Raw genomic sequence first — 144179 nt, 5'->3', positions numbered from 1 at the left:
GATATCAAAGACCGTTTGGCTGTTTTGCAGGACTTAAATGAAACAAGGAGAAGTCAAAGCAACACATTACAGAAGCCAACGACCACTGAAGGGGAACCACCTATCTCAACAAGGCCTGCCTGGATTCCAAAGATTGGCAATCTAGTCAGAGAAAAGATCGATGATAAGAAGGAATTTGGGCCTTCTTACAGACAACCAGTACCTGTGCTAGCAATCCACGGATCAAGAACAGTGTTACTGCGCCCCTTGCTGGAAGAAAGGAGAACAGGTTCGAATCTATCGACCTGGTAAAACTGCATCATGTGGCCAATCATAAGTAGTAGACCCAGTGGACTCCAAAAATGTAGCAGACGTCCAAATCTTGCTACTATCCAAGAGGTTCAAACTGAGAGACTCATCACCTTTGAGTAATCAACAGTGCGAAAGGAAGGACTAAGCAATAAAGCAACCCCAAATAACAGTTCGTCAAGAAAAACTTGTATACAATGATATAGCATCTGACTAAAAGATCCGGTAGCTCCAGTGATTTCAAATAATCCTGATGCAATACCTACCATTGACGGAACTGCCATAATACCGAGGTCACTAACTTGGAGCCGACACCTCCACTGAGTCCTCCGGTATCCTGCATCTTGCTGCCATTGCCGCCAATCACGGGACTACAATTCCCAGCAGCACCTGCGGCATGTACGCCGCCAACATACCCAGCAAGCGCCAGGACGTGCTTGAAAGGCTCGCAGGGCTCCGGTGGAGCGGGAGCCCTGCCATAATACCGGGCTCACTAACTTGGAGCTGCCACCGCCACTGAGTCCTCCGGTATCCTGCATCTTGCTGCCATCGCCGCCAATCACGGGACTGCAATTCCCGGCAGCACCTGCAGCGCTTACACCACCAACGTATCCAGCAAGTGCAAGGAGGCGATTAAAAGGTTCGCAGGGTTCCCGCATCGCGGGACACGCGTGGGCAGCGCCGGGCGGAGCCCGGGCCAAGAGCGCCCCGTCCTTGCCCATCATCGCCCGGAAGAGGCTGGGCCATCCCTCTTGAGTGTTAATCAAGGTGCTCGCCGGACAAAGACCCAGGCAACTTACAAGATACTGTGTAAACTGCCCATAATCATAAAAAGTCAAGAGTGGCCTGGAGATTTGTGAGGTCATGGAATACCTGTGGCTCTGTGACATTTGACCACTTTAGAATTGCAATAGTACTGCAGCTCATAATACATAATAGTAGGACGTTATATATTTTTTGGGAGTGTATTGCACTTATACTTACAGTTGCTAAACTTTTGCATCTGGTATTTTACCCATTACCACATACCCTGTATTCATTTGTGCTGTTTGTAGGTACACTGGTTTAAGATCTAGGGCATAGGGCTGCAGAACGATTAGCACTCTCACCCTTGCCTGTACTTGCACATGCCCTTTGCCCCTGATTTCTATCTTAGGTGCAGACTCGATATAAGGCGTAGGCTTATGTGTATGGAAATGTGGGTAAAAGAAAGGCTGAATCCACTCACAAAACAGGTATGGGTGCCAGTGTGGGTGGGCAACAGACCATGAAAACCTATCTCACCAGTGCAATGGGTGAAATTGAGGAACAAATAAGCTCAGTGGAGGAAAGTATTACACAAGGCCGTTTGAGTACACTTGTAGTTAATTCTGTGACATCTAAAAATGAGGAGTCTAATCCTATAGTTCTTGTACATGGGTGTGTACAATCCGACTCAGATGATAAAGAGGTGTGTAACTTAGACCCTGATAATCAGCCACCCCTAAGCGTCAGAAAAACCCTGTAGAGAGTCCGGTGAGTAATAGTAACCCTCCAATTAGAAAGAAGAAGGTTATAGGTAGAGGGGTGAAAAAAATGGATGGTAAAGGGGTGGTAGGAATGGGAAAAAAATAAGTGATGACCCCCACAGGGGTCCAGAAAAATGAGCTCGCAAGACTAAGGAAAGAGATGGGCGAATTCCAAGATACTGTAATGAGTATTCTCGAGAAACTGTTAGCAAAAATGGAAAAAATTAAACGCAACTTGGGGGATAAGGAAACAGTCAAAACAAGTAGTGCTAGTGCTAAGCAGGCTGAGAATAGACCTAACGATACAGATAGGGTAGATAGTAGGGCGATACAAAGTAATTGTACTAAAGGCACTATAGAACTAACATCACTGCCTAATGATATAGGACGTAGTGTCGTCCATGAAGCTGCTGATAACAAACAAAAATCTACGAGCCGGGGGAACAACAAGGGGACTACTCAAAACAAAGAGGAGTTTAAATTAGGGTTACCTATTCCACGAATAAATGTTAAGTGTACGTATTTGGATCTGCCACCTGCTGCCTCCCCCTATGTAGTGGTAATTACTAACGTACCACAGGTATTGAATGAGGAAAATGAAAGCTGGCAATCTCTTCGTAACAAGACAATACATTGGGTGGGGGAGAAAACGGGTTTGACAGGAGCACTATTTGAACATTTTTAAATGGTCAGGCGGGTTGCCTGGGTGGGTACGGGCTACAAAGCTACAAGAGGTGATTGTATCTTACTGACGCTTAGCAATCCCAGGCTAATACATGCTATCCTTGATAGGGCTGGAACAAATTATATAGGAAACAACTAACCTAGTATCCTCCCCTTAGGCTTCTTTTACTGGGGCCAAAATCGTCGAGAACAAGGTACCTTGACGAGGGGGGGCATGTAATGTCAGGCAGAATTGGACTGTGGTACCATTGTCTAATCGGTTTGAATATTTGACAAATCTGGAAGACATTGACTGACTGAATAGGGATGTTAAGCTGAGGAAGGGATATGTTAATCAACAAGTGAAGGAATTTGGGCTTACCGATAAGCTCCTCTGTAAGACAAATCTAAATTCTACAGAAAGTCAGGAAATATGCTTAGAGTTTGTGGCAAAAGAAACTGAAGCTGAGGACTTACACACTGCAATCATGGGGAATATAACTCCCATGGGAGACGTTAGACATCCTACCCAGGAATGCTCAAAGTTGGGGATTATGTTCTGGAATATCGCAGGACTAACTAATACAATGGCAGATCAATACTGGCTACAGTTTATAGCAGAATATCCCATTGTATGTTTCCAGGAAACCTGGGCGGTCGATGAAGTTCATATGCATGGCTATCAGACCTTCCATACTCTGGCAGTTTTTAGTGAGCACGGACGTAATAAGGGCGGATTATGTACTTACATTTCAAATGTCCTGGGCCTACAAAAAATAAAATCAGAATGTAAAGCAGAACACTATCAGCTGATAGAACTTCACTTAAGTATGAGCAGCTGCTTGGTGCTGATTCATTTTTATAATAATATACCTCTGGATAAGATGCTGTGTGTTCTATCGAGACTACAACTGGAATTAAGTAAAAGGCAGGAAACGTTAAAAGGGGAAGTGTATTTCATCTGGGGTGGGGATTTTAATTGCACTTTATGCCAGTTTCGTCATAGTAACATCTGTGGCATGGGCGAAAAAACGGTCAATTAATACCACATTTTACGCATACACCATTAGGGGATAAATTTAATGAAATTATATTACAATTCGATTTAGGGTATTCTAATGATATATGTATACCTACGATGGAATTTGAGCGCACCTTTAATGGGAGAGACTGTAATTCAACTATTGATTTTATTTTAACGTCTAGAAGATTAGGTGGCAAGGTTTCTATGTTCAAGACACATAGCATACTATATAATGACGACTACCCTTTAAGCATTAATCTCAACTCAGGGCTTAGGTCAAGCAAGAAATGCAAACATGGAGAATAGTATAGTACTGATATAACACTTGCTAGTCTGAATGGCTATTCACAAAAATGGAGCAAGGTTGTACCCCAGCCTTTCCTGGCCCAACTTATTAAAGAACAGAAAGTGGATTTTAACACCTGCTTAGATCAGGATAGGGAGGGTGAAGATATTATAGAGGCTTTCTTGAACATATCATGTAAAATCAAGCAGATGTTATTTGTGGCCCTTAAACGAAAAGATCACATCAGGAAGGAAAACGTATGGTTTGACAAGGAATGCAGTAAAGCCCACAAAAATCTTAAGAGAGCTTTAAAAACTAAACCGAAAGTTATGGCAGATATTAAACAGGCTAGGCTTATGAATAAACAAGCCCAAAAGAAGAAAAGAATGGAATTAAGAACAGAAGCATGGCAGAATATGCGCGAGGCCTGTGAAAATAAAGACAATACCGGCTTCTGGAAGATAGTTAACACGTTTTTTTTGTCCACGAGAGACACTGATATTATTGATGTGGCAACTGGTGATGATAGGTGGGTACAGTATTTTAGTGGGGAAACGGCCTGAACAATGACTTTAAACAACGAGTGGCCTTAACAACGACTCATATACAACGACCTGGGACTGATCCACGACCTTCTTAACAACTACTTAATTAAACAACGAGTGGCCTTAACAACGACTCCAACCTTTAAACATGAAAAAATGTAATTTATTTAAAGTACACTTCAAACGTATACTAATTTTAATAAACATCTAATGATTGTCCGTTTTAATTTGGTGCACAGACAAAATATCGACTCCAAAATATCGAATGGACAAAATATCGAGTTGAAAATATCGAAAATAATAAAATATCGATAACAAAAATATCGTTGGTCAAAATATCGAATAAAATAATGATGAAAAAATATTGAGTACAAAAATATCGACTCAAAAAAATTGACAAGACAAAATATCTATAAATAGTCAAAGTAAAAAATTTCGATAATATGTAGAAAAAAGGTTAAAAAAAAAATTTATTAATAGTAATATAAATTGTAGTTAATGTTTAGGAGCGGGATGTTGGGTTAATAGGGGATAAGGGTGGGGAGTAATTTAATAATAATTAATTAATTAATATATATTTGTAAATATTTTTAATTAATAATTAATTGGTAATTAATTATTATTAATTAGTTAATTAATTAATATAATTTTGTACATATTTTTAATTAGTAATTAATTGGTAATTAAATAATATTAATTAGTGAATTACATTAATTAGAGTAATTTTTTATATATATATATTTAATTATTGTTAATTAATTAATTGGGAAAAAATAATATTAATTATTAAATTACATTAATTACAGCTAATGTGCTAATATATTTACTTTATTGGTATTGTTAATTAATAATTAATTGGTAATTAAATAATATTAATTAATTTTGGGTACAGGAGTATTTTTAGGGTTCAGGGTCAGTTTTCAGTTTTTGGGTAAAGGGGTATTTTTAGGGTTCAGGGTCAGTTTTCAGTTTTTGGGTAAAGGGGTATTTTTAGGGTTCAGGGTCAGTTTTCAGTTTTTGGGTAAAGGGGTATTTTTAGGGTTCAGGGTCAGTTTTCAGTTTTTGGGTAAAGGGGTATTTTTAGGGTTCAGGGTCAGTTTTCAGTTTTTGGGTAAAGGGGTATTTTTAGGGTTCAGGGTCAGTTTTCAGTTTTTGGGTAAAGGGGTATTTTTAGGGTTCAGGGTCAGTTTTGGGTTTTTGGGTAAAGGGGTATTCTTAGGGTTCAGGGCCAGTTTACAGTTTTTGGGTAAAGGGGTATTTTTTGGGTTCAGGGTCAGTTTTCCCTACTGTTTTATAGTATGTTACTATATATATATGTTTTAACAAATAAGATTGTAAAAAATTATTTTTATTATTTTCATTTATCATTTAATTATTATAAGTTAATTTAAGTATTTTTAAGTATATTTTAGTAATTAAATTTGAATATTAATTTAATTTAACACTGTTTTTAATAAAGTCAATATTTTTTACAACTATATTATTGTAAACGATATTTTGTACTCGATATTTCTGTACTTACCTGTTTGTAGATACAAACTCGATATTTTGACTGTCGATATTTTGTCCACGATATTTTTGCAAGTCGATATTTTGTCCCTCGATATTATTTCAGTGATCCTTTAATTTACCTGTATTTAATTGGCCATTAGATGGCACTCTAGGATTGTTTTCAGGCAGGACGACCCTGGCACGGATCACGAGGATCTGTTTTTCACTGTCTTAAAGCAGATGGAACCTCTGATTTGAGTTCACAGACCTGCACTGTGTGACATCTTGCTTTTCACCAGTGGTCTGTGGCACACCACAAGGCTCATCTGTTTCTCAGCACCAACTCCGCCCTGGGACACTATGACACGACTCGGACCCCTACAGAGAGCAGAACTCTTTTCTACTAACTAGGTAGACCCTCATTGCGTTTGGCCATAGCATGATGCCCAAGGGATTGTGAAACCATACACCATCCCATTAGGTTATCTTTGGGAAGCCTAAAAGACTGTTTTATCAGCATCCTTCTGCAATATTATTCGTCAGAAGTTGGGAATTTGTGACATCTATACATGGCATTTGTGGCCTAATGACATATAATATTTATGGTCCAAACACAACCAATTTAACCTTGGTTTCCGATGTTCAGGGGGACAACAAAATATTGCACCTATTCAGAACAGAAACAGAAATATACTTCTATCAGCAGCATCTTATAAAGTGACAACAGAAGCCTACGCTCCAATCTGGAAACGTGTAGCGATCCCTATGAGTGATCTGCAATAATATCCTAGGGGCGATTATACACACCCCCTGGTTTTGGCAGACAAAATTTAAGTCTTGATAAAGGTGATCGTAATAAGGAGTTATCACCGAAACGCGTCGACGCAATCAAAGTTGTATAATTCAAGTCTCCAACACCATAATAGATACGCTGAGGTGGTAGCGATACTACTCTGGTGCCAACAGAGTGGAGAAAGAATATACAAATCTGTATCCAACAAGTGTATGTTCTAACTGTTCTGTCTGCTTGTAATTGTGCAGGTCGCAATTATTTGTACTGTCTCAATTTTATCTTGTTTTAGTTAAGGGATTCAGTCTAGTTATCCCTGATGTTTGTATTGTTATTTTTTTAAATATATTCAAAATAAATGAATTTTTAACCTTTCCACATTTTTGTTGTATGTATTCGTTACGTCATAAGGTACATTATTTTATACCTGTATTTAGTTGTGCCTTAAGGGAACCCTTTCTCTTATCTACACTATGACTTGTGCACTAGACAGCCCATGGATTTTACGACTGCAATCTTTCAGACAGAACACCTGGAGAATTCTTCGGTGAATGTGAAGGGTGTGGCTCAGGAGATGGCTTTGCTTATGTCCAAGAGGCAACCTCTTTCTACTCAATCCACCATGAGCAGAGGACTTGTAGACCTTGGTTGTTGCAAGCATGTTTTAAACCATTGCTTTCGGCATATAAAATGTGTGAGCAAACTTTCTTCAACTAAGACGTAGCCCAGAAAGATGTTTGCAAGGAAAATTTCCTGAGTGCTGTCAAAAGCTGTGGATATTTTAATAAGAAACCCTTGCCTGTGTTAACATACATTTCTGTCAGGGAAAACAAGGAGTTAAGAGAAAAGTTAATCCAAAGAAATCATGCACCCTATCCAGTGTGTATAAGTGATTTATTTGGGGAATATGGATTACTACCATTACTATTACTACATTTATATGTAAATGGGATTTATTTCGTAGTTCAGTGAGTTGTGGTTCGAAACATACTGCTTGGCATTTGGTCATTCTTTAGCCTTCGTGGTTTAGGCACTCGTGATTCCAGAGGTAGTTGTTAAATCAGACAACCATTTTAGTGGCCTCTATAATGATAGTACAGGAGATGAAGATAAGGTAGATATGGAGGAATGAATGAATGAATGAATGAATGAATGAATTAATTCTTTTTATTGTTTGGTTACTCAAAACCATTACATTAAAACAAGATACAAGGTTACAAAATTACAAAAGTTAAAACCAAGGGAGTTTGTGCCGCCCAGGGGGCTGGGGTTGCGGTGAGTAAGGTTCATATTGAGGCATGGGTCTGCAAAGTCACTATGAGGGCAGGCCCTCCGGGGCCATCAGCAGGGATCGTGTCTGGTGAATGAACTTTCCGAAGGAGGCCATGTGCATTACCGTTGTCAAGGTATAAAGGTAGGTGGTCGCCTCCTTTGCGGTGCGGATTCCTGATTGTCTTAGAATTGGCCTGAGGTAGAGACTGCAGGCCATGCGCAGGGCCGGGCAGCAGAATAGTAGGTGGGACAGTGACTCACGTTTGTACCTGCAGAGCCTGCATTCCCGGACTCCTGAGCCGGCCGTGCCGAAGGCATATAGGCCTAGATGTAGGTAATTTTATTTTACCACTTCTTAAATACCGAATTTTACCGATTCGGTACTTAAGAAGTGGTAAAATAAGGGGGGGGGGGGATTGTAGGTATTACAGAATCGGTAAAAACCGAATCGTTAAGATTCGGTATTTACCGATTCTGTAAATACTGATTTCGGTAATGCCCATTGATTCCTATGGGCATTGAAGCCCATAGGAATCAAAGGGCATTACCGAATCGGCATTTACCGATTTGGTAAATACCGATTCCAGCAAGGGTGCAGGGGCAGTCACTTTGACACCCTCTAGCACCCCAAATACAGGCATGTGTGCCATGTGGCACACAGACATGCCCTAAGTGCATGTCTGTCTGTCACATGGCATAGGTGTGCATGCACACATGTGCATGCACACCTGGATTCGGTATTTTACCACCCAATTGGATTGGGTGGTAAAATACCGAATCTGAAAGGCCTGTGGCACTGTAAACTGTGCCACCTACATTTGTAATTACAGAATCGGTATATTTACCGATTCAGTAATTTTACCGAATCGGTAAATATACCGATTCTGTATTTTTCAGCCCCTTACATCTGAAAACCCTAATACCGGTCGGAAACGGCTGAAATCGGCCGTTTCCGACCGGTATTAGGGCTCCTACATCTGGCCCTACGTTCTTTAAGAGGCAGCGGATGTAGTCTATAGGCTAAGATCTTATTTATTTTAATTTGAAAGTTTTATATAGCGCGAACAAGATCTTTGCAGATATCAGAGCGCTTTACAAAGCAGGGATACAAACAAGAGAGTGATTAGCAGGCCATTAGGCATAGCTTAGTTGTAGGTAATAAGTGGGGTGGGGTAGGTACATGAGGGAGCACAGTAAAACAGGTACATCAATACTGATAATAGTACATATAAATGAGCGCATAGATACAAGTAATACAGAACGATGCAGAGTCTTTAAAAAATCCACAGTAATAGTTCAGGTATATTTAGCCATGAGGATAGCTTTGACTTCTTTCTTAAAAAGTGTAGTGGAGGAGATGAGCCTGGTTTCAGGAGGGAGTGAGTTCCAGATCCTGGGTGCCATTCCTGAGAAGGAGCGTTTATAAGTTTTCGCCTTCCGGAATCTTCGAGGTTTCAACAGAAGATTGTTTGCGCCTCTAGTGTTTCTAGTGCCGCCAGAAATTGTCAGCTTCTGGGTGAGGTATCCGGGTGAGCTCAGGTGTAAAGCCTTTTGGGTCATGCAGGCGATTTTCAGATGTATTCTGGCTTCAAAAGGCAGAAGCAAGATGGCTGCCGGAGCAGGAGCTTGCTAAGAGCTCCTAGTGCTTGGGATCCCACTTCTGGACTTATCCCTGTCAGCACACACCGCTCCGTGGAACCAAACTCATGAAAGTAACAGGATTGTAACCAGCATCTTTTTCATCCCTTCCTACCTTGCCCGGCGGATGGTTGGAACCTGCTAGCCACTCGTCCTAGTCCGGGTCGCCTGGAGACATCACCACCCTCGACGGACGATTGTTGACCATCGGTGCGGATGTCTCGAACCTACGGAGGGTCGGCGGACGATCTGAAGCTCACTCCCTCCCCCCCTGCACCGGACTGTGGATACCTGGAAGGGCTCCTGCTCCCGAAGCTGACACTAGCTGGCGAAGCTGGCGCCCTAGCCCCACCGGCTGCCTGACTCTGGACGATGCCATCACCTGCGTCCTGGCACCCTCGGCTGCCCGCCGCCAACCTCTAACCTCTCTCAGTGGCGGAATATCAGGGCCTGGATATCCGAAGGTGTTGAGAAGCGCCTGGGGTTCAGATTAAGAAATAAATACAGCAGCCACGGCGTGCGTACCACCGAACTTCGGAAAATTAAAAAATGGCTGCCGCAGTGGAACGCAAACCATCGGAGCTCGGAAACAACCTTTATTGACCCCGCCAGGAGTTCTTTCATCAAGTGTCTCTCGGCGCTGCAAACCCTGGCTGCTGCAGTGGAATGCAGACCATCGGAGCTCGGAAACAACCTTTACTGACCCCGCGAGGAGTTCTTTCATCATGTGTCTCTCGGCGCTGCAAACCCTGGCTGCCGCAATGGAACGCAAACCATCGGAGCTCGAAAACAACCTTTATTGACCCCGCGAGGAGTCCTTTCATCATGTGTCTCTCGGCGCTGCAAACCCTGGCTGCCGCAGTGGAACGCAAACCATCGGAGCTCGGAAACAACCTTTATTGACCCCGCGAGGAGTCCTTTCATCATGATACTCTCGGCGCTGCAAACCCTCTGCTGAAGGCGACTATTCGGCGCACTGATGTCTAGATTGCCATCCTGGTCTTCGCCTCGCAGCCCCCACTGCCCCCCAGCTACCTGCTGCTACACTGCTGAGTTTGGCATTCAGGGCTACCCCGGTATGCCCTGCACGCATGATCGGGCAACTACAGTGCAGCTCTGCTGGTGAAGCTACGGTGCAGCTCTGCTTCGAAGTGCCTGTACTGCGGCGGGGGGGTGCCCGCCTGCTGCTCAGACCTACAGCCTGCAAAACTCTGCTGTCAACATCAACGTACTTGCTGAGCAGAAATTACAAAAAGGTATTTACTTCACCCCACTCGCTTGTTCACATTTTTTAAAATACCTCCTTTGTTCAAAATGGCTGGGGTCATAAAACTGTAGCAATAAATCCCCTCCTGTACCTCCGACGCCCACGAGGCTCCTCAACGTAGCTCCTCCACACAAGACCACCAAAATACAGATAAGACTCCCTCCCAGCAAGCCAGGAACTGAGCTTGCTCAAATAGAAAATGAAACTGCCCTTCCTTGCTCTCAAAGCAACAACAACAAACAGAGGACTACTGTCTCTACCTCCCCTATTTGGCTGCCATTTTAGACTGGTCTCTCTCTTTGGCGGCCATCATGGACTAGTCATTTTTACTATCTGACCATACCCTAAGAACTGGCCTTTTTTAGACTAATCTCAACTACCGCACACTTTACATAGCTCTGTATTTACACCTTTCTTGAGATAGAGTGTCTGCCTTTTATTGCAGTATTATACTTCTACTTGTATTCTGTATATTTTCTGTAACCTGCACCCATTTCACTTTTTTACACTTGTGATAGAGTGTCTGCCTTTCATTGCAGTATTATACTTCTACTTGTATTTTGTATACTTTTTGTAACCTGCACCCATTTCACTTTTTTGCACCGATCGCTGCCTCGTATATCTCTGGCTGCTCACTAGTGTCACTTTTGACTCATTAACTAGTTGTTGGCATCTGTATTTTGTTCCAGTATATCATCAGTATGCTACTTCTACTTGTTTACTGTAAATTTGAGTAAGCTACACCCATTTCACTTTTTATTCCTGTAATACACCAATTGCTACCTCATATATTTTTGTAAATTTTTGTAAGCTGCAGCCATTGCACTTTTTATTACTGTAATGCACCGATTGCTACCTCATATATTCTGATTATTCACTAATGTCACTTTTGTCCCATGTAACTTATCGTTTGCATTTGTCTTTTGCTCTGGTATATCTCTACTGCTCACCCTCCCACACCTACCTATAACGCCATCCCAACATGGATCCCATCGGCAAGCACACAAATAAAATCAACTACCCACCCGCACTCACCAAAAAAGCCGCTAAACGCTTTAAACACAACTTCCTGAGGTCCCACCCGGAAACCCCCTTTGCCGACACCTACTTCTCACCGGTCAATGGATCCTTGAACACCGATATCATCTTCCACACCACACGCAGAGCTCAATGGAGAAAAGCGTTCCTCACCTTACTCACCGTCTCCACGACCAGGAAATCCGCTCATGGCCTAACGCTCTCCATCACACCTTCCCAAATCTTGCCAGGCAAAACCACCTTTACTATCTACAATAACGGGATTGTCCTAATTCAATCTACAGACAGGAACCTGGATCTACTCGACAACCTGTTCCCCACTTTCAAAGAGCACCTCTCCAATCCTCGGACCTCCACTCATATCACCTCCAGTACTATCACCCCTGACTTCACAGCCCCCACCCACAACCCTTCTAACGTAGTTCAGTACCAGAACAACACGCACCTCGCCTCCACCCCCAGCACCCTAGTCAATCACCAACCTACGGTAACCACCCCACACTCCTCAATCACAGACACAGATCTCTCCCCCTCATACACCAGCTGCCCCTCCTCCCCCCTACCAACCCGCAAACCTCCACTCATACCACTCCCATTCCTTTCACCCCTGACACCACAGCTCCCACCCATAACCCGTCTAACATAGTTCAGCACCTGAGCTACACGCACGACAAATCCCACCCTTTATCCCCCCATTCTCAGTCCCCACTTCCACCCTCTAACTAATCACGCAGAGCACACCACATCAATTAATCTAACTCCCCTTCCCCACAACAGGACCTTCTCCAATCCCACTCCCCCCCCACTCTCAGCCCCCACTACCTTACCTGCTCCCCCATCACCACTAACATACACTCAACCTCCACCCGGCTCTCTCCGCTTACCACCGCCCTCACCTACACCACCAACATCCCCCCTATCTCATCCACACCCATCCCTTTCAAACCCTCTCTCCTCCCTAACACCAACCCGCACACCAACGCCACAGAGCCCTGCACGAACACCAACCCACCCCTCCACCCACACACCAATTCCCAGGTCAGTCACTCACCCCTGATTTCCATCCCCAACACCAACACCTATCCCACGCTGGACAAGATTATGGCCACCCTCCTCCAGCTCAAAGAAGACATTCACACCATCAAAGAACTACTCTTCACACACCCCAGACACCCCTCACTCACCACCACCCACCCACCCGACATGTCCCCCACCCCCCCGGATGACTCCTCCACTCTACACCCCCCACACTGGACCGCGATCCCTGTCCACAATCGCAACAACCGCCCCCGTCGTCCATGCAACCCTCTGTCGGACCTAGACACACTCACCCTCCTCCGCTCCTACGACCCAGCTCCCCTAAAACACACAACCACCACACACCTCTCCATTCCCACGATATACTCAAATCCCCGTAGACCCCCCACACTAAACAACAGAATCTCCATCCCTAATAACCTTAGAAAAGTCCCCCTCTCTCTAGAACCCTCTACCTCCCTCGACACACCCCGTCTCAAATGCACTCTCCTCAACTGCAGATCGGCCTCTAGACACTCCTCCGCCATCGCTGATCTCATCTTAACAATGGACCTTGACCTAATCATCTTGACTGAAACCTGGCTAACCGAATCTTCTACACCTATAATGGACATTCTGGTTCCCCCAACTACCACATTGTTAGACTTGACAGATCTGGCAAAATTGGTGGTGGAATCGCATGCATATACAGGAACAACCTCTCTGTTCTGAAAGTCACCGCCCCCTCCCTACCCTCCCCAACTTCCTGTGAATACATCTGCCTCGATATTACCAGCGAGGGCAAACCGATATGCTCTCTTCTCGGCATCTACCACCCACCCAGGGACAACCTCACCTTCGCCCAACAAATCATGGATATGATCTCAACCAATTCCGGACGACAGCTCACCAAAATATACCTTGGTGACTTCAACCTCCACTGGAACGATCACAATGACGCGGTGGTAAATAGTCTTAAAAATTTCCTCAACGCCCTTGACCTTACCCAAATATGCAACAGCCTGACCAACGAGAAAGGCTCTATCCTCGACCTTATCATCTCCAAAGAGGACTCCATCGAACTCGAGTCTATCCAACACTGTGACTGGTCAGATCATCATATTATCACATTCTTCATCAATGAAATAGTCAAATTCAACCCGGTTCAATCCTCCAAGCCTAAAGTCTGGAAAAGAGATCTGAAAAAACTCAACCCAAACTCCTTACCCCCTAACAGCTGCAACCTCCTACTTCCTCCTACCGGCGCTACGGACATCCAATCCTTGACTGATCACTATCTCACCGCCATGACCGCAATAATTAATGAGGCTGCACCCATGCAGCTAAAAAGAGTCTCCGCTAAAATCTCCAATTCCTGGTACAACGGGAGTCTCAATGAGGACAGACGAGCCATGCGAATGGCAGAGCGCACCTGGAGATCAGCTCCCTCTGCACTGCACCTAAAAACCCTGAAGAAAAAGAGAAACGCCTACTTCAGGAAGATGAAACGCGCAAACTCAGACTTCTTCAGCCTCCAGCTCGACAAAGCCAAAAACCGTCCGAGAAAACTGTTTGAACTAATCAGAACACAATCCAAGGAACAACCCCAACCACTCAGCTCTATGGGCGAAGCACCTTCCTGTGAAGACTTCGCCGATTTCTTTATCAAAAAAACTGACAACATAAAGAGCGATCTCCTCATTGACGCAAACCTTTACTCCAAACCCCACTGCATAGCATTCACTGAACCAAAAAACAATGCTACATGGTCATCCTTTGGCACCTACTCGGAGGAAGAAATTGGCAAACTGCTCAGCACCCTGAAACCATCCAATCACCTCTCGGACCCCCTCCCTGCTAACGCTGTCAAAGACTTCACCCCTTTGCTCCTTCCACTCTGGACTAAAATTATCAACAGCTCACTTCAACAAGGATCCATCCCTGATTCCCTCAAAATTGGACAAGTCACACCTTTACTAAAGAAACCTACAGCCGACCCCTCTGACCTAAACAATTATCGTCCCATTACCAATATTCCCACTCTCGCCAAATTGTTGGAAAAATGCGCACAACTACAATTGACTAAACACATTGATCAGTTTGATCTCCTCAACCCTCATCAATCAGGCTTCCGAGCAGGACACAGTACAGAAACCTCTATGACTCACATAATTGACGACGCCCTTCAAATCCTAGATCAAAACGATACCTGCATTCGACACCGTTAAACATGAGAATTTACTCCAACTGTTAAACACAAGAATGGGCCTATCTGGGACTGTACTCAAGTGGTTCACTTCCTTTCTACACAACAGGTCGCAGAAATTCAAGAGAAACAACTTGATGTCCTCGCCAATACCTGTATCATTAGACGTCCCCCAAGGATCCTCCCTTTCCCCAACTTTGTTCAACCTAGTTATGGAACCTCTCACCACCTTGCTACAGGCATCCAATGTACACTTTCACATGTACGCCGATGACACCCAACTATATCTCAAAATACAATCCCCCAAAGACATTTTGCTCCTGAACTCAACGATCAGAAGCACCCAATCCTGGCTTGCCGATAATCATCTCAAACTCAATGCTCTGAAAACAGAGTTCCTTTTGATCTCACCTCCCGCGAAGATCTCTACCACTCAAATCTGGCTTAAGAACCTAACTGCACTCAATGTCCAACCCACCATCGTGGACTCAGCAAAATCTTTAGGCATAACACTCGACACCAATCTCAACATGCAGCAACATATCAGCAAGGCAACTAAGGGAGCGAACCACCAAATCAATACCCTGAGGAAACTTAAACCCTTCCTCCCAGCCAAAGACTTCCAAAATGCAGTACAAGCACTAGTCATCCCTCGAATAGAATACGGCAGCATCGCCCTCTGCGGCCTCCCCCTAACTACTACTGCACCCCTAAGAGCCTCTCTAAACGCTGCAGCGAGACTCATCACTGGGTCAAAAAAACACTTGCATATTTCCCCTGACTTGAAATCCCTGAACTGGCTGCCTTTTGAAGCCAGTTCAGGGATTTCACCATCTCAAGCAGGACGCGGCCCACGTCCTGCTTGAGATGGTGTTTGGGATTGTGCAGGATGTGTGGTAAGCACAAGGACTCGTGAAAGTCTTTTTTTGCCAGCGACTCCAGGTCCAGTTCACGTAACTTCGCACGCACTTGTTTTTTGATGGAGTGTTTGATGGCGGTATAGCTGACATATTTGGGATTCCAAGACTCGATGGCGAGATTGAGATGGTCCTTCGCCGCCTTGAGAGTGGCCGACCAGGGGTTCCCTGATTCTCTGAAGATATAATTCAGCGATGCCTTAAGTGTGTTCTCCTTGGCCGTCGTTGGCCGATATGGAGGAGGTGGAAGGTGAAGTAAGGGGAGAATTAATGGGTATGGTATATGAAGGGAGAACGTAAGATAAGGTTTTTCCCCTGGAAATCTCTCTGACCATTGGTGAAGTAACAAAAGCAATAGAAGACAGTGCGGCAGGCAAAGCGCCTGGCCCTGATGGCATAATTGTGGATATCTACAAGCATAACACTGAGTTGTGGGCCTCGCTTTTAACGAATGTTCTTATGAACTGTATGCAAAAGGGTTTATCTCTAATTGGACTGATTCAATAATCATACCGATTTTCAAAAAAGGTGACCGAAATGAACCGACATGTTATCGCCCCATTTCTCTGCTAGACTCCCTCCTGAAAGTGGTTGGGAGGGTACTCTTGAATAAGCTACAAAACTGGGCTGATGAAATGGGTGTGTTAACAAAGCTACAATATGGATTTCGAGCAGGCCTTGGGACAGTTGAAAAAGGACTGAACCTGAGTCTGATTATTGATAAGTACACAATGGTAAAGAATGGTAAGATATTTTTGACTTTTGTTGATCTTAACTCAGCATTCGACTGTGTAGTACATGAGAAACTGAGGGGCATTTTAATGGAAACTGGTGTTGATCCAAGCATATTGTTTCTAAAAGAGTTGTACAGGGATGCTGGTGCGAGAGTTAGGTATGGGAAACGGTGAGTGCTCTAAAAGATTTAAAATAAGTAAAGGCATGAGACAAGGGTGCAATCTCGCCCCATTTCTTTCCACCCTTTATATTAATAGCGTAGGTAAACATCTGGCAGAGCACCCAAATGATCATCCAGTAATTGATGGCTGTCCCATACCTATCCTATTATATGCGGATGACACAGTTTTAATGTCCAGGACGCAAAATAGCCTTCAAAGAACACTCACACAGTTTGTTGATTATATGCAGGATAGGGGTCTTAGGGTGAATATTAAAAAAACTTTTAGTATGACACGTGGGAAGGCGTCTTTCAAAAGAAAATGCAGGGTTTTTATTAATAAACAGAAAATAGAGTGTACTAATAGTTTTTCGTATCTGGGCATAGTTTTTGCTAGCACAGAAAAATGGACTGCAATACAGTATAGAAAGCAAATGATGCTGAGAGCAACTGGGGGGGTAACTAGCTTTGCTGGCAAACTGGTCAATAAGCCAATTCCGTAGCTGATATCTTTATATAAAGCTAAATATATTTTCACAGCAGTATATGGGGCTGGCATCTGGCGTGTAGCTAACGTTAAGAGCTTACAACAATGTGAGAATGCCTTTTTAAAATATTTATTGGCAGTACCTAATTCCACAGCTAACCACATTTGCCACCTTGAGTTGGGTTTGTCACACATAGAAGACATCATTAGGACTTATCCACTTTTATTGTGGCACAAGCTCTGGTGAGAGATGAGGCGTTTTTCAATCGTAGTGTTATTATGGACTGCATAAAAATGGACATGGCCGCGCGTATCCCATGGCTGAGCCATATTAGGGATGTGATTAGTGAGATTGGACACCCGGAATATTTTGAAGATCCCAAGAGTATGAACTCTATTACCAGGAAACAATTAAAAAAGGAATACATGACATACCTGGAAGTTAAAAAAAGGATCATAGAGAGAGGGAAACAATCTGTTATGGCAAACTACCTGATACAAATAGGCTCAGGAGTTCATACTTATTTATCCCAACTTCGGGGGAGTTATGAACGTATGCTGGTGACTCGGTTGCGCCTGGGCATAGTATTCAGACTAGTTACCTTCCCTGGGATTAATGACTGGTCGTGTGACCTAAAACCCTGCCTTTGTGATGATGTTTCAAAACAAACAACTATCCATGTCACCTTTGTTTGTAAATTTTATAATAATGTGAGGAAAAGATTTTTAATACCATTTTTAAACAAAAACAAAGGCTTGAGACAGTGTCAAAATGCCCTCATGATGCTACAATGCATGGACAGTGAAATATGTATTAGTGTGATGGTGTCTTACCTGAAAAATGTAATAAGATTTAGAAATTCAATGAAGGGAACTTACCTTCTGAATTAATTATGGCGATACACCAAAAATTGAGGCTGCTGCTTATATAACTGAGAGAGTATAAATTGTAGGACTCAACTTGTATAGGTCTAGTATAATTAATAATATTATAATATGAGTGGCTGTGATTTCACTGTAAATGTCTAATCATGTTTGTATTGTGCTTTTATGGATTTTTATCAGAACCTGAGTAGCTGCGATCTTACTGTAAATGTTTAATCATGTTTTTTTTTTTTTTAATTTTTGGAAAACCTTTATTTTCAAATCAGTGCACACAGCTATTTAGCCTAACTTCCCGGAGGCTAGGCAGCATATTATAGGTCAATCGGCTGGTGTACAATGAGCACATCACCAAATCGTACAGAGGTTTTTTAAAAACTTTTTTGAAAAATAACTAAGATAAAACCGAACGGCCCCATGTAGTCTCCTGAGGTTAAGGGCGGTGTTGCGGTGTGGAATAAAGCCCGACTGGTCCGGGTGAACCAAGTCGCTAATCACTCCAACCAAACGGTTGGCAAGCAGTTTAGCCAGAATCTTGGGTTCAGCATTCAACAGAGAGATGGGACGGTATGATCGACACAGGTCTCTGGGCTTCCCTTCCTTATGAATGACCACAATGGTGGCCAGTCTCTGGTCCAAGGGAAGCATGCCTCTCTCCCGCGCCTCCAGGAACATGTTCCGCAGGGGCGGGGAGATGGCATCAGGCTTAATCTTGTAAAGCTCCACTGGTAGTCCATTGGGGCCGGGCGCTTTGCCAGATCTCAGGGAACGTATTGCGAGGGCAATCTCATCGGCGGTAATATCCCTATCCATGTCATCCCGCTCCGCTTCCGACAGGCACTGGAGCTCCGCTTCTGCCAGGAGCTCCCCAGAGTCAGTCTCGGACATGTCGGAGACCGAGGCGTAAACGGTCTCGAAATAGTCTGCAAATGCCATGACTATGGCACTCGGGGCGGTGACTGTCACGCCGTCTTCCCCCAGCACCTCCGGGACCACACGGCTGGCTCTCTCTTTTTTATCCAGCCAAGCGATGAGTTTGCCCGCCTTGTCCCCGACATCATAGATCCTACCCTGTTGCCCTCTACCCGTGACCTTGGCAGCATCGGTAACAGTGGCTGAATACTTTGACTGTTTAAGTGAGAGAACATGGAGTAGGTCCGGTGTCGGGTCGACTTCCAATTGGGAGTCCAGATCTTCAATTTCAGATTCAATCCGCACCACATCCGCATCCCTGCGTCTCCGAACCTCAGCTATAAGGGAGAACGCCTCACCTGGAGTTCTGGACTTTTTGGTTCCGTCCAGAGGTGTCAGGGAACAACACCCGAAGACCCCGGAGTTCCACCTGTCTTGGTGCACAAATAAACAGAAACACGGGCTTCTCGATGGTGGCGTCAAAGACCAAAGGTTTATTACTGCAGGGACACAGAAGTCACAGAAACTACGCATGGGCAGTATCTAGGAGCCTGTTCGATTTGTACAAAGAGGGTTGCTCCTTATATACTGAAAATTGGGCTTCGGGCAAATTCTTCACATGTTAGTACATTCCCAAACCTTTGTGTCCTAAACAATAAATATTTGGCGTTGCACAGGAATCGTCGACAATATCTGATGACACAACATTAGGAATGAGAGGTTCCCACTTTTCCATCATAATCTCATGTCAACTTTTCATTCAGGACCCGGACCGCCTCATCGTAAATTTCGTTACCTCCCCCTAATAAAGGCCCAGAAGGAAAGGAGCAGAGCCAGGTGCAGAAGATAGAAAAGCAGGATAAGAGATGTTTGTGGGTTGTAAATGGGCAAGGCTACCAGCTTCGGCCGCCTAATCGTGATCAGGCCAACGGACACGAGAACCAGTTCAGCAGGGCTGGCCTCGGGCAGAGGAGGCAGCCTTTGTCGAGTCATGCAGCTACAGCGTGATCTGGTCTAAGGTGCACGTGTCACTAGAGAGGTGAATCTCCGGCTAAGGCTACGTGTCCTTAATTGAAATGAAGTGATCAGAGGTTATTGCGTATGTGAGGGCAAGAAACACAAAAAATGGCTGACATGATCTAAGATGGATGTCATGGGTAGATCAGAAATGTGTTGGTTACAGGAGTACTCTTGCTCGTAGCGTAGCGAAAACACCAGGATATGCTAAATGGATCATTTGCGGTTCGCTGATACCAATATTATGTATTTCCGACAATATTGAAAACACGGGTTCAAATCGTCACGGAACCTCAGACCCTCCTTTTGCCCTTACATAGGCAATTACTCAGTCTATGTCAGAGTCTAATTCTATGCTCATCAGGTCAGTGACATGTTGTTATATCATCATCCTTTCTCGTGCCTTTTCTCCAAACGCAGGTGGTTTTCTAAAACAGGTTGCAGCACAGAGACTACACAAAGCAGGACTACACTGGATAATCAGGCATCATGAGAATAGGAATACTAAGATGACACCAATGACCATCAGAACCTTCCATCCCCACGCTGAGATCAGAGTCCAAAACCACTCCATGAAGGACCAGTTTCCCTTGTCTACGTGTATAGAGTCGGAAATCTTGTGTAGCTTAGAGATCGCCTCATAGACTGTTGGAGCGTTATTGGGAATAAAGACACAGCAGCTCGATTGGATCATTCTGCATACCCCACCTCGATCTGCAAGTATTACGTCTAGAACCATACGGTTCTGCAACGTCATGAGTCTATCCGCCTGAAGCTCAGCTGTCAAATTGCTAAGGGCACCAGCAGTTTCGGTAATAGTAGATTCAACTACCCGTGTTAGCTGACGTATGTTTCTACTATTGGCCATAGGCCCCCAGAACGGAAGGAAACCTTTGAAGAAGTCTCCAGCTTCCTGACCAGCGGTATCTTCCTTGCTGAAGACACCTCTTGCTACTCTGGTCTTGTGGTAGTCAGATGATGCAGTGTATGTTGGAGGCAATAATCGAGCAATATAACATGATCCTGAAAAGTCGGCAGGCAACCATGTATACGCTCTGTCTCGACAGATGAAGTAAGTACCCCTAGCAGTAAGAAAAGCAGGGGAAGAGTTAGACGGAAACACGTAAGTCTCTACGCATTCACTCCTCCCTAGCTGAGCTCTCGGATTTCTCCCATTACCTTGCAAACAGACTTGACCTCGGTGAGGTACGACCCAGATTGGAGTTGAGCTTTTACGCTTGCTTTCTCCCAAACTAAGGCGATACTCTGAAGAATTCCAACTCAAATATACTCGTAATTCGTCTCTAGGGTAAGATGGAGTATTATTGACGTCCTTGATCATGTCAATAATTCCCTGGACTAAGGCTTTGTTGGCAGAGTTATATTTAGTGGAACGTGGTGGACGTGGAGGATAGGTTTCAAGGGCATAAGCAAAGATGGTTTGAAGGGCCTGAAATGATCCATTATAGCTAAAAGGCAAAACCAGATAGGGAATGCCTTTATCCATAGTGTGGGGTATCAAGCCACACACCCAGCAGTCTGTAGTGTTAACTACCAGTTGGTGTTGGTGCAAGAGCTGTACAAAAGTGTTATTGATGAATTCAGAGCGTCGAGCTTGCTCATGTTCAGGAAACGAGTGAAAAGAGTGTATGGAAGAAACAGTAGAAGTAGCAGGATCAAGGGGAGGTACTGTAGTTACTGGTACAAAAATCAAACCCATACCAAAGACGATTTCACCCACCAACGTTATCAAAACAATCAAAAATGTAATGGCACATTGTATCAAAAAGCATTTGCTGTGAAGAATTCTGTAAAGTCTGTTTCTGCGAACATAAATCACATTTTCTCGTTGCAGCGCAGGAAGCTCCATCTTCTACAATCCGCTCGCGACCACTGATGATGTGTACGTAGATGAAAATACCTCTATCAGCCCTGGGAGTTCCCAGAACCAACAGAAAGATCGACCTTGTGTCAGACCCCCGCAGATTCAACTAGGCACACAGCCACGACCCTACGGCTACCCAGACGGCAAGGCAATTTTAAAAACAATAAAACAATAGCAAACTTCCTGGCTGAAGGCAAAAGTTCAAAATTTCAAAATATCACAATAGGCAGTTTCCTGCTTTATTTGTCCATATTACGAGGTCGTAGGTTGTATCTTTGTTTTGCAGGAACTGTTTGATCGGCAAATAACGTATCACCAGTAGCTGTTGCAGTGTTCAGGTTCGCAGATGACAGAGTTTTTTCTGATGCAGAGGACAAATGTTCAGAGTTCAGAGGAGTCTTTTCAGGAGGAGAGTCAGAGTTCAGAGTGTCGGTAATCAATTCGGCATCGCTGAAAGGGATGAACTTTGGCGTTTGTTCAAATTCGGAGGCACCAATTCCCTTCTTCACCCAGTCGTCGTAAGGAAGTGGTAGAGGCACAGGTTTGACATGGGACGCATGTACCCAGTGCTTGCGACCAGCTACACGAACAGCGGTTCTTGTCGCAAGCAACACTTGGAAGGGGCCAACGAATCTTGGTTGAAGGTTCTTCGTCCTCGCGAAGTTTCTGACCACAACGTGGTCGCCGGGTTTCAGCTGATGCCCTGGACTCTCCGGAGGCTTTGGCAATGCATCGAAAACCTGTTGGTGAATAAGACTCAATTTAGCAGTCAAGTCGTGAAGGTAATCGATCAACATAGGATATTCTAGAGAACAAAACTCCTTTGGCCTAGGCACACCCCACACATTTGCCGGACGGCCAAAAACAATTTCGTAGGGACTAAGCCCTACTCTAGAATGTACAGTTGCTCTCGTTGATAACAAAGCCAAGGGTAGTGCGTCTGGCCAGGATAAACCCGTGGATGCCTGTATTTTAGCTAGTTTTAATTTGAGGGTGCCATTGTAACCCTCAACTAAACCAGCAGACTGGGGATGGTTTGCACTATGAAATTTCTGTTTAATGCCCAAACCGGCACACACACTCTGCATAACTTTCCCTATAAACTCACTTCCGTTATCTGACCATACAATCCGTGGCATTCCATACCTAGGGAAATATTCTTTGAGAAGAATTTTGGCAGTTGATAGGGCAGTATTGTCCTTTAGTGGATATGCTTCGATCCATCTAGAAAATGCACAGACTACCACCAGGACGTATTTTAAATTATTACAGCGATCCATGTGTATGAAATCTAGCTGAATCACTTCAAAGGGGCAAGAAGGAGGAGCGAAGTGACCAGCAGGAGTTGGGGTTCCCTTGCCAGGATTATGCATCAGGCATACCATACAATTTTTCACCACTCTCTCTGCACATTTACTGATCCCATCATTCTTCCAGACCGGAGCCAACATCTTACAGATTCCTTTAGAACTTATATGCGCTACTCCATGCGCCATTGTCACCACTGCAAGTACATACGCATCAGGCAACATCCAACGCTGTTGTTCTGACAAATCAATCCAACACCCACTCGAATCCAACTTGCCCGAACTTTCTTTCCATGCACGTTTTTCCTCCTCAGTTGCCTCTTTCTGAATCTCTTTCACACTTTCCACTGTATCCTCACACATTCCAGACTCGGAAATCCATCTTGCAGATGTAGCAACATACATTCTACTCATCATATCTCTAGCTGTTTGTTTAGCGGTCTCATCAGCAAAAGCATTCCCACGGCCAACATCATCCGTGATTGCTTTATGAGCACTGCACTTTACAATCGCAACTTCAGTCGGCAAGGTTAGAGATTCCAACAGGTCGTTAACTAGCTGACCATGTTGAATCTTAGTCCCATGGGATGTAATGAAACCTCTTTCTTTCCACAAACGGCCAAAACTATGGGCCACACCAAACGCGTACTGACTATCTGTAAACACATTCACTCTCTTTCCCTTAGCTAAAACACATGCTCTTGTTAGAGCTATCAATTCTGCAGCTTGGGCAGAATTCTGACTCACTCTTGCAGTCTCCACAATCGTTCTTAGAGTCGTTAACGCATAGGCAGCAGTCACATCACCATTCTCCAATTTAAAGCATAACCCATCAACATACAACGTGCCATCTGGATCTGACAACGGAGTGTCTTTTAAATCAATTCGTCCTTTTGTCTCTTCCTCGGTTCTAAAACAGCAATCATGGGGCTCGGAATCACTCGACTCTTGATTAGTCGGCAACAATGTTGCTGGATTCAATACATTGCATCTTTTAATCTGAATATGACTTGCTAGCAGTGTCAGCTCGTAGGCAGATAATCTCGCACTGGTAAGGTGTTGCGTCTTGGTTCGGTTCATGAGTGTATCCACTGCATGAGGAACCATGACCACTAGCATGTTGTTCATCACCAAACCAGCAGATTGTCGAATGGAAGCCGCAGCTGCCGCTGTAGCTCTCAAACAACTAGGTAACGCTCTGGCTACCGGATCTAATGTTGATGAAAAATACGCACAAGGGCGTTGTTTATCACCAAATTTCTGTGTCAGAACACTCAACGCGCAACCTTCTCTCTCGTGAACATAGAGCGTGAATGGCTTGCTGTAATCGGGTGTGCCCAATACAGGAGCTGAACACAATGCTTTTTGTAACTCAGAAAAACTCTCCTGACATTCATCAGACCATGGCACCGGACTCGGAACATTTTTCCCAGTCAAAGCTACCAACGGTTTTGCTAAAAGAGAAAAATTTGGGATCCACTGCCTACAGTAAGAGGTAATACCTAAAAAGGCACGTACTTCTCTCTGTGTACGAGGAACACTCATCTGCGTAATTGCTTTTATTCTCTCTGGGGTTAACTTCCTTCCCTCCTTTGACAAGAGATGACCTAGGTAGGTCACTTCTTGGCAGCAGTATTGCATTTTCGAAGGTGATACCTTATGATTCAAATTGGACAAATGATGCAATAACGAAATCGTAGCTGCTTTGCAAGTTTCCTTGTCATCGGCAGCCACTAGAAGATCGTCTACATACTGCACTAGAGCCGAACCTTGAGGAAGTACAAAAGAATCTAACTGACTTTTTAATGCCAGACTGTAAATGGATGGGCTCTCACAATAGCCTTGTGGAGCGCGTTTAAACCTGAAGCTTCGACCTCCTAGACAGAAGCCGAAAATATCTCTGCTTTCTTCGGCTATCGGAATGCTGAAAAAGGCATTTTTCAAGTCGATGACTGAAAACCATGTGGCTGTAGCAGGAATCAATGTTAACAAGGCAGTAATGTCTGGAACTACAGGAAACTGCGGGACCACAATCTTATTAACTTCTCTGAGGTCAATGACAAACCTATACACTGGAGGCTTTGTAGGATCAGTTCGTTTCAAAATCGGTAATACAGGACTGTTACAGACATTTCCTCTAGTTTCTTCAACCACACCTTTCTTAATCAAATCTTGTACAATCAATAAAAGTGCTCGTTCACCTTCACTAGATATTTTGTATTGAGGAATTCGTGGAAATTTTACATTTGCTTTCAAAGTGACTACATATGGTGGTATTTCCAAAAGGCCTACATCGTTAGGACCAGTCGCCCAAAGAGTATCAGGGAGTGAACGCAGCTCTGGCGGGAGTGCATCCATTGACAAGTACATCGGAGAGGTGATTCTTTTGCCCAATGTAAGCTGTACTCCTTCCGGAGAACAGTACAATGTCGCATCTAGGCGTTTTAACAAGTCTAAACCAAGCAGATTTTCATTACAACCTGTCGTCAAAATCAGGGGTGCTTTCAATTGACACGGTCCAACAGAAATAGACAAAGGACCAGATATGGGGTTGTAAACAGGGGCGCCTGAAAAACCTACAGAAACATTTGTTGAGCCGGACAAAGGTGCGCCAGGGAGTTTCGCATGAATGATAGAACTTTTTGCTGCACCAGTATCCAACAGAAACGGTTCGACTACACCTGATGTTGCTACTGCGACATAAGGCCCACTCTGATCCACTGGAACTGATACTACTCCCTCTCTCTGTCCATGGCTGTCCTAGTACCCATTTTGCTGAAATCCCTCATCCACTTCACAATAGTCTTCAACAAGATACTGTTGAGATCTATTTTGCTGGGCAGACTGTCCATTTCGTTGATCAAAGTGATTGGAAGGGCGATCATTCGTCTGTGGAGGCATAGCACCTCGTCCTCGACCTCTAGAATTCTGCACAAAACCACCATGACCTCTCTGAGCTGCTGCTGCGTTATTTTGCGCTAAGACTGGACACTCATTCTTGTAGTGACCCTCTTTCTTACAGTACGCACACTGGTTCCACTGATATTGAGGTCTCGGTGAACTATAATCTGTCCTTTGATATGACCCTTGTTGCGTATTAGTCTGATTCATGCGAGGCGGATACGCCTGTTGCAAGAGAACTTTAGTCTTTAAGTCTTTCGTTTTCTTATCTGATTTCTCTTTCTCCTCTTTATCCCTATTTTCATAATACTGTGCAGTTGCAAGTATTTGCGCAGTTGTAGAGACAGCCCACGCACTCTCGGAATCTTTTAATTTATTGCATAACTCAGGTAACAAATTATGTACGAATTTATCGACAAACAGTCTCTGTCCTCCTTCTGTGCTCATATCCTGACCACTATGATCTACAAAAGTCTCTTCGAACCTCGTGAAAAAGTCGGAGACACTTTCGTCTTTCTTCTGCCTGCATGCGGACAACTTGTCCCAATTAACGCGCAATGCGGGCATCAGAGTCTTCATTAAGTCGATTATCCTACCTGGAAGATTAGCAATTAGAGGTTCGGGTTTGGAACCACCTATTTGCTGACCATCCGCTGCAATGATAGCTGCCCAATCACCACCTAGGGCAACTGGATGATTCTCTTTACGAATTTTAGCCCAAATTGGTTGTGGAACTACATTCCCAAATAACATGTCGATGTCCGCTAAGTTCATTACACAAGCCTCAACTGTTTGCGCTAGTTCCTTATAGTACCCAGCAGGATTCTTACGCGGATCTGGCAAGGCCTGCTTCACTGCTAACACTTCGGCTCGCTTCCACGGAATGTGTATCCACACTCTTTGGAATTGGGCCGGAGCAGCAAGAATACCATTCGGTACATCAGCTTGCACAGCTTCGCGCCAAATTGGAGGAACCTCCCTCATTGGATATTGGCGAGTCTGCTTCGTACTACCTTTCTCTAAGTCTCTCGGTGAACGAAGTGATGGATCATTTCTATAACTTAAAATCAGTTCCATTGCTTCTTTTATATTTTGACCTACTATCATTCCTGCAGCAAACTCTTTCTGAACTTTAATTAAGTCTTCTAAATTAGATTCAAAGTCATCTTCTTCTAACTCATCACGTAAAAGAGAGCACATCTCGTCAAAGACATATCGTTGCGTTGGTTCATTCCACTGCATAAATGTATCTAGTACATCTCTCGTGCTATATCTCCTACTCTTCGATATCCATCTGAGAGCCGTGGAATCTAATATTCCCCGTTCCTCAGTACTCGGAAGCTGACTACGTCTTTGTACAGAGTCAGAAGTAGGAGTCTTAATTAAAGTTTTATAGAGAGGAGACAGGATGCTAGAGACAGAATCAGTGATTCTTCGACGAACAGAAAGCGGAGTCAACATACTGGCAGATGCAGAGAACACAGTAGCAGTTGGAATAGATAGCGGAACAGTAGGAGTATCGAGGAAGATAGCTTGTGGAACAGTAGGTGTAAGCGATACAGGTACAGGTATAGAAGTCGGCAACCCAGGAAGAGGAGGTGCCGTAGGAACATTCACATTGACCACAGGAGGTACAGGAGCTTGATTCTGAGGGGCAGGAGCAGGAATACCAGGTTGTCCAGCAACCGGCAATTGAACATTCGGTACAGGTGGAGCCGTAGCACCTTGTGCATACGGTGGAGGTGACCGTAACAAATAGGACAACAGAGGATCGTTTTCGGGGTCCTCCAGTATCTTAGCTGTTTTCGATGGCAAGGCAGGATAGCACTTGTCAATCGCTAAATTATGCTCTCTAATGGCCACCTCTATGGCCTTCTCAGACTCGTTAACTTGCAGCTGTTTAGCCGCTTGTTCTAAAGTCAACTCTTCTTGCTCTTTCTGTTCTTTCTTCAACCTTTTAATTTCTCTCTGTTTAGATTCTTTTCGCCAGTAACGGAAAGAATCAAACATTGCCGGCCGGGCTTTCTTCCTAAACAATTTCGCTTCTAAATTATCGAGGATTTCGGGTTCAAAACTACCATGTAGTGGCCAACTAAGGACACCATCCTTTTCCGTATAGCTGACCCATACCTCATTATAAGATATAGGACCCACACCATGCTTACAGTACAGATCATATAAGGGAGTCCCAATCGGAGGAACCAGACATGAGTCCTCCAATCGTGAATCACTGTTGCAACCAAAACAAGACAACATACAATTTCTCCGACTTACCATTTTGCAATCCGGAACACAGAACAAACAAAACACGAAACAGATATGTGCACCTGAACCAAGAACTTAGGCCTACCAAGAACGAACTGATGTATCGATACCCAAACTAAACCAATTAGATTATCGTAACCAGAACAACCAGTGATAATCTTACGAAACCAAACCAAACCAAGAACCAAAAAGGATTTTAACAACCCTCACGAAGTAACCAACTAGCAACCACTAAATACTTAACTGAGGCACTGAAGACGTCACCAAGGAGAAACCCGTCACGTTTCGCCGTACTAAGGACTGCACCTCGGGTCCAAGACAGGGCGACGGTCAAGGCAACGGCCCACTGCAGCCGTCCTGAACGGGAACCCTCGTGGAAGAGAACTTCGGGCCACTTTTGCGATATGCCGGGATCGATGAAGTGGGGCGCCTCCCTCAGGAATCTTCACACGAAGCTTCTCGAACTCTTCAGGCTTTTGGACCGGTACCGAATGACGTCGCCCCACGCTGGGCGCCAATTGGAGTTCTGGACTTTTTGGTTCCGTCCAGAGGTGTCAGGGAACAACACCCGAAGACCCCGGAGTTCCACCTGTCTTGGTGCACAAATAAACAGAAACACGGGCTTCTCGATGGTGGCGTCAAAGACCAAAGGTTTATTACTGCAGGGACACAGAAGTCACAGAAACTACGCATGGGCAGTATCTAGGAGCCTGTTCGATTTGTACAAAGAGGGTTGCTCCTTATATACTGAAAATTGGGCTTCGGGCAAATTCTTCACATGTTAGTACATTCCCAAACCTTTGTGTCCTAAACAATAAATATTTGGCGTTGCACAGGAATCGTCGACAATATCTGATGACACAACATTACGAATGAGAGGTTCCCACTTTTCCATCATAATCTCATGTCAACTTTTCATTCAGGACCCGGACCGCCTCATCGTAAATTTCGTTACCTCCCCCTAATAAAGGCCCAGAAGGAAAGGAGCAGAGCCAGGTGCAGAAGATAGAAAAGCAGGATAAGAGATGTTTGTGGGTTGTAAATGGGCAAGGCTACCAGCTTCGGCCGCCTAATCGTGATCAGGCCAACGGACACGAGAACCAGTTCAGCAGGGCTGGCCTCGGGCAGAGGAGGCAGCCTTTGTCGAGTCATGCAGCTACAGCGTGATCTGGTCTAAGGTGCACGTGTCACTAGAGAGGTGAATCTCCGGCTAAGGCTACGTGTCCTTAATTGAAATGAAGTGATCAGAGGTTATTGCGTATGTGAGGGCAAGAAACACAAAAAATGGCTGACATGATCTAAGATGGATGTCATGGGTAGATCAGAAATGTGTTGGTTACAGGAGTACTCTTGCTCGTAGCGTAGCGAAAACACCAGGATATGCTAAATGGATCATTTGCGGTTCGCTGATACCAATATTATGTATTTCCGACAATATTGAAAACACGGGTTCAAATCGTCACGGAACCTCACACCCCTCAAGACCGTCTTAAAGGCCTCCCATAGGGAGATAGCCGATGTAACTGACCCCGAGTTTTCAGAGAAATAAAGCTCAATAGCCTTAGCCATGAGTCCACGAGTCTTGGGGTTGCGGAAGTACCACGGATTAACCGATACCACCCTCTCGGTTGCCACGATGTCGAAGTCAAAGGACACCCAGACCGGAGAATGGTCTGAGATGCCCCTCGCCAGTAATTGGGCCTCAGAGACTGCCGACGCGTGGGCCGCTAGAGCCAGAACATAATTGATTCTGGAGAGGCTTCCGTGCGCCCCTGAGTGGAATGAGTATTGACTCTGGGTAGGGTGCATGAGCCGCCAGCAATCAATAAGTCCCATAGTGTCCAGGAAGTCGGGAAGCCAGGATTGCGAACCTCGGAGATCCCTGGATGGATGTCTGTCTAGGGTCCCTGAACAAACTGCATTGAAATCCCCTCCTATAATAAGCAGACCCTCAGGGAGACCTAAAATGGCGCCCCCAATGTCCTGAAACGTGTTGTTTTGCAACCCAGGGGGAACATAAACCGAAACCAGAACCAGGGACCGTCCCTCCCATCTCCCCGAGACGGCGACGTACCGACCCCTCTCGTCGGCAACACTAGAGTCAATCTCAAATGGGAGAGACGCGCGCACCATGATCCCCGCACCCCGGGATCCCGAAGAGAACCCTGAGTGCGCCACCATCTTGAAACCCTTCCTGTTAGGCGCTTGGCACGTGTTCCCCACCAAGTGTGTCTCTTGTAGCAAAATAACGTCTGGCATACATCTTTTAAACAGTTGCAAAACCACACCTCTCTTTATGCGATCCCCCAGCCCATTGACATTCCAACACAATACTTTTAGGTTCCTACCCCCCATCGTCGAATTGTGGGCATTCGCCAGTCCCGGCAGGCATCATAGTTACAGAACCAAAAGAATGACAGTTTTTACATTGCCTTGGAGAAGAGGAAGGGAAAAAAGGAAATAAAGTACAACCAACAACCAAACCACCCCCCACCCTGCACCCCTGCATCAGACTAAGTAGCCCCCCAACTCGCAGTGTGCCTGTCGCCCCAGAAAACTACACTACAGAAAGACCCTAGAGGAGAATGGAGATCACGCAGGCCCCCCCGCCACCCTCCATAACCAAGTGAAGGATATTCAGTATAAAGTGCAAGAATGTGATACCGGTTGTCACCAGCAGTCCTATTGTCCCACAATGTTCTGAAGATAGACTCTACTCATGTCGCTCAGGGCCTCCCGAGGCGCCCTCCGATTGTTCCTCGCGGTCATCATGTCTCTGCGGCAAAGTGTCCAACCACTCGCTCACCACTTCAGGCAAATCAAAGAATATGGCACGGCCATCATGTTCAATGCGCAGTTTCGCGGGGAACATCATCGAATACTTCACCCCAGTTCTCTGAGTCGCCTCTTCACCCCGTGAATCTTTGTCGCCGCCGCTGTACCGACCGAGTAAAGTCTGGATAGAAGTTTATGTCCGCATTTTGGAACTTAAGCGGCCCGCCTCTTCTTGAAGCCTGCAGGATAGCATCCCGATCTCTGAAGTTAAACAGCCGTGCTATAATGGGCCTCGGCGGGGCACCCGTTTTCGGGCATCCCCCTGGCAGTCTATGAGCTCGTTCCACTGAGAAGAAACGGCTGAGTCCCGCAGGGGCCAGATGAGTTTGTATCAGGTCTTCCACGAAAAGATCGGTGGCTGAGTCCTCTGCTCCTTCTGGTACGCCGATGATTCGGACGTTCTGTCGCCTGGCACGTCCTTCAAAATCATCCAGCCATCTTGCGAAAAGATCGTTGGCCGATCTCAAGTCTCGGACCTCTGTTTGTAGGTCCGATACATCAGTTATGAGGCTCGCGGTTTTAATGTCCAACGATTTGACCCTGTCGTTGGTCTTGCCCAGATCGGCTCTAATCAAGTTGACCTCAATCGCCAGGGTGTTGACTTTATTTGTCAGGACCTCATGTTGTTTATGCATCTCCGTTTTGATGCCCGCGATGGCGCCCATGACGTCCCGGACTGTCGGGTCCGACGTGTCTGGCGACCCGTCCCGATTTGAGTCCTTAGGCCGGGCGGCTGCACCCAGCAAGCTCTTCTGCTGGGCGTAGCGATCCATATTGTTCGATTGGGAATACGTAGTTTTCCTACTCCCACGGACCCTCGCCTTGTCCGACTCGCCTCTGCCCGCCATGATGGTTTTGGGGACCAGCACAATGGATCACACACCGGGGCCACACCGGCTCTTCGATGCAACTATTGGGCACCGCGAACACCAGTTGCTGATCAGTAATGTCCCACTCCGCAACTCCGCGTGCTTCGTTGGGCCAGCGGAGTAGTCACTCTCACACCACACCGCTTCCGTGCGACAATGTCGCCGTCGTCAACCACCGCCCGGGCAGTAGCTCGTCCCTGGCACAAATCTTCTACACGGTGTAACTCCACCCAGGAGTGTCGGATTTTGAATCGGACAACGAGTCCCGCCTCAGCAACCGTTCACCCACAATATTCAACTATCGTGGATCAGGATTCTCATCAGGATTTATGTGGAGGATCGGAGGGTCTCCGGAGCTCCGAGCTTACGCGGCCATCTTGCTTGCCCGCGAAGCTCCTCCTCCTAATCATGTTTTTTTTATTGTGCTTTTATGGTTATCTTAACAAAAATCGAATAAAGCTATATTTGATTTGATTAGATAGAACTGCCTCTGGCTATCTCATTAATTTTGATACATTTTTCAAAGATCCCAGCGAACCTGAAACAACGACAGCTAAAAGAACTTTTAAAGAACAAGTAACAGAACTTTTAAATCAACTGGAAAAGACTTATCTGGTTTCACCATGAGTTGAATTTTGGATTGTGCTAGGGCGTACTTTTTCTCCTACTTTGGCTAATTCTTGTATTCACTTTGGGAATGCTGATAAATGGAAGATATAGTAAAATGGACACAGCAAGTAAGAACATCAACGTACTCCTCAAGCCACACAAATCATCTCATCGTGAACAAAGAAACTTGACATCAGTGAACATCACAGCTGTCCCTATACCTGGTGGTATAGCATGGGACAGAACTGAATATGACATCTTTGGCCCCGCACAGCTGTTGAAGATTCCACATCAATTCTAGGTTTCCTTGAGTGACTTTGTTTCACCCAGCACATTTTCTGATGATTGGGACTTTGAGACTGTTAATAATATGATGTCAGACTTAGAGATGTCTGCAAAATTTACAAAACATGAATACTTAGAAGGTTCATCAGACTATGAACAAATGTACTGTTATAATCACTATGGTCATCATTATTTGCACAAATCTGAAAACCCTAGAAATGTTTAAACTTATAATCAATGGGAAAATTGCCCAACACCACCAAAAGGTAGCTCAAAAACATTTTTTGACAAATTTCTGTACTTTTACTGCTTTAATATTTCCAATCCAGAAACATTTTACTTTAAAAATGTTAATAAGAAAGGAATGAAAAGTATGTTGACTAACACTAAGCAAATTTATTCTGCAGCCTTTTATGCTCAGCTGTCCACATTAGGTTTTGACTTTTGGAGAGACAACATTGAGACAAACACTGTCTGGGGCGCAAAAGACTGGCAGTTGCAGGGAATAGAAGCTTTATTTAGAGCCTGCATCATCCCTGAATAAATAATGTTTTTGAACGAAACTGTGCAACTGACATCCTGTCTTGGCTTAGCCAAGATAAATGATTTAAACAAACCGTCCATACCTACACCTACACCTGATAGTAAAAACACTACGGAAGGAGGGGTCGACGTAAAAACAATTTTACTTAAAAACTGAACTGATCCTGATTGGAAGAAATGGTCAATCTGGCCCACAGACACAAACAACTGTCAAGATAGATTCCTGAATAAGACACAAGGGTTTACATTAACTATTCCAGATCCAAGATATGTCCAGAGACAACATCCAGGGATAGTAACAACATACAGTGTAGAAAAACTGTGTCTTGAGCTGCTACAAAAGTCCACACTGACAGAGGTAAAACAACACTTATCTTTACTTAAAGAAGGCATTGATTTAAGGGACTTCTTACAAGGTCCTGTCAAACGGTATCATAAACATTTTATATACGCTGGTATATACGCCATTTATAATGAAGCTTGGAAAACGACACAAGCAGAGACTGCAGAGCGAATACGAGAAATTGATCGTATTAATTTGGAGAAAGCTCTCTCTGTAGTTGACAATGAGTTAACGACTCTGTCATCCAGAATGTATTCTTTGGACAGCATAATATCCTCTGCCATTGACATAATGGAACATGACTTGCTCATTCTACAGCATGGACAGTCACAATTGCATTCGATAATGCTTTTAGGCTGAACGTTACAAAATCATCATTCTGGATTGTGCAATGGCGTCTAATCAACACCACGTCATTGCTTTCTGTATTTAACCTTACAGATAAACAAATCACTCTGGCACAAAGAGGAGCAGACTATACGGTGCTGAGCATTGCAAAACTGGAAAGATTACCATTAACTATTTCAGAACATGCAACAGAATGACTAGTACATGGAACAATCACTCTGCCTGTCACAATTTTCCATTTTCAATATTGTTTGAAAGATATACCAGTTGGCGTATATGAAAGGTTGGGTAAAGAATACATTAAGTCAACCTGGGAATTACCATATACACAAAGATGTTGGAGTGGGGGAAAATAAGTATTTCTTAGTGGTACACAATGTCAGGGTATTAATTTACATCGAGCCTGTGACGGTTCTTCGACCAACTTATCCTGCCATCTGCAAGGTTCTCCAGCTGCAGTGATAGATCCAATTTTTAGCAGCTTCTAAACGGAAGCTATATTATGTTGAATGATCCCAGCTGCTGTGGCATGTTGCCAGGAATAGCCTATCTCGTAACTGTGTCAGCCAGGTTCACTTGTTGTATGCAAGTATTGTTTCCTAAAACTAAGACAGACGGGGAGTCGCCGTTATGGCCTTCACTGAACATCTCTTCTATACGAATTGATACTTTAAGCAGAATGAAAGCCATTCTTTTACAAAAAACAGTACCACTGACCTCGTCCAAAGAGACGTATGAACTACAAGTTGCAAGGTCCTCTGCAGAGATACGTGCCCTTTTATCCACAAACTGCCCTGTACATTTCGTGGAAATTGTAGGTCGTATCTTAAACATGTCTGATACAAGTGGTATTGTACATGTATTTAAGACAGTTTTTTCGGGACTCTTAGCACCTTTTGAAGCAGTCCTCTGCATATTTCCAAACTTCGTGTACTCTGTGTTCGGCAGCCTGCCTCTCACTTTGGGACTCGTAGCAGGAATACTATTTTTGTTCCTTCTGCTCCGATATGGCAAGTCAAGTCACCAGCGACACCCAGATTACCATAGAGAGCAATCTCCTGGCAATGAAGTGTCGTAAGCGCGTGATACCGATTATGGGCTTGGCTCGTTTAAGAGATCTGAATACCACGTGGTTTCTATCATTCCAACCAATCTGGCACGATTGCATCTTACCTGTTCTATGATGCCTGCTTTGTGGAGAAGAATGCGTGTTGGATATCTGTTTAACACTCCCATCAGCACTGCCAACGGATGCTGATACTTTGCTTGGTTCCGTAAAGACCCATGCATTGTGTTGTCCCTAGCGGCTACCAATCCTGATGACGGCATTCATTGAGGTATCACAGATGCAATCTATTGATGGTGAGATACGTGGATCGACAGGCACACAGGTACAATCTCCATCTCCTTCGAACATTGCTAATGCGGCTAACGCTGAAGGCGATGCTTCACATTTTTGTGCCATCAGTATACTTAACGAAGTGGTCCAACTTTCACCTACTGTGGTAGACAAATTCTTTACCAGCTTAGAAGATTTGATGTTTTCTCCAAACAATAAGACTGACTTTTGAAATTAGCACACAGCGTTCTATGGGACTCTGTATTTGACCTTCACTTTTAAAAACAAAACTTCTAACTTTAGAACTCTATTTTTCGGCAATTTGACTTTTTCTGAAATTGAATTATTTTTTGGGCACAAAGTAATCTGCTTAAAGTAGAACTATTCATAGAAAACAAGAATTCTTTGAATACTTCCAAAAGACAATATTGGACCTTGTCCACAACCAAAACAATTTATATATTATGTCATGCAATGGTCTCGACTTTTTCTTCTGCATTTAAGAGCCATTTCATAAATGTACTTTCATGATTCATTCGGAAAGCATTTCCAATGTCATACTATATGCTTTGAATGAAAACATTGCTTTTAAAATGCGTGCAGCACAAATTCTCATTTTCATGTACAACCATTTCAAATGCATTTTATGTATTTTGGGTGGGGGTTTTACACATTATGCTTGAGATATGTTTTAAATTCTTAGAATTTAGTCATGTCGAACATAATAAAGTGGAGTGGGTGTTGTATGGCGTTTTTAGGATCCGAGAAAAATTTACTGATTCATGTCCTTATATAGATACAATTCAAATTGCCCTTATATAGGCATAGAAATCATAACCACATTTAGACATAGCCCATGCTGTCCAAATACAGGCACGGCTACTTCCACTCCTTCGAAAAAGCCACAAAGATTTCTTGGAAAAATCGGCTTAAGCAGTCAGGGACATCCCCTTGCTTGAATATTGATTTATCCAAGAACTCATGGAGTTTTCAAAGAACTACCATTCCCTTGGGGTTCTTTGATGACCTTATTATGCCCCACTTTACATCAAACTAGGCACCTTCAAGGTATAAATATGCCTACACTTGCTCTAGCAAGGACACAGTGGTTCGGAGCAGCTCGACAATGTACTTGCCAGACGCAGCTCGCTACAGCAAGTGTCAAAGGAAGACGCACTGATCGAGAAGCTGACCTTTCTCTCACTGAGAATACAGCTCCAGTGTTTCCAAGCTCCCTTTGCGGGGTGTTGGGAAATTGGGTCCCAAGACAGAGATACCAGACCGCCTTCATTCTAAAACCAAGGTACGGAGTTGATTAGACCCTAAGAGAGGATAGATTCTTGGCAAAGAAACAAATCCTATGCTACACCACACTTACTTCTTCCCTCGCACTAGACTTAGGTTAGGTACATTGGGGTAGGCATATTTTGGAAGATTCAGTTGAGTACTTTTAGCCATTGTTATCTATGTATGTATTTATCTATGGGTTAGAAACCATACAATACTTTTACAGTATTGTTTTATAATACTCTTCTTGCTGTACGCATTATACTTTGCAGCCAGTATTACAATTGTAGCAGTTTATTTCTGTTGCATGAGAAAGAAGACTGTTCAATAAATCCTTTTATTGAAAATGCCCGTCTCTCTATTTTCTCTGCACCTCTGATGAAACGAAGCATGCACGATAGACTGAGTAAAATATCTATCTATTGTTTCCACGACTCTGAAGATACATTTATTCTTGGAGAAACAAAGTTGTCATGTTTATGTGGTTGTCAGAAACTAATCCCTTCTTGTTTATTCGAGAAAGTTTCTAGTGACCTCTGAGCTAGCTGGCACTCACAAAAAAGCCTAATATATTCGATAGAGACCCAGTCGGCCTAAGTCCTACGTAAAATCTATAGGTATATTATTCCAATGCGCAGAGCCTATTGGGAATATCGGAACTACACTACAGTAGAGCGTGGGTACGCTGGCAAGCCTGCAGGTCTTGGAGATGCTCGAAGCTACGATGTTGGAGGGCCAGGCGGTAGCTGAAAGAACTGGAAACTGCACTAGAAACAGAAAAGATAGGAGCAGAGAGAATAGAAAGTGAAAGATTATTTAACAGATTAGGAGACGGCAATGTGAAGAAGTGAAAGCGTGAAGAAACAACTAGAATAGAGACTACATAGATGTGGAAAAAAAACTAAGAGAAAGAATTGGAGTACACAGAGACATCAAGTAAGTTAGCTGGGGCAAGAGAGTGAAGACCCTTGAAGATAACACAAAGATAACAAAACCTAAGCTAGTGGGAATTCAATGAACAAAGAATCTGAGCTAAATAAGAAGTCAGAGTAAGAAAGTTAAGAGAAACGAGGAGGTGAACATAAACGTTTTAAGTAGCTTTGGGAGAGGGAGAGCAGCGATTAAGGGACGTCAACATATAAAGAAGGAAAATAGTTGATTCGAGAAAGGGCCAGGCATGGGACCAGGAGGAGGATGGAGGAGAAGGGGAAAAAAGATTTGACGTTCTGGATATTATGGGAATGTAAACATCAAGACATGACCACAGAACACAACTGTTCTGAGAAAGTTAGAGAATAATTGAACATAACACAAGGATTTCTAATTGAGGAGAAAGTAGGAATAGTGATATATATAAAACGATAGGAAAATGGGTAGTAATAGCAGCTGAAGCTGGGAATAAGAGGATCTTATTTTTTTTACGATTAAGTTTTTAAAAATACATAGTAATCCAGTTTTCAGCAGTTGACTAACAAGCATAAATTCGGGCAAGAAGGATGTCAGATACGGAATAAGAAAAGAAACAGATTTGAGAGCCGTCAGCATGGAAATGGAAGAGAAAGTCAAAGGATTAAATGACAGAAATGAAAGGGATAGTGTACAATGAGAAGACCAGATGACTAGAACCAAGCCCCCGGGACAACTCCGAAAACAGCTACTGGCCTGCTGAGGATGCTGTTTTCTTTCCAGGAAACTAAGCAGGAGAAGAATGAAACCAGTTAAGAGTAGTACTAGAGACCCGACATGTAGATAAGGAAAGAGTGATCCGCTGTGTCAAAGCAGCAGAAATATCAAGAATAATAATAAGTGAAGAGTGTTTGTGACAATCACAAAGCTTTGAGTTAGAAACCGAAAGCAAAGTGTATTTTGATGAATTTATTCAAGATAGACAACATCATCAACTCCTTCACCCTTCTAGTTGATTATCCATTATATTTGGAACAGAAAGGATAGGCTAGGACAATGAACAAATTATATATTATACTTTTTCAAAAGTTCAAGCCTTCAAGATAATTTCCACTGATGCAAGATTTTAGAATGCCTATCAGTTTCTGAAGTACATAGGGAAGTACCTTTAGGTTTTACTTAAATTACTCTTAGAAGCAGACAAAGGACATTTTATATTTATTAATTGTTATTGTTTTATATTGCGCAAAGTTGACCCCATGGGGTATCAGAGAGCTTTACAGTAAAACTGTATATACTTAATTTCTATAGTACATTTTGCTCGAAAGCATTTAACAATTTTTAACCAATTCCGAAACCGTAACAGTAACTTCGTTCAGCAACATAGACTTATGCACCTTCACAGGATGTACTTCTAGAGGATCCAATATTGCATATTAGTTTGTTAGCACCACGGAATGTAAACTCCTTTAAATACCAGGTGAGAAGGGACCTTGGTAAGAGATGCTCGTGGACAGATTGAGCAAGAGTGTATAGGAGAGATTGAACAGAAAAGGTTACAAGAGGAATCTGTTCATTAGAAAGATCTTGGTTTCTTTCTTGAATCTTGGGGCGTTTGGTAATCTTCTGATGCTTGGAGGAAGCGAGTTCCAGATTCATCTGTGCCGCTACAGAGAATACTCTGTCATATGTTTTTATCTCTGGGACATGAGTTGCTTCAGTAGTAGATCTCTGGCGCTCCTGGAAGATCTGATTCCACTGGAAATCACCAATTTCTGAACTAGATACCTCGGTGTATTGAGGTGTAATGCTTTGTGTGTGATACAAGCTATTTTTTTGTTGAATTCTGGCATCGCACAGTAGCCAGTTCAGGGCTTCAGGTGAGGAGAGATGTGAATTAATTTTTTTGACCCTGTTATAAGCCTTGCTGCTGCGTTTAGGCAGGCTTTTGGAGTAGCCGTTGTGATCCTGGGAAGTCCTGAAAGTGTAGTGCACCCATATTTAATCCTCAAGATTACTAATGCCTGGACTTTCATTTTGAGGTCTGCTGTTTCAAAGAGTAGTCTCTACTTCCTAATGTAATTCAAGTGAAAACATGATTAGTTAACCATAGCATTGTTGCCCTTAATTTATTTATTTGTGGTATTTGTAGAGCGCAACACTCATCCCGAGGGATATCAAGGCGCTTATACCAGTACTGAGACTACTGCGAACTGTAATGTGATGAACATTAACATTTAGGGAATAGGTGAGTTTTTAATTTCTTTCGGAACAGGAGGTAATTGGTGGTAAGCCTTAGGTCAAGGGGGAGCTCATTCCATTTCTTTGCAGCCAGATAGGAAAATGAGCGTCCACCAGTTCTAGCTTTGTATATGCGCTTAGTTCTTGCTAAGGCGGACTGCAGGGAGCATAAGTTCCTAGTGGGGACATAGAGTTCAATCTTTCCCTGAAGGATGATGGGGCCAGTTTTACAGAGGGCCCTATGGGCATGGCAGAGCAGCTTAAAAACAGACCTTTGGCGCATAGGCAGCCAATGAAGTTTTTTTAGGCAGTCCGAGGCAGAATCGAACTTACCTTTATTACATATGAGTTTGGCTGCAAAGTTTTGTAAAACTTGTAGACATGTAAACTGGTGCTCATTCATACCTACATAGAGCGCATTACCATAGTCTAGACGACTAACCAACAGAGCCTGTTGTAAAAGGGTAGGCAGATTTCAACCGATAACCTTTAAGTATTGCCCGGCGTTAGTCACCTCTCATACCACTCGAAATTATCAAACAAAGAGGCAGGCGCTGGAGACTGGAAGTCAGGAAACAGAAGTTTATTCTGTCGGAGCAGAGGACATCAAATCAGACAACAGGGTATCATCTCGAAGTGCTCTAACCGCATCTCTGAGGCCTGGCCTCTTATACACAGGTTTATGGCTTTATTGCATGAAACACATTCTTGTTAATACTTTGATGTACGGAAAGACATCCTCGGAATCCCCGCTTCAAGCCCGTTCCCACACACATCTACGGTAGAAGTCCCCACCCCGATCTCAGTAGGTGATGACTGTCGCGCAGCTGGACATTCCGCCGGTTCCCGGAATGTGTGCGGCTGATCGGATCTCATGGGGTGGGGGCTTTGATCAGTCGTAGATCCTTTGAAGAGGGACAGCTTCCTACTGTAGGGGGCAATGAACTGCATCCACAGGACCAGGTGACGGCCTGGGATCGGGTCGGACAATCTGGCACAGAGGAAGGGGGTTTATCAAAGGATGCGTGATCGTGAAAGGGATGGAGGGAGGTGTTAGCCGGGTATGGGATGTGGTTCCGAGGCAGGGCCACACTGAAGGGGTGGGGTATGGCCCAAGCATGTGAGAGCAGGGGCTGTCAGTGCGTGGGGGATGCTTGCGAGGTCAGAGAGAGAGAGAGAGAAGCGCTGGCTATCGGCAATGGGCAGAGAGGCCATGGCATTCAAAATGGCTGCTACTTACGCGCATATATGAGCCTGAAAAGGGACAAGATGGCACCAATAATGTTTACGCCGCAATCTAGATTTTAACAGTCCTCCCTTTTCAACATATCTAGCCAGCTTGTCAATCTATGTCTATCCCCATTAAATTACGGATTTCAACTTCATACAAGGCTTTCATGCGTTCAGTTTCGAAGTCCAGAGTCTTAGGGCAGATACAGTTAGCAAAAAGTGAGCACAGGGGTGGCAAGCATTGAACACCCAGGCAGAATCCACATATTACGACAATCGGTATCAATATGATCATAAACAACCTCCACCCCCAGTCCTTTACAGCACTCCTGAACCAACTCCCAAGCAACCATTCTTCTTGTTCCTGATGAACTTCTGAGGAAAGTCTGTGGAGGTGTTCAATGGCTTTGTAGACTGAGGGCGAATTGTCCGGTATGTAGGTGCAGCAGCTGGACCCAATGATACGGCATGCTCCTCCACGATCCGCTAGAACCACATCTAGAACAAGGCGGTTCTGAAGGGCCACCAGGCGGACCGCCTGAAGCTCGGCTGTATTGTTTGTGAGGATGCCAGCTGTAATGTTCATCGTCGTTTCAACTGCCTGGGTCAAATGTCGGATGGCACGGCTGTTTGCCATCGGACCCCAGAGTGGAACAAGTCCCTTCATTGCGTCCAGGAACTGTGCTCCGGTGGAGTCGGCTTGCTCAATGTCTCTTGCTCGCTTTTGTCGGTGATGGTTTGCTGGAGCCACATAGGTCGGAGGAAGGATGAAGGCGATGTAGCAGGTACCTCCCCAGCCCTTTGGGAGCCAGGTGTGGGCTTTCGTACCACAGACAAAGTACATGTTCGGAGAGGTGACAAAAGAGGGTGGATCAGTTGAGGCCAAAGTTCTGGTGATGCGGCAAGCACTGTGGCCCACCAACTGTGTCCCAAGGCCTTCGATGCATACAAGGCCCGAGACGTTGACGACAGACAGGGCCACAGTCAGGGTGGCAGCTGTTCGTTTCCGGAGGTAGGAGAAGGTGGGTCAGGCTGGGTTGTTGAACACCTGCATTTAAACCCGTTCTTTGGCAGGGATGTCCATGTGAATAGAGGCGTTGGATGTCAGAGGGCAAAAGGGAGCAGCAGTTCTTCCTGTTTTGTTCAGCCAGACCCCATGATAAAAGTGTGACACAGTTTTGCTGGAAGTGGCATTATCCCTGTAACTCTCTTGCAAGAGGATCAGCCAAGGAAGGCAGGAACCATGAACGGAGAAAGGGGATGGAATGTCCAGTGGCATGTGGTAACAACCCACAGATCCAGCAATTTGTGGCATTGGCGGCAAGGTTGTGTTGGTGCCGCAACTGCACGAAGGAGTTGTTCCAGAACTCCTCACGTCTTTCTCGGAGTTGAGGTGCTAGAGAGACCAGGTAGTGTTCTTTTGCGGTGGTAGGCTGTGCAGTAGTTAGAAATGTCTTATGAGCTGGTGCGCTCTCTTCCACGATCCAGAGGGTGGTCATGAGGAGGAGGCACAAGAGAAGGGCAATAAAAAGGGCAATAGTCTTTGAGCTGTCTATTTTGTCATTCTTTGGGTTTCTGTAGTGGGTCTTCGGATGTCCGGTTGCTTCCATCATCTTCGTATCGGATGCTTCCATCATCTTCGTTTCGGGCGCTTCCATCATCTTCAAGGGGCTCGGTAGCAGGCAGAACCACAAACTTTGTTTAGCTTCTCTCCTGGCAGCCTTAGTAGTGTTAGGCCACCGTTCTGAGAATTGTAACTTAGTCAGTGGTATGCTTAGCCGAAGCTCCCTCCTTTCGTCGCAGGTTATACCCTTCTCTGGATGGCACAGTGGGATCGGGAAATTCTGCCAATTCAAGTGTCTCTGTATCAGGGTAACAGCTCAGGGATGGTTGGTCTTTGTTCAGGAGCTCTTCTTGGGTGGCCACGTCTTCGGTCGTCATCAGGGTCGAGGAGATCTTCTTACAGTGGTGTACATGCAGCCAGTTTCGCTTCCCCTCCACTCGAAGAGCTGTTCGGGTGGTGATCAAGACTTGCCAGGGGCCCGTCCACCGGGGTTCTAGACTCTTTGCACGCTGGAAATTTCGGATCAACACAAAATCACCGGGTTGGATGTCGTGTCCGGGGCCCCTGGAAGCATCGGGGATGGCCTGCAGCACCTGTTGATGGATAACAGACAGCGTTTTAGTCAGATTGTACAAATAGTCAGACATTAGGACGTCCGGGACGTCGTGGATGGATGTCGGTTTTGGTGCAGACCAAACGCTCATAGGCCGGCCGAAAACAACCTCATAGGGGGTCAAGAAGTGTTTGGTGGGGGTGGAACGCATTGATAGCAATGCCAGTTGGAGAGCGTCTGGCCATTTCAGTCCTGTGGTAGCCACTATCTTTGCTAGTTTGAGCTTCAGTGTGGCATTATGTCGCTCAACCAGTCCAGCAGATTGGGGGTGGAAGACTGCATGAAATTTCTGTTTTACACCCAACCCCTTCAAGGTGAGTTGGATAACCTTGGCTACGAAGTGGGGGCCATTGTCGCTCCACAAAATTCAACAAAGGCCATAGCGAGAGAAGAATTCCTTCAGTAATACCTTTGCAGTGGCAATGGCAGTGTTGTCACGAGTTGGATAGGCTTCCACCAACTTGCTAAATGCGCACACGACAACAAGTACATAATTCAGGCCTTGGCATCTTTCTAGCTGGATGTAGTCCATCTGTAGGACTTCAAAGGGATGATTGGGGACCCCAAACCCTCCCCGGGGTATGACAGTTCCTTTCCCAGGGTTGTGTAGAAGGTATATCAGACATTGTTGGACCAGACGTTTAGCTGAGTCTGTGATCTTGTCATTGTGCCAAACTTTGGAGACAAGTTCGGCCATAGGGGCAGATCATATGTGTGCAGGGGAGTGTGCCAGGGTCATAATGGGGATCAGGTACGAGTTAAGTAGCAACCATTTGTTTGTGTCTTTTGTCCGCCAGCAGCCTTCATCGTCTTTCAGTCCCACCCGTGCACATTCAGTCAATTCGTGTGGTGAGCTGGCCATCTGGATGTCCCTAATAGTTTCCCTAGCGTCCTTCCATTTTTCTGTTTGTGACCTGGTCACGTACATGCGTGTCGTTGTCCTATTCTCGGCTGTGGTCCGGGCAGTGATGTCGGACAGTGCATTCCCCTGCCCAATGATGTCAGTCACCTTTTTGTGTGCCTGGCATTTGATTACAGCAAGTTGTTTGGGAAGGAGGACCGCTTCAGTCAAAGCGGAGACTAGATCTCCGTGCAGGATGGGTGTGCCGTGTGAGGTCAGGAATCCCCTCTCCTTCCACAAGAGCCCGAAACAATGAACCACCCCGAAGGCATACTGGCTGTCTGTGTAAATATTTGCTGTCGTCCCTGCTGCTAGGATACACGCTCGTGTGAGGGCAACCAGTTCCGCTGCCTGTGCAGATCGTTGTGTGATGTGGGCGGTCTCAACTACAGTTCGGGCTGTGGTAACTGCATAAGCAGCTGAGGTGGTGCCATCAGGGAGTTTAATACAAGAGCCATCCACCCATAGCTCTCTGTCAGGATCTGGGAAGGCAGTGTCTCGGTGGTCAACCATACTCCTAGTCTGTTCGTCCGTGAGGGTCACACAGTCATGTATAGGGGACACATTGGGGTCGTTCTCAGGTAGGGGCAACAAAGTGGCTGGATTCAGTATGGTGCATCTTTTCAGTGTGATGTGGGGTGCAAGCAGAGTCAGTTCATACCCAGTCAGTCGTGCACTAGTCAGATGCTGCGTCTTAGTCTGGTTCAGGAGGGTGTCAACCGCATGGGGCACTAACACCGTAAGGGAGTTCGAGAGTACGATCCCCTCACTTTGTCGGATAGAGACAGCAGCGGCAGCTACAGCTCGAAGGCAGGCAGGCAAAGCTCTGGCTACGGGGTCAAGAGTGGGAGAGAAGTAGGCACATGGGCGTTGCTTGGGGCCAATGGGCTGAGTCAGGACAGACAAAGCGCACCCCTCCCTTTCGTGAGTGTAGAGGGGGAAGGGCTTTGTGTAATCGGGGGTTCCTAGGACTGGTGCAGAACAAAGGGCATCTCGTAGTTCTTTGAAGGAGGATTGGCATTCAGGGGTCCAAGGGAGCGGGAAGGGGACATCTTTAGCCAGCAGGGAAAGTAGTGGTTTTACAATGATGCTGAAATTTGGCAACCACTGTCGACAGAAGGAGGTGAGACCTACCAGGGAGCGGACTTGTTTCTGGGTCTTAGGGACAGGGGTTTCTAGAATGGTCTGAATTCGATCCGGTGTAAGCTTTCTCCCATCTTTGGACAAGAGGTGGCCTAGGTAAGTGACCTGGGGTTGGCAGAATTGCAACTTCTTCTTGGAGACCTTGTGGCCATTTTCCGCGAGGAAGTGCAGGAGTTGGATGGAGGCTCTGACTGCAAGTGGGGTGGTGTCGGCCGCCAAAAGGATATCACTCCATCTGGTAACTGGACTGCGTCCAGTTGTCTCTTGAGGGCCTGGCAATAGATGCTGGGACTTTCAGTGTAGCCTTGGGGTGCTCTACAGAATCTATATGAGCGGGCTTTTAAGGTGAACCCGAAGAGGTATCGGCTGTCTGGGTGAATGGGGATAGAGAAGAATGCGTTCTTGAGGTCGATTACAGTGAAGGTGGTGGCAGTGGAAGGAATCAGAGTCAAAATGGTGGTGATGTCTGAGACTACCGGGTACTGAGGTACAACTACTTTGTTGACCTCTCGTAGGTCGATGATGAAGCGGTACGCTTTCTCATCTCCCTCACCCTGCTTCTTTACAATGGGTGGGATAGGGATGTTGCAAACATTGCTAACTACTTCCTCTACCACTCCTGCATCTATCAGGGACTGGATAATCTTTACCAATGCCTTCTCGCCCTCTGGCGATATCCAATATTGTGGAAGTTTTGGGAGCATTGCGTCCTGTCGAACAGTTATGTGCACTGGGTCGATCATCATGCGTCCTACGTCCGAGTCAGTTTTGGCCCACAGATATAGAGGTAGGGTGTCGAGTAGGGACAGGTCAGCATCAGTGATGGAAAATATGCATCATGTGGGACAAGGTCTGAGCAGAGTCGGGTTGTCGTACAGAATGACTCGAACTCCGTCTTGTGAACACCTAATAGTAGCTCGGAAATGTTTCAATAAGTCAAGTCCCATAATGGCGTCGGCGGTGTTGGATGAGAGCAAAAACGTTGTGTCAGTGGTGTTATTTTCCAAGTCACAGGAGATCGGTGTGGACAAGGGATTAGTGGAGGGCGTTCCATCAAAACCTATTGATGTTACGTGTGAGCCAGACAAGGGTGCCCTTGGAATCAGTCGTTTAGATAATGCACTACGTGTCGCGCCAGTGTCTACCAAAAATGGAGACTTCGTACCCAGGACCTTAGCGGTGACATAAGGACCTTGCTGGTCAACATAGAGCTCGACTGGATCCCTCCCTTGCCCTTGGCAGTCCTATGCGAAGTCGTGGGTGTCGTCGCAGTCAGACTGTTGGTACTGGTTCTGTCGGGGACAGTCAAATCTGTTCGGTCTGCCTGGCCTGTCGTTGCTGGTGTCGTTCGTGTACCCTCATCCCTGTCCTCTATTTCTTGGCCCACCCGCTACGTCTCTTGTGTCCCTATTTTTGTTCGTTCCTAGCAGAACCGGGCACTGGGATTTCCAATGACCAAATCCTTTACAAAACGCACACTGGTTCTCATCGATGTCTTTACGTCCAGCGTAGGGTGCGGATGTACGGTCTCTAGGGGGTGGATTTCTAGGAGCATTCGATTGGTAATTTCCTTTGTACTGTTCCCTTCCTATAGTCACCCCTTGCAACTGTGAGATCATCACCCTTTCTTTCAGGTCTTTTTTCTTTTTCTCAGTCGCCCTATCGTTCTCATTCTTTTGATGCTCATAATACTGGGCCATCTGAAGGATAGTCGCAGGTTTGGAGGCCGCCCAACTACTCTCGCTAGTCTGTAGCTTCTGTGAGACTTCCTGTGACAGACCATTGACATAATTCTGGACAAACAGATGATGTCCGGTTGCAGTGGTCATGTCCTGGCCACTGTAATTGGAAAACACAGTCTCAAACCGGGAGAAGTATTCTGATACGTCTTCCTGGGGTTTCTGGCGGCAACCCATTACTATCGACCAGTCCACCTTCTTTTCTGGGATCAGGGTTTTCAATTTCTGGACGATCTTGTCTGGGAGGTCTAAAATGGATTTTAAAGGTTTCTGTCCAGGCTCTCATTGTCTATCTATGCCATTGAGTTGTGACCAGGTATGTCCGAACAGCTCAAGGTGGTCGACTTTCCGGATTTGCTTCCAGACATCAGCTGGCAGACATTGCCCGAAAAACAAATTGATGTCCACTAGGGTCATAATCGTCGAACCTAAGGCTGTGCCTAGTTCAGTATAAAAGGCAGTGGGGTTCTTCAGTAAATCAGGCAAGGATTTTCGGAAAGTCAGGATGTCTTGTCGATCCCATGGCTGGTAGACCCAGTTATAAACTACCCTCCCTCTCGCATCTTGGTGGTTAACGTCATCATGCGTTCCCAGTCCTCGTGGGGGAACCCAGTAGGGAGCGGCCTCCTTTATAGGCATCATTGTGTCAGTTTTTTCTGTTCGGGGTTCGGTCGCTACAGGAGTTGTAGTGTTAGTTTCTAGCCTCTGTTCAGTGAGGTGGCGGAAAACTTCAAGCAGACGCGTGAAGAGGTCCGTCACATCACACTCGCCTTCATCCCCAATGTCGACTTTCCTATACAGAGTCGTTAGGCTCTCAGGACCTTTGTCTTGGTATCGGTCCTCATAGGCATTGAGGGTGTGATAACAAAATCGCACAACAAAGTGTCGTCTGTGGCTATTGGCATATGAATTGTACATATCCGTTACGTATTACTCACTCTCTTTTCGTTCCACCAGTGTCTTCACTATCTTATCGATCCCTGCTCGTTCATCTTTGCTTAATCGGTTCATTCTAGTGGAATCTTTATTTCTAGCTTCAGGGTCATCTGATGTTACTGCTTGTGCTGCGTTGAGTACAAGGGGCTCTGCCGGCGCAGAGGCCGTGAGGACCGAGGTCCTGGCACTATTCTCACCTGTACTTGGGGGCTGCGGGTGCTGTGCTAAGGGTTGGGAAGGGGCGTATGGAGGGGGCATGTAGATGATTGGGGGACCTAGTAATAAATCATCGTTCGCTCGTTGTTTCGAGGGTAGCTCAGGGTAGAGCGTAGAGGGTGTTCTAACGGGACACTGGCCCGATGTTTCGGACTCTTGCTTCTGTTTGGCTTCCTCTCTCTCCTTTATCTCTTCCTCTAACTTTTTGGCAGCTAGGTGAGCTGCTTTTCGTAGCTCTTTCTCTAATCTTACTTCGTTTCTCTTTTTCCGTTGCTCTGCTTCTTTGCGCCACATGCCGAGACTATCAAGCATAGTGGGCGTTGTCTTATTGTTATGAAGGGCTGTTTCTAGCACGTTTATTTTATCGTCGTCAAAGGATCCTATCAGTGGCCACTGACTTTCCTGATCATTTCTTGTGTATTTATGCCATAGCTTACTATAAGCCACGGCAACTAATCCATATTTAGTGAACATGTCCTTATTAGGGGTGCCTTCCAGTGGAGCTGGATGGTTCATCTCTAATAAGCGGTCCGGGCTGAACCAACTACCAATCAGTGGGAAGAAGATAGGCATGACAGATTACAAAGGGGACAAAGGTCCGCACTACCTATCCTTCACTACTTGCAAAGACTAGACAGAATATTTCTATTCTACGTTATTTGCAAACAGAGAATATCTCAAAAGAACCAACTTCGAACAATCAATGTTTGGACAATCAATCAATCAGTGGGGAGAAAAATAGGCACGACAGATTACAAAGGGGGACAAAAGTCCGCGTTACCTACCCTTCACTATCTGCAAAGGGAAAGAGAATAATTCTATTCTTCCCCGTTTGCAGGCAGAGAATATCTCAAAAACAATCAATGAGCAATACTAGTGTTTTCAAACAATCAAACAATCGTTTCGCAATTTGTCGTGTTACACAACCTTACCCGGACCGCATGGACAGTTTCTCGTCTTCCGCTTCCAGCGCCCGATCGTCCTCTATTCTCCGTAATTGCCACGGCACTCCTGATGGTTCCCAGTCAGGACCGTAGATCACTCGAGAGAGGTCTGCTCGGAACCGGTGAAGTTCGGATGATCGGCTGCCAGACGAGGGTCTATCGGGCAGGTGCACTCCCGATCGTTGCTGTCGCTCACTCTGTCGTCAGGACGTCTCCCACTGGATCCACGTGTCGCTGATGGGTCCCACGCTTGGGACGCCAATTGTAAAAGGGTAGGCATATTTCAACCAATAACCTTTAAGTATTGCCCGGCGTTAGTCGCCTCTCATACCACTCAAAATTATCAAACAAAGAGGCAGGCGCTGGAGACGGGAAGGCAGGAAACAGAAGTTTATTCCGTCGGAGCAGAACACATCAAATCAGACAACAGGGTATCGTCTCGAGGTGCTCTAACCGCATCTCTGAGGCCTGGTCTCTTACACTCAGGTTTATGGCTTTATTGCATGAAACACATTCTTGTTAATACTTTGATGTACGGAAAGACATCCTCGGAATCCTCGCTTCAAGCCCATTCCCACACACATCTACAGTAGAAATCCCCACCCCGATCTCAGTAGGTGATGATTGTCGCGCAGCTGGACATTCCGCCGGTTCCTGGAATGTGTGCGGCTGATCGGATCTCATGGGGTGGGGGCTTTGATCAGTCGTAGATCCTTTGAAGAGGGACAGCTTCCTACTGTAGGGGGCAATAAACTGCATCCGCAGGACCAGGTGACGGCCTGGGATCAGGTCGGACAATCGGGCACAGAGGAAGGGGGTTTATCAAAGGATGTGGGATCATGAAAGGGATGGAGGGAGGTGTTAGCTGGGTATGGGATGTGGTTCCGAGGCAGGGGTGGTTTATGGCCCAAGCATGTGAGAGCGGGGGCTGTCAGTGTGTGGGGGATGCTTGCGAGGCCAGAGAGAGAGAAAGAGACGCGCTGGCTATCGGCAGTGGGCAGAGAGGCCATGGCATTCAAAATGGCTGCTACTTACGCGCACATATGAGCCTGAAAAGGGACAAGATGGCCCCGATAATGTTTACGCCGAAATCTAGATTTTAACACTGTGTAACAGCACGTCTGCAGTCTAAGGGAATCCAGGGAAACAGTCTTGCTAATAGCTTCAAAATTGCAAAACCCTTTCCGCAGAGAACTCGCACATGCTCTTTCATAGAAAGGGAATCATCCATAATGACACCTAAGTTCCTAGCGTGTTGTTTCGGAGTGGGGGCTGATCCTAGTGAGGGTGGCCACCACGTGATGTCCCACACACGTTTGGCGCCACCAAATAGTAGGAACTCGGATTTCCCGGCATTCAGTTTTAGACAATGTGAATGCATCCACTGTGCCATTTCTGAGAGACAGTTGTGCAATTTAGATTTAATAATCTCCGGTTTTTCATCCAGGGCCACCATCAGTTGCATGTCATCTGCGTAAGAGCAGATGCCAATGCCCCACCTTCTTCCAATGTCGGCAAGAGATGATATATAGACATTGAAGAGAGTGGGTCTTAATGAGGCACCTTGGGGGACTCCACAACCGATGGGGCTCGATTTGGAGTTAAATTGTCCCATATCATATGTACTGCCTGGGTACGATTACTCAGAAAGGAATGTAGCCAGTTTAGTGTGATGGATTTAACTCCCTTGCTGCGGAGAATGTTCAACAGGCAGTTATAGGAGACTGTGTCAAACGCCGCTGACAGGTCAAGCAGTATCAGCGCCACAACCCCACCTTGGTCGGTGGCAGATCTGATACTGTCCGACACTGCCAGCAGCGTTGCTTCTGTGCTGTTATTAGCCCTAAAGCCTGTCTGTGAAGGGTCTAAGAGAAGGTTTGCCTCTAGGTATCTGGTCAGTTGTCCATTGACCAGCTTCTCTAGAACTTTGGAAAAATAGGGGAGCTGGGAGATGGGTCGGTAGTTTTCAGGATTTGAGATGTCTGATCCAGCCTTCTTAAGGAGGGGTACCACTGAGGCGTGTTTCCAAATGTCCGGGAAGGTTGCAGTTTTAAAGGATTTATTAAATAGTTGTGTGCCCAAGGGGCACAGTGCAGGGGCAATTTTTGAAAACACAAAATGTGGACAAGGATCCAGGGGAGAGCCAGATTTAACTGTGCGCATGGTTTTTAGGACCTCATCCGTTGTAAATGACTCAAAACTGTTTAAGGTTGGTATGGGTTGTGAGTCCGGGGGATCTGGTGCAGTTTTAGATGTAATCTCTGTGTCAGGAGGCTTCCCAATGTTAGTTTGAGGATGTTGGGGGTTGAAGGTCGAGTAAATTTTCCCTTTTTTTTTAATGCCTCCTTCATTGACTTGATCTCCTCCAAAGATGAAATCCTAATGTAAATCTGAGTTTTATCAGTGTATGTGGGGAAAGCATGTTGGCAAGGCAGAGTATATCTGTTAGTGGTTCCATATAAAGGTTGACTAGTGATGGAGAGAGGGTTGAGCCTTGTGAAAGTCTGATCTGAGTGGAGGAAGATGCTGATAGGTTATGATTCACCAGAAATCGCTGTGTTCTGTTCCTCAAGAAGGACCTGAACCATTCTAGAACTTTCCCCGAAAAGCCGATCCTGTTGTCCATAGGTTCTAGCAACAGATCATGTCTAACTGTGTCAAATGTTGATGAAAGGTCAAGAAGGATTAAAAGACATGTTTGATTCTGGTCAAGGGGGAGTAATACATAGACCCCTAAAATAAGCACCCTAGGTGCGTATGTCACACCAGCTGACTTCAGAATGCCTTATCTCCACCAATTCATTTCAACTGTTCCATAGAGAACATTTAACTATAGAACATTATTTCTGTTTGCCACAACCTCAAATGCTCATATTTCAACATCAACAGCTAGGTGGAAATAATACACTCTGCGCAACACACAGAAAAACATACATTCATCACCAAACAGGGATTCGTGCAGAGAGCAGTAACAAGAATTTACCAGGGACTGCTTGGGTTCAGGAGAAGAAATGTTCCACACTCATCATTGAGTGCATTGCCAGACATTGTGCTCTCTGTGGAGCATCCTCACTGCCTTTGTTGTTCTAGTTCTGGTCCCAGGGGTGTTTCTCAAGTCAGGTGGAGCGAAAAGGATGGAGTTTGAGAAATCTGTATGGCATGCTCACACTGCTTAAGAGGAGGTCAGAATTCTGTCTTGGTGGCAGTAAACGTTGGAAGTGGGGGCTGGCCAGCCAGAGCACAGAGAGGCTGGGGCAATCAGGTGGGCAATCTCTAAGGTGTCCACCTGAGTGCATGCCATATAACCCAAACCACGAGATTTATGTCAGGGGTGAGAAGGCAAGTTGTTTGATACCAAACATAACAGATTGTGATGGTAACATAATGGAGCTGCCAACCTCAAGAATGCCAGGTGGCAGTCTGTGTTATCATATGGACGGTTAACACTTATAGGGCCTGATTACAAGTTTTGCAGTGCGGTGCAGGGTCTGTCCTGCCGCTGCACCACCAAACACTTGTTCATGCTGCCCTGTAGGGCCCTCTTTGTTTCCTCTCTGCCATGGTTTTCATGGCAGAGTGAACACTCGTAATATGCTTGGCAGGACCGTGGTGGTCCTGCCAAGCTTTTTGTAGCCTCTTGACTGCTGCAATACCTCCAGGGAACTTTAATTGCCGCAGGGCAATGGCGTTCCACTCACCCTCATTGTAATAGAGCGTTCGGGAGACCGCCACTGCTGCGCACCCACGAGTCTGGCGGTCCGTGGCCTGCCAGACTCGTAATGAGGCCCATCGTGGTTTCCAGTGGGAAACACCATTATAGGGACATATGGGCTTGCACTTATATGTCCTCACCTTTAACATAATGCAACCTGCCTCCTGGGCTCAGGAGGCAGGTCCTAGGGGTGGCTGATATATGTTAAAAATATTGTATTGACTCTTCCACACATGGTGAGGGTGTAGTCGAGTTCAAACTGTTGGCACTGCTCCTGCGGCCAGCAATGGCAGGCCTGCTGTCAGTAGTTTACTTGGGTCAATCAGGGTGGCACAAAACTCTGCTGCAGCCCTGTGGACCCATTTACCACCTATGCCCTGGGTACCACTGGAAACATATACTAGGGACTTCATATACTACGGACTTATAAGGGAGGTAAAGTGAGTTTTGGATTTCCAATTCACACATAACAGTTTTAGGAGAGAGCACAGGCACTGAAGCACCGTTAGCAGGTTTCGGTGCACAGTCAGAGTCGTAAAGCAGCATCTAGTAGTCTAAATGGGGCAAAAAGAGGGGGGGCATCTGGAAAGAGCACTGTTTTCTTACACAGACCTATTGGTTTTTCCATTGCTTATTTTATACTTTGAATCAAGTACCACAATACTGGAAAGCCAGAAATCTACTATTATATATTACATAACCATAAATAAAAAGTTTAGTGTGTTTTTTAAATTTATGACACTTAATTGATGTATTGGATTTGTATCTTGTTTGTTTTTGATTTGCATAGTTTTCTTTTCTAATGCATTAGCTATGCTGAGAAGCAATATCAGAAATTAATGAATTATTGTTTCAATGAACTAATTCTTGATAATTTGGAGGCTAGGAGAATACATTACCTAATTTTGTGTTCTTAGTAAGATAGAGCAAAATATCATATGGATTTTCACCCCACCTGATCACAACTGATTCAGTGTTCCCACCTCCTGGGTATCTGACACCAGATTTGATATTACTGCCTGGTGATATTTGCTTATAAAATAATGCTTTGGCTGCCAAGACTCACCCGCTCCTGTCTCTTCCCCCCCCAGTGGTAGCCAGAATGGATCGAGGTAGCGGGTGTAAAAAAATTACATAAAACGTACCTTATCACCGACGCGTCCCTCCTGTCTCTCACCGCGTCAGGACTCGGCCGGAACAATAACCAGGAAGCACCCAGGCTCCCCTGACCAATCACAACACTGCAATGCAGTGTTATGATTGGTCCGAGCGCCGTAGCTTGGTGCTGAGCCAGGGAATGGGGGCCTGGGCATGTTCTCCACACAGGCTGTAATGCAGGCTGCATGGAGAACATGCAAAGTGTGCATGACTGTTTGATCGGCCCGAGAAGACCGGCCAAGTATTCATGTACACTTGGATTGAGCAAACCACTCCTCCCCTGACATGCTCTAAGAGCAGGAGAGCCACAGTCGCAAAGAAGCAGGAACAAATAAAATGATAATAACATTCAGGTATTATAAAAACAAAGGGGCATATTAGCAAGTATCGCCGTTTTAGCGGCAGGAAACTGCAGCTAAAACGGCGATAATGGGCTTGCTAATGTGCGTTATAGAATTCCAACAGAAGCCCAGGTTAGATGTCTGGTACATCTAACCTGGCCTTCTATTGGAATTCTACAATGCACATTAGCAACCCCATTATCGCCATTTTAGCGGCAGTTTCCTGCTGCTAAAACTGCGATAATTTTAACGAGGTTCTTGCTAATATGCCCCAAATTCCTTTAGCTACACTGCTGACAAGCAGTGGGTCTCCACTGCTCCCTCCACCAGTATATCGATGTAGAGAACATGAGATTTATGTCCATGTAAACCATGATTAAATAAAGTGGTAGCTCCTGATTTTGTTATTGTGAACAATTGACAGTATGCATGTCTCATACAGGAAATACAGGCGAGGAGAGTGGTATGTTAAAAAAGAAGAGGTTGGCTGGTCAGGGATAAGAACACAGGGGCATATTACCAAGGGCCATTATCACCGCTTTTGCTGGACTTTTTCCCGCTAAAGCCGTGATAATTTTATCGCCCTATTACCAAGCTGTGGCTAACACAAGTTAGCGACAGCTTGTAGGCGATAGCGGGCACTTCTAGTTGGTGGTAAGTTGCGAATTCTTTAAAAAAAGCATTTTTTGAAAATCCAATGGTGCCATGTGACGCTCATACATGTCCTTAGGGCATGTATGCGCGCCATATGCGCACACATGTCATTTTCAGGGGTGCAGCAGGGTGTTCTTGAGACACCCCTGCACCCTTGAAATTAATCTTAATTTGCGATTAGCAAATTGCGAATCGCAAATTGAGAATAATTTCCCATTCATTCCTATGGGCCTCCTGGCCCATAGAAATGAATGGGAATGTATTCCTTAATTGCGATTAGCAATTTGCTTATCGCAATTAAGGAATTTTAAGGAATCGCTAAAAAAATAGCGAATTTCTTCATACATACCATTTTGCGATTTCTAAATAGCGATTCCTTAAAAATCGCTATAAAGGAATCGCAAAAGGGTATGTTGATAGATATGGCCTTATGTATATTGTTACTTTTTGAAAAGTACAGGATCTAATTTTGGGAGATTAATTTTAGGGAAACAAAACAAGAACAAGCGGATACAATTCTTTCTCAACATAAGTGCTCGTGCCTATTACGCCTTGACGTTTGCAGGCTGCTGGATTTCCAATAAATAGTTGTGTTTACATTGTTTGCACTTGCCGGGAGTTCACACCTAGCGCAGCCCTTGAAAGCACTGGCTGAGGAAGTCCCCCTCCCTCTCGGCTTCTTATCACCCCCGGCTAAGACCCTGGGGCTGACTGCATACCAGGCCGCTCTGGGGAGTTTGCTGGAAGGAGCGAAAGGTGAAGCCACACAGTGTGATCCAGTGGCCTCCCGAGCCAGCCGCAAAGCCCTTCCATAAACCAAGAAAGGAGCCCCCCATCCATGAGTGATGGTGGAATTCTGGAAATTTGAAATGCAAAGTCGCGGGATTAGCATTCAATAATCCTTGCAACTATCTGCTTTCAGCAGGAAAAACACCGCGACGCAGGACGCTATCCAGAATAGACAATGACTCAGCACCAGATAAAAGTCCTAATTACACCCTACACCCCAGGTAATAATCAGAATTTAAAATAGACAATACAGATGAAGGTGCAGCAAATTCAACAAACATTTATACCTTAAAACCAAGCGTTCTGTACCAGCCAGACAAGGCGAAGACCCACAGAGCAGACGAGATAACAATTTACGCCAAAAAGATGAGCTCGACCGAAGGAATGTTGCGTATCCCGTAGCAAGGAATTACAGGATCTGCGCAGTGTGGACATAACTGGCCGAAGCTTATTTGTGTTAGAATCATCTTAAACCACAAAGAGAGGAGAAGGGATGAAACGAGGACATGGCGGCAGAAGAATGCAAATTCAATCCTACATGGCCACAAAGGAGCGCGAGCCATCCTTGGGATGAGGTTCTGAAGGCAAATGCCAGCAGTGCTTGAGGGGCATTTTGTAGCGTTGGATAACAGCAAGTTCTTCCTTAGAACTCTGATCGGATTTTTTTTTACAATCTCATATGGTAATGAAAACATTCTAACAAAATACCCTGTTTATATATATATATATATATATATATATATATATATATATATATATATATATATATATATATATATATATATATATATATATATATATATATATATATCTGCAAATACCTCGCAGCAGCGCTCCTTTCCAAAGGAAAACTCGAGGCAAGGACCAACTTTTTTCCAGCATTCTTTATTTAGCCATCAGGTGGTCTGTCATGACGCGTTTCAGCCGTCAAAGCGGCCTTGGTCACATGGCGATACAGATTGCTTTTTGCCCATTTAAAGTGATAGCATGTGGTCACATGTTAGACAATGGTGGACATAGAAAGAATACTACATGTATAAATACAATATTATATACATTTTCTCACACTGCCATTATTCAAACTTAGAAAATACCTGTATAAATACATAAATAAATCATAATAATGCATAGTTTGTAAGTTGATTTAAAATTATGCATATACTGTGCTTTCAAATTTAATGTGCAAAGAGTATTTCCAATTCGATAAAAAATTGGTGTTAAATGCATGAATGCCTATTTTACTCTTGCCGATGGCATTGAAAAAGAGATATACCAGGTTGTCCATCACAATCTAACTCTAATTGTTATGCTTTAAAAAATATGTGCTCACCCTAGTGAATTGGGGTATAATACACCATTATACAACTGTTCACTACTCTTGTTGTGATAGTAGTGATAAAGTGAATCCAACAAAAACAGGGGGAAGAAATATATTCTATTATTGTGGATCTCTTTTGTTAAAAAAAGGGGGAGAAAGAACACTAAGAAATGAATTCCAAACGTCAAAAATACCAGCCACAGAAGCTCAAAAGGGGAAAGAAAGATTATGGTGCCTAAACATACATACGGCTCCATTATAACATTCATAGCTTTTGGCTGGACTATTGCACTTATATATTTAAAGTGCACTCGTGTCTTAAAGGGGAAAATTACTGTTAATTGCAATTCCTTCCTCTAAAGTGACAATGTGCGATCAATAAAGTGCAATTACAAATAAGGTGGCTGGTGCTGGAGGTAATACAGTACTGGGGTACGAGAGGAAGGGGAGTCTAGGCCCTGTAAGGACAGAGCCTGGCTTCCTATTATCAAAACAAGTTAATTTATATACATCATCAATATTGCACATGTAAGGATAATCTTCACACCATAAAAACAATCTAAAAAGGAGGGAATCGGTAACATGACTAAAATCAGTCGCCATATCAAAAACCAGGATAAAAAACGAACTATCCCAATATCTAAAACGACGGCTAAAATCAATCAATTAATATATATACACACACCTAATATATACACTCAACATATAAATTATACATCGTATAGTACAGTATAAACACAATATGTAAACAAAGTGCATGGTGCGGACCAACTCCTATAGTTTTTCAGACTGCGATCTTATCATGGTGTTAATTATATTGTGAGGGTGGCCTGATCCCAAAGTGGTCAAAGGTATGTGTGGAGGTCCTCCGTGGTGTTAAGACCCCCCGGCCACTTAGAGTTGAATTCCAAGATATATTTGGTTTCCAACCTGCGCATGCATGCCTCCCTGTCACCTCCTCTTCTGGTAAGTGCCACAGACTCAATAGCAAAATATTTCAGACACTGAGGCTTACTGTTGTGACACGCCTCGAAGTGTCTGGCCACTGGATAACTTTGATCTTTATTTACAATGGCGCGTAGATGTTGCAAAATACGCTTATGTATTTGTAGCTGACTGACTGGGCCAACAGACACTGCTGGGAATAAAGAATAATTCAACGTGCATCATCATGTATGAAATCGGGACATACAGGAAGCCACACACATCCCTTCTTTTCCAAAACAACCAACAAAGAATACCACAAGGAACAACAGTGAAAAGAACTAGAAGTGCCACTACAGTTAAAATTAGAATGTATGCATGGAAAGAAAATTGAAAATAATTCATGCTAAACCTTTCTCTGAAACGGGTGCATATAAAAACACAAAAAATGTATTTCAAAAGTAGCGCGAAGCACTCTTCATCACTATCATACAGCCCAAAGCCCTCACAGACAAACTTCTACTCAGCAGGTCAACCCTTGAACAGCCCTAAGGTTTCGTAGCCTCATAAATGAACAAATATATATATATATATATATATATATATATATATATATATATATATATATATATATATATTTTTCCACCAAAGCATCCTCGATTTAAAAGCGCGCTCAGCACCAGTCAATCCTTCTTGGCAGAGCTGTCTTTATAATGTTCAAGGCAATATTCCTAGCCTTACGCGTTTCGGGGCTCCTGTCCCCTTGTTCACAGGCAGATGGACATGCAAAGGAGCCGATTTCATTTAAATGAGCATTTTGCACATGTGACTTTTCTAAGCTCTTTAATTGGCTGCAGTCATTAGTAGCACAATGCTGCATGCTGGTCAACGATGTGCACAATGTTATAGTAACATCCATTAGTTTATTTTGCTCGCTGTATTCACCTGTAGTAGGCTCAGTTCCTTTGCATCACTCTGTCCCCTCGACATTATTCACAGTCTTTTTCCTTCGCCGGCTGGCATTCCATAAGTGGAGACTTCGAGGAAGTTTCTGTGTCTCCAGATGGCCCTCAGTCATCAGAGGCGGCGCGCTTTTGCGGCTGACATGCTGCCGCTAGCAAAACATTTTTCCACCAAAGCATCCTCGATTTAAAAGCGCGCTCAGCACCAGTCAATCCTTCTTGGCAGAGCTGTCTTTATAATGTTCAAGGCAATATTCCTAGCCTTACGCGTTTCGGGGCTCCTGTCCCCTTGTTCACAGGCAGATGGACATGCAAAGGAGCCGATTTCATTTAAATGAGCATTTTGCACATGTGACTTTTCTAAGCTCTTTAATTGGCTGCAGTCATTAGTAGCACAATGCTGCATGCTGGTCAACGATGTGCACAATGTTATAGTAACATCCATTAGTTTATTTTGCTCGCTGTATTCACCTGTAGTAGGCTCAGTTCCTTTGCATCACTCTGTCCCCTCGACATTATTCACAGTCTTTTTCCTTCGCCGGCTGGCATTCCATAAGTGGAGACTTCGAGGAAGTTTCTGTGTCTCCAGATGGCCCTCAGTCATCAGAGGCGGCGCGCTTTTGCGGCTGACATGCTGCCGCTAGCAAAACATTTTTCCACCAAAGCATCCTCGATTTAAAAGCGCGCTCAGCACCAGTCAATCCTTCTTGGCAGAGCTGTCTTTATAATGTTCAAGGCAATATTCCTAGCCTTACGCGTTTCGGGGCTCCTGTCCCCTTGTTCACAGGCAGATGGACATGCAAAGGAGCCGATTTCATTTAAATGAGCATTTTGCACATGTGACTTTTCTAAGCTCTTTAATTGGCTGCAGTCATTAGTAGCACAATGCTGCATGCTGGTCAACGATGTGCACAATGTTATAGTAACATCCATTAGTTTATTTTGCTCGCTGTATTCACCTGTAGTAGGCTCAGTTCCTTTGCATCACTCTGTCCCCTCGACATTATTCACAGTCTTTTTCCTTCGCCGGCTGGCATTCCATAAGTGGAGACTTCGAGGAAGTTTCTGTGTCTCCAGATGGCCCTCAGTCATCAGAGGCGGCGCGCTTTTGCGGCTGACATGCTGCCGCTAGCAAAACATTTTTCCACCAAAGCATCCTCGATTTAAAAGCGCGCTCAGCACCAGTCAATCCTTCTTGGCAGAGCTGTCTTTATAATGTTCAAGGCAATATTCCTAGCCTTACGCGTTTCGGGGCTCCTGTCCCCTTGTTCACAGGCAGATGGACATGCAAAGGAGCCGATTTCATTTAAATGAGCATTTTGCACATGTGACTTTTCTAAGCTCTTTAATTGGCTGCAGTCATTAGTAGCACAATGCTGCATGCTGGTCAACGATGTGCACAATGTTATAGTAACATCCATTAGTTTATTTTGCTCGCTGTATTCACCTGTAGTAGGCTCAGTTCCTTTGCATCACTCTGTCCCCTCGACATTATTCACAGTCTTTTTCCTTCGCCGGCTGGCATTCCATAAGTGGAGACTTCGAGGAAGTTTCTGTGTCTCCAGATGGCCCTCAGTCATCAGAGGCGGCGCGCTTTTGCGGCTGACATGCTGCCGCTAGCAAAACATTTTTCCACCAAAGCATCCTCGATTTAAAAGCGCGCTCAGCACCAGTCAATCCTTCTTGGCAGAGCTGTCTTTATAATGTTCAAGGCAATATTCCTAGCCTTACGCGTTTCGGGGCTCCTGTCCCCTTGTTCACAGGCAGATGGACATGCAAAGGAGCCGATTTCATTTAAATGAGCATTTTGCACATGTGACTTTTCTAAGCTCTTTAATTGGCTGCAGTCATTAGTAGCACAATGCTGCATGCTGGTCAACGATGTGCACAATGTTATAGTAACATCCATTAGTTTATTTTGCTCGCTGTATTCACCTGTAGTAGGCTCAGTTCCTTTGCATCACTCTGTCCCCTCGACATTATTCACAGTCTTTTTCCTTCGCCGGCTGGCATTCCATAAGTGGAGACTTCGAGGAAGTTTCTGTGTCTCCAGATGGCCCTCAGTCATCAGAGGCGGCGCGCTTTTGCGGCTGACATGCTGCCGCTAGCAAAACATTTTTCCACCAAAGCATCCTCGATTTAAAAGCGCGCTCAGCACCAGTCAATCCTTCTTGGCAGAGCTGTCTTTATAATGTTCAAGGCAATATTCCTAGCCTTACGCGTTTCGGGGCTCCTGTCCCCTTGTTCACAGGCAGATGGACATGCAAAGGAGCCGATTTCATTTAAATGAGCATTTTGCACATGTGACTTTTCTAAGCTCTTTAATTGGCTGCAGTCATTAGTAGCACAATGCTGCATGCTGGTCAACGATGTGCACAATGTTATAGTAACATCCATTAGTTTATTTTGCTCGCTGTATTCACCTGTAGTAGGCTCAGTTCCTTTGCATCACTCTGTCCCCTCGACATTATTCACAGTCTTTTTCCTTCGCCGGCTGGCATTCCATAAGTGGAGACTTCGAGGAAGTTTCTGTGTCTCCAGATGGCCCTCAGTCATCAGAGGCGGCGCGCTTTTGCGGCTGACATGCTGCCGCTAGCAAAACATTTTTCCACCAAAGCATCCTCGATTTAAAAGCGCGCTCAGCACCAGTCAATCCTTCTTGGCAGAGCTGTCTTTATAATGTTCAAGGCAATATTCCTAGCCTTACGCGTTTCGGGGCTCCTGTCCCCTTGTTCACAGGCAGATGGACATGCAAAGGAGCCGATTTCATTTAAATGAGCATTTTGCACATGTGACTTTTCTAAGCTCTTTAATTGGCTGCAGTCATTAGTAGCACAATGCTGCATGCTGGTCAACGATGTGCACAATGTTATAGTAACATCCATTAGTTTATTTTGCTCGCTGTATTCACCTGTAGTAGGCTCAGTTCCTTTGCATCACTCTGTCCCCTCGACATTATTCACAGTCTTTTTCCTTCGCCGGCTGGCATTCCATAAGTGGAGACTTCGAGGAAGTTTCTGTGTCTCCAGATGGCCCTCAGTCATCAGAGGCGGCGCGCTTTTGCGGCTGACATGCTGCCGCTAGCAAAACATTTTTCCACCAAAGCATCCTCGATTTAAAAGCGCGCTCAGCACCAGTCAATCCTTCTTGGCAGAGCTGTCTTTATAATGTTCAAGGCAATATTCCTAGCCTTACGCGTTTCGGGGCTCCTGTCCCCTTGTTCACAGGCAGATGGACATGCAAAGGAGCCGATTTCATTTAAATGAGCATTTTGCACATGTGACTTTTCTAAGCTCTTTAATTGGCTGCAGTCATTAGTAGCACAATGCTGCATGCTGGTCAACGATGTGCACAATGTTATAGTAACATCCATTAGTTTATTTTGCTCGCTGTATTCACCTGTAGTAGGCTCAGTTCCTTTGCATCACTCTGTCCCCTCGACATTATTCACAGTCTTTTTCCTTCGCCGGCTGGCATTCCATAAGTGGAGACTTCGAGGAAGTTTCTGTGTCTCCAGATGGCCCTCAGTCATCAGAGGCGGCGCGCTTTTGCGGCTGACATGCTGCCGCTAGCAAAACATTTTTCCACCAAAGCATCCTCGATTTAAAAGCGCGCTCAGCACCAGTCAATCCTTCTTGGCAGAGCTGTCTTTATAATGTTCAAGGCAATATTCCTAGCCTTACGCGTTTCGGGGCTCCTGTCCCCTTGTTCACAGGCAGATGGACATGCAAAGGAGCCGATTTCATTTAAATGAGCATTTTGCACATGTGACTTTTCTAAGCTCTTTAATTGGCTGCAGTCATTAGTAGCACAATGCTGCATGCTGGTCAACGATGTGCACAATGTTATAGTAACATCCATTAGTTTATTTTGCTCGCTGTATTCACCTGTAGTAGGCTCAGTTCCTTTGCATCACTCTGTCCCCTCGACATTATTCACAGTCTTTTTCCTTCGCCGGCTGGCATTCCATAAGTGGAGACTTCGAGGAAGTTTCTGTGTCTCCAGATGGCCCTCAGTCATCAGAGGCGGCGCGCTTTTGCGGCTGACATGCTGCCGCTAGCAAAACATTTTTCCACCAAAGCATCCTCGATTTAAAAGCGCGCTCAGCACCAGTCAATCCTTCTTGGCAGAGCTGTCTTTATAATGTTCAAGGCAATATTCCTAGCCTTACGCGTTTCGGGGCTCCTGTCCCCTTGTTCACAGGCAGATGGACATGCAAAGGAGCCGATTTCATTTAAATGAGCATTTTGCACATGTGACTTTTCTAAGCTCTTTAATTGGCTGCAGTCATTAGTAGCACAATGCTGCATGCTGGTCAACGATGTGCACAATGTTATAGTAACATCCATTAGTTTATTTTGCTCGCTGTATTCACCTGTAGTAGGCTCAGTTCCTTTGCATCACTCTGTCCCCTCGACATTATTCACAGTCTTTTTCCTTCGCCGGCTGGCATTCCATAAGTGGAGACTTCGAGGAAGTTTCTGTGTCTCCAGATGGCCCTCAGTCATCAGAGGCGGCGCGCTTTTGCGGCTGACAAGCTGCCGCTAGCAAAACATTTTTCCACCAAAGCATCCTCGATTTAAAAGCGCGCTCAGCACCAGTCAATCCTTCTTGGCAGAGCTGTCTTTATAATGTTCAAGGCAGGTTTATTTTGCTGAATACAGCGAGCAAAATAAACTAATGGATGTTACTATAACATTGTGCACATCGTTGACCAGCATGCAGCATTGTGCTACTAATGACTGCAGCCAATTAAAGAGCTTAGAAAAGTCACATGTGCAAAATGCTCATTTAAATGAAATCGGCTCCTTTGCATGTCCATCTGCCTGTGAACAAGGGGACAGGAGCCCCGAAACGCGTAAGGCTAGGAATATTGCCTTGAACATTATAAAGACAGCTCTGCCAAGAAGGATTGACTGGTGCTGAGCGCGCTTTTAAATCGAGGATGCTTTGGTGGAAAAATGTTTTGCTAGCGGCAGCATGTCAGCCGCAAAAGCGCGCCGCCTCTGATGACTGAGGGCCATCTGGAGACACAGAAACTTCCTCGAAGTCTCCACTTATGGAATGCCAGCCGGCGAAGGAAAAAGACTGTGAATAATGTCGAGGGGACAGAGTGATGCAAAGGAACTGAGCCTACTACAGGTGAATACAGCGAGCAAAATAAACTAATGGATGTTACTATAACATTGTGCACATCGTTGACCAGCATGCAGCATTGTGCTACTAATGACTGCAGCCAATTAAAGAGCTTAGAAAAGTCACATGTGCAAAATGCTCATTTAAATGAAATCGGCTCCTTTGCATGTCCATCTGCCTGTGAACAAGGGGACAGGAGCCCCGAAACGCGTAAGGCTAGGAATATTGCCTTGAACATTATAAAGACAGCTCTGCCAAGAAGGATTGACTGGTGCTGAGCGCGCTTTTAAATCGAGGATGCTTTGGTGGAAAAATGTTTTGCTAGCGGCAGCATGTCAGCCGCAAAAGCGCGCCGCCTCTGATGACTGAGGGCCATCTGGAGACACAGAAACTTCCTCGAAGTCTCCACTTATGGAATGCCAGCCGGCGAAGGAAAAAGACTGTGAATAATGTCGAGGGGACAGAGTGATGCAAAGGAACTGAGCCTACTACAGGTGAATACAGCGAGCAAAATAAACTAATGGATGTTACTATAACATTGTGCACATCGTTGACCAGCATGCAGCATTGTGCTACTAATGACTGCAGCCAATTAAAGAGCTTAGAAAAGTCACATGTGCAAAATGCTCATTTAAATGAAATCGGCTCCTTTGCATGTCCATCTGCCTGTGAACAAGGGGACAGGAGCCCCGAAACGCGTAAGGCTAGGAATATTGCCTTGAACATTATAAAGACAGCTCTGCCAAGAAGGATTGACTGGTGCTGAGCGCGCTTTTAAATCGAGGATGCTTTGGTGGAAAAATGTTTTGCTAGCGGCAGCATGTCAGCCGCAAAAGCGCGCCGCCTCTGATGACTGAGGGCCATCTGGAGACACAGAAACTTCCTCGAAGTCTCCACTTATGGAATGCCAGCCGGCGAAGGAAAAAGACTGTGAATAATGTTGAGGGGACAGAGTGATGCAAAGGAACTGAGCCTACTACAGGTGAATACAGCGAGCAAAATAAACTAATGGATGTTACTATAACATTGTGCACATCGTTGACCAGCATGCAGCATTGTGCTACTAATGACTGCAGCCAATTAAAGAGCTTAGAAAAGTCACATGTGCAAAATGCTCATTTAAATGAAATCGGCTCCTTTGCATGTCCATCTGCCTGTGAACAAGGGGACAGGAGCCCCGAAACGCGTAAGGCTAGGAATATTGCCTTGAACATTATAAAGACAGCTCTGCCAAGAAGGATTGACTGGTGCTGAGCGCGCTTTTAAATCGAGGATGCTTTGGTGGAAAAATGTTTTGCTAGCGGCAGCATGTCAGCCGCAAAAGCGCGCCGCCTCTGATGACTGAGGGCCATCTGGAGACACAGAAACTTCCTCGAAGTCTCCACTTATGGAATGCCAGCCGGCGAAGGAAAAAGACTGTGAATAATGTCGAGGGGACAGAGTGATGCAAAGGAACTGAGCCTACTACAGGTGAATACAGCGAGCAAAATAAACTAATGGATGTTACTATAACATTGTGCACATCGTTGACCAGCATGCAGCATTGTGCTACTAATGACTGCAGCCAATTAAAGAGCTTAGAAAAGTCACATGTGCAAAATGCTCATTTAAATGAAATCGGCTCCTTTGCATGTCCATCTGCCTGTGAACAAGGGGACAGGAGCCCCGAAACGCGTAAGGCTAGGAATATTGCCTTGAACATTATAAAGACAGCTCTGCCAAGAAGGATTGACTGGTGCTGAGCGCGCTTTTAAATCGAGGATGCTTTGGTGGAAAAATGTTTTGCTAGCGGCAGCATGTCAGCCGCAAAAGCGCGCCGCCTCTGATGACTGAGGGCCATCTGGAGACACAGAAACTTCCTCGAAGTCTCCACTTATGGAATGCCAGCCGGCGAAGGAAAAAGACTGTGAATAATGTCGAGGGGACAGAGTGATGCAAAGGAACTGAGCCTACTACAGGTGAATACAGCGAGCAAAATAAACTAATGGATGTTACTATAACATTGTGCACATCGTTGACCAGCATGCAGCATTGTGCTACTAATGACTGCAGCCAATTAAAGAGCTTAGAAAAGTCACATGTGCAAAATGCTCATTTAAATGAAATCGGCTCCTTTGCATGTCCATCTGCCTGTGAACAAGGGGACAGGAGCCCCGAAACGCGTAAGGCTAGGAATATTGCCTTGAACATTATAAAGACAGCTCTGCCAAGAAGGATTGACTGGTGCTGAGCGCGCTTTTAAATCGAGGATGCTTTGGTGGAAAAATGTTTTGCTAGCGGCAGCATGTCAGCCGCAAAAGCGCGCCGCCTCTGATGACTGAGGGCCATCTGGAGACACAGAAACTTCCTCGAAGTCTCCACTTATGGAATGCCAGCCGGCGAAGGAAAAAGACTGTGAATAATGTCGAGGGGACAGAGTGATGCAAAGGAACTGAGCCTACTACAGGTGAATACAGCGAGCAAAATAAACTAATGGATGTTACTATAACATTGTGCACATCGTTGACCAGCATGCAGCATTGTGCTACTAATGACTGCAGCCAATTAAAGAGCTTAGAAAAGTCACATGTGCAAAATGCTCATTTAAATGAAATCGGCTCCTTTGCATGTCCATCTGCCTGTGAACAAGGGGACAGGAGCCCCGAAACGCGTAAGGCTAGGAATATTGCCTTGAACATTATAAAGACAGCTCTGCCAAGAAGGATTGACTGGTGCTGAGCGCGCTTTTAAATCGAGGATGCTTTGGTGGAAAAATATATATATATATATATATATATATATATATATATATATATATATATATATATATATATTTGTTCATTTATGAGGCTACGAAACCTTAGGGCTGTTCAAGGGTTGACCTGCTGAGTAGAAGTTTGTCTGTGAGGGCTTTGGGCTGTATGATAGTGATGAAGAGTGCTTCGCGCTACTTTTGAAATACATTTTTTGTGTTTTTATATGCACCCGTTTCAGAGAAAGGTTTAGCATGAATTATTTTCAATTTTCTTTCCATGCATACATTCTAATTTTAACTGTAGTGGCACTTCTAGTTCTTTTCACTGTTGTTCCTTGTGGTATTCTTTGTTGGTTGTTTTGGAAAAGAAGGGATGTGTGTGGCTTCCTGTATGTCCCGATTTCATACATGATGATGCACGTTGAATTATTCTTTATTCCCAGCAGTGTCTGTTGGCCCAGTCAGTGAATGCCGAGCCAGCAACATCCTTATCTCCTGGTGCCATGTGATAACTGAGTTTTATATGTAATCTGCAACTGAGAATAAGCCAAGTACCTATTGTACATACACTTGTGGATGTTCCATCTTTCCTTGGAGCAAATATTTATTGGAATCATCACGGCTAGCCATGTGTTCACAATGACTGGGAGCATTTAGTTTGTCTATACAGGTAGTCAGTGCTTAATTTGTGCCAGGGTGGGTCATTTTCAGCAACCTTTTAGACATACCAAGAGAGGCAGAAAAGGCAGAAGTCAGTAAGACAGCAGTGACAAAAAGATGAAAATAACCCTGCAAGAGTGAGACAAAGATACAGAAAGTTTAGTTTGGTGGAAGGCAAGAGGTGAGATCATAACTAGTCAATCTTGGTGTTTGGCCATTAGATTTCAGCAAACCTGGATTTCTGCAATGCAAGCAGTGTGTGAGTAACCAGACCTAGGACCCCTACACGTATTTGTTTTTAACAAATTAAGCTTTGCATTTCATAAAAAAAAGAGCCATGTATGAGCTGCCCAACATAGTAATGGAGTAGCACTTACAATGTGGGAAGATGTCTTGATCATCTCGTTAAATAATAAAAAAATAATGTCCCAAATGATTGTTACAGCTGAGCCTTTACCTGTGTAGATGGAGTTTCATGTGAATACACGAAATGAAAAAAACGTAAGTGGAGCAGGGTGGTGTACGAAGTGAACCCGCCAATCTTCCCCCAGAAGAGCAGATATGCCAATTACCCAGGGTGAGGCTGTAGCCTAGTTGATGGGCAAGCCCTGCAGCCTATTCTGTATATCTGTTTCTCATTTGCTTACTTAACCCCCTGGGATGGACAGATAGGGGATACATGCCTCAGTCACCCCATCAAGTGGGGCTGGAATCTCACCAGACTAGCAAGGTAAAAAGTAACAAAGGGAATGGACTAGGACACTGGATCATCTTGGCATCGGGCACCCACAGGCACCCTGAGGGAGAGGAAAAATGTGGTATCAAAACTACTTCAAGAGAAATCCCAGTTTCATTTTTTGTCAGTTGACTCAGAGAAATCCAGGATGATGTGGCTTGCATGGACCCATCAAGATTTCTTATACAGAATGCCCTGCAAATGATAAAGATATTCCTAAAAGACACAATTTGCTGTCTCTTTCCTCAGTGATGACTTATCATTTCAACACAGTATCAGTCGACCTTATTAACCCTTGGGCATTTCTGAAACCTAGAAACTCTTGGGAATCCAGGGTGTTATGCCTTGAATGGATTCCAGAAGTTTACTTTTATTCAATATGCCTTGCAAACGTTAAGGGGCCAAATTTAGGAGGCCAAATTGCAATCGCAAATGGTGAAATTCGCATAATTCCAGCGTTTGCGATCGCAATTTGGCTGTGAGCAATGTAGGTAGGCAAATACCCACATGCAAAATAAGGAATCCCAAAAATTGTGATTCCTTATTTTGCGCAAGCATTTAGAGAATCGCAATTTGCGATTCCCTAAATGCTATGCTGGTATGCATCGCAAACTGCGATTTTGCCTTAAGGAAATGCAAAATACCACCAACTTCAAGTTGGTGGTATTTTGCGATTTCATTTCAAAAAGCACATTATGGCTTTTTACAAAGTGCCATGTGGCACACATACATGCCCTTATGGCATGTATGTTCGCCACATGTGTACACAGGGACATTTCAGGGGTGAAACAGGGTGTCCTTTTGGAACCCTTTCACCCTTAAAATTGCGCCCGCAGTTTACGACTGCCTCTTGGTTACTCGCAAATTGCGGGCGCAAATTCTATTCATTCCTATGGTCCTCTTGGCAAATAGGAATGAATGGGATGACATGCCTTGATTACGAATCTCAATTTGCGATTCAGAATTAAGGAATATTAAGGAACCGCAAATGTTTTTGCGATTCCTGCCTACATTCAATTTTGCGAGTGCTTAATAGTGATTCGGTAAAAACCGCTATTAAGGACTCGCAAAATTGAATTTACCTACATCTGGCCCAAAGTAAGAGTCAAACAAATATTTTCCCATATTTATGTGACAAGAAACTCAGGCAGTGAATGGCCAAAGTCCTACTAACCTGCGCTCCAAAGTATTTCCTAAATTAAACACTGCCCCCCGTGTGGGGGCCCTAACGCACAATATGGGAACAGACCAAAACTGTAACTATATTAAGACCTCATTCACACCACATTGACTACACATGGTCCAGTTGTTGACCTGTTCCTGTTGAGGGTGATGCGCCCACCCACACAAGTGGAGTACAATTTTTGTCCGGAAAATTGTGGGCTGACTGGGCAGTAGGACTTTTGTTGATGCCTACAGATTCTGGACTTTTCCTCACCGAAATGTGCAGAAAATCCATGATTTCAGCCAACGTCTGATGCATTCTGGGTTAGTAAAAGTAGTGGCATCCATTCAAATCACAACACAAAGGACTTGTCTGGGTGTGTACTTTTCAGAAATGTTTACGTGGATAAGTTTCCTTGGGGGCAGCCTGACCGTAGGCACAAATACTGCCTCAACCCACATCCCCAGAATTAGTTAGTTTCCATGTTGAATTTTAGGGGTTTCCTGTTGCAGGCACTAGGTTTATCCACACTAGTGGAGTACTGCTTTTATCAGGAGGAATGTGTGAATGGTCGTGGCATGGATTTTGTCACCCCTTTCAGATTCTAGAATTTTCCCTCACAGAAATGTGAGAACATCTGTGAGTTTAATCAAAGTGTGACATTTACACTGCATTTTTGGTTAGGAATTGTAGTGGGATCCATGATGCACGACACAAATTCCTAGACTCCACTATTTATCTAGTTTTCAGGAATGTGTGGCATTTTAGGTTTCCATGGGTGCATGCTGAAACTAGGCCCTAATACCACCTCAGCCCACAACACCAGATCAAGCATTTTCTTTCACAGGCAATAAGCCTATCCACATAAGTGGGGTGCCAGTTTTATCAAGAGAAATTTGGAAATGCTGGGTGGTTGCACTTTTGTTGATCCAAGCAGATTATTGAACTTTTCCTCTCGTATGTGAGGAAAATCTGCAATTTTTGCTAAAGGGCAGATATTTGCGTAGATTCTGAAGCCACGCCACTCTTAACTTCTTTGGGTGCCTAGTATTCAGAAAAGTGTGGAGTTGGTAGTTCACCCTGGGGGCCAGCTGACCCTGGGACAAGTACTACAGTGGTGCAAATGTTGGTGTGCAATTCCCTTACAATCCTACACTTCAAAGGTACGCTCATGGGTTGGGGACAGTGTTACCCTTAATTTCACGAGGTAATGTGCCCTAAGATAAGGTACACAATCAGCATATCAAAAATACAGTCAGTAAAAGAAAGGACCTATTCAATAAGTGAGTTCTAGAGCAGCATTTGAAAATATAGAAAGGTTGATTAGAACAATGTTAAAAGGTAAAATACATGATAATTAAATGCAGAAATGACTGGGTTACATAGAAATCAATTGTCATAAAGGCATTCAGCTCAGAATTACACAGAAAAGTGAAACAATGTAAAGAAAATGCTATGTCCCAAATGTGCAGCAAAGTCAGACAGTATCCCAAATAGCATAGGAAAGTTCTTCCGGCCGACCCCCAATTTGAGGGTTTATATAACACATTTTAGCATAGAGAAATATGGCCAGTGCAAAGTCATTGTGGTCTGAGCAAAAGAAATACATTTCAACAAACCTGGATCCAAATTTTAAAATTGTCATACAGCCCTACCACCTAGACACAAACCCACTACAAGAATATTGATTCAGAGCTTCTGACCTGATGTCGCCCGAAGGGGTAGAACAGACAAGTTACATAAATAACAGTGGACCATGGTAAATTAATGTAATACTGCATGGATCCTGGGAAAAATATTACATTAGTGAGTCCATGCTAGAGAGACATTTTCAAGAACAGTGTCATTCAGCAATAAGCACACATGATTAGCTTGGTTGCGTGCAACAGAAACATTAGCAATGAATGTACATGCTTTTTTAGCAAGATGGCATTGAGGCTTAGCTGAGGCCTCGTTAGCATAAGCCAAAAAACACACTTTAATAAGTTGTATCAAGATTGCTTCAAATATAATAATTCCAAATCAGTGAACACTTATGAAGTGAAGTGTAAATTAGATTTCTGCAAGTTTTGCTTCCTGGATCTATTTGTCTCCAGTCTGGCAAAATCTTGGACCCTGATGTGGAGTCGCCTACTGAGGGGGTTTATTTTTCAACAAAGTAAGCAGCATTGTTGTTTCTGATTGCATTGTGGTTTATCTTGTAGATGATTCAAGACTGCAAGGGGAGCAAGTGTAGGTCCATCAATGCTGAAGTGATGTGGGCAAGCTTCTTCAAGTACTTGGTGGAGCATGCTCAAGCACATTGGTTTCCCTCAGGGGTTCCAAAGCTGTGTTGGTGGAGGGGTTGAGCAGTGCATTACCTCTTCTAGGTGGGAAGAGACCAATGCTTGTTTTGCAGTTTTCCACAATGTGTTCTAAAATGACTATAGATATTTACACAACAGTGTTTGTGCAGTTTTGTTTATGAATATTCAGCACATTAAAAAAAAGAAAAAGCTTCTGACAACAGATTTATATTGTTACCCAGCCAAAAAGATACACCAGGCAGCCTAAAAAGGGCATGCAATATGTACCTTCGAGTGAGCCATGGCAGAGACACTTCAGCACCTAAGTAAAAGGTCATTGGCCCATGATTCAGGCAGTCTTGGCCCATAATTCAGGCAGTCTTAGCCCATAGCATCATGGCCCCTCAGGCATCATTATCAATAGTAGCCACAGCGGCCCCTCGGGTGTTTCACATCTCCAATTTACAAAGTGGTAGGGGAATACCTTAGCACCATCTCCCAAAGTGACCATTGTTGCCTATCACTCGTCCAATCAGCTCTTTGTTGATTTAAACATGAGCACTGTGTTTGACAGAATGAGTAGCACAGCAAAGAGGGAAGAACTGAGCTCCTGTTGCTGTTCTGAGGAATCTGACCCTTGAGCTTGTTTACGAGAATCCTGCATGGCGCAAAAGAAAATGAGAGCTTGTCAATTAGGACAACCAGTGAACACACACCTGGTAGGAACTGGCAGACACAGTTGGCGAGTTTGACACATTATAGAGAGAAAGGTTGTCCATAGTAGTCTGTCTAGGAATATGTATTGTCTAGGAATATGAATGTACATGGTGCGTTGTGGGAGGGAGTATATATGCGAAAGTAAGAAGGAGCAAGATTTCATGCTGAGTATGTTAGGTAACCTATCAAAAGGAAGGGTTTGGGATGTATAAGCAAAGGAAACTGGTCAAATATATGGAGTAAAGGATAAATAATAAAAATTATCATAAAATATACAAACAAGCTAAAGCAAATGGAAGATCCTGGTGGTGATAAAGGTGGCCCCTGTTAGCCCAGTAATTATAACGTAATCATTGTGCATGTCTTTGAATCTTGGACCACAGAGATCTAATGGCCAACAGAATTAAAATGGCATCTCCAATGTATCTGTTGCTCGAATATGGACAAAGACAGATTGTGTTTTCGCCCTTAGTGTTGAAAAAACTGTTTTGAAAACTCCAAACTGTAACACAATTTCTGCATGGACTGTTTGGGATCTTCTTTCTGTGGGCCCTGCCATCTTCTGAAGAAATACTTAGGAATGCAGTGGTGCAGTGTAGAAACCCATGATAATCTATTCTGCATTTCTCATGCTGGATCGAAATCTCCTACCTCTATGGTGGCACCTGTACATAAACACACAATATGTCTCACCGAGCGAGCAGCGCATGCGAGCTGCAACGCTAGGCGAGACCTAAAAAGTGGCAGACATCATTAAAATCACATCTCCTCAATTAGTCGTCAAGGCGCTCACACTTCTCTGCCGGCTAGGTTGGTCCAAGGTGATTGAGGTCCACCTTCTTCGGTCAATGGCACCACATGCTCAGACGATCAAGCTAGACCATCAGGCGGGGTTGCCTCAAACGTGGTTTCAGGAGTAGACACATGTTGATGTAGGTGCTTAAAGTGTGATGTTTCTTGAATGATAGTCTTTGCAGGACGATGTGCTGTCCCCATGTGTGCCTTGCATGCCTTCACCGGAAGAGGCTCAGCTGCAAAAGGAGTGCCCATTTTTCTTTTCTGTCGCTGTTTAACCAGTACCCATTCTCCTTCATCAAAGACTGTTTCCTGGGTGTGGCGATGCTAGTCAACATATCAACAACAAACCATTACAAGAAGGCCCAAGGGATATAAAGTTTTAGAGACCCACACCTGGTTGTTATCCCCAGCTCCTTCTACATATATAACACAGAAACACAGCGGGTCTAACAGCCTATTTCATTAGCTGAGCTGTCAATCCGACTTACCAGAATCTCGGAGTGTTTGAATCACATGGAAAACAGCCTATTATGAACAAAGGTGGAAACTATGTTAATGGAAGACACAGTTACTTTGAAGATCATTCAGAGATGGTTTTCAAAATCCAAAACATTATAGCAATGGGTTTCCATCAAATTGACTTGATGATCAGTCCTATCATCTGGCCAAACCCAGGTGTGAGTAAGGCTAGTCCCCTGATCATTGGGACTTTATGAGCCACACCATTTGTTGCTGGTTAAGGATTTGGTCCACCAACACAAACAAACCGTCAATGATGGCTGATCTTTGATGGTAAAGTGAATAATAGTGCAACAAAAACAGTGCAAAAGAGACAGTCAACAAAAGACACCACCAACACCAAAGTGAGAAAATATATTAAGAAAAATATTAAGAAAACACGGTTGAATACGATACAACCTGTATCAACCGCGGTTTCTCACTTTGGTGTTGGTGGTGTCTTTTGAGTGTACAATCACCAAGTGCAACTATTGTAAGAACAGTGTCCCTGATGAAAGCCATGGGACGATAAGCCCGGTAGGCAGAAACATGTTGGCCCATTACTAGACAGATATTTGTTGACTGTCTCTTTTGCACTGTTCTAGGTTTTTTAATTAGGAGGTGTTGTTCGTCCGTAGAATAAAATTTGTAATAGGAGTACACATCATCCTATTTTAAATTCACCAATTTGTTTTTTGTTGCACTATTATTCACTTTACCATCAAAGATCAGCCATCATTGACGGTTCGTTTGTGTTGGTGGACCAAATCCTTAACCAGCAACAAATGGTGTGGCTCATAAAGTCCCAATGATCAGGGGACTAGCCTTACTCACACCTGGGTTTGGCCAGATGATAGGACTGATCATCAAGTCAATTTGATGGAAACCCATTGCTATAATGTTTTAGATTTTGAAAACCATCTCTGAATGATCTTCAAAGTAACTGTGTCTTCCATTAACATAGTTGCCAACTTTGTTCATAATAGGCTGTTTTCCATGTGATTCAAACAGTCCGAGATTCTGGTAAGTCAGATTGACAGCTCAGCTAATGAAATAGGCTGTTAGACCCCCTGTGTTTCTGTGTTATATATGATGCTAGTCAACATACATTTTCATTTTCCTTTTTCGAGTTGCATTGGTGTCTCTCACTTGGTCGGTATTGACTGATCGATCTGAGGTCAATGGAGGCAGTTTTATTCTGAACGCTCTCCCAAATAGCAAGGTGGCTGGACACCCATCAGTTATAGAGAGAGTCTAGTCTAGTCTAGTCTGGAGTTGATCAATAGGCCCGGAGGGCCTGGCACAGGGCCTGGTTCAAATCGAATCCTTCCATGGATGCTCGTTCAGTGGCGCTTTTGAAGGTGTACATGAATTGTTCAACTACACCATTGCTTTGAGGCCAGAGAGGTGTACTTTTTTGGTGTTTGACATTGAGTCGGACAAGAAATGTTTTGAACTCTTTGCTATTAAAGGGTGGTCTATTGTCCGATTTGAGGATTTCAGCAAGGCCTGAGGTCGTAAAGATGTCATCAAGTAGTTCTATGACTGGTATATTCCATATAGGTACCCTGATATAGGCCCAGGTAATTTCATAACCCTTCACCTTTATTCTTCCCTACATTACACTTATAACGGTTTACAGGGACTGACCTTTTACCTAGATACGACACTGCATTCAGAACGCAGGTTTCCCTACTTCGAAATCTCATACATTATGCATTAGGATTCTTGGAAGCACAGCAGGACTACCATCTCCTGTATAATATCTAAGTATAAAGTTCACGCCCGATGTCATCCTTTGTCCGACACAGTAATCAGACCCCCCAAGATATAGCGGCATGGATTAGCAAATTTAGCGGCACAAATATGGAAATTTAGCGGCAATTTTGCGGCATTTTATGTGGCATTTTTCCTACAACAAACACTGATATCTTAGTTTTTTTTGTTATTTAACAACATGAAGCTATGTATATTTGGTTTCTTTACAATGTAGACACTTTGGGGCAGATTTACAAGCCCCTTGCGCTGCTTTTACGCCGCCGTTGCGTCACTTTTGTGACGCAGCGGCGGCGCACAAGATGCACCATGGTGTGGGGTATTTACAACGTGACGCATCTCCCAGATGCTTCACGTTGCAAAGCCCTGCGCCAGAAGAGGCGTACCATTGCAGGTCAGTTTGTGTCTTGCAATAGCCTTATAGCTTGGTGCCACTGTACCTGCTGCACTAATGATGGCTATACCTATCGCCCCTTTACAGTGTATTTTGAACACGACCTGATATCCCACCAGATGCCCGTTCGACAGATCTAAACACTAGAGAAAGAGCAGTCAAAACCGCCAAGTGGTCACTTGTTAAACAGTAGCGAACTGCATGTTGGTACTTGTAGTTTTGTTGCAAAATGTCAGCCTGCAAATCGTCTCCGATTTAAAAGCGGGGACTGGTTGAAGTTGACACCCATGAAATGGGGCCACTTGACGCCCGTGTTAAATTTCTCGCCTCTAGGATTTTTCCCATGGCTCACTCCCAGGGGGAAATGGTCTGCAATAGGTGAGCTCAACCCTCTGACTTCATCCCTTGTCCAGCGCGCCTCTGCAGATACCCCGTCCCGTGTGCGCCTCAGCTCTCTCGGCTGAGTGGTTCTGTCTGTTTATCTTGAGGGACAGACATCTCTGCACGGCGCTCCGTCTCCAAGCCCGCGAATAGGGTGACCAACTGGCATTGGTGCAAATTCAGGACGGTGAGTGTACAAATTCAGGACAAAGGGTCAAAATTCAGGACACAAATTCAGGACAGGAGGTCAAAATTCAGGACAAAACTTCAGGACAATAGGTACGTTTTAACACATCAGAGGTCGCGCAATAGTATATAAGTAAGCCCAGCCATTTCCAAACATATTCAACCGTTTGCAAACCTATCCATCATGTATCCTTCCATCTATCATTTCACTCATCCATCCCTTCATCCATCCCCTCATCCATCCTTTCACTCATCTCCATTATCCATCCACCCTTTTACCCTATCCATCTGTACACTTATCCATCCACTCCTCATCCCATCCATCCATTCACTCATCCATTCAGCCATTTACCCTTTCACCAATCCAGCCATCCTTTCACTTACTAATCCTTTCACCCATCCACTATTTTAGTCATCCATCCATCCTCCCTTTCTCTCTCCACCGACCCTTTCACTTAGCCATCCTTCCTTCCATCCATCCTTTCACCCACCCATCATCCATCCTTCCCCTCATCATCCATCCATCCTTCCCCTCATCATTCATCGATCCATCCATCCTTTCACCCACCCCCTCATCATCCATCCATTCCCTCATCATCCATCCATCCATCCTTTCACCCACCCCCTCATCATCCATCCACCCTTCCCCTCTTCATCCATCCATCCACCCTTCCCCTCATCATCCATCCTTTCACCCACCCCCTCATCAACCATCCATCCATCCCCTCATCATCCATCCATCCATCCTTCCCCTCATCCATCCATCCGTCCCCTCATCCATCCATCCTTCCCCTCCATCCATCCATCCTTCTCCTCATCCATCATCCTTCCCCTCATCCATCATCCAGCTACCCTTCCACCCATACATCCAGCTATTTACATTTTCTCTCCATCCGTCCCCTCTCATCAATCCATCCATCCTCTCTCATTATCCATTTATTCAATCTTTCATTCATCCATTCACCCTTTCACTAATTCATCCAGCCATTCACCCATCCCTTCACTTACTTACTCACCGACCTTTCCATATTAATCTTGAGCTGAGCCCTTTTGAGAAGAGGCCCATCAAGAACTTCACCCTCGCTGCAGGGGCCGTTCCAGGACTGGGACAGAAGCCACCCAGGGCGGAGACAGGATCCACCACATGGGGGGACAAGAGCCATCACAGGTGTCGGTGGACTGGAGCCACAACATGGGGGGACAGGAGCCATCACAGGCGGGGGGATGGACTGGAGCCACCACATGGGGGAACAGGAGCCATCACTGAGGGGAGGGCAGGAGCCATCAGAGGAGAGGGAACAGGATCCACCAGAGTGGGCACAGGGGTGGGCATGCAGTATTCTAGTATCATCTTGGGCTCCTCGCCCCCTCCTGCACAAGACAACGAGAAGACAGGCTCTCTGTCCAAAATGCCATCCCCCACTGTGATGTACCGTACTTATAGGAGATACTCTAAGAGAACTGATTGAACTGATTGTCCACCATACTTTGTTAATCAGTGTGGGTGCGATTGTGCCATTTCTTTATTTTCTTACATTATAGACTGCATGTTGAAGAACCGAGGTTTGCTTACAATTTAGTGACAGTAATTACGCTCTGTGAAGAGAACCTCGTGCTGCCTCGGTGTAATCAGGGGTGTAATCTGGCCGAGTCTCGGATGTTTGGGGCCCTGGGTAGAAATGGAATGTGCGAGCCCCCTCCAAATAGCAGAGACATGATGCATTCAGGGCTGTTTGCATGTGAATAGATGTCGCTGCTCCTGAGCCTGCAGCCCCTCCCTCTCAGTCACCTTCGCAGCGCCTCTCAACAGGTCAGCAAGGGCTGGAGGTGTCAGGGCTTCCCTCCCCCCCTTCCTCTCAGTCACCTTCGAAGCACCTCTTAACAGGTCATCAAGGGCTGGAGGTGTGAGGGTTGCCACCCCGCTGTGCCTCTCCAATGCTGCTGAGTATCTTGGCTGCTAGCCCAATTCAAAGGCGATAGCCACATAAAGCAGACCCCCAAGGATATAGCGAAAAATGCCGCGATTTCTACAAAAAATGCCGATTTCGCGGGCATTTTTGTAAAAATCGCGGCATTTTTTAAAAAGTGCCGATTTTGCGGCAAATCGCGAAATCGCGGCCTGGGCGGAGTTGGCGGAGTGGGGCTTCGCGGAGCTACGCGAAGTGGGCGAGAAACTACGCCCACCTCCGCACTCCGCGTAGCCCCACTCCGCAAACACCACCCGGCCGCCAGCCCCGCCACCCGCCTCCCGCCTCCCTCCCGCCCTCCCGAAATACATTAAATTAAAGGAATAAATTAATTTAAAACACACTTACCTTGCCGGCCGCTGCCCGCCGCGTCCCCGGGGCTCGCTATCTTCCGGCTTCTTTCGTAATGCGCATGCGCGGGCGGCCGCGCATGCGCATTTCTCACGAGAAAATGCGCATGCGCGGCCGCCCGCGCATGCGCATTACGAAAGAAGACGGAAGACGGAAGATAGCGAGCCCCGGGGACGCGGCGGGCAGCGGCCGGCAAGGTAAGTGTGTTTTAAATTAATTTATTCCTTTAATTTAATGTATTTAGGGAGGGCGGGAGGGAGGTGGTGGCGGCCAGCTACGCTCCGTCTGCGGAGCGTGCGTAGTGCCGCCTGGCTCCGCCGGCTCCGCAAAATGCGGAGTAGGCGGCACTACGCACACTCCGCAGACGGAGCGTAGCTGGCCGCCCACCCCTAATCGCGATATCCTGGAGGGTCTGAGTAATACAGCGAGATAGGACCCCCAGGAAACCTATGGGTATATATATCTCACATCTTGCTAAGATAGATAGAGGAGATCAGGACTTCCCGGCCTACACACTGACCAGAGATGCTGAGGTTCCTGCATGCAGATACTCCAACTCGCAGTGGTCTAACATCCCTTGCGGGGTGTCCACCCCAAGACCAAGACGGGGTTCCACAGTCTCTCAATTCAGGTAATGGGGTTGACTTTATCTTAGTGGGATTCTTGGCTTAACACCTACACACAGGCTAGGTACACTTAGGTACATCTAGTTAGGGAGACATCGTAGGAGTACGCATCTTTGTATTATCATGTATTTCTATACTTGTATGTATTTATGATTACAGCAAGATGGTAGAGCTTTACCATCTATTTACTTTCATAGTGCTCCTAATCCTATATATCTGCTACTGTCTAACGGTTGTTGCAGCTCATCTATTTTACACCCGAATAACAACTGTTCAATAAATACTTATTGGAAACGCCCAGCCTGTTTATCTCTCTGAGCACTAGTGACTGAGCGAAAAGTAGTACATTGTTTCCACGGTCCTGAGGGACCAGGGTTGTCATGTTTGATGGTTGCCAAGAACTATTCTCTCCTTCTCACCTTCCTACACATAAACAATCTTTAAAGGCGATTTGCACTTTCTATGTGTGCTGCAGAATTCAGCTCACATAGAAAGAGCAAAAGCGAGGAGAAATAGCAGGTCTTGAAAAATCCTAAAAATGTTACTAGACCTACAGGTCTACTCAGATCAGTGACAGAACATCGACTGACAAAATATCGAGATGCCAAAATATCGAGGATAAAATATTGACTGACAGAATATCGACTTCCTATCTTCAAACAGGTAAGTACAAAAATATCTACTCCAAAACATCGAGTGTAAAAAATATAGAATGTCAAAATATCGATTTTTTTAAATATGTGAAAAGTAACTTAAAAGTAATATTATATTAAATTAAATAATATAAACATATTTAAAATACTTAAATAAATGTAAAATTAAGAAATAATTAATGTAACTTAATTTTTTTTAAACATATATATATATTTACATATTATTAACAAAACATATACAACATTTTTACCGTACGATAGCAAGAGGGTTAAATGTACTGTAACAACTCCAGTGAGTGCAAGAGTAGGGTAAGCGTTGGATAGCGTAAGGGTAAAAATTACTATTCCAACTCCAGAGAGTGCAACAGTAGGGAAAGCGTTGGATAGCGTAGAGGTTAAAATTACTATTCCCACTCCAGTGAGTGCAACAGTAGGGAAAGCTTTGGATAGCGTAGGGGTAAAAATTTATATTCCCACTCCGGAGAGTGCAACAGTAGGGAAAGCGCTGGAAAGCGTGGGGTTTAAATTACTATTCCAACTCCAGAGAGTGCAACAGTAGGGAAAGCGTTGGATAGCGTAGGGGTTAAAATTACTATTCCAACTCCAGTGAGTGCAACAGTAGGGAAAGCGTTGGATAGCATAGGGGTTTAAATTACTATTCCAACTCCAGTGAGTGCAACAGTAGGGTAAGCATTGGATAGCGTAGGGGTAAAAATTACTATTCCAACTCCAGTGAGTGTAACGGTAGAGTAAGCGTTGGATAGCGTAAGGGTAAAAATTACTATTCCAACTCCAGAGAGTGTAACAGTAGGGAAAGCTTTGGATAGCGTAGGGGTTAAAATTACTATTCCAACTCCAGTGAGTGCAAAAGTAGGGAAAGCGTTGGATAGCGTAGGGGTAAAAATTACTATTCCAACTCCAGAGAGTGCAACAGTAGGGAAAGCGTTGGATAGCGTAGGGGTAAAAATTAATATTACAACTCCAGAGAGTGCAACAGTAGGGAAAGGGTTGGATAGCGTAAGGGTAAAAATTACTATTACCACTCCAGTAATTGCAACAGTAGGGAAAACGTTGGATAGCGTAGGGGTTTAAATTACTATTCCAACTCCAGTGAGTGTAACGGTAGGGTAAGCATTGGATAGCGTAGGGGTAAAATTTACTATTCCAACTCCAGAGAGTGTAACAGTAGGGTAAGTGTTGGATAGCGTAGGGGTAAAATTTACTATTCCAACTCCAGAGAGTGTAACAGTAGGGAAAGCGTTGGATAGCGTAGGGGTTAAAATTACTATTCCAACTCCAGTAAGTGCAACAGTAGGGAAAGTAAATACTTCTTATATGAATATAAATAACATAAATAGTAAAATCTATTACTAAATAATTTAATTATTTTAGAATTGTGCAAAATATATTAAATAATCTATTAAATTGAGAAATAATGTTTATTTAAGAATATAAATTACCCACTAATACTAATTAACCTATTAACAATCAATTAATTTTAAATTAAAAAATATTTTGCAAATTAAACTCAATATATTTATTTAAACAATGTAATTACTTACAATTAAATTACTTCCAAAACTATTCCTCTATAAACACACAACCCACTACAGAAATGTAATTAATTAAATTAACATATTTATTAATTAATCATTTAAATGTATTTAGCAATTATATTGTAATTAATTACCAATTAATAATTAATTAACTATTCATTCTAAATAAATACCAATACATTCTATAACATATTTCATTAATTATTATTAAATTACTTCCCACCCTAATCCCTTATAAACCCACAACCCACTACAGAAAATAAATTACTAAAATTAAAATATTTATCAATTAATCAATTATAATTAATTACCAATTATATTTTAATTAATTACCAATTAATAATTAATGAACAATTATTTTTTAATAAATGCCAGTAAATTTAATAACATATTTAATTAATTATATTTAAATTACTTCCCACCCTATTCACCTATAAACCCACAACCCGCTACAAAATTATATTACGCAAAAATTAAACATTAATATTAACTTACCTTAAAATCGATTTTTTGTAGTCTATATTATGTCTAGTCGATATTATGTCTAGTCGAAATAAAAAACTCGATATTATGTCTACTTACCATCTACTCGACCTAATTATAATGATCTTGACCCATAAACTGATTTCAAATTATGTGATCCTGGGCAAGTATTTTAATTCACTGAGATGCCATTTTCTTCTTTATCACATAGGACAGCACCTTCAAATACCCGACTTCAGCATGTCTGCTGTACAGAAAACTCCTGTGTTTGATTTAATAGACTAAACCTTTGCTCCATATATAATACAGATCTAGCCACATAAATGATACAGATGACCTCTGACTTGCCTCAGTTCAATAACGGCATTGTCATCAGCGTGGGGAAGTAATGTTTCTCAAATCCTGTTTAAAAACTGTCACTTTTAATAAATACATAGCTAAAGCATGAAGTAGCAACACATAGCCATTTGCAATCAGTCAATTTTACATTGAAATGGCCACAGAATTTCCCACTGACATGTGGTTTTAAAACTATAGTGTACAATGTCTGAAAATCGAATTTCTGCAAATATGTGTCATTTACACATCACCAAGTAAAGGGTTCTGATTTGTTTTGCTCCTATGTCAATTTTTGTTTTCATCACACTTCTCTATCACCAACAATTTTCTTTTATAATTCCTGATTTAAAAAAAAAATACTTGTACTAGTCATTTACAAACTATTGATATGTTGTGTTAGAAAACCCCCAGGTATTTTACAGTATTTTATTTCACAATTATTGTCAGATAACTCACTTGACAAAAAGCACTAACTATAACAAGAGAAAGGAGATTAAACAACATTTTACAGGAACAGATAAGCAACAATTAGTAAAGACAAACTGACATTTGACATCTGTCCTTGAACAGACAGCAAATGTGTCCAGACAAAAACAAGATTTAAAGGTGTCTTTATTGCTCAATCACCTTCTGAATGAACAGAACACCCGTTCCTTTCAGCATAGATTAACCAGCAGGGAAAAGTAAATGCTAAAAAATAGCTACTTTTTGGCGGCCTGAAAAGAAGTATTTCTCCTAGTTCCATCAATCTAATGCCTGCCTTTGCATGGCATTAGTTTTTGGCGCTAACTCAGATTTACAGATCCTTGTAAATCTGGGGCAGCACCAAGAAGCAATGGGTGTTGGGGTGGAACACCCACAGCAAAACTCAGACCATGCCCCTTTCACGCAGTACCATATTTACAAAGCTGCGTTAGCCACACAAAGTGGCTTAACAGCGCTTTGTAAATATGGTGCAGGGCATTAAGCCGTAAGAACGTCAAAAAAAGTGATGTTCTGGTGGCACAATCCCCTTGTAGTTATGCCCCTAAGTCTCTTATAGGTGAACACACCAACATGAGTTAAAAAGGTAGTAATGCACCTGCAGTTCTCCTTTATTCAGGTCAAGACGGGAAAACACTTTGGCTCCATTCGGTTTCATGATCATGTTCGCTGTGTGAGGACCAGGTTGTCTATCACTCTCAATGGCTTTGTTCGCCTGGCGCATATCAACGCAAATGTGCTCAGATTTGATACTGTTCTTTTCTGGTACTACTACCATGGGCGATACCCATGGTATGGGGCATGTGGATCATTCAATGATGTAATGTTTTAAGAGTGCCTCCAGTTCTTTCTCTACAGCTTCTTGTAGAAGAAAAGCAACTCTACCATTTTGCTGAGCAACAGGGAGAATTGCTTAATTGATATGAAACTATGCTTTCATTTTCTTGAGTTTCCTATTAGATCTTCATGGAGGCATAATAATAATAATAATAATAATAATAATAATAATAATAATAATAATAATAATAATAATATTTAATATGGGATTTTTAGAATGCAACTAATCACCTGTGAAGGTATTGAGGCATTGTCCATAGGCACGGGGTGATTAATTGATTTGACCAGAATCACAGGATGTTGAGCCAATGCCAAGACTTGAAGCTGGATCCCCAGATCTAAAGTGGGAAACTCTGGCCATAACGCCACATCCTCTCCCGAGACAAGGTCTCTTCTCATTTATGACTAAAATATATCATCATTGAGTTCTTACATCAGGTCTCTGAATAAAAGACACTCACTTTTGCATCAGCCAATAAAGCATAAGTAAAGATTAGTATATTAGGTGGTACAATATGATAAGAAACATGAAAATGGCTAGTCAGGCTGGTGGGAAATGGCAGTTGAATGAAGAATTAAAAATAGGCCATGTTAAGATAATATTATTTTCTTATTTATCCAGGGTTTCAATGGTATACTTAAAATTCAATACTTATTTTTTGTAACTACTGAAAAAGCAATGCGTGTTTTCATTACATAAATGTGTATGATGTCAAGTGTGAATAATTTGTACAAAATAATTTGCTATAATAACATTGATAAAACTCACTACTACTTCTTAGGAAGAAATGCGGAATGCAAGCCCATATCCTGCCCTACCCTTATGATTCTTCACCTGATGCACTGAGAATCTGAAGTAATTTTTTAACCGCTGAGGAGACGTATAGCTATGACTTTTTGTTAACAGAGATTACTGATGGAGCATGTGTGAACTGGAGGGCATAAAGGTGAATAGGATAAGGGAGGAGGAAGGAGCAGAGAGATTTGTCAGAGTGGTCCCAATCTTTGAGCCTTAGAAGAGAGAACGCTTGGTGATGCTGAAACAAAGTATTGGGGTGAGACAGAGAGGACAGTCCTTACACCTCACCGCAAAGCCACATGTGTCCACTGTCTCAGAATGTATATTCATTGCCCACCCACACTCCTGTCCAGAGACCCATCTCACCATCCCCTTTTCATTGGCTGTCGTCATCGTTTATGGTAAACGGTGGCCTCCCATTTAAAATGGGACTTCTTTGTTACCGCCCTTTCGCCTTTTGGGACGGCCCATCCGGACTGGATCCTTTGCTTCACTGCTGTCGTGAAGCAATTTCTTTTCTAAAGTAGGTGTGTCATCTAAACAAGCCGTGAAGCAAAGGATCCAGTCCTGGTGGGCCGTTCCAATAGGAGGAAAGGCTGCAGGCAGGCACAATGCGCATGGCGCCGGCTGCCCCCACTATCCTGGGTCCCTTTGTCTGCTGGAATGCGTCTTTTTTGGAATCCGGTCTCAGGGGAGGGTCTCTGCAGCTTATTTGTTAATTTCTGCGAGGGGGAGTGATGGGCGAGCCACTTGCAAAGCGCAGCTCTTCTCTTTATACGCGGGGAACGCGGATGCTACCTAAGGAATGTTCCCTTTTGAATTACAGGCCCGGGCCTTTAATGGCCCAAGCAGTTTATGCTCTAGAAACACTGTTGTCGGTTCAGGGTCAGACAACTTCTCGTTAGTAAGCTTCCAATACACAGAGTTTTTTGCGTTCCGCCCACCAAAGTCTCCCTTTTCCCCAGGCATTGATTGGTTGGTCATACAGTGATGTCCTTTGGAAGGTGAGGAAAACATGCCTGCTCTTCCGCTTCAGTGAAGACACCTTCTATACTACCTTCATCTCCACTATCGGTGAGCGTAGGGCGTGGCAGAGTGAATGCGTTCAGTGTGTGTATTAGGGTGGGGCCCGAGTGTTTGGGGCAGTGGGGTATAGGGACACTATGATGACAGTGGTATGGAAGTTATGAGGTGGTAGGAAGGCAAGGGAAGAGGGGCTTATAAGGCTACACTGGTGGAAGGGCCCATGCTAGGGCGGCTTGTGTGGTTAAGGGATGGAGACATGTGTATCGCTAAGGGCCAGTGTGTATTGAGTGTGGGAGGATGCGTAAGTTCAGTGCAGGGGTCAGACCGCAGTAGGCCGTGAGTCCATAATGTTGTGCTGGGCTGAGCTTCGGGAGCCCCATGGGGTTAGTGTTGCCGTAATGTTGAGTGTGTTGTAACAGTATACTGCAGGGCTGTCTGTACCTGTCATGTTATTTGCACGGTTCCTATATCATTGCGTTCTTGTCCATAAGATTATCAATGTTTAGACAATGAAACCTCATAATTTTTCATTGTATGGGGTGTAGATAAGGTACTTGAGCTATTGGAGATTACCTATTGACCCTATAGGGCCCATCTTATTTACTCTTGCACCCTCTCCAATAACCTTATAGAGGTTTAAACCATGTCGATGGTGATAAAGTGACAGTTGATATGTGAAGTGGCTTAACGTTATTTGCGCATATTTCGGTTCGAGAGCATGTAGTCAGTTTAGAACAATATAAATGAACACTTATTATATTTGTAGTGATGTGGACACCTAAATCATGCTTTTGCAAAGCCATTAGTTCTGCTGATAGTTTGCTGAGACCCTTACCATTAGTACACCTCTGAGTTGCAGGGAATGGAACCAGCAGGAGTTAACAGAAATTGCTAAAATCACAGTCTCATACAGTTTGTGGTATTGGTTGCATGTGTAGTGTGTGTGTGTGCGTGGTATGTCTCGTGCGTGTGTATGCGCGTGTTGTGTGTGCACGAGTGGAATGCGTGGAATGGATGCTTGGAAGAATGTAGAGGCAGTGAGTGAGAGACGGTTGCTGAAGGATGAAGGTGGAGGTTCCTGCTGTGTCGGTGTCGCTGCAATGTACCCCTTACATCAATCTACTAATGAGTATGATTCTCCTTTCTACATATGGCGACGAGCGGGAGCAGCGACGCCGAGCACCTTTGAAATTATTTTTTTTTTCAACTTTCTTGACATCTTTGTGATTTTGTGGATTTATAGCGGAATTACTACTTGGATTTTGCTGGCCCTTGGTGTTGTGGATATTTGATGCACGCGGGTAATTATTTTAACCGTGAAGTTGAAGTCTTCTAAGTCTGTACCTTTTGTGATACATGCCGTTACAGCCTGCATCTTTCGGATGGATCGCGCTCTTCAATCAATTGACGCATGAGTCAAGCGTAGCCATTCTGTGTTCCACACTCTGACGTGCAAGATTTTCCTACGAGACACAGTAGTGACTGAGTCATCAGCGCGTTACATCATTACGCACCGTAATGTAACGTGGCGGACATTTTTCTTTTTGTTGACGTTTCCTAGCAACGAACGAGTACTTTACGCTAAGAAACTAATAGAGCGCCAACACGCCAAGAACTGAACGAGCGGCAATATCCACATCTTTGCTAGTAAATAATCCACATCTTTGCATCTAGGAGCTTCCATTTTCTGAAATACATATTTTAAGTAAGCTGTTTAGGTAAGCCACTTCTTTTGGATTACAAGTGTTTCTCTTGAGACTTTGGTGAACATTTTGCCCAAACTTGCCTGATCCAATATTATCACATACATGGAACTTTGGTGAACTTTTTGCGCAAGAGTTATTCTCAGCAGGAGATAAGTATATACTTTTATTTATATATATATATTTTTATTTTCTTTTCTTTGCTCTTCTTCATTGTGCATTTATGTTTTATTCATTTATAATGTCTTCAATCCATCCACCACCATTTTTCTTAGCAGAATCTGGTGAACCACCTATTGCATGGGACTTATGGATTGATATGTTTGAAGCATATGTTGAAGTTTTAGAAGAAGAAGAGTGTTCCCAAGAAAGAAAAGTATCTTTACTTAAACACAGACTTGGCGCAGTAGGGTTAAGGGAATTTAAAAATCTACCTAAAATTGAGAATGCTGGCGACATGGGCGTTTACCAATGTGCTGTTAAACAAATGCAAGAGAGATTTGGGAGGAAAATTAATGTTGTCATGGAAAGGTTTAAGTTTTATTCAAGAGCTCAGAAAGTGGATGAGTCAATTGATCAATTCGTGTCAGCTTTGAGGGGTTTAGCTGTGACATGTGAATTTGAGAACATAACTTATGACCAGGTGTTACGTGACTAAATCCTTATGAAAACTAAGTCTAAAAAAATCCAAGAAAAGTTATGGTCATCAGGAAGTACTTCATTAAAAAATGCTATTGAGGTAGCTAGAGGTGTGGAAATTTCAGATCAATGTATTCGTGAAGTTAGGAATGAGAAAAATGATTCCGAATCTAGTTCAGTTAACGTGATAAATAAGGGTGAGAAACCTAAGGATAAGAGTGATAACAAATTATTTACCAATTATTCTAACAAGAAGAGTAATGAGAGAAGTTACGAGAAGGGTAATGAGCAAAAGAAGTTTGCATGGTATAGGTGCGGCTCCTCCAACCATTTGGCGAATTACAAGTGGTGCCCTGCTCTTGATAAAATTTGCACTAATTGTAAAAAAAAGGGACATTTCACTAGAGTATGTCGTAACTTCAAAGCTAAGGTAAATTTTCTTCAAGATGATGAGCAAGATGACATTAATTGTGTCAAATTAGATAACCAAGATAACACCTTTCATGTTGTTGGTGAAATATGTAGCGTACACGATGAGTTAGTTCAAGGGACGAGTAAAGTTAAAAAGTTACCATCTTGTTTTGTCAACATAGATGGTCTAGAAGTAAAAGTCATGGTGGACTCTTGTGCGTGGTATACTATCATGGGCATGGAATTGTTTAAATCTCTTTGGCCTAATAGATCATTACTGGGACCTGAAGTACACCCTGGTAGTTACACTGGTCACAAAATACCATTGGAAGGGTTCATATTAGCCAAAATAACTTTTGGACACAATTCGTGCCAAGGTAAAATTTATGTGGCTAACAAAGGTGCAACTATTTTGGGGTGGCCTCATATATTTGAATTAGGCATGAAAATCGATCCTAGTTTAGATTGCCCTGTGTATTCCATTCAGAATGTTTGCGTTGAGAAGGATAGTTACTCAAATCTTCAGGAAAAATTTCCTGATGTATTTTCTAATGGTATTGGTAAGATGGTTGGATTCAAACACAGAATCATTTTAAGAGATGGTGCATGTCCTGTTCGGCAGAAAAGAAGGAACTTGCCTATTAGCTATAGAGAAAAACTGGGCGAGATACTTAAGAAATTGTGTAAGGATGAAATCGTAGAACCAGTTGAAAGTTCAGATTGGGTTTCGCCAGTTGTAATTTCTCTTAAATCCAATGGCGATTTACGTTTGTGTGTCGACCTAAGATGTCTAAATGAAGCTATTTGGGTTGATACATTTCCCCTTCCAAATTTGCAAGAACTTACATCTTCTGTCGGTGGATCTTCTTGGTTTTCCAAGATAGATTTGACGAGTGCTTATCACCAAATTGTGTTAGAGGATGATTCCAAACATTGTACTGCTTTCATTACCACGGAGGGAATGTTTAGGTATAAACGTATGCCATTTGGTCTTGCAAGTGCTTCTGCCGTTTTCCAAAGAGAAATGTGCAGGGTCTTACAAGGCATTAAAAATGCTAAAGTGTTCCAGGATGACATTTTAATATTTGGGAAGAATAAGGAATGTCATGATGAAAGCTTATATGCTGTTTTAGATGCATTAAGAAATAGTGGGTTAACCATCAAGAATGAAAAATGTGTGTTTGGGAAATCTGAAGTAGAGTATTTGGGACATGTTATATCTAAAGATGGTATTCGACCAAAAATTAGTCATGTTGATGCTATTTTAGCCGTTCCTGAACCAACGAACAAGGAACAATTAATATCATTCCTAGGATTAACGGAATTCTATTCACGTTTTATTGAAAATTATGCCTCTAAAGTTGAACCGTTAAGATTATTGTTAAAAAGAGGTGTAACATTCGAATGGGGTGAGCAACAAAAGATATGTTTTGAGAAGGTGAAGAAAGAAATAGTTACTACACCATGTTTGAAACCCTTCTTACCTAATGCTGAATGTATATTGTCTGTGGATGCATCTGGGTATGGCATTGGTGCTGTATTTTCTCAGCATGTCAAGTCAGAGAAGTGGGTAGTAGCGTATGCTTCACGCACATTGACAAAATCGGAACGTAATTATTCCGTAATAGAAAAAGAGTTATTGGCTGCTTCATGGGCTGCTGAAAGATTCAGGATGTATGTGTGGGGGAAAAAGTTCAAAATCTGCACTGATCATAAACCATTGGTAAATATTCTGAGACCTGAGGGTGGGAAAAACCTGACTCCTAGGTTGGCTCGCTTAGCCTCAAAGCTGCAAATGTTTAGTTTTGAGATAGAATATATTCCTGGTAGGGATAATGTTGTTGCAGATGGTCTTTCAAGGTTACCTAATGGGGACTTGACAGGTGTTGGAACCAATAGCGATTGTGAAATAGCTTTTACCGTCAAGGATGTATTTCTGATAGGTGAGAAGGATGTTAATAGTGTTGTTTCTGAGACATCTTGGATGTGCGAAATGGATAAGGATGTTGTCTTGAGAGAAGTTAAGCGGTTCATAGTTAATGGTTGGCCAAGAGAGTCCAACTTGAGGGGTGAATGTGCTGCATTTTCAAAAATCAAGGATGAACTATGTGTGGTTAATGATATTATCCTAAGAGGTGACAGAATTGTACCTCCAATTAGCTTAAGACACGACATTGTGGAGAAGAGTCACATAGGTCATGGTGGTATGTCTAGTACTAAAAGAAGGATTAAAGAATGGCTTTGGTGGCCAGGCGTTGATTCCATGGTGGATCGATTAGTAAGGAATTGCAAAGTTTGTAACACCAGTGATAATGTGGCAAAGCCATTGAGTGTGCCTTTAACTATGGTGAAGTTACCGGAGTATCCATGGCAAAAAGTGGCTATTGACTTCATGGGTCCATTTTCAGCTTTATCAGCAAAGGATTGCTATGCTATTGTATTAGTTGATTACTATTCAAAATGGCCCGAAGTAAGGATGGTAAATGGGATGACTACGGATGTGGTCATTGAGTTTTTAGAGGATGTGTTTTCTAGGGAAGGAGTACCGGAAGTCTTGGTTTCGGACAATGGGCCACAGTTTGTCTCGCAAAAGATGGAAGAATTTTTAGTGGTAATGGGTATCAGGCATATCAAATCATCATTGTATCATCCCGAAGGTAACGGTCAAGTTGAGCGCTTTAACAGGGTGGTTAAGGAGGTGATTGAATTAGCGTTGAGTTCAGGTTTACCTTGGAGGAAAGCTTTGCAAGAGAGGTTAACTGCATATCGTGTCACGCCGCATTCTGTTACAGGGAAAACCCCCTTTGAGATTTTGAGAGGCAGGAAACCATTTACTGGTTTGGTTCCTTGGTGGTTGAGGAAAAGGAATGATAAAATGTTATGTGTTAATGGTCATATTGATAAAGAAATCAGAGCTGAGGTTGAAAGGCATCAAAATCGTAGTCAGCAGTATCATGGAGGTAGGTGTAATTGGCCTTTAGTTAAGATTGGTCAAATGGTTAGAGTAAAGAATCTCAGGATTGTGCTGAAGGGTGAAAGCCTATGGTCCAAACCCTTGAGAGTAAGGTGTTTGGGAGTGCAGTGGAGTTGGAGGATGGCAAGAGGTGGAATTTTCGGCAATTGAGTTTTTGCAATGAGGGGGATGGTGTGGTAGGCTCACGATCTGGTGGTGCCTTACAATCTGTGGTAGGCTCACGATCTGGTGGTGCCTTACAATCTGGCGGTGCTGATGAAGGTGCATGTAGTGGTTACATGTTAGGTGATGATTTTGGATTAATGAAGGATGTGTCGTCATCTGGTAGTTCAGGTAATTGTAGTACTAGTTGTGACATAGGAGGTAGTGTTGGAGATTTTGTTGATGTGGGTTCACCTTGTACCAATTTTGGTGTTGATGGTGAGACCCTTCGCCGTGGTAATAGGACAAGGAAGTTGCCTGTCTGATTTTCTGATTTTAAGTTAGGATAGTTCTTTTGGTGTTGTTCAAGTTTGTGAGGAGGAGTGTGTGTGGTATTGGTTGCATGTGAAGTGTGTGTGTGCGCGTGGTATGTCTCGTGTGTGTGTATGCGCGTGTCGTGTGTGCACGGGTGGAATGCGTGAAATGGATGCTTGGAAGAATGTAGAGGCAGTGAGTGAGAGACGGTTGCTGAAGGATGAAGGTGGAGGTTCCTGCTGTGTCGGTGTCGCTGCAATGTACCCCTTACATCAATAAAGAAGAAGCAATCTACTAATGCGTACGATTCTCCTTTCTACACAGTTCACTTCAAGCACTCTAATGGAGGTGAGAAAATAGTTACCTGTCCCTGCACACCAAGCTCCTCTCACCGCCTGTCCCTGCTCACCAAGCTCCTCTCACTGCCTGTCTCTGTGCACCAAGCTCCTCTCACTGCCTGTCTCTGTGCACCAAGCTCCTCTCACTGCCTGTCTCTGTGCACCAAGCGTCTCTCACTGCCTGTCTCTGTGCACCAAGCTCCTCTCACTGCCTGTCCCTGCTCACCAAGCTCCTCTCACCATCTGTCTCTGTGCACCAAGCTCCTCTCACTGCCTGTCTCTGTGCACCAAGCTCCTCTCACCGTCTGTCTCTGTGCACCAAGCTCCTCTCACTGCCTTTCTCTGTGCACCAAGCTCCTCTCACTGCCTGTCTCTGTGCACACCAAGCTCCTCTCATTTCTGTCCCTGTCCACCAAGCTCCTCTCACTTCTGTCCGTGCACACACAGCTCCTCTCACTGCCTGTCTCTGTGCACCAAACTCCTCTAATGCATGTCTCTGTGCACCAAGCTCCTCTCACCATCTGTCTCTGTGCACCAAGCTCCTCTCACCGTCTGTCTCTGTGCACCAAGCTCCTCTCACTGCCTGTCTCTGTGCACCAAGCTCCTCTCACTGCCTGTCTCTGTGCACCAAGCTCCTCTCACTGCCTGTCTCTGTGCACACCAAGCTCCTCTCACTGCCTGTCTCTGTGCACCAAACTACTCTCACTGCCTGTCTCTGTGCGCCAAGCTCCTCTCACTGCCTGTCTCTGTGCACACCAAGCTCCTCTCACTTCTGTCCCTGTACACCAAGCTCCTCTCACTTCTGTCCGTGCACACACAGCTCTTCTCTCTGCCTGATCACATAGACTAGACTTCTATCGCTGACTGTCCGTGCAGACTAGCCCCTCTCACTGCCTGACCATGTGCAGCAAGCTCTTCTTACTGACTGTACTGTACAAATCACACCTATATCGGCAGTAATAATGATTCACACCTGTATCGGAAGTAATGGTAACATCACACCTATAGCTGCAGTGACAGTAATCTCACACCTGTAACTGCAGTCATAGTGACAATACATGGGTATATGTAATATCCACTCAGAGTCCTTATTCCAAAATGAGTGGGTATTGCCATCTTTAATGCATTAGATTAATGTGATAAAAAAAATCACATTCATAAAAGCCAGTACTATTTACAATACAAAACTCACACTAGTAGAAATGCAATGGATTTCGTAGTTACAACAAAGTGAGCTATTGACATTTTGCATTACACCATTTGATTAATGCTTCACAAAGGGGGGGAGGGGAACAATGACATTTACAATGCCAATAGCTCAATATAATATCTTTGCGAGACCTATTGCATGTTAAATGATTGTTTATATAGCAAAGGGGGGATACATAGTACATTGATGCTGTACGCACTAGAACCCTTGTGGTTCTGCAAGACTTAGACAGGAACTGCGTAATATGCTGGGAGGTGCCAGAGTGTGGTTAATTGGAAAGCATGATGCAATGCACAGTCAGTGTATGCTGAAGAATTAAATAAGTTTAAATCGCAGCTACCCTGTGATGTATTTAACCTGCATGCACTAGGGCTGGGGAAGACCCTACAGTGGTATTAAAAGGCATCTCTAATTCTCAAGACACAATACGCGTCTATGCATGAATGGTGTTAAGATGGAGGTCTGTGATTACAGTATGTGAAACAAATAACAGTGGGGCCAACTCTGACTTTTTTTTTTTGGAGAGTTCGATAAAATCAATATAACTGAGTTGGGCAACACAAAACATCTTGTGTCTGTCAATAGTGTCAAGAAATCATCAGGGTGACTCCCCTGTTATGTATATATCAAAGTAAAAACACCTAACTCAAATCAAATCAAATCAAAAATAACTTTATTCTGTTTTCGTTGTTTACAAAACCATAAAAGTACAGTTTTAAAAAAAATTCTTTTTACATCTGATAAAAAGTTCCATAAGTTTAAAAAACTACTACATGATAAAATTGGGTTAAAAATTATTAACATCTCATGATATACAAAATTGACTGTTTTGAAAAGGGCATTTTTCACAATTACATGGAGATTCTTAGAATCCTAGGCAGGAGGATAGTACACTATTCCAGATTTGATCTGTGGCGAACGATAAACTTTAAAAATGTAATTATGATCTTTGTTAACCATTCCTCCTCCAGAAACTGTAAAGAGAGCAATGCGGTACGGCATCTCCTAATTCCCATGAATTTTAATACCGGAATGAGCCAGGTCTTTCTGGGTTCACTATAGAACTTAAAGAATAGAATTGTGGGGATAGTAACCTGGGTAGAGAGATCGTCACATGGACATGATGGTAAAGCTGTTGACCAGTCATTTCTTTTTGGAAAGGTGACCAGTCGGTAGAAGGAATTTAACCTAAACCGAATAAACAGAAATCCCTCATAACTAGTGGTATTAAAAGTTAAATAGGGTTCAATCGAAAATGTGGTTTGTATAGCCAACATTTGGTCAATAGATGGTTTACTAGCCTCTTTGGCCAATCGCAATTCGTCTAAGTACGTTATGCACCGCACCTGGAATGCTTTTCTGGATATCTCTAGGATTGAAGTGGGTGAATGGAAATATTTTCCCAAAACACCTAACTCTGCGCTGTGTAAAACAGAAAGTATGGCGTCAGCGCAGGTTATGTCCCTTTTCACAGTGTGAAGGAGCCGGGTTTCAGTAAATAGTCATTTACAGTTTTCTTGGCGAAATTATCTTAAATGTTGTGGATGAGATGTCATCTAACTGCAATTCTCAGACCAGCAACCTTTGGAATACTAAATTAGCGCATTGCCTCTTCTTGGGAACGGTCATCTAAAACTATGTGCTGCACAGATGCCACATCCGCGAGGCTCAGGCGATTGATAACTATTGTTTTCAATGTGAAACAATGAGCAGTTTATTCCCGTAAAGGACGCATACCCATGTACCTTCATTTTATGCCAGGTGGAAAACTCATACTGAGCGAAAAAAGTAATTGTTTGGGATTAAAATCCTTTGTGAAACCTACACGAGAAGAACAAGGTGTAGGATGAATGAGTACAACTGATTTCAAATTGGGAGAGGATGTGGCCTAACAACTAGAGCAGTCGACCTAGGAGCTTGGAAACCGGTTCGAGTCTCAACAAGGACGCTCAACATCCTGTGATTCTGGGCAAATCACTTAATTGCCCTGCGCCTAACAAATGTGAATGTGTTTGTCTGTAACTCAACTGCTGCTCATGTAAAGCGCTCTGATACCTTCGGGTCAAGTTCGGGCTATATAAAACAAAAAAACTAAAATATGAATCATCTAATCCCATCCCAGCCTGGAACTATCAGCAGATATAACAGCATTCGCAGAGGGCACTAATGTCTCCTGCCAAAATTGAAGTCTGACTACTTTCTCAAAATGGAACATCGGGTAAAGCTGTCGTGATGAAGGGTCCACAACTGTGGTACTCATGGGATGGTCAGCTAAGAACCTTAAAGCTAGAGTACTCTAGGAGATGAATGAGAGGGGCCCGCTTGTATATGCAAGCATTCAATCCCTAAGCAGGCTGCACCATCACTGCCTCCTCCAATGTGTAACTGGGCACCTCCATTAGGATGTCTAAATACCTGGAATGTTTGCAGCTTTCTCTGCTTAATCCCGGACTATTTTTGAGAATTTCATTTTCTACAGTGAAATTATACACACATTTGTGTTGAAATGAGTGAAAAACAAGCAACTGCAAATGCATTTACTAACATTTGTGTTTTTCCTCCGTAGAGGAAACAATTTTGCCCGGGGAATGCCCTCTATCTTGCACCAATTTTGAGGGCGTACCCTTTCCCTGCCCTGATAAGGAATATACTCCCTTGATCCCCTGGAGAGGAATACGTTAATATCCACAGATGGGTTCGTTTTTAGTTGTGTGCAGATTAATGGGTCCTTCCCACCCCTCCCTGAGGAGGAGATTTTGGGGCATATTATCAAGGGATTTATCTCCGCTTTTTTTACTTTAAAAGACAAGAAAGCGGAGATAAAATTATCTCCCTATTACCTAGCTGTCGCTAACACCAGTTAGTGACAGCTAGTAGGAGATAGCGACCATCTTGGGCCCCGCTTTGCATGTCAGAAAAATATATCACTAATGACATGCAAAGTGTTTTTTGCAATTTTCACCCCGAATGGGCTGAGTATGCTCTCCACATCACTGGAGTCAAGCTATCCAGGCTGAAGAAGGCTTATAGCCAGAAACCGGTCCTTGGATGCTTGATTCCGGTCTAGAAAGACATGGCTTGGTAGTTCGGGCTAGACTGTTTCCATGAGGCACAGGGTCAAGGCTGATTTGCATATAGCCATTGTCTGACCTAGGGTGGTGTGGAGTGCAAAAAAATGATGGATTTAGGCCCAGATCTTTGTACTGGGGTGAATGTAAGACATTGTTCTGCATTCTGTCCATCAACTGTGTTTTATGCAAAGTGGGCGTGCCAAGATGTCAGCGACTGGAAACAGTCGCTAACATCGCTATCTCCTATTACCAACATTTGGAGATATTTGCGCTAAGTGCGAATATCTCCAAAAGCTAACACCTGCCCAGGAGCAGTTCTTAGCCATGTTATCCAATGGGAGGTGGATAACATGGCTAAAAGAATTCGCTCTGTAATGCCTGAATATCGCTGATTTTTCAGCGATATTCATGCATTATTGCCGATTTTTATCGCATTTGTGATAAACCTTGGTAATACCAAGGTTTATCTGCGATAAAAATCGCTGCAGCTCGGCGATAATTTTTTCTCGTTAACCAAGCTAGCTTATCGCTATTGCTTAGTAATATGCCCCTTAGTCCCATCAAAGTGTCTATGTGTGTAAATTGTTTTACGAAGGCAAAATCGGCTCTTGAGCACTACACAAGTTGGTTTCCACTTATAATACAAGGTGCGCATGCACATAGCTTTGTGGAGTGGGCCTATGTGGTGTAGATACATTGCGCTAAAAAAACACAACACATATTCTAATGCAACGAATTGGATGCTAATTTAAGACACCCGAGGACTTGAATAATGATTTCCAATTTTAACTAGAACTTTGCTTTTATGGATGGGTTCATTAAAAAACCTACATGCTACTTCCTGGATAACGTAAAAATGATGTTTTACAGGCCAACTGGAATTACGACCAGGCTGCATTGTGTCGAAAACGTTACAGCTTGTAAAAGCATCAGTTATTAGTAGACGTGTTTCCCTGTGTTGGTCAGACCTGGGATTAAGACACTCAGTGCAGCATGAATGAAGGTGCAATTATTCAGCTCAAAAGGTGAGAAACAGGGCTCGAGTTACAGACCTGTTCCTGGGCAGGCAGTGCTCATTGGACAGGGATTAGCCACCCAGCCTCAAGATTACTTCTGGCTGACAACGGCTTTGGTGTGTGTTTGTACAAGCATTAAAGCTGATTCATTTTCATTAGCCAGACTTAATTTACCTTTCAGCTCCAATTTAGAAGCATCCTGTTACACTGTTTTCCTATATTATTTATTTAATCTTATTGCAGAATGAATAGGCCCCGCGTGCCCAGGAAGCAGAAATTTTTACAAACTCCCTATGTCATGTACATCATCACCAAGAGAATGAAACCATATAAACCTTTTAACAAGCAGAAACATATGGCATTTTTTTCTCCTTTCTTAATTCAATATAGCTGCAGTGAGAGCACATACACTCACTTGGCATTACCTTATCTGTTGAAGAAATCACTTGTCAAGTAAAATTCGGTCCTACTCTCACCAACGTGAAGTGAAATTTTAATAAAGTGTAATGGTTCCTTCGACTAGAGGGACACTGGTCCATAGGAGTACAAACATGCTTTTGATTATGTTGTGCCCTACATCTCATATCTACATTTTGAGCACTATAAAAAAGGCAGATATTCCTATACCCAATACAAGGTTCCCAAAATTCACTAAACCCCAAACAAATTGACTGCTGAGTTGGCCTTTGCCAGACCTCAAACGCTTAACATACAAATCAAATCAGATGTTCGCCGCAAGGGTTTTACTTGTAGACCAATCTATCTTTGATTTTTAATTACACTCCAGAATGTCTGACTACCCTCTTTCAGAACATTTTTCCAGATATCCAATATACTGTAAAGACCCTTTTCAATAGGTGTGTATGCATATTATGTCTATTAACCTTTTGCTTAATACCTGGGTGAAATGATTCTCTCCTCATAGATGAGAACTTTCTTCTGGAGCTGTATCTTCATTTCGTTTTGGCAATGAAAGGAGGGGTTCTATCACACATGCCTTCATTCTCCTTACCCACCAATAAGTAGAATTTCAAAGACCGAGCATCCTTTAAAAATGAGGGTACAAATTGGAACAAACTCAGATAAAAAGATTAGTGGAGTAACCAGGGGGCATATTACCAACGTTAAGCGATATTTTACGCTAACGATGCTTAGCAACAAATTTTTTAACGCTAAGCATCGCCCGAAATTATCGCAGAGATAACTTGCTATTAGCAAGGTTTATCTCAGAAGTGATAAAAATCCTCACGCTAACTGCCAATTGAGAGATTATCACTGGAAAACCAACGATAATCTCTCAAAGTTTGGCGTTAGCTTGATGATAGGGGCTCACAAACTTAGCCATGATATCCACCTTCCATAGGATATCCTTGCTAAGTCAGGAAAATACCAGGTGTAAAAAAAGCATTGCTAACCATGGTTAGCGCTGCTTTTTTGATCACTAACAGGGTTAGCGAAATCCTTGATAATAGGAGAAATGTCGCTTAACAACATTTCTCCTATTATTTTTCTCTGGAACGCCCGCTTTGCATCTCATTAGAGGTGCAAGGGGAAGCGTAGAGAAAAAGGGTGCTAACATGCGAATTTGCGTGTTAGCACCCTGTTGATGATAGGGAGATAATTTTATCTCCGCTTTCTTGCTTTTAAAGCCAAAAAAGCGGAGATAAATCCCTTGATAATATGCCTCCAGGTTCCTGCTTGGTTATGACAGAAAAAGTTTACATAGAAAAAATATTAAAATGAATGGCACAAAATTAAGATTTGCGTAGTCGCCAAGGTATTGTGGCCCCTAATCCTAGTCATTAGAAACGGGAGTGATGGCGTAATATATGTGCAAAATAGCAGTAGTTGGGTTTGTGGGTCCAACTTGTGTAGTTGAATTACAGTCTTGGAGTTAACAGTGATTTAGTTTAGGTTGGATTGGCTCCTTTTTTCGTTCTGTTGGGTAGTGCATTCTGCGGAAGTCGTGACTGCGTTAGTTTTTCGCATGGATGGCCCCTGTCGCGTATGTTATTAATTAAGATGCTCAGTCCTTTCACTTTGTTGCTTTATGTTATTTTCCTTCATCTTTTATCTTTATTTCAGCTATATTCAGGAAACAGTGGCAGACGGTGACCCTCAACACTGGAGAGACGTCGGGGAGACCGAGAGACGAACCTAGTGGGCGACAAAAAGATCATTAAAAACATTTGTTAAATGCACTTGCCCATGTTTTGCTCTCTCTGTTTTCCTCTTTCTTCTGTCGTCAGCGCAACAGCACCTCATGGAACCTCAGGCAACCCCCCTTCAGCAAATCCCGATGCTGCTCTCATGCTGCGGATGAGCAGTATGAGAGCAGCACAAGGAATGGCTAGAGCGGGCTGCCTTGACGCTCCAGCAGACACTGGAGGCCTGTGGCTGTTCTCCAATCAACTGTCTGAGACTGCTAGGTGGAGAGGTTTACATTGTGCATGTCAGGCTGGCAGTTACAAGACGACCGGCCAAAGTGACTTGCGCAGTGTAAACTGGTGGCTGTCAGTCAGCAGCAATGTCCCGCCCACAAACACTGGTCTGGCTGGAAGAAGTGAAAAATAAAATGGTAATTCATTTTATTGTAGTCTTTTTTCACTTTTGCTTCCCTGGCAGCAGGGGAGCGATGCTCCTCCGCCCTAATGTGGGGTCTGCAGCTGCAAAGTGAATTGCAATCGGATCACACAGCTGCACTGGGAAGGGCTTCGGAGTATGTAATTGCTGGGATTTTGACTTTCTAGTTTTGCTTCCAGACAGATTTAACATGACATTACATACATATATATATCGGAGAAAATATTGGTCCAGGGGTGTACGCTGCCCTGCGCAACTGAGTTTAAATTGCAGTAATTTACATTAGTACACAGGTTCCATACCTATAATTCAACAGTCTTGCAAACTTTTCATCATAAATTGGCTATAACAGGGGTTTACAGGGTATTTGTAACCCTATTTAGAGATCATGTGGAAGTTAAACTGAGGAATGGCATTTGTTGTTCACCAGCGTCGGCCAACCCAGTGCTTAATTTGTAAAAATAGAAGTGCCAGGGCCCTCTTCAGGAGGCCGTTTCCACTTGCACCGCCCATTGCTGCTGTCAGCGATGCTAAGAACAGGAACAACACAACTATTAACCATCACACACCTACAAGTTTGACAATTCTGACTATTCCAGGCCACAAAGCTAAAAGAATGGCTTTGGGAGCAGGCATTAATCATTTTTAAAGTGTATTGAAATAATAAATAACCTTTATGTTCATCTCTAAATGAGACAAAGGGCACCACCATGCAGCATACTGTCATAAGTGCTGGGGTTGACAATTAAGTGCCGGTGCTGAGCACTGGAAACCACTGGCTCAAATTAAGCACCGCACCACCCAATACTCTGTTTAATGTATACAAACCACACTGTCTCGTGATCGTCGTGCACTGTATCCTATTACCAGTCTTTCAACAAGGACTGCTCGGTAGCTCCTTGCAAGACAATTAGGTTTTTTTTATTTTTCCAAAACAGGCGCCGCGTCAGAGGTCTCCTTGAACAGCCGAATCTGGAAATAGACTGAAACAAGAATGTTGACATCCTTCCGAGTAGATTATGGTCCGTTGGAAGTATAGAAAAATGCGTCTGAAAGACGAACCTATTTTAACCTTGCACAGAAGTTAATGGTTAAGCACAGATCTTTCCAATCTCACCTTGACCTCTTTGCTGATTTAAAACCTGCTCAATATAGCATGGTCACGTTTGTTCTATAATGTCCATGAGGACATCTAATATGCAACCTGAAGCCATGGAGCAAATACGACTTCTTGTGATTTTAATTAATATTGACTAATTGACCTTGGATGCAGACTTTGGGGTCGGCTAAAGAAAATATTACACATCATGTGGTGACCTACCCAACTTGACCATATGTGACTGCTGCCCAGACTGATTTTGTAAACAATATCAGAGCTATCCAGAGGAATGAACATTTGCTTTATGGGTGACACGAAATGTGCTCATTTCTGTAAATCTTTGCACGGAGTAACTCATGTTTTCGAATGCTGTATTATCTCAGAGGAGTATGTCCTGCAACACTAAATTGCCCAGGGTATAACACGGAACAAATAAGATTTTCGACATATTTTTAAATGAGGCTATATTACAAAACCTAACATATGTAATCACCAGATTTAGAAATTAAGGTCCCGATTTATGTCACGCAACACAACACAGCAAGGCAAGGCAGGCAGAGGGCACCAATGTGCCTTATTTATCAAGATATGGCACACTCCTTTCCTCACCTTGTGCTGGCACACTCACTGAAGCCTTCGCCAATGCAGGTACCCTTGCGCCATGGTGCAAGTGTGCCTGTCTTACAGTTTGGATTGTTTTCACGCAGGAAGGGACACCTTCCTGCATGAAAACAATTCTTAGAAGCATTTTCCTCTTTTTAAGTGTGCTCTAGTTTGCAATACACTTACAAGGAGGAAACAATGTTGCAACTCTATTGGGAAGGTATACAACTCTGAAGCATTCCCAGGTCTACCAGTGTTGGGAAATCTGGGAATGCTTCAGAATACATGGGTAGATGCATGGAACACCCACGCTCCCCTGTAATGCCTTCCCAGCACAGTGTGATGCAAGGCAGCGACTAGCGCTGCCTTACGTTAAAGCAGATTTACCAAGACATGCAGGGTGCCTCTGCGTGGTATGGTAAATCTTATTCTAGATTTTGCGTCGCCCTATCAATCAATCAATCAATCAATCATAGCATTTGTATAGCGCGCTACTCACCCGGGAGGGTCTCAAGGCGCTTGGGGGAAGGGGTCCGCTACTGCTCGAACAGCCAGGTCTTGAGTTGTCTCCTGAAGACGAGGTGGTCCTGGGTCAGCCGGAGGTGGATGGGGAGGGGGCTCCATGTCTTGGCCGCCAGGTCACCAGGCCTATGTCACCATGTGTGGCACTAGTGTGGCGCAAAACCTTGATGGCTCAGCGCCTAGATTTTTGAACAAAAGATTGACTTATGGCTGTCAGGGATCAATGACAATATCAAGGTAAATTATATTGTTTGACATAAATATTGTATCAAAAATATTGGATTTCATTTTTATTTGACACTAATATCATCCCACAATAGAGTTAAAAGTATTAAATAATTAAATAAATTCCACTAATATTTAATACTATATATAAATACATAATTATATGAACACACAAACACATATGTGTACAATACATGTGCATTTGTGTTGATATACCTATGAACATAATAAATACATATACATTACTTAAATGTAGTGTAACATAATTAATACAATTATTTATTTTACATTATATTAATCTTTTTTAATATTATTAATGTATCACTATGAAAATAAAACATAGAGATATATCAAATGAATACACAATAACATTGTAACCAATTTAATAACAGAAGTATGTTGATTAATTTATACAATAAATTAAATATTTAAAACAATTTAAGAGTAGGGAAAGTGTTTGACTTCGGAGGGGTAACATTTACTATTCCGACTCTAGTCTATGCAACAGCAGGAAAAGCAGTAGACTCAGGTGGGGTAAGATTTACTATTCCCAATCCAGTCTGTGGAGCAGTAGGAAAAGCGTTGAACTTCAGACGGGTTATATTTACTATTCCCACTATATTTTGTTCAAAAGTAGCAAACGGTTGGACTTTTGCAAGGTAAGATTTGCAATTCCCACTTCAGTCTGTGCAACAGTAGGGAGAGTACTTCACTTCAAACACATTACATATTTGAGTAACACTAATATTTATTTATGAAAACACATAAAACTCTTAATATAAACAAAATTAATTTGCATAAAAATATATATTACAAAATAAAAGCAATTAACAATTTACATAATTATTTAACAATAACATAACTAGTATTTAATTATTACCTAATTAACTTCACACCCTATACCCCTACAAACCTAGCAGCCCACACCTAAAATATAACTGAAACAAATAAGTATAATACAATTTACATAATAAATAATCAAGTAAATAATAAAAAAAATTGTTAATGAACTTTCAATTCTATTACCCTACAAACCCAGCAGCCCACACCTAAAATATATAATTGATGCACAATACATAATATTAATCATATAAAATATGAATAAAATATATTACCTCATTCTATTAAATTATTACTAAATTAACTTCCTACCTTATACCCTCACAAACTTAGAAACCTGCACCCAAAAATAAAACAAAAAAAATCAATATGACATAATCTATATCAATCACTTACTCACTTAAAAAATATTAAATAATAATTAATTATTATGCAATTAACTTACCACCCTATCCCCCTACAAACCCAACAACCTGTTACAACACTATACATTACTATTAGTAATTAAATAAAAAAATCTAAATCACCCAACATTATAAACTATATTTTAAAAAATATATAACAATTATGCAAACAATAATAACACATAAAAATTAATATATGCACTTAAACACATTACAATCAACATAAAAATTATATTTTTAATATCTATATAATTGAAAACAATATTAAAAACAATGATAATCTTAACAACAATATTAATAAAAAAACTATATCCTTGACACTGATATTTCTGCATCATGATATTTTTGTGTCACAATATTTTTTTCCAATATTTCTGTCTCCCGTTATTAAAAACTATATTTTTATCCAAAGAACACCTGAAATTAGGAGGAATTTATGATTGCATGTTTCACCTTCATTGGAAAAGGTCAAGAACAGGCTTAAGTCATTGCCAGACCCTGCTTGGGGAAGGGTGGTCACATGGAAGACAGGAGCTACTAACTAACCATGATTATTGAAGCTGTTTGCCACTGGAGTCCTGGGATCCATCCGACTTTTGCTTTATGAATTGGGTCAAGTACACATTAACTGCACTTGACTCTCAGGGTAGCAGGACTGAAGCGTCAAAGTCTACTTGGGAGTTAGTGGAAAGGTGTGGAGAACTCTCAATTCAAAAGGCAATAATACAATGTCCACCCAAGTTCTTATCTTTAAGTTCAAGAAAGTACTTTAATCATATAGTAACATAAAATACTACACACTCTGAAGGGGGTTTCAGTACAGGGTTGCAATCTGCCTATGAGGTTTAGTGAAATGCTGATAGCCTCCATTGTGCCTGCTTCCTTCTCTCTATTGCTGAAAGGTCCCTCTGCCTTGGGGAACTTGGGCAAAAATGTAGGTATTGGAGTAGATTAGACACAGATGCAGATCACTATTAATTGCTCCAGATGCTAGCTCAAAGCTCAGTCTTTAGGCCAAAGTTTATTTTGGCAAAAGGCTAAGATGCTTATTACGCTCCTGGTGGCGGTCTTGGGACCTCCGAACTGTTGGTGGCTGACCTGGGACATCCGCACTCCTGGTAGCGGTCCGACCACCACCACCACGGCGTGTCTGTCCACCATATTATGAGTGTGGGACCGCCATAAGACTGCCGCCTCTGCCAGTATGAAGGATGGCCTGAATATGCTGGCAGTGCTCAAGCCGGTGACTCAGAGAATATTACAACCTGCAAATCCACCACCATTTCATGGCCATGAAAAGGGTGGCGGAAACGCAGAAAGGGGGCCCGAACAGAGTCACTGGCAGAATCTGGGCCTGGGGGTGTGTGCAGAGGGTCACATATTGTGCCCCCCCCCTTGAAATGCACTGTCGTTTCTGCACAACATGATGCATGCCACACCATGCAGGAATGTGCAGTAGGCACTCTCAATGCCTTGGTCATCATGTTAGACACTCCTATGATTCTAACAGACTGCTACTGTGACACTGCCGCTGCACCACATATCCGCCCTGGATTCAAGTCGTAATCCTACAGGAGGGATCACCATGGGCTTGGTGGTCTTCCTAGGACCACTGTGTTGGCGGTCCCATTGAAAGACTGCCAAACTTGCAATTAGGCCCTTAATGTTTTAGAAGCAAACATCCTCTTTGCCCGCATTAGATGAAGTATCAGAGTTTGTGTGGACACAGCCCTATGAAACCTCCTGAAATGATGTGGTAAATCATGCCTTTGTATCCTTGAGCTTGACTGCGTATAGTGCAGTGGCGGCTCCTCCACTAAGGCGGAGGAGCATCGCCGCACTACTTTCAAGCAGTGCGACTAAAGGACAAATAAAAGGATAATTAATTAATGTTATTATCATTTTATTCTTTCCAGCTGCTTTGCAGGCAGGCAAAGCTGCTCTGCTCTCACAGCAAGGGAGGAGTGGTTTGGTCACTCCAAGAGCGCATGAATGCTTGGCCGGGCCTCTGTGGCCGGGCAAACTGTCATGCGCACTTTGCATGTTCACCACATAGACTGAAATACACCCTACGTGAAGAACATGCCCAGGCTTCCAGTCCCTGTCTGAGTGCCGAACCATGGTGGTCAAACCAATCACAAAGCTGCATTGCAGCGACATTACTGGTCAGGGGAGCCTGGTGCTTACCAATTACATCACTGCACACCTGGTGCATCCGAGTGTGCTGGGAGTAACGCTGACATTTGTGTTACTTGTGCCACCCTCCTCTCCTAACAGCAAGCCGGGAAGAATCTGGTCCGATGGTGGGAGTCGAGCGCGGAGCAGAGTGGACGTGCGGGTCACCGCCGTGGTTCATAAGGAGGAACAGGAACTTGCGTCATCTCGTCAGAGCCCGGAAGCGATTAAAGGATGCTTCCAGGTTCAGAACAGCGCAGATTATTCCATTTGAATTAAGATGTTCGGTAAAACAGGCTGTGGATGAACAGTGTTTCCTGCTGGAGCTGTAAGGCGGGAGGCTCCACCTGAGTGAAGAATCTTCATTGTTCTTTACTCTGCCATGCTGTATAGCACAGTAATTTGTTAAAGGCTACAATGGGAACCATATTAAACTGGTTAAAAGGATCATGGTAACATGAGGTTAACATTCTATCGCCTCCCGAAAACTGCATTAGGTGCTTGCTGTTTTATTCCCGCAAGAACATTAACAAGACATTTTTTTCAAATACTGCACAAAAGGGTGATACCAGTTTATTTTTGAGTTAACTACGACTTGGAGTTTTTTATTCGGTTAGAAAGAATACTTATGGAACTCCTTGCAAAAGATCTTCTAAAACAACTGATGTAACGATATCGCAATATTCATTGTTCGCCTTTGTTCTATTTGCTGTTTTTTTAACAAGGGGTTTATGAGATCATAATGGATTCATCCCCAGTGACACTTGATACACTTTTATTTTGGTGGGTATGTTTGAGAATATCAAAAAGGGGGGTTGCTGTACTGTTCCTAAAGAAATCAGAGATAGGAAAGTTCTTGCTGGCGTGACCAAGTAGAGGGGAAAGACAGGGGATAATATTAATACCCTGGGGAATCCATTATGTTGGATATATTTGCCTCACACACCCCGAGGAGTGTCATGCTTCATCATCGGCGGTTGCTCCTCGTCGGGGAGGCGGTGCAATCCCCGACGGGCACACCTCAGAGAGGGGCTCTTTGGCGGAGATCTTTTTTCCAACTGCCTGTAGGTGAAGTGGGGGTATGTGGGCAGGGAGGTGTATACCTATGGTAAGGTAGCTAAAATGTAATTAGGGGTACCGGAACGGACTTTATTCTGGGGGTCCCCTAGCTACGGTTAAAAAGTGAAACTAGTCCCCTAGGTGTCAACCAATTATGTTGTGTTACCCTAGAAGATACTAATGGTGCATGTGGTCAACATGTTTCTCGCTCTTGGTATATTTACCGCGATTCTTCAGGACCAAAGTGAAGACAACAACATGCTCGTGTCATATGTGTTGAAATTGTTTACCTTAGTGGATCCTCCTATGTCCTATGTCTATGTCTAATGATCAGAACCTAGAGGCCACATGAGTGTTCGGCAGGGCTGAACCACAGCGCTAAGCCCAGGGTGTGACTGAAGTCAGCTGCGTTCGGGTGTAATGACCTACCCATCCCCGCCGAGCTCGAGACATAGGAGGATCCACTAAGGTAAACAATTTCAACACATATGACACGAGCATGTTGTTGTCTTCACTTTGGTCCTGAAGAATCGCGGTAAATATACCAAGAGCGAGAAACATGTTGACCACATGCACCATTAGTATCTTCTAGGGTAACACAACATAATTGGTTGACACCTAGGGGACTAGTTTCACTTTTTAACCGTAGCTAGGGGACCCCCAGAATAAAGTCCGTTCCGGTACCCCTAATTACATTTTAGCTACCTTACCATAGGTATACACCTCCCTGCCCACATACCCCCACTTCACCTACAGGCAGTTGGAAAAAAGATCTCCGCCAAAGAGCCCCTCTCTGAGGTGTGCCCGTCGGGGATTGCACCGCCTCCCCGACGAGGAGCAACCGCCGATGATGAAGCATGACACTCCTCGGGGTGTGTGAGGCAAATATATCCAACATAATGGATTCCCCAGGGTATTAATATTATCCCCTGTCTTTCCCCTCTACTTGGTCACGCCAGCAAGAACTTTCCTATCTCTGATTTCTTTAGGAACAGTACAGCAACCCCCCTTTTTGGTTTGACTCCCTAGTACTTTGGACAGACACTAAGCTGTTACTGGACCTTCCACCATTTTGAGTGGTAAATAGTGTCCTTTTGCCTCCCTCCCTCTTTGGAACCTATGTTTGAGAATATCTCTGCTACATGTGGATGTTCTGGAGTGATGGGTTGTATAGTACTGCACACACTTTCCTATATATATTAGTTCTTTTTTACAGCATACTTCTACCGACAACCCAGGAATGGAAAAGGAATGAACATTCCATTGTGTGGCCTTTAGTGGTACAGGACACTATTTCTTTGCTTTATAAGTAATAAGAGAGAGGTCCTTATTACTTCCGGCTGTGACTTAGGTTATATTACGGCTCATGGTGTTACTTTTCATTACAGGTTCTCCTTCCCCGCAGTTCCCTTCCTGTCCTTCCCTCACTTTATCACCTTAATCTTTTGTGCTAGTACAGCATTTAGAATTGGGACTATCAAGGGGTGGACCCACTTAAGTCTCGAAACGATCCCAAGGACGCTACGAGGATACCCTATGACACATTGTGATTGGTCAGGGGAGCCTGGGTGTGCGTCCTGGTTCCAGTTCCCGGCTCGAGACAGGGGAGAGACGAGGCAGAGGCGAGGGACGCGGCGATTAGGTAAGTGTTATTTGTTTTGAAAATGTTTTACATTTCCCTTCCTCCTCCCCATGTCCTACCACCCCCTATCCATTCCCGCCATAACTGGGTTGGTGGTCTTGTGTCGTCTCGTACTAATAGGTTCAAACAGCGTTCTCACCTTGCTTGTGGGAAGTTGCTGCCTCTGGGCCAGTGCAGGTGAGCATTTGTCTTCAGCAGCTGTGACATCTGGCATCGATGCTGACTTATGCTTGTCTGCGACAATATAGCCCTTGGGCTGATGCAGGTGGGTGCTCATGTTCAGCAATTGCAGCCTCTATCCCAATGCTGGTGGACCCTTGTCTTACAGTTAATCAACAAAGGTCCACCTCAGGTAGAGTTGGTATGTATCTTGATGTTCATGGAATACACGCTGTGTGTTAAAATACCCCTCACACACCAAAAGGGCCCTTGGTGTCATGCTTCATCATTGGGGTCTTGCTGCCCCGCTGCGGGACGGGGCAGTGCTGCGACAAGCGACTACGCTGGAGCACCTTTTTATTGTGGGTGCTATGTGTGTATTCAATCAATCAATCAATCATATCGTTTATATAGCGCACTACTCACCCAGAGGGTCTCAAGGCGCTAGGGGAGGGGGGTCCGCTACTGCTCGAACAGCCAGGTCTTGAGTTGCTTCCTGAAGGCGAGGTGGTCCTGGGTCAGGCGGAGGTGGGTCGGTAGGGAGTTCCATTTCTTGGCGGCGAGGTAGGAGAAGGACCGTCCCCCTGTGGTGGCTCTTCGGATGCGGGGGACGGCGGCAAGGGCGTGGCGGGTCGATCGGAGCTGGCGTTTGGGAGCGTAGAAGTTGAGGCGGCTGTTGAGGTATCCTGGGCCTTGGTTGTGTAGGGCTTTGTGTGCGTGGGTGAGGAGTCGGAAGGTGATTCTCTTGTTGACCGGGAGCCAGTGCAGGTCTCTCAGGTGTCCGGAGATGTGGCTGCGACGGGGGATGTCCAGGATGAGTCGTGCTGAGGCGTTCTGGATCCGCTGGAGTCTCTTCTGGAGTTTGGCGGTTGTTCCGGCGTAGAGGGAGTTGCCGTAGTCCAGACGGCTGGTGACGAGGGCCTGGGTGACCATCTTCCTGGTCTCGGTGGGGATCCACCGGAAGATCTTACGTAGCATGCGCAGGATGTTGAAGCACGATGAGGAGACGGCGTTGACTTGTCTGGTCATGGAGAGGGAGGAGTCCAGGATGAAGCCCAGGTTGCGTGCGTGGTCTGTTGGTTTGGGTGCGCTGCCTAGGGCGGGGGGCCACCAGGAGTCGTCCCAGGCGGAGGGTGAGGATCCCAGGATGAGGACTTCCGTCTTGTCCGAGTTCAGTTTCAGGCGGCTGTTCTTCATCCATTCGGCTACCTCTTTCATCCCTTCGTGAAGGTTGGCTCTGGCGGTGGCGGGGTCGTTGGTGAGGGAGAGGGTCAGCTGGGTGTCGTCGGCGTAGGAGATGATGTTGAGGTTGTGATGGCGTGCGATGTCTGCAAGGGGGCTCATGTAGACGTTGAAGAGGGTTGGGCTGAGCGAGGAGCCTTGAGGAACGCCGTAGATGACTTTGGTGGCTTCAGATCTGAACGGAGGGAGGCGGACTCTCTGTGTCCTTCCGGCGAGGAAAGAGATGATCCACTCCAGTGCCTTCTCCTGGACTCCGACGTTGCTGAGGCGCTGTACTAGGGTACGGTGGCAGACAGTGTCGAAGGCCGCGGAGAGGTCTAGGAGGATGAGGGCCGCTGTTTCTCCGTTGTCGAGCAGAGTTCGGATGTCATCGGTGGCTGCAATCAGGGCGGTCTCGGTGCTGTGGTTGGCCCGGAAGCCAGACTGCGAGGGGTCGAGGGATCCGTTCGTCTCGAGGAAGGCGGCCAGCTGCTTGTTGACGGTCTTCTCGATGACTTTTGCAGGAAACGGGAGCAGCGAGATGGGGCAGTAGTTCTTGAGGTCGGTGGGGTCGGCTGATGGCTTCTTCAGTAGGGCGCTGAGTTCGGCGTGCTTCCAGCTCTCCGGGAAGGTAGCGGTGTCGAAGGAGGTGTTGATGATGTTCCGCAGGTGGGGTGCGATGACAGCGTCGGCCTTGTTGAAGACGTGGTGAGGGCATGGGTCAGTCGGAGATCCGGAGTGGATGGAGTTCATCGTGCGGACGGTGTCCTCGGTGGTGATGGGAGTCCAGGCGCGGAGGGTGGTGGTGGGGGGCGATGGTTCGGTCGTGGCTTGCGTTGGTTGAGTGCTGAAGCTGTTGTGTATGTCCGCGATCTTGTTGTGGAAGTAGGAGGCGAGGGAGTTGCAGAGGTCTTGCGAAGGGGTGATGTCGTTGTTTCCGGCGTTGGGGTTGGAGAGCTCTTTGACGATGTTGAAGAGTTCCTTGCTGTTGTGTGCGTTGTTGTCCAGTTGTTCCTTGAATGCGGTTTTCTTGGTGGTGTGGATGAGTTGGTGGTGCTTTCGGGTGGCGAGCTTGAGGGCAGCCATGTTGTCCGGAGTTGGGTCTGTGCGCCAGGTTCTCTCGAGTGCTCTGCAGTTCTTCTTGGAGTTCTTGAGTTCGTCGGTGAACCATGGAGCTTTCTTGCTACCGGGTCTGCTAGGTGGGGTCCTCAGGGGGGCGAGGTCGTCTGCGCAGTCGCTGATCCACTTCGTGAGGTTGGAGGCCGCCTGGCTTGGGTTCGTTGAGCTGGTGGGAGGGTTCATGCTCAGGGAGGTCGCGAGCTGGTCGGCTGTGATCTTGTTCCAGCTTCTGCGTGCAACCTGTTGCTGGTGGTGGTGGATCGTGGTCCTTCCGAAGCTGAAGTGGACGCAGCTGTGGTCCGTCCAGTGGAGTCCAGTGGAGTGGCTGAAGGCGATGTCCTTGCTGGATGAGAAGATGGGGTCGAGTGTGTGTCCGGCGTAGTGGGTGGGGGTGGTGACCAGCTGCTTGAGTCCCAGGTTTACGAGGTTGTCCAGCAGGGTGATGGTGTTGCGGTCGTTGTTGTTCTCCAGGTGGAAGTTGAGGTCCCCGAGGAGGATGTAGTCAGCGGAGCAGAGGGCGTGCGGGCTGATGAAGTCGGCGATGTCTTCGCTGAATTGTGTGCATTGTCCCAGGGGTCTGTAGATGAGGGTGCCTCTGAGGGTGGTCTTGGGGTTGATGTGGACCTGGAAGTGCAGGTGCTCGGCGGGTGCGAGGATGTCGTCGGTGTTGGTCGTGATGCGGATGGTGTTCCTGTGGATGATGGCGACGCCTCCTCCGGTGTGGTTGATGCGGTCCCTTCGGATGATCTTGTAGCCGTCTGGGATGGCGATGGAGATGTCGGGCGCTGAAGAGGCGTTTATCCAGGTTTCCGTGAGGAAGGCGACATCTGGGGCTGTGGTGTCAAGCAGGTTCCAGAGCTCGACAGCGTGTCTGTGGACGGAGCGGGTGTTGAGCAGGATGCATTTCAGGTGGCTGCTGTTGTTGCTCGCCTTGGTCTTTGTTGGTGCTTGAGTAGTGCAGGTCCGGATGCAGGTGAACTTGCAGGAGGTGCAGCAGAAGGGTCCGTGGGTGCGTCTCGGGGTGGCTCGGTAGCAGCCGGGGAATCGTCCGGCGTTGAGTGCGTTGAGGGTGGCGGCGTCGCACCTCCGGCGGGTGGGCTGGGGTCTGCGGGGGCCAGGGGTCCTGGCGCTGGGCGCGGTCCAGGCGCGGACGGGTGTAGACGGGCTTGCCTTTGGCGCGCCTTCGGCACACAATCGGCACGCCCGCTGCGCGTACGCCACTCTGCCATATGAGGAGAGTGGGGGGGGCGAAGCGAGGGAGGGTCAGCTGGGAGGCAGGAGCGGGGTGGCGAATGGGAAGGGCGAGCAAGGGAAGGGGGTGGGGCCGCAGGGGGGCAGCGGCGGGGAGGTGGCGGGAAACGCGGCAGGGGCTGGGCGTCCTAATGAGGGGACCAGCGGCCGAGGAAAAAAAACACAGGGGGCAAGAGAAAATACGGCAGAAAACGCTGCACACTAACAGGGGAGAGCAAGCAGGTTACAATGAGGCAAAAAGCGGCAAATGATACAAAGAGGCAAAAGCAGTTTCCAAGGAGCAAAAAAGCGGTGAAAGGCAGGGGAGAGCAAGCGGGTTACAAGGAGGCACAGGAGAACCGCAATCCAGGTGGAGCAGAAGCGGTTCCGGCGGTCGGGGGCACAGCTGAGAGCAGTGGCGGCACTTGGGAACGGGCTCACTCACGGGGAGTGTGCACAGTGGGGTGACCGGCCCAGAGGGGCAAGGTCACCCCACCGTATTCCATGAACATCAGGATACATACCAACTCTACGTGAGGCAGATCTTTGTTGATTAACTGTACTTTCAGAAGAGGAGGATGGGCCCACCCAGGTGCCGTTGAGCACCACCTCTTCACTCCCCCCATTGATAATTTTTGGACCCTTGTCTTAGGCAGGGGGGGCTCCTCTATTAAGGCGGAAGGGGCGTCACCCCACAAAAATGCCCCCAAAGATAGAAAAATAAAATCCTAATAAAGTCCATTCATAACATTTTATTTTTCAAAACCCCCTCCTAAGCCAAGAATCAGGTCAGGGCTTGCAGGGCTTTCTGATTTCTTCTGCAGCAGCAGCAGCAGAAAGCAGTTGTAGGCATGACACTTAGGTTTAAAGTCTGCATGTTTTTTGGGCCGGCAATCTTGCAATGGCCAGCCAGACATGTGAGGTAATAGAAATTTTCAGGTAGCTAATGTGTCCCCAACTCGCACCGCATCCAATCCCAAGTGTCCCATGTACGTCATGTAATTTCTTTTCCGTGCATGCTAGAAAGACGCATATGCTTTTGCGTCCAACGTTAACATGTCAGTTATACAGTTCCCCAAGAAAACCACGTTAATTAGGCTTCTAGGCCTATGGTGCCAACGTCTTTACATGGTACACTTTTGAGTAAAGCACACGTTTTCTCCATGTTTCCTGGCCCAAGTCGAGCCAGGCCCTTAACGAGACTCCAAGTTCTTTTCTGCCTCTGAAGCTGCAGTTTAGGTATGCATCCCTGACCTCTACCTTACATCCTGCACAGACGAGTGGTGCCCGGCTCGGCCTGCTTGCCTGCCAAAACGATATTTTGCCTACAAGTTATCTGCTCAGCCTCCGCGAAAACACATTCCAGTCTAGTGAAATAGGTAAACATATTCCCGGCTGCAGAGCAAAGGGTCCTGCCTTCCTGTCTCCATGCCAGTAATTTACTGTTCCCGTTACCATGGTAGGCCCATGGCCCCCGCACTCTACATGAAGATTCATATGCACGCACTAGCATTCAGTGATGAACGGCCTCTGCCCGAGAGACCTTTTACTTCAGACACTACATCCTCCAAACATAAGATACCAGATATGCTATAGGTGCAGGTCGTTCTGACATCCCAGACATTAGTCTCCTCTACTCGTGCAAAAGTCAAAGCCCCAGCTTTCCCCAGTTACACGTCATGCTCAGTTGCGCGCGCATATAGGTCAAGAGTTTCTGCCGACTCTGCAAACTTTCTCTAAAGCATCCACCTACTTGTGACGTATCATGTGACGTTTTCTCTGACATGTCAAGTACACGCCCAAGTGTACGCCCTCCTTCACGCCTCCTGTTCCGCATATGTGTTCTTATCTCTCTCTTTTCACCTGTTACGCCTACTGTATTCAATTCAATTATACTGTTTTACTATATATATTGTGTGATGCTAATAAAATGTTGAATGTCCCTTCCTGAGCCTTAGTGGTGATGGAACTCGATGTCCCATACCTCGAGGTATTTCATTAAAGCCCGTATGACTCAGATTCCACGGACTCTGCCTCTCATTTGATCGAGCTATCCTTTTGACTTTTAATTGTATGGAAAAATGATACGGTAATTTTATTTACCACATAATTTGGCGCCCGAATAGGGACCCCTATTTTCCCCACTCGCCGGCGATGTACCGCAGGCCTTGACCCCTTCTACAGCCGTGACGGAACCAGTGCACTCCTGCGGGTTTTCCTGCTACTCTCCCTCAGGCCTACGGAGGAGACGGTGACTGCGACCCGACATCCAGACGAGGCGGTGAGGAATGCGGAGGATCCCGACCAGAGCCCCGAGTCGGGAGAGCAAGGTCCGAGGTATCCAGAGGCCCACCTGTTCCGAAGCGCATGCGTAGGAGAATTCGTAGCCTGACGCAGTCCAGTCCAGTCCAGTTTCCGAGGCCTTCAGTTTCTGCTTCCCGGTGAGTACCGTTATTGGGAACGCATCTAGACGGGTTCATTAATTTGTGCCCGGTCAAGACAGGTCTGGGTACACAGACCTGGTCCAGACGTGTTTACTTCGGTAAATACGGTATGACGTGTCTCTTTATGGGACCGGTATGTCTGTACTGTTCTAGCAGTGCATCTAGTAATTCAGTATTCTAGAATCTCGAGAATATTCCAGTATTGTGTTTTCCGTACCAGGTAGTAACTGTTCGACAATATTTTAATGTGTTTCATGCCGTGGTATGAATGATTGTTTGCTATTCATTACTGTGTTTATTGTGGTCACGTTTAATTCAGTCTCAATATGCCACTGTTCTCGAAATTACGTCAGATAGGAACTAGGAAAGGGATACTCAAAGAAGCAGTTCCCGTCCCGCCAAGGGACACTCCTGGACATTTTATGTACAATAAGCATGGCTTAGATGCCATACTGTACCTAGATTTGTGGGTGAACTATACCAAGGGTCTGGAAGAGAAGTATAGATGGCCTGTCTCAGGGACATGGGATGCTGATTGTATCATGAGAGTAGAAGAAGCATTATGGAAAAAGAAAGCCAGACAATCCCAGAAAGATGCCATAGAATTATGGCGTAAAGAAGCCCATAGAAGAACAGAGAAAGAAATCAGGAAAGCAGAGAGAAGTAGAGAAGAATCCGAAAAAGCCAGAGAAAAAGAGTTACTAGATGAAGGAGAACGAGTCAGAATAGAACAACAAGACAGACAGAGAAATGCCCTTATTACAGGTCTGTTTCCAGTTCTTGCCAAGGGCCTGCCCAAGGCGACCCCGGAAGTATCACGTAACTTGCCACCACCATTGGTCCCGACTAAACTCCGTCATAAACAGACCGCAGCAGACATTTTCCTTTCCTCTTATTTAGATGATGTTGCTCCAGCATATACTAATGTACCCGTACCACCCGTTAATAATGTACAGCAGCCTACTCAGTCTGTTCAAGCCAGGACCCCTCCACGTCTCCAAGACGCGACCCCTGCACCTGTTGTCACTTCCCCTACTGCTACTGTTACTGTCCCACCTGTCATTGGTCCTCACAATCCTTTTGCGACAGCTGCAATCCAGAGTCCACCTCCATTACATATGCCACCTCTACCCGCTATGACACCAGTAGTTACAACCCAGTCAGCTCATGTCTTCGCTTCCGCTTCAGAAGGCTCAACAGGAGGTTATCTTCGCACCCCGCCTCAAGTAAAACGAACGACGCTTAGAGAGCTAGCATTACAACGCACACCTAGAGCAGCGACGTTCGAAAAACTTAAAGAGTACATTACAGATTGCAGATATGATCCAGTACCAGGCGAAGAAGACATGATGCTATTCTCATTACGTTTACGACGAGTCACAAATTATCTGGTTCTTCTACCACATATGGAAAATCATCTAGACAATATATTCCATTTCATTAGGACAGGGGAGAGACCAGAATGCATTCACGAGGCCATGGCACACAATAAAGTTGAGACACAGAAAATGATCTTACAGTTTTTGATAAATTGTTTGATAAGGGAACGAGATCGGCCAGGTACAAGCAAAGAAGAAATGGATGTTTTGATCAATTGGAGTAACAACATAGCAGATGGTAAACATAGTACACAAGGTAGTATAGACGCCATGTACAGAAAAATCCGTAAAGAAATAGTATTACTACACGACAGGGAAGTCGAGAAAGAGAATGAAACCGAAGAAGCGGACGAGTTAGAAGAGGCAGAAGAAAGCCGAGAGATGATAGCGTACGTAGGTAGAGCAAGACCTTTTGACAGACCCATACGCCTAGAAAGCAAGAAACGTTTTCTTTCTCCCATACCAGAACAATGTTCTCTTGAGCATTTATTCCAAGCCACTGATAAAGTACTGAAACAACGTATAGGTTACAGTGAACTTAGTACCATGAGTGAACAAGAACTAGCACGATCAGCAGTACAATGGGCTGATAATAACAGCATATATAAAGATAATTCAGTAGCACAAACATTTTTGAATCTTTCCCCAACCGAACAGCGTTTAGCTGGTATGTACATGATCCAGCATCTCATTACACTATATGAGAGTCAGCATTCTGATCCAGGTCCCCTATATAATATTATGGAAGAATTACTCCTGAAAAGATGGAGAGGCCTAGGTACCGATTTAATTAATGTGATTCTTGAACACCGTCACAAATACAGAACTTTCTTGACTCCACATTTTGTTCCTTGTTCCACCCCCAGTAAGGAACACGTTTTACATAGACAGACAGAATCCCTTACGAGAAGTTCATCCCGTCCAGGTCCCAGGGGGTACGCTTCAATGCGTATTTGTATACACACCTTTAAGCAAAATGGAATTATTGGAAATGAAGAAAATAGTGCCTTGTCATGATAATGATCCAGCAGGGTTTCACCGTGAATTAAAAGACATGTTACTCATGGAGGATTACACATATCCCGATATTCTTAAAATGTTAAAAGTACTGTTGCCAGCCGGTATTTACGAAAAACTTAAAGAAAAAGAATGGGAGGTGGGAGATAAAAAGATTATCTGGACTGAATTAGAAGACGAAGAAAATACACGAATTCCAGGTACTGGTCTTGGGGCCAAAACTAAAGCATTACCAGGATTATTAGTACAGGTTTTGCCGAGGTTATTGGCGGTTAAAAAGGAAGACTGGGATGCAATCTCAGCCTGCAAACAGAAACAAGACGAAAACACTAGTGATTTTTATTCCAGATTCGAGAAATGTTTTATTATTAATAGCGGCCTGAAAACTAGTAGTGAATCATATCCACATCTTTTTGTGACCAAACTAGTCGAGAATTCCCTACCCCAAGTTAAGAATAGAGTCCTGAAAGTCGAGAGCACATGGCAAGCAAATACCCCTTCTCAAATGTTGCAAATGTTACAGTACCACCAGAACCGAATTAGAGAGGAACATGATCATGAACAGAGACGTATGAAAGATACAAAAATGAAAGTATTAGTAGCACAGTCTGTTCCAGCAGACGGTCAGAAAAAGGATACAGCACCGCCAGGTCATTCTGCAGCTCCCGTTAAAGGGAATTGCAACTATTGTAAACAGCCAGGTCACTATATAAATGAATGTGCCGTTCTGAAACACAATATTGCTACCGGCAGGACGAAAGAAAGACCGCGTCCTCCTAGACTAGAACATGTTCCACAGCATATCCCGCAGAATACGCAACCACCACAGCAAGCACAACAGACAGTAGCTGTACCACAACCCCAACCTATTGCTGCCACGCAACATGTCACGCAACAAATGTACTAATATGCACAGTCAGATTACCCCGACTACCAGCAGTACTCATGAAACAGCCTAGAGAGGGAGGTTGGCTTGCCTCTTATTGAGGTTCCTGTAGATCAAGAGGGTCCCTATGTACATAGTCAGGTATTAGGGAAAGACAGAAAATTTTTGATTGATACAGGGGCGAGCAGAACTACCATCAGTCATGACGAGGTTCCAGGGGCACCCCTCTCAGGCTCACAGAATGTTTCCCTGGGTTTTTCAGGAAAGCCTTTTGTTAACGAAGTGTCAAAGCCAGTTTCCCTTGAACTTGGTCCATTGTCCCGTACTACAGACTTGTTACTTACGAAAGCATGTCCTGAAAATCTGCTTGGTATTAAAACGTTGAAAGCACTAGGAGCAGTAATATGTTGTTCTCCGGAAGGAGTGAGATTATTTTTACGTGATTTCAAAGGTCATTATGTGTTACGAGATTTTGATCCAAGATTGCAAAATGTACCAGCGCATTTATGGGCACAAGGTCCAACTGATGTTGGTTGTATGCACATTACTCCTTATCATGTCACACTCAAGTAAGGAATTGTACTACCCCGAATTCGACAATACAAACTGCCCCCCGAGGCTGTAGCAGCCTTACTGAAAATTGTTGACGAACTGATTGCCCAAGGAGTAGTTATAGAAACTGACTCCAATGTATGTAATTCTCCAATCATTCCAATTCTTAAATGAACTGATCCAAATGCACCACCAGTCTACAGATTGGTGATCGATATTCGAGAATTAAATAAATGCACCATTCCTTAGTACCCAGTAGTGCCAGACATATCCTCCCTATTGACGGCTATTGATTCCGAAGCAGCGTTCTTTACTGTAATTGACCTCAAGAACGCTTTCTTTAGTGCTCCCATTCATCCGGAAAGCCAGTATCTTTTCGGATTCTCTTTAAATGGCCGAAGCTTTAAATTTGCACGTGCACCTCAAGGGTTCACGGAAAGTCCCAGTATTTACAGTCAAGCCCTGAAACGACAACTAGACAGTATCCACATGTCTGCTGACACTGCTCTGCTCCAATATGTTGATGATTTGTTAATCACTGCACGGACCGAACGTGACTGCGAGCGCGCGTCACTGACTGTCTTGTATTTCTTGGCCGAAAAGGGGCATAAAGTGTCCCCTTCGAAGCTCCAATTCTGTGCCCAGCAAGTGGTATACCTTGGGCACTTGCTGTCCAAATGGGGGAGACAACTGACACCAGACCGCATCCAGTTAATTGCACATCTGCCTCAACCCAAGACACAAAAGGAGGTACGGGCCTTTATTGGCCTTACCTCGTACTGCAGACAATGGATCCCTCAGTATGCATATCTAGCTCAACCACTCATACAGTTGACAACACAGGAGGCAGCGACTTCGACTGCCCTCCCTTGGACTCAGGAACACACACAAGCTTTTGACGAATTAAAGAAAGCCTTATGTCAAGCACCAGTTTTAGCGACACCATGTTATAGCAAACCTTTTACACTTTTTGTTACTGAACGCGATGGCACAGCATTGTCTGTGCTTACACAAGATCAAGCAGGAAAACACAAGCCTTGTGCATATTTTTCCAGTACATTGGATCCAGTGGCCCAGGCTCTGCCTGCGTGCCTCAAGTCAGTTGCAGCAACAGCTCTAGCAATCAGACAAAGCGACTCAATAGTGTTAGGACATCCTCTGACAGTTCAAGTTCCACACTCTGTGGAAGTTCTTCTGAACCGAACCCAGACTCAACACTTGACCATAGCGAGACTGACAGGATACGAATTGACGTTATTTCAGCCACACATAGAGATCAGACATTGCAATACATTAAACCCTGCCACATTGTTACCCTCGAGTACAATCGACCCGACACCACATGACTGCGTAAAAGTCATCAATACTGTAACGAAGCCCAGATAAGACTTGACAGACATTGCATTGCCTGATCCAGACCTGACACTTTACGTGGATGGTTCATGTATGAGAACAAGCACAGGAGAGTTAGTGGCCGCCTATGCAGTGACCACTGAAACTGAAGTCATAGAAACACATCGTATTGACACATTGTCTGCCCAAGCAGCAGAGCTCATTGCTCTGACCCAAGCCTGCATCCGAGCCAAGAACCTGAAAGTAAACATATATACAGATTCACAGTATGCATTCGGAGTTGTTCACGACTTCGGTATCCTCTGGCAAGAAAGAGGTTTTTTAACTTCTCATGGCGCCAAGATACAGCATGGTCCCCTTATTCAAGCTCTGTTAGAAGCAATACACTTACCTGCATCCATTGCTATCATGAAGTGCAAGGCACATACAAAAGTCACTGATACTATTTCCCAGGGTAACGACCTGGCAGATCGAACAGCTAAACTCACAGCTCAGACTCAGACAGACATACCGACAGATTCGACAAAGACTGAAGTACCAACGCAGACACATTGTATGACAGTGAAGGATCCCATACTAGATGTACTCGACATACAGACACATGCCACTCCAGACGAAACCAAGAAATGGACTGAACAAGGAGGGATCCAAACAGATCAGGGATGGATGACGAAGGGAAGAGCCACATGGTTCCTCCCCGACTCTATGGTTCAAGTAATCGTTAACACAGCACATAGTCCTGCACACTTAGGAGAAAAAGCCATGTTAGACAGCATTCAAAACCTATGGTTCAACAAGCATTTACGAGCAGCAGCAAAACAGAAAGTGCGTACCTGCATGATCTGTTGTCAGTTCAATCCAGGCAAAGGTGTTCCCGTGGAGCAAGGTGGTTTCCATCCTCCTGACCATCCTTTTGAAGTCCTCCAGATGGATTATATCCAGATGGACCGATGTAGAGGATTCAAATATGTCCTCGTGGTTGTATGTGCCCTTTCCAGATGGACAGAAGCATATCCAGTCCCAGATTACACTGCCGCGACCACTGCCAAGCAGCTGGTTCGTGAATTCTTCCCACGATACGGATTGCCCCATGTCGTATACTCAGATAATGGACAGCCATTCTCGTCCGAACTTATGAAACAGGTATCACTCCTGTTAGGTTACCAGTGGAAATTTCACTGTGTACGACACCCCGAAGCAGCTGGTTTGGTCGAGAGACACAACTAGACTCTGAAAACACGATTAGCTAAAGTATGTGCAGAAAAAGGTGTAGATTGGATCGTAGCACTGCCAGTTGCCCTCTTTTATATGCGCATGGTAGCTCATTCCAGAACCGGGCTATCTCCCTATGAGGTAGTTTTCGGGCGTCCTCCCAATATGTCGGGTACGCCTATGCCTCGAAAGATTACAGATGTCGATAGTAATATGCTGACAGATTACCTAGCTTCCTTGATGTCTGCACTACAATCTTGTCGTTCACAGGTTGCGGCTGCCTTCCCGGACAACACCCAAGTAAAACCTCATGACAGATTTCGACAGATCAAGTCCGCTGGAACCCAGATGGAAACAGCCAAAGTTGGTGTTGATGACAACGAGAACCGCCGTAAAGCTGGAAGGTCGCAAGGGATGGCTCCACTCTAGCCATATTAAAAAAGTTCACGGACTGTGTCCAGAGACTTCGATTAAGGACTGCCCCCTTTTGGACACTGACTCTAAACTTCCCCTGTTAGAAAAAACTCCACAACAGGAGTACCGTGCCAAGTTGAGGTCTAGTAAGTCAGACAGCGTTTAATTGTTTAAGTCCCCCTCGGGTGAAGCGGTTAGACAGGTTTCTGACATGAATACGATAGACCCAAGTAGTCAGAGAGATAGGCGAATCAAAAAGAGAGAACAATATTGTAAGAACTTGCATAGTCGATGCATTATAACGTTGATTTTCATGTTTATTCTGAGCATTTCAATAATATGTGTAAGCTTCTTGTTACATGATTTCTTTCCTCCTTTCAATTCACATGTACATACTTCCTCTAATGACTCTGTAGAGCACACTTTCAGCGACCTGCCCCCTCATGAGCTGTCCTATCGATTAGCAATGCGCAACAATACATTCATTCGTATGTCACCATACTCACCAGACCAGCAATGCCACCAATTGCTGGGTATGTGGCCGACTCCCACCTTATCAGAAATACAAGGGAGCTCTGCCTCTCTTTCCCTACCCGTTTACACATAATGGTTCATGTGGAGCATGGTTTGCTTTAATGTCTTCCTTAGACAGTAAGTCCCAAGTTTCCCAAGGCAATTGGATATGGGGGAACCTGAATACAGTCATGAATAAAGCATGTTTCCCAGATGCAGACGGTCTTCCCCAAAGGAGAGGGACCGATCTAGAAAATGAAGTGTATGAATTAGGTAACTTTTCCCTCAATCTCATGATCTTGAACGTCCAGTCCGAGACTAATTCGAACTTGCCGTTTATAACAGTTTTACCAGTGAAAGGTGAATTATGCGTTAGAAAGAATGGTTCAGTACATCTAGGACACAGTGATTGTAATACTGTGGTCGAATTCAGCGATAAAGGAAAGTCTACTTTCAAAGCCTCACGCCATTCTTATTTTATCTGTGGTCAGACAGCTTATGTACATCTGCCCCCTGATTGGGATGGGACGTGTTATATTGCGTTCCTGTTACCACCTGTTTTTCTAGCCCCGCCTGATTATCATCGAAATTCACACCTTGTGAATGTCAGACACAGAAGAGACCTTCCTCCTGTTATTGATTATTCCGAATCAGCATGGGATCAGTATAAGGATTATGTTAGAGGATACTTCTGGTTCATAGGTCCTGTCCAGAACAGTAAAATAATACGCAGGTTAACGAGAACCCTTGAAGTAGTAGTGAACGAAACTACTTCTGCTTTGGGTAACCTGACTGAAGAACAATCTGCTATGAGACTTGTAGTTCTTCAAAATCGCCTTGTCCTTGACGTCATCCTGGCCGATAGGGGCGGGGCTTGTAGAGTGATCGGATCTAGTTGTTGTGTTTTCATTCCTAATAACGCGCCATCCGTGTATAAGGCCATAACAAGGCTTCACGAAATTGCTCACCTGATTCACCAGAATCCAGGCTCCTGGACTTGGTCCGGTTGGCTCTGGAGTGTGATGTCTGCCTGGGGATGGAAACTGCTATCATTCCTAGGAATAATACTGCTTATACTTTTCAGTTGCTGTCTCTGTCTGCAATGTGGGCCAGCGATTTGCGGCTTGTGCGCCACAGCTTGTATTCCCCGTCCAAGTTCACGTTCCCGTTCCCGAATGAAGAAAGAAGAGCAAATGATGTTATATGAACAGATAGATGGTCTCATGAATATAGACATATCCTAAAGGGTGACGTAGGGGCCAAGGAGGGAATGAGGTAATAGAAATTTTCAGGTAGCTAATGTGTCCCCAACTCGCACCACATCCAATCCCAAGTGTCCCATGTACGTCATGTAATTTCTTTTCCGTGCATGCTAGAAAGACGCACATGCTTTTGCGTCCAACGTTAACATGTCAGTTATACAGTTCCCCAAGAAAACCACGTTAATTAGGCTTCTAGGCCTATGGTGCCAACGTCTTTACATGGTACACTTTTGAGTAAAGCACATGTTTTCTCCATGTTTCCTGGCCCAAGTCGAGCCAGGCCCTTAACGAGATTCCAAGTTCTTTTCTGCCTCTGAAGCTGCAGTTTAGGTATGCATCCCTGACCTCTACCTTACATCCTGCACAGACGAGTGGTGCCCGGCTCGGCCTGCTTGCCTGCCAAAACGATATTTTGCCTACAAGTTATCTGCTCAGCCTCCGCGAAAACACATTCCAGTCTAGTGAAATAGGTAAACATATTCCCGGCTGTAGAGCAAAGGGTCCTGCCTTCCTGTCTCCATGCCAGTAATTTACTGCTCCCGTTACCATGGTAGGCCCATGGCCCCCGCACTCTACATGAAGATTCATATGCACGCACTAGCATTCAGTGATGAACGGCCTCTGCCCGAGAGACCTTTTACTTCAGACACTACATCCTCCAAACATAAGATACCAGATATGCTATAGGTGCAGGTCGTTCTGACATCCCAGACATTAGTCTCCTCTACTCGTGCAAAAGTCAAAGCCCCAGCTTTCCCCAGTTACACGTCATGCTCAGTTGCGCGCGCATATAGGTCAAGAGTTTCTGCCGACTCTGCAAACTTTCTCTAAAGCATCCACCCACTTGTGACGTATCATGTGACGTTTTCTCTGACATGTCAAGTACACGCCCAAGTGTACGCCCTCCTTCACGCCTCCTGTTACGCATATGTGTTCTTATCTCTCTCTTTTCACCTGTTACGCCTACTGTATTCAATTCAATTATACTGTTTTACTATATATATTGTGTGATGCTAATAAAATGTTGAATGTCCCTTCCTGAGCCTTAGTGGTGATGGAACTCGATGCCCCATACCTCGAGGTATTTCATTAAAGCCTGTATGACTCAGATTCCACGGACTCTGCCTCTCATTTGATCGAGCTATCCTTTTGACTTTTAATTGTATGGAAAAATGATACGGTAATTTTATTTACCACACATGTGTAGTCTTAAAACAGCTGGGTTAGATAATTTATTTATTTATTTTGGAATTTTATATAGCGCCTGGCATTACCACACCGGCGTGTCCCCGCGCTGAGAGAGAGAGTGAGGAGGCAGAAAACAGGGAGATTACATCAGAGCTGAGCAAAAAAGATGAGTTTTAAGAGCTCTGTGGAACTTTTCTTCAGAAGGTTCAAGGCGCATCTCCTTTGGAAGCGTGTTCCAGCTCTTGGCCGCTAGTAGCCTGAAGGATCTACCTCCCATTCTGGCTTTATGAATTTTGGGAATTACTAGTAGCCCGGTACCAGAGGATCTAAGCCTACGTCCTGGACTATAGGGAGTAATAAGGCATTGAAGGAGGTTGGGTGCCTTGCCATTGATGATACGATTGCAGACGCATAGTGCTTTAAAAGTAATCCTCTCCTTTACCGGAAGCCAATGGAGGGATTTCAAAGCAACTCTAGAGGCAGTTCTTCTTGGAAGCCTCAGCACCAGCCGGGCTGTGGCATTTTGAAGTACCTGGAGGCGATTGAGACTTTTTGCTGTTATTCCCAGATAGAGGAGGTTGGAATAGTCCAATCTTGATGTAACCAGGGCATGCACAAGAGTCTGTCTGGCACCGACAGGAAGTAGGTCCAGGATCTTACGTAGTCTCTTGAGTATGCCGAAGCACATCCCGACTACACGATCGATCTGGGGAGCAAATGTCAGGGCAGAGTCAAACATTACCCCAAGATTTTTCGCCTGTTGGCTAGGTACTGGAGTGGAGCCCAGGCACGCAGGCACCCATGCCGAGGACCACACGTCCGGACCACCCCCTACCACGAGCACTTCAGTTTTGGACCCATTCAGCTTCAGGCAGTTGTCAGACATCCAGGAAGCAAGCTCCTGCATGCAAGCACTGAAGCTGACTGCCGCAAAGATAAGTTACATCTATTTCAGTAAATTAAATTCGGATCACTGACACTAACATTTTCATTTTTTTTTTGGAAGTTTGAATGACCAAAGCATGCCAATATGTGAGAATTAAATATATCTGTGAATGCCTATCCGATATTTATAATGTATATATTGATTAATGTAAACAGTATAAAAGAGCTATGTGGGAGCAAAACAAAACAGAACGTGTCGTATGTTTAAATTATTATTATTACTGTAACTACCTGATTTAATTGTATACATTATTAAAGGTAGTGCAAGGTACACTAAAGCTGTGTTCTCATTGAAATGTTACTTTCATAGCTATTGTTAAAATTCACAGATGCATTAGCATTCGTGTGTACGCCCAAAATCTACACATGGGCAGCCTTGTGCTCGAATAGTATGGCCAGGGATTGGTGGAGAAATTGAGATAAAATGTATTTAAGAATGCTTCATTGATCTGTTTCACAAATAGGCTCTGCAAATTTAATTAAGTAGGTCTGGTTTATTGAGGGTTATAACCTCCCTTTGTGATCATGAATAAGAATAGTCCATGTTTATAATTACATGTTTATTTTAACGAGACTTAGGAGAGGGTTATGTTGTAATCAAGCTCATGACCTGCCGGTTTATAATTAAAACATTGAAATTCTTGGACGTTTTCATTGAACTAACCAAGGTTGGCTCGTTTGCTCTTGCCAATTGAAAATTATTATTTTCCATAAGTACTAGGCATAGATAAGCCACTGGTTTTCAGATATTTCGTTTTGTAGTTGACACTACTTCTGGGATTTCTGGATCAACTCAAATTAGAGTGAGAGGTGATTTTAAGATGTTAATGTTCCTCTAATGTCTGATCAACTTATCCATGGATTTCAGGGTTTTTAGCTGCTTGGAGTACATTATTTGTTAACACATTTTATTACAATTCCGTATGTAAATGTATTGAAGAGCAATTCTGTTTCTGTTTTCTTTTTAGAGACTCTCGCAAATATAGCAACAGAATATATTTCCATGCAGAGTAAGCATTGTTGAAATACATATAATGGAGAATAAAGAGCACAATATGGAGGGCAGTAGGGGGACAACGGTGATCACAGCCCCTGCAACCTTATCTTAGTGGTGGAAGGGTTGAGATTTTGATCAATACCTTATCACCATCGATCTAAAACCCCGTTCAGGTCGACTGAATCTTTATTGCCTGTCATTGAGGAAAGAAAGTGCATCTGTCACCAAGTTAGCTCCCCCAATAAAGGACTCTGCTTCGAAGGATCACAAACAACTTCTAGCTTTCAAAGATTTATTATAAGTTGCAGGTACAAGCATCTCAAGATGAGATTCACCAAATACACGGGCCCAACTACGTACACGTGTTCTCTGAAAGCCCTCAGACGAACAACGGAAACTATCAATACCAGTTCTAAAAACAATAGTGCCGTTAGCATAGACACGTATTGAAATCTATCGCTCATTGACAGGCGGAAGGAAAATACAGGTTAGGCTTTCCCTACCCTGCTCTAGATGGTATCCCTACTTAACCAGGTCTCAACCTATCAAAGGTGTCAGCAGTGAATGACTCCCAAGGGAAGCCACTCACTCTCGAACTCTTGGTGAAAACCTATAGTTCTCCAATCATGGCCCCTCTCTGCCTACCCATCCGCTCTCTAAAGGGTCCTCAGGCGTCTGCTCTAACTCCCCCCAGGGGTGCTGTCCCTAATACAGAAATACAACAACATTTAGGACGCCCCTCGCGAGACGCCCCTCACGTGGTGTAGCTTCTGGCTTTTTCCATGATGAGGCCTTGTGGTTAGAGTCGACCTTGCTTCTCAGACTCGTCTCCGGCCCGCTGATACCCCTTAAACATTCCGGAACCCTCCTCCATGTCTGGTCCATTTCTTGAACAAGCTTCTATTCATTATATTAATAATTGAATACCCCCCTTTTCTCTTCCAGACAGACATTCTGCAGCCTAATCCCATTCTCATGGTTTTCCAACCGCATTGCAACATTCTTCGACCCAAACTAATACGTATAAATCAACATTTAAAGCTTTCCAGCTCTACTACATTTTATAGCATTCAACTTCTTCTTTAATTATTAGCATGTTAGTACTCATATTCTACTGATTTCGGTAAACACGTCTATAAATCAAAAAGCCTACTCATTAATACTAAACATTAGTGCAATCCATATTGTGCATTTTAATCGCCTTCCCCCTCCCGCCTTGCTCAGGCCCTGAGGCCTACCACATTTCAACGTTTCCGTATGCCATCTTACATTTAGCAGCTACACAACATGGATTCAGGAATAATCACGCTTAATAAAAGCTTATTACTTCACACATTTCTGTATTAGTTCCACTTCTATTTAAACTTCTATATTAACTACACATTTTAGAATATAACTTTGGATACTATCAGCACTCATGGCATTTCTCTTCATGATTTGTGCTTACTACTTGTAAGTGTGATGTATTTCTACATTTTGGTCAGTTTGCGCTCTCTCAGTTCCCCCCTTTGATGACCTCTCGGGGTCATCATTAATATTCAAACTGCAGTGATTGCTAGCATAACTCGTTTCTGTGTTTCCAGAGCCCTCAGACTCCGGTACTGACTATCTTGTATGGCAGCCAATCTCTGCAGCTGTTTTCTCCGAGCCCTCTCTGACCTTCTTGATCTGTACCATTTGAATACCCTCACCAATCCCCACAACACGATCCCACAGATCAATATTATGATGATAGGTTTCAGTATTTTCCACACAAAGCTTTTGCCTAAGGTGGTGAGCCAACCTCCTGCGTCACTTATCCCCTGGCCCACCTTTTCCCAGACATTTTCTCTGCTCAAGTCTTCGATCTCCTTGTGAATATCAGTTATGTTCCTAATAACCTTTTCAAGGGGCTTCGAATTGTCTGGAATGTAAGTACAACATTCTTGGACCTTCAAAGCCTTACAGACTCCGCCCTCTTTTGCTAATAGGACATCTAAGGCAAGACGGTTCTGAAGAACCATAGCCCTTATCGATTGCATCTCTCCTTCTACCAGCATTAAGGACTGAGCAGTACTGGCAGACAACCTGTCTACGACTGTTGCTAGCCGTCTAATTTTAACATCATTAAGAATTAATCCTAGGAAAGGGAACACAGCTCCAAAGACATCTCCAACCATTTCTACACCTCCTACATCTCTCCTTCCCCTCGATGATGTCTTGCCCTCGATGATCTCTAAGTCTTGGGCATGGTATATTTTAGGGAAGATAATTGCCAAGTAACATGAGCCATACCAATTATCAGGCAGCTTCACGTAGGCATTTCTTCCACATACGAAATATACATTTGGAATCACTTGCATTCCCTTCAGGAAGTCCTTGGTGTAATACTCTAGATTGAAAGCATGTTCACAGCTAACTTCTCCCACGTATACATTTTCATAATACGTTTTGGCTCTGTGAAGACATAACTTTCCTCTCTGCGTTCTATCTAAAGCTATTGGACCACTACTACCCTTTCTTTTGTGCACCCTTTCTTCATCGGTCCAATCTGTTTTCCCTTGTCCTGATTTTTTCAAAATCTTTTGTCTCCTATTTCGATCATCCACCTGCCCTATGAACTTTTTCTCGACCTCTGACACCTTGCATGTCAGGTTATTTCTGCGGGCATGTGAAGTATCTAAAGTAATCCAAGGAATGAAAAACTTTGCCAACCTGTCTTCGCTCTTCCAGTAGTCCCATTTATTCATCTGTTTATAATTTGGGACTTCTGGCAACACTGAGTCATAATTGGAGAAATAGTATTCAAAACTATCTCTCCCATAAAATATACTAAGCAATAAGCTACATGTAATGCCATATGTCAGCGGGAGGTGATGATAACGAATGCCTTCATCTACAGACGCCGGCAACTGCATGCAGACATAGCAGTCCTTGACCTCCATGGCATCCACATATTCATACAATAATTTTGCATACGCATTTGACCTAAAGTCACCTTGGGACTCATCTACGTGTAACCTGCGAGCTTCTGCAGCTAATAACGCTTTCTCTTGTGTGTTCTCCCCTTTCCCACCAGCAACGGCGGGTGTAAGCGCCTCTACAGATTTCACATCAGTTACCTTTGCCTCTTCCTCACGTCCCTTTACATAGGAGACAGTCACTACTAAAGCAATTAATATTATCACTCCTACTATTAGTGTACCTATTATACATTTTGCTCTGCGGTTCTGAGTACCAGCCTCCATTTCATCAGATAGTGTGGCTCTCTCGTAACTCTGCACAAAGTTCCTTTCTTTCTTTCTTTCCTTTACAGTCTCTTTACTCCTTTTGTCTTGAGAACCACGCAACTGGAAGCTGACAACCTTTTCCACCAAAGTTCTTTATAGTTCAATACAGACAACCCTAGCCCTTCTCCATCCACTCAGGGAAAGTCCCTAAGATTCTCTGCTTCCTAGGCGCTAGGTAATCTTCTTTTCTTCACGCTTATTTACAAAGTCTTTTTAAGCATCCACTATCAGGCGCTCGCCTGCAGCTTCGACAGCAAAATTCAATATTTCCAGACGAAGATTGTGCTCTTCTGCGGCTGATATCTTTGAACCAAAATCAGGGAATTGCAATTCTGTGAGAAACATGTCCTTTATCTTGCTGAGGCGGGGAGGACGGGGGAGCATGAATGTCAGTGACCCTTCTTGTTCGACACCGGGCACTAACAATCTTATCTCCACTGTTACGATGGGCTCAGAACTGGACACCACCACCGCTCTGATCCTCCCCGTCACTGGTTTCGAAGCCATCTGTCGCCAGATATGTCCACTCAGGGGTGGAGTATCTTCTGTTAGGCACACGTACTCTTCTTGACCTCCTCAACTCTGGTGCTCCAGCGCCCTGAGCACCGTCTTCTGGGTCCGAGTCTTCTGATATTGGAGGAAGGGTTCTCTCCAGAGTTGACCTTAGGCTCGAGCTCCTTCTCTGCGGCCAATCAGCTTCTCCGCGTACCCTTCTACTCCGTCTTCTTCTCGTTGGTTCACGCTCTCTGTCAGACCTGTCAGTGTCTGATTCGTACTCCCAGCTACTTTCTCCTTCAGTAGCGTTGTCTGTTTCGCTGTTGTACTGACCGTCCTCAGCTTGGTCAGACTCGTTCCCTGCTTCCGCTGGCACCTCTACAGCTTGGCTAGCCCCCTCTATGGCTTCTCGGTCCGCTGCTGTACGTCTATCCGAGAGAGGAGCTGTTTCTATCAGAGGTGCTGGAACTCTCCGCGTATGCGACGCGTGGATCCAATTGGGCAGGCCTCCCACTTTCACGGCTGTGTTTGTGGTCAGGATGATCTGAAAGGGCCCACGCCAACGAACATCCAAGCAGCTGCTTCTCACGTGCTTCTTCACCAGGACCCAGTCCCCAGGAAGCAAGTCATGACAAGGGTCCTGGCACGATGGTACCTCGGCAGCCTGCACCTGAAGGGACACAGAATGAATGGCGTCAGACAGCCCCTTACAATAGTCCAGGATCATATCATCTGTGATGCTAATCAATGCAGCAGTTGGGACAGAAGGTAACCTCATTGCTCTTCCCATCAGTACCTCATGAGGAGACAAACCAGTTCTCCTATCCGGGGTACTACGGAGGCTCATAAGGACCAATGGCAGCGCATCAGGCCAACTCAAGGATGTTGATGAACACACCTTCGCAATTCTGGCCTTGATGGTGCCATTTATCTGCTCCACAATTCCTGAAGCCTCTGGTCGATAACTGCAATGTAGCTTTTGGTCTATATTTAAAGCTGCACAAATCATTTTCACAAGCGAGCTGTTGAAATGCGTTCCCCTATCTGATTCCAAAGAGGCCGGCACCCCGAAGCGCGGGATAAGCTCCCTGAGCAATATCTTAGCTACTGTGAGGGTGTCGCACCTGCGTGTAGGATATGCCTCAACCCATCTAGAGAAAACGCAAACAACCACCAGGATATAACGGAGGCGGCTGCACCTTGGCATTTCAATAAAATCTATCTGCATTCTGTTGAATGGACCTCCTGACCTCCCTATGTGGCTCAATGCAACTGGGGTCTTTTTCCCTACATTCAACTGCTGGCACGTCACACAACGCTGGCACACTGCTTCGGCTGCTACTCTGAACTTGGGGTTGAACCAGGTCTGTCTAAACACTCTCAGCATAGCATCTCTTCCTAAGTGGACAGGACCATGTATTTGTCGGGCCATTGGGCTCACCATCTCATTGGGCAACACGGCTCTGCCATCTGCTGAAACCCAGAAATGGGCCTCCCCCACTACACATCCTGCCTTTTGCCATGTTTCTTTTTCACAGTCAGGAGCATTTTCTTGTATCTCCTTCAGTTCGTCCCAAGTATCAACAGTTTCCAATATCATAGCTAATTCAGTCCTTACATTTATTCCACCCACTTCCGCCTCGGTGAAAGAGTACCCTGTTTCCGCGCAATACCGTGCGACTTCGTCGGCATATCTATTGCCTTGTGACACGAAGTCCATATTTCTGGTATGTGCGGTACACTTCACAACTGCGATACCTGCTGGACATTGCAATGCCTCTAACAACAGGCGCACAAACTCTCCATTGCGAATGGGAGAGCCTGAAGAGGTCATGAACCCTCTTTGAGACCACAACTGCCCGTAATCATGAACTACCCCGTAACCATATTGACTGTCAGTGTATATGGTGACTCGGATTTGACTGCTTGCCAGGCAGGCACGTGTCAGGGCAATAATCTCGGCTACCTGAGCGGAGTGTACTCCTTCCAGGCATCCAGCTTCCACTACTCCAGTAATTGTACAAACAGCGTAAGCTGCTCTTAACTGCCCAACTTCGTCTCTTATACATGAGCCATCGACAAAGAAAATTTCATCGGGGTCGGTCAGTGGCTCATCTACGATGTCGGGTCTTGGTTTGGTGCATAGTTCAGTCACATCGAGGCAGTCATGGTCTGTACATTCTTCATCATCCTCAATATCATTTGGAAGTGGCATTAGGGTAGCAGGATTTAAAACAGAGCATCTCCTGAGGGTCACGTTCTCTGCAGCAAGAATGACTTGCTCATAGCGCGTGAGCCTGCTATTCGTCAGATGCTGAGTTTTAGTCCTGGTCATCAATAATTCAACAGAATGGGGCACATGCACCTCTAACGGATGCCCCATAACAATATTCTCACACCTCTCAATGCTGACACCTGTTGCAGCAACGGATTTGAGACATCCGGGCAACGCTGCGGCTACTGGGTCTAGAGTAGCCGAGAAATATGCGACTGGTCTACGGGCATTCCCATGGATTTGGACTAACACAGACAGCGCACATCCCTCTCTCTCACAGCAGTAGAGCAAGAATGGTTTATCGTAATCTGGCATTCCCAGAGCCGGAGCACGACACAAGTCCTCTCTCAGCTGCAGGAATGCCATCAAACAGTCTTTGTCCCATGGTACCGGATCACTCACCTCCTTGTGCGTCAGTTTTTGTAAGGGCTTTGCTTTCAGTGAAAAGTTTGCGATCCACTGTCGGCAATATCCCACCATTCCTAGAAACATCCTGACTTCTCTCTGCGTTTTAGGCGCACTCATTTTCATGATGGCCTCTATCCTGTCTGGTGACACCTTCCGTTTCCCTTTCTCAATCCTGTGTCCCAAGTACTGTACCTCTGTCAGGCAGTACTGCAATTTTCCCGGGGACACCTTATGCCCATTTTCGGCTAGATGGTTTAACAAAGCAATAGAGTCTTCCCTGCAAGCTTCCTCTGTCTCTGACGCCACAAGGAGGTCGTCTAGGTACTGGACCAGAACTGACCTCTGGGGCAGTACTAAACTTTCAAGATTCTTCTTCAGGAGCTGGTTGAAGATCGATGGGCTCTCTGTATACCCCTGAGGAATACGACACCATGTTAGGACGCGACCTTCCAGCTTAAATGCGAAAAGAAAATGGCTTTCTTCGTCCAAAGGGATCGAAAAGAAAGCCTGGCAAAGATCAATCACAGTGAACCATTCTGCTTGGAACGGTATCTGAAACAGTATCACTGATGGATTTGGTACCACTGGACAACACGAAACGACTATGTTATTAATCTTTCTGAGGTCCTGCACTATCCGGAATTTCCCATTTGGTTTCTGCAGACCCATAATCGGGGAGTTACATGGACTACCCACGATTTCCTTCAGTATTCCCTGCTTAATCATGGACTCAATCACGGGTTGTATGCCTGCAATCGTTTCTGGTGTCAATTTATACTGAGGGGTTCTTGGGAACTCAGCATGTGGTTTCACTACAATTTTCACTGGGTCTACTCCCTTCACCAACCCAATCTCTTCCCCAGTGAAATCCCATACTTCTGGAGCAACGGTCTCCCTCAGATCCCAGGGTAGCTCGTCTACTGTCAAAGTGGGATACAGTTCCACACATATTCTGGAATTGGCGACTTTGAAGTCAGCATCATCATCATTAGTCAATACCTCCACGCCCTGTGGTGTGCAATATATAGTGCAATTTAACTTGCACAAAAGGTCTCTTCCTAGCAGACATACAGGACTAGAATCGCAAACCACAAATTGGTGCTCATCACTGTACTTCCCTATTTTCACCTGTACGGGTTCCGTCAGAGGACTGGTCATTCTCCTGTTTGCTACCCCCACCACTTGTATGGTCTCTCCAGACATAGGCAGGCCTGGCACGGCGGCTGACCTGATCGTGGAACGGGTGGCTCCTGTGTCCACTAGAAATGTCGTAGGGAACCCTGCTACTTCGGCCTCAACATAGGGTCCCCTCTGATCTACCTCTAGAGCTGCCCCGAGGGTGCAGTCATCCCTTTCTACCCTCTGTCCAGTTAGTGGGTCCACATAATAGCATTCCTCTCCCCCGACAAACAGGGGCATCTGTCTATAGGTCTTACCCATAGTCCCTAATCTGGGTGGCTGTGGGAACTGAGCTCGGGGAGGTGGCCCCCCCCCTTTGAGCACTTTTCCCTGGTACTGCGTTATCCCTCTTGCAGGCACACTCTGGGTCTCGTCCTCCTCTACCTCTTGGTCTCCTATCTCAACATTATAGGGACACTCGCGTTTCCAATGTCCCACCTCGTTACACTGGTGGCACCTAGTTGTTTTCTTTAAGGCAGTTATATCTATTCTGGGTCTAAAGGTGGAGTTCTCCTCATTGCCCTTGTCCTGACTGTACTGTTTCTTTCCTCCTGTTCCTGTACCTGGTTGCTGTTGCTGCTGTCCCCCTTTCCCTGCTGCCTGCATCTGTACCACCATCAGTTTCTCCTTTAGTTTCTTAGCCTTGGAGTCTATCTCATCACAGCAGTACCTGGCATACCTCAGTATTTCATCTAGGGGTTTATTTTGCCAACAAATCAAGTGTTGCTGTATCATTAAACTAATATCCGGTCTCAGACCCAAGACGAATTTGGACACAAATTGCCCTATGTCCTTTGGATCCATTACATCCAGACCGCTATACTGTTTGAACGCCTTCAGCAATCTCTCATAGTATTCGTGAACTGTCTCTTTGGGTTCCTGTCTTGTTCGGTCAATTTTTACCCAATCTATGTCTTGCATTGGCACTTTATCTTTCAGCCACGTCATTACTCTCTCGAACTTTGCCATCACACTCTCGGACGGCCCATTAGTCTTAGCATCTCTCTCGGGCTCTATGGTGGGCCACTCAGCGCTAACCTTGCATGCGGTCCACAAATCTCCTGGCACTACTATGTCAAACAGCGTGTTCAAATCTATCCATAAGACCTTTGAGATTTTTACGAATCTCTCAACTTGCTTATACCACTCCACTGGGTTTTCCCGCAATTTGGGGAAAGAGGTGGTAAAAGCAGCTAAATCCCCCCTACTCCAAGGGACGTGGACATAGGTCCCATTTGCGACTTCCCTCAAAGGGTATGTCTCTACTCCCTGCTGTCCTCCTGGTGTCATCATAAGTGTGCTTCTCCTGACGGTCCCTCTCTTGGACCACCTCTCTTCCCACTTATCTAGGGCCCTCCATGTCCTTATTCCAGTGATCAGTTCCCTTATGTGTGTTTTCAATCCGATGGTTCGCCTCTCATCTAGGTCTCGGTCTGTGTAATGTAGCCTGTGGTTGCCCTGTAAGGCTTTGGTTCTTGACAGGTCTACCATGTACTTGCCTGCTAGTTCCACTAATTTCTCATGGGTTGCTCTCGCCTTTCGAGTTACGTCCTTTGCTATGAACAGAACCTCACCCTGCTCATACATGTCTATTCTTTCTAAGGGCAGGGTACCATCTATCATGTCATCCAAATCTGACTTTAAGCTGGAGACATCGAGCCTTTTGGCTTTTATCTCTGCTCGTAATATCTCCTTCGAGGGAGGTTCACAGGTGTCTCTCCCATCCCAACTCCGGGCCCTTCGTCTGGGTTCTGGGGAGTTGGGGAGCGCTCTCTCTTGTTCCCATCTCTCCAGATCCCATGCTCGGCCATCCGATCTTGGAAGGTGATGGAACACCGGCCTGTTACCCCCTATCTTACTCTGTCCGTTCTCTCCTCTTTTCTCACAGTAGGACTCCCTGATATTCTCCCTTCTATCTCCATTCTCTCTTGGCCTCGTATCACTCAGTATCTGATACGATCCTTCTTGGTTTCCCATATTCCCTGGGCTGCGCTCATGTCCGTCATCACAGGGACTATGGTGCGGCCTTTCGCAACTCCCGCTCTGCTCTCTATTGTCTGGCACGCAGTGGATACACTTAAAACTGTCTCTGTACTCCCGAGCCCTTCTATCTTCATCACTACATAGTGGGCGAGACACCCCCCCGTTTTCCAGGTCTGATCTACCTCCACTCCGGGCCCAATGGGTGCCTCTCCTACTGTCTTTCTCCCTCCCGTTCCACTCCGGACTGCTCTCTTCAGCCCCGCAGTGAGTCCGGGCTCTGCTGTCCTGCCTTTCTCTTTCAGCTTCCGCCGCTATGATGCTCTTGTGAGCCTCAACTGCCTCGTCCCATTGCTTCATGTACTCGTTTAACTCTTGAAAGGATTTCCGTCCTGGTCCCCTCATATCCTCTGGGTATCTAATGTCCCCCAGATCCCCTGCCGTGGGTACTGGGGTACTCCACTCTCTTGGTATCGGCAACTGGCTCGGGGAGTTGATCGTATCATTCCTCCTTGCCATCTCTGCCCTTTCTCTGTCCCTCCGTACCCGTTCCTCCCCTCTAGCTCTCTCCGGGTCATATATCGATACTATAGGACCTATGGTAACAGGTACTTGTAGTGCATCAGGTAACGCGTAGGATGTGGCACACTCCATTTCTGGCGCTCTTTGCACCACAAACCTCCCGACCACCTGCTGCACCTGGCTAGGCTGGGACAGTTCTTTCTTTGCAGCGGGATCCCATTCGGAACTGGGAAGTGGCCCATGCTCTCCTGCCTTGCCCCCCCCTTTCTCGGCATCTCCTTCTGCTCTGTTATACGGAGGCGGCCTGTCTGTCAATAATCTGTTTATCAGGCTATCCTCTGTCTCGCTTTCGTCATCCTCTTCTAGGGGGCTTTTATTTCCGGGCATCTCTAACACTGGATACAATTTGTTTACTTCCATGTTATGCGCCCTCCATCTTTTAGCATCCTCATCCCACTTGGCATCCTGCACTGCTCTTACCGAGCGTTTCACTCTTTCCTGCCGTCTGTTCATGTTCTTTTCATGCGCCGCCCTAATCCATGCATTAAGGGCTTCAAACTGTGTTGGTCTAGGCAAGGGTCTCGTAGAGGTCATAATTGCTTTTAATCTGTGTAGCACCTCTAGTCTATACGTCCCGTACTTCGGGAACGTGAGTTCCTCATTTCCATCCGTCATCTTACTCCACTCTGAGATCCACAGAATCGTATGCAGCCCAACATTTACCCCCATGTAATGAGCTGGCGTACCCTCCGGCGGGGCTTCTTCCCCTTCATACGATCCCCTACGTTCTCTTTTAAACAGCGCTTTTAACCATTTAAAACACTTCATAATTATGCGCAAGATTTCCAGCTTGAATACTCTGTTTACTTCCTGATGACAAACCACCAATCCTAGCGCGGCTTTGCTAGCTGGCCTATCGCAGCGCGGTCTTTCACCGGCCGGCCAATCCCTGCGCGGCACTGTCTGACGTCACTAGTCTCCGCTTCGCAGCAGCACCCCTCCTTTCTCAGCTCTCCTCGCGGTCATGCATGCGTCCCATTCATACTCCGAAAAATGACTACTTCCGACCAAGCGGTCACTTCCCTCGACTGTACGTCCACAGTCTATCTGTAATTATCAACACAACTGACGAGATGTCTGTCGTCACCCTGATAGGTTCTTTACGCACACAGTAACTTCCGACCAGCGTCTGTTACTCGCGCACTCACTCCCCCTATCTGGTCCTTCGGGTGGTCACTGGTACCTCATGACCCCCTTCACCCTGGTTAACAATTACTTCTGGGTGTCCGATACACCCGAACCACTTAAGCTCTCCTTGAGCCTAAGATTTCCACCGGTTGCGCGCGCTCACAACCTGTTCCACAGTCTCTCTACAGTCATTCAACTCCGCCAAACATTACAACATAGATACAATACAAAACACCGCAATCTTAACACGCATGACCCTTTATACTCACTCTCGACCGATACTGCTGCTTCTCCGCTTCACGTCATCCGGTCCTTCTTCCACCGGCGGTTCTTCCGATCATCGGTCTCTAGGGGGCTTGGGGTAATCTAACCTGGCCTAGATCACCTTCCTCAAGAAGGCAACCATTCTCTATAGCTACCAACTGGAAGGGTTGAGATTTTGATCAATACCTTATCACCATCGATCTAAAACCCCGTTCAGGTCGACTGAATCTTTATTGCCTGTCATTGAGGAAAGAAAGTGCATCTGTCACCAAGTTAGCTCCCCCAATAAAGGACTCTGCTTCGAAGGATCACAAACAACTTCTAGCTTTCAAAGATTTATTATAAGTTGCAGGTACAAGCATCTCAAGATGAGATTCACCAAATACACGGGCCCAACTACGTACACGTGTTCTCTGAAAGCCCTCAGACGAACAACGGAAACTATCAATACCAGTTCTAAAAACAATAGTGCCGTTAGCATAGACACGTATTGAAATCTATCGCTCATTGACAGGCGGAAGGAAAATACAGGTTAGGCTTTCCCTACCCTGCTCTAGATGGTATCCCTACTTAACCAGGTCTCAACCTATCAAAGGTGTCAGCAGTGAATGACTCCCAAGGGAAGCCACTCACTCTCGAACTCTTGGTGAAAACCTATAGTTCTCCAATCATGGCCCCTCTCTGCCTACCCATCCGCTCTCTAAAGGGTCCTCAGGCGTCTGCTCTAACTCCCCCCAGGGGTGCTGTCCCTAATACAGAAATACAACAACATTTAGGACGCCCCTCGCGAGACGCCCCTCACGTGGTGTAGCTTCTGGCTTTTTCCATGATGAGGCCTTGTGGTTAGAGTCGACCTTGCTTCTCAGACTCGTCTCCGGCCCGCTGATACCCCTTAAACATTCCGGAACCCTCCTCCATGTCTGGTCCATTTCTTGAACAAGCTTCTATTCATTATATTAATAATTGAATACCCCCCTTTTCTCTTCCAGACAGACATTCTGCAGCCTAATCCCATTCTCATGGTTTTCCAACCGCATTGCAACATTCTTCGACCCAAACTAATACGTATAAATCAACATTTAAAGCTTTCCAGCTCTACTACATTTTATAGCATTCAACTTCTTCTTTAATTATTAGCATGTTAGTACTCATATTCTACTGATTTCGGTAAACACGTCTATAAATCAAAAAGCCTACTCATTAATACTAAACATTAGTGCAATCCATATTGTGCATTTTAATCGCCTTCCCCCTCCCGCCTTGCTCAGGCCCTGAGGCCTACCACATTTCAACGTTTCCGTATGCCATCTTACATTTAGCAGCTACACAACATGGATTCAGGAATAATCACGCTTAATAAAAGCTTATTACTTCACACATTTCTGTATTAGTTCCACTTCTATTTAAACTTCTATATTAACTACACATTTTAGAATATAACTTTGGATACTATCAGCACTCATGGCATTTCTCTTCATGATTTGTGCTTACTACTTGTAAGTGTGATGTATTTCTACATTTTGGTCAGTTTGCGCTCTCTCAGTGGCATAGATACTCTACTCATACCAGTGAGAGAGGTAAGCATAAAACAAGGGAAGAATTGTGGTTAACCACCCATCTAAATCTCACCCCTTGATTATTCACGTTTTGCTCATAAAATGGTTTTGAATTACACATTATCCATTAGGCTATTTTTATGAAATATCCTACTATAAAAAGGTGTATGGAAGTGGTATCCATGTTAGACCTACATCAAGAAGACACAATCAAAAAAGTGTGGCCAAAAGTGGCTGTATTACCATGAAGTATTTTTCAAGCCTGTCCATTTTTCTATGAAGACTGAAAGCCCTTCTCAAGCTCTGTTGGCCTGCCCGGCTGACCCTGCCACTGTGGAAGAACAAAACAAGGTAAAGAAGTTTGCATCTGCAGAAGCAGAGCCCAGAAGCCATGTTCACTCTTCACCATAGACCAAATGTGGGTTGCCTCCAGAAATTACTACTAGTACAAGGTGAACTGAGTGATGACAAGCAAGCACAACTTCCTACTTACACTGTTCTTTATTGTTTTCCTCTTCTACTGACCTATATTTTTTTGGATCAGTCCAGCCCCTCACGTGGTCTTTGTGGCGGTCACATTGAGAATGGCTTGAAAGGCCTAAGTAGAAGCCATTCGGCCTGTGTGCTTGCAGATTATGTCCTTTTTGACCTTTTGAATATGCTAGCTTCGTTTTCAATGCCGGGCACAACGGACACCACCCTCTATGTTTTGCTCTAAAAAGCCTGTCCATTGTTGCTGTGCATTGCTAACCATAAATAGCGAATTTCAGTTTTTTGTATGTTTGAGCCTGAACCATAACTCACTTTTTAAATGTATTCTTTTCTGTGAATTTATAGGGATTTTTTAAAATAAATCCCTTAATGGTCAACCTTCATTAGAGGTTGGTAGCAGTGCCTGGCCCACGCCCAGGCCCTGCAACCAATATGGCACAGGTTGCCAACCCCTGCTTTGCATGTACTTTGGGCATGTGCGCATCAGGGTTTCATTGCCTAGCGCCCAACCCACCGTGAGTGGCCAACCCCATTGCACATGGTCTATGGCCATGAGGTGCGGGCATTGGTTGCAGATCTTGGCACACAATTATACCCAGCAACCAACAAGGCATGAGAAGCCAACACCTGCTATGCCTGGGTTTAAGGTGTGCACAGTGGGTGCTTGGCCTCATAGCAGGCCTATGGCTTGGCTCTGTGATGAACCCATGCAGAATGCCAACCTGCCACTAGTTGCCAACGCAGGCAACCATTCCCTGCTATACATGTCCTGTTAACAGCATGTTTTTTCCTTTTTTAAAGGCAAAATTACCAAATGACGCCTTTTTTGATGCTCACAATAAGTCGGTCATAAGATTGTGATTTTCTTTGAAGTAATGATTATAAAACGCTTATGTCAAAAACTACTGAATGTATTTCCGGGCCCCCAAAAATGCATGCTTTCTTAGTAAAATTCTACTTTCTAGCCAAGTATGGTGCAAAGCAGTTCAGCCTATTTTGCTCTAGGAGCATACAAATGTTTCTATTGGAGCTAAAATGTGAAAACATAACTTTTTTTGACCCCCTTACCATTTTTCTCCTACTCGGATTTTCACGAAAAATGGCCTGCCTGATCTTTGCTGACTATGCTCAGCGCCAAGCAAATTTTTCTACCTGTCTATCCGCTGTGTCAAAAATCATAGAGAAAATCAAAAACTAACATTTCAATGGAAGTGCAACTGAAAAATAACTACACAGTGGCAACTGCGACAGTGTAATAACTTTTATTAACATGTTTGTCTTTACGAAAGCTCCAGTTCTCACTGTAGATTCCATTTGTTTGGCAACTGTCTTGTTGAGTTGCACTGTACTTTGACTCAACATTACACCCATTCCTTTGCTCCATGGCAGGGTCCTAGTCCATGTTTATCTGCGCAGTCAACAGGGTATGGGTGCCCAAATCTCCACTGTAAAGAAGTGCTGAGTCTTCTGGTAAGTAGGGAGCACCAGTATCCGAAATGTGCTAATAATTGGTTGCCCCAGCGACTGCAAGGACTGGAGAAAAGGCCAAGCCAGGCACATTCCCATGTGGATGAATCTTGTGAGCTTTATTGCGGAACAGGGGATTGCAGATAATACAAGGGTTAGATATGTGTATCCAATTCCAGAATTGTCAAGCTTTACATACAACTGTAACAATAAATACTTTATAAGATGTCAAAGTGTGTTAGACAATGCATCCTAACATTATTCGTATATGAAGTCCCCACACTGAAGACTTTTTGTCTCATACATGAGAAGTAGGTTTGCCACCCTTTTGTCTTATCACAGGCCTCTCTGGAGGATTTAGCTCTGCAGTCAATGTAATCCTGTGTTACAAGATCTGAGTCCACCCAACCTAAACTGATAACTATATGAGAGCTCAGAACGCTCTCCCATTGGAGTAAACGTACAGATGTTTGACACATGTTAAGAGAACGCGCCTAGGTCTCCGCCAATCTCACACATAGGCACTTAACGACTAATGCTCAGAAAACATCACTTTAAGCAAATGGATTTTCAAACACTGTGTTTATCACATTTTATCAAAACTGTTCTCATGAGAAAAAACATTCTTAAAAAAAATCTGATAGGGTTCATGCCTGGCTCGGTTTCACGGTGCACTCCCTGTGTATTGTTGGAAACCATGTTCCTGTGTGAAAAAAGGGAGCTGTAAATCACAGATAAACACCATTCCTGCTTTTATAAATCTCCCAAAATGCTGTTATATGCATTTCAGGGAGCCGAAGCCAAAAAAGAGCTCGGTCCTTCAGCCCTGGCCAAAAATAAGACATCAACCCCAAAAATACGAATACATTTGGCTGACAGCTGCGCCTTTGCTGAGAGCAAGAGAGAAACATATGTAAAAACGTTATAGTAAAGAAACTTGCACTTCCCACGATATACCGGGATACTTTTTGAGTAGTAGGCGCAAGGGGTTAAACCACTGCGATCTACACAGTTTTAGACATTTGTTTAATCAATCCTTAGTGATAAGATCACTAGTACATGTTTTGCTTCTTTTTTATTATTTTATTTCCTTCCATAGCACCGCTGTCTTTTTCAGAGGCTTACTGAAAAACTTTCACGTAAAACGCGGCTTAGTTTTGTTGCTTTAAATCACCTGGCCTACTGACCTCCTGCTGAAGAAATCAGATTGAATATTGATACTGTTTTTGCAAGCAGTGAAGAGTAAATAAGCCAGGGGAGATGAGGCTGTCAGAGCACCCAGCAGCCCTTTGAAGGGCTGGCTTGGTTTGTCACATGAGGGCAAGGGGTAACCTCATTTCAGCGATGTTTGTTCTTCTTTCAAATTGGAGTTACCAAGAAAGGATGAGAGGAAATTGGCTTTGAAAAGTAGATGTTTCTTTTCTTAACAAATTAGAATTCTTTACCTATTTTGACTGTCATTGAAGCGGCAAATGCTTTTTTTTTTCTTAAGAAGTAGTCCCAGATTTCTAAATATATGTCTCACTCTCACTATGCGGAAACAAGATCTGAAACACCAAACTAGATGAGGGAATTGGAGGGAAAAGTGCCTGTATCTTAAGCTATGCAGTCCCATTTACTAAAAATGTCAAATAGATATGTAAAAAATAGGTTTTCGCTCCACAGAAGATATACTTTATTATTACATTAGTACATGAAAGGTAAAAGGATCTACATTTTTCACGTGTAACAGAACTTAATGCAACACAGATCTCTTGTCAGAAAATACTTTTATCCTTTCTCGGCCCATGCTTAAGCGAAACAACCTGACGTAGAAATATTAAAGTGAAAAGTCTCAAATGGGCATATGTGGACTTTAGCTACGGGAAGTAAATAATAGGGATGCGCCAAATTTGCAATATTTGCTTTTGTAGGAGCTATCTGCATCCATAGAAAACAGTGAACAGTATTTGCTTGTAAACCCTGCCTGTTTTATCTGCATTGATTCGCATTGCTGCTTTGTCGTTTCTGCTTGCAGGCTGTTCTAGGACAGTCCAAGGTGTGTCATCTTTAGAGCTTTGCAAACATTAGTACGTTGCTTTCACAGTACAGCGAGTTTAGCCAGACCCAAGGTTTTAATTACCTATTGTGTTTAATTGAGCATGATGGAGTCCTGTGTCCACACTTGATATTACCATTCGCATAGCGATGGCCCTGGCCCCTTGTACCATCACTGTGTTATTTGGTAGCGTGCTAATCGCTGAAAAGCGCTTCAACACCTCGACAGGGGTAGTAGGTGCTATAAACATACACTTACCACACAAACCTGTTTTATGTGTTGTTCTTTTTACTTGTGCTATTCTGTAAATAAAGATTTTATATACACATATATGAGTTATTGTTAAGAG

Source organism: Lissotriton vulgaris, chromosome 3_1 (genome assembly GCF_964263255.1).
Source record: "Lissotriton vulgaris chromosome 3_1, aLisVul1.2, whole genome shotgun sequence".
Lineage (NCBI taxonomy): Eukaryota > Metazoa > Chordata > Amphibia > Caudata > Salamandridae > Lissotriton > Lissotriton vulgaris.
This window is presented reverse-complemented; position numbering follows the sequence as displayed.